Source organism: Anoplopoma fimbria, chromosome 13, assembly GCF_027596085.1.
Source record: "Anoplopoma fimbria isolate UVic2021 breed Golden Eagle Sablefish chromosome 13, Afim_UVic_2022, whole genome shotgun sequence".
NCBI classification, from domain to species: Eukaryota; Metazoa; Chordata; class Actinopteri; order Perciformes; family Anoplopomatidae; genus Anoplopoma; species Anoplopoma fimbria.
This window is the reverse complement of record NC_072461.1, coordinates 23171412-23314913: the sequence shown is the minus strand read 5'-3', so window position 1 is coordinate 23314913 and position 143502 is coordinate 23171412. Positions and strand designations below refer to the sequence as shown.

General features: G+C 38.8%; 10 protein-coding genes across 16 annotated transcripts in view; 7 read left to right on the top strand and 3 right to left on the bottom strand.

Annotated features, from left to right (window-relative positions):
* Positions 1–1256, top strand: part of lrrc74b (leucine rich repeat containing 74B) — an 11137-nt gene extending 9881 nt beyond the window's left edge. Inside the window, exons 9-10 of the mRNA XM_054611697.1 lie at positions 889–984; positions 1081–1256. Coding sequence (XP_054467672.1) covers positions 889–984; positions 1081–1197 — 213 coding nt within the window. The 3' untranslated portion in view covers positions 1198–1256. The remainder of the gene's footprint in view (positions 1–888; positions 985–1080) is intronic.
* A 2529-nt stretch (positions 1257–3785) lies between these two features.
* Positions 3786–11451, top strand: nipsnap1 (nipsnap homolog 1 (C. elegans)). The gene is made up of 10 exons (XM_054610584.1): positions 3786–3927; positions 5270–5397; positions 6089–6134; positions 6533–6627; positions 6953–7023; positions 7242–7382; positions 8725–8756; positions 8883–8977; positions 9871–9954; positions 10834–11451. The coding sequence occupies exons 1-10, from the start codon at positions 3845–3847 to the stop codon at positions 10896–10898; spliced, it is 840 nt and encodes a 279-aa protein (XP_054466559.1). The 5' UTR covers positions 3786–3844; the 3' UTR covers positions 10899–11451.
* A 1880-nt stretch (positions 11452–13331) lies between these two features.
* castor1 (cytosolic arginine sensor for mTORC1 subunit 1) lies at positions 13332–33772 on the top strand. The gene is made up of 9 exons (XM_054610999.1): positions 13332–13645; positions 20679–20749; positions 23638–23831; positions 24670–24805; positions 26681–26804; positions 27404–27520; positions 28011–28093; positions 29043–29137; positions 32718–33772. The coding sequence occupies exons 1-9, from the start codon at positions 13533–13535 to the stop codon at positions 32787–32789; spliced, it is 1005 nt and encodes a 334-aa protein (XP_054466974.1). The 5' UTR covers positions 13332–13532; the 3' UTR covers positions 32790–33772.
* Positions 33773–40912: 7140 nt separating this feature from the next.
* On the top strand, positions 40913–43415 carry LOC129101799 (uncharacterized). Its single transcript, XM_054611726.1, has 3 exons — positions 40913–40943; positions 41046–41200; positions 42878–43415. The coding sequence occupies exons 1-3, from the start codon at positions 40928–40930 to the stop codon at positions 43328–43330; spliced, it is 624 nt and encodes a 207-aa protein (XP_054467701.1). The 5' UTR covers positions 40913–40927; the 3' UTR covers positions 43331–43415.
* A 1807-nt stretch (positions 43416–45222) lies between these two features.
* spring1 (SREBF pathway regulator in golgi 1) lies at positions 45223–49550 on the bottom strand. Its single transcript, XM_054610142.1, has 6 exons — positions 49400–49550; positions 48961–49084; positions 47131–47287; positions 46864–47015; positions 46478–46591; positions 45223–45766 (listed from the first exon to the last, which is right to left on the bottom strand). The coding sequence occupies exons 2-6, from the start codon at positions 49057–49059 to the stop codon at positions 45683–45685; spliced, it is 606 nt and encodes a 201-aa protein (XP_054466117.1). The 5' UTR covers positions 49060–49084; positions 49400–49550; the 3' UTR covers positions 45223–45682.
* Positions 49551–49656: 106 nt separating this feature from the next.
* Positions 49657–62350, top strand: rnft2 (ring finger protein, transmembrane 2). Its single transcript, XM_054610141.1, has 10 exons — positions 49657–49734; positions 49833–49910; positions 50619–51136; positions 51222–51298; positions 52377–52477; positions 52833–52986; positions 57627–57776; positions 60374–60439; positions 60601–60702; positions 61201–62350. Exons 2-10 carry the CDS (start codon positions 49864–49866, stop codon positions 61333–61335), a joined length of 1350 nt encoding a protein of 449 aa, XP_054466116.1. The 5' UTR covers positions 49657–49734; positions 49833–49863; the 3' UTR covers positions 61336–62350.
* Positions 62351–64749: 2399 nt separating this feature from the next.
* On the top strand, positions 64750–87262 carry fbxw8 (F-box and WD repeat domain containing 8). Its single transcript, XM_054610139.1, is given in 12 exon segments — positions 64750–65712; positions 66098–66202; positions 67173–67266; positions 67269–67336; positions 67915–68003; positions 71459–71616; positions 72133–72329; positions 73187–73405; positions 80275–80402; positions 84825–84998; positions 85639–85755; positions 86391–87262. Coding segments are annotated over 12 exon segments (1974 nt in total). The 5' UTR covers positions 64750–65253; the 3' UTR covers positions 86557–87262.
* On the bottom strand, positions 86963–96829 carry tesca (tescalcin a). Its single transcript, XM_054610140.1, has 8 exons — positions 96725–96829; positions 95078–95147; positions 94500–94580; positions 93184–93323; positions 89961–90022; positions 88011–88118; positions 87863–87910; positions 86963–87763 (listed from the first exon to the last, which is right to left on the bottom strand). The coding sequence occupies exons 1-8, from the start codon at positions 96783–96785 to the stop codon at positions 87671–87673; spliced, it is 663 nt and encodes a 220-aa protein (XP_054466115.1). The 5' UTR covers positions 96786–96829; the 3' UTR covers positions 86963–87670.
* A 964-nt stretch (positions 96830–97793) lies between these two features.
* Positions 97794–104448, bottom strand: fbxo21 (F-box protein 21). The gene is made up of 12 exons (XM_054611251.1): positions 104220–104448; positions 103315–103450; positions 103113–103222; positions 102811–102932; positions 102432–102578; positions 102095–102231; positions 101865–102001; positions 100909–101088; positions 100626–100758; positions 100295–100485; positions 100035–100192; positions 97794–98805 (listed from the first exon to the last, which is right to left on the bottom strand). Exons 1-12 carry the CDS (start codon positions 104441–104443, stop codon positions 98564–98566), a joined length of 1917 nt encoding a protein of 638 aa, XP_054467226.1. The 5' UTR covers positions 104444–104448; the 3' UTR covers positions 97794–98563.
* A 2690-nt stretch (positions 104449–107138) lies between these two features.
* Positions 107139–136304, top strand: nf2a (NF2, moesin-ezrin-radixin like (MERLIN) tumor suppressor a). 7 transcript variants are annotated; one of them, XM_054610242.1, is made up of 16 exons: positions 107139–107252; positions 108834–108959; positions 109107–109229; positions 112445–112528; positions 120634–120702; positions 121407–121489; positions 123659–123734; positions 124303–124437; positions 124778–124852; positions 125017–125130; positions 125315–125437; positions 125813–126030; positions 128062–128167; positions 129974–130092; positions 131159–131318; positions 136091–136304. In XM_054610242.1, exons 1-16 carry the CDS (start codon positions 107139–107141, stop codon positions 136139–136141), a joined length of 1776 nt encoding a protein of 591 aa, XP_054466217.1. In that variant the 3' UTR covers positions 136142–136304. The 7 variants fall into 7 exon arrangements, with proteins under 7 accessions (XP_054466217.1, XP_054466218.1, XP_054466219.1 ...); XM_054610243.1 differs by lacking the exon at positions 108834–108959; XM_054610244.1 differs by lacking the exon at positions 109107–109229.
* The last annotated feature ends 7198 nt before the right edge of the window (positions 136305–143502 follow it).

Here is a 143502-nt window from a genome sequence, read left to right as displayed (position 1 = left end):
ATAAAATGGGATAAATAAATGGATCACTGTTCTTTGTTTTAATGTCAGAACACTAGCAGGTTTCTCAGGGGCTCATCTAAACTGCCTGAAACAAGTTACTGATAGATGAGAAGTTATGGTGAAAATGAAAACTGAAATTGAGTTACAGCTTGAGCTTTTGAAATTGATTAAATTAGCAGTTCTGAATTGAAAATAGAGTTTGGGTGTGTGGTGAAATATAAAAGTATGAAAACTCACTATGATCTGCGAAAATCTAGACAGTTCAAGATTCAAATTTGTTGGTGAAAAGTATCAAAGTTTATAAGGTAGGTTAGGCTAGCTGGTCTAACAAAGGAAAGTTTTCTTGTCCAATTTATGTATGCAATTTCATCATTAAATTCACTTCTAGACGAGAAATCACGTGTGTAGATTTTTATATTTGCAGATATGTGCCAGATTTCTTGGCTCGCATGAGTTGCCAGGCAACCAGGGAAGACACCAGGAAGTTCTTAGTCCCAGCGAAGAAATAAACTCATCATATAATCCCTCTTAAATGGTGAATTGCCTTTTTTCCCTAAATAGGGAAATGCAATTTGTTATTTTTGAGCTTAATTTGTCAGGTGGATTTCGCAACAACTGGACAAAGCCAGGTTTACAGTTTCCTTCTGTTTCCTGTCTTTATTTACATTAACTCTCTGCCAGAACACCAATTAGTGTGTTTACCCAAAATGCTGAACTATTAAATATGGCTGTCTAATAGGAGGCTTAGGGAGAGAAAGTCTATTTAAAAACACAATAATATCCCTAACAACTTATTTCATCATAATCTTAACGGCGGTAAAACCAAAGTAAAGAACCCAATCTGTGGAAATCTGGACGTACTCTTACATAATGTTTGTCTTTGACCAGATGGGGAGGAACCCCATCCAGAATGCTGGGTGCTATGGGATCCTCAAGTCTCTACAAGAAAACCCAGATTCCGCCATGGAGAAGTTAGACTTTTCGGTAACTCACATATTTCACACATATATCCATTAGACTTTCTGTGAATTATCTTCTTTTCAAACTTAATCATGCACTTTTCTGTATCACTCTCTGTAGGACATCACAGTGAACCAGGATTTTGAAGATTTGTATACGGCAGTGAAAGAAATATTCCCTGTGCTTACAGTAAATCATGGGGGCAGAATTGGCGCATTCAGAAAAGCCAAAGCTTGAAGAATTTTACTGTAATTGGTGTACTTTCATGCCAGGAAATATGGAAGGAGTCTTGTCAATGCCCTGTGGACTTTTTCATCGACAGATAAACGAAAGGATGGGTGCATGCAAGGATATCATTTTTAAAAGATGTTATTTTTAAAAAAAGTAATCAAAGCATATTCCTCTGAATAAAATGCATTTGAATCAAATAAAACTTGTTAAATACCCAATCAATTTAAAATGAAGATTATTCAGAGATATTTTGTCCGTTTTCCAAAAGAAACAGTACTGCATGTGTGAGTGCTTAAAATATAGTGTTTTAAAGTCATTGAACATCGGCATACAATACAGGTATTGAGTATGATTCTTTTTAGGTATGATATGATTTGATGTTATATAATGCAAGTGGGTAGAATGATGGAGAGCATCAGAGAGCACCGCATTGTGTATGAAAAGATGTGAAAGTGGGTTGCACAAAAAGGATTTAAGTACTGCATGACTAGTCTAATAGAGAAAACCGGCTCTGAAAGAATGATCCACTGTTAGATAAGAGACCTGTTTACTGCAGCGGGACATCTCAAACTGTGTTAGATACAGTAAGCTGTCATTTGGAGACATGTATCCCTCCCACATACACCCAAAAATGATGTGCCATGACTGAACCCAGTCATTTCATTGCATATTATCAAAGAAAAATAAAACTTGAGTAATATGAGGCTACTTATATGTCTTTCTGTATAAAATCATATGCATTGCATGGCATAGTTGGGTTTATTTGTAGTATTTGAAGTATATAAACATATATATATTTATGTCAGCACTGTTTTTAAGTGCAATGTTAAGTAACTTAATGTTACCTACTTTACTTGAGTTTTGTGCAACTACATACATGGCTTATTGAAAGGATTTTCAGAGTAAAATAATATCCTAATGAAAAAATAAGGATAGCAGCGAATGGATCAGCTGCAAAACTATTCAACAATTTAGATAATACATTCAGTTATGCAGTTTAAGTCTCTGAAAGATGTTATTTCTCATAATGTATGATTTTACTTATTATGATGTTCATTTGTACACTATACTTTACTTTTAGGGATGCAAATGACTTAAACCTTATGCTGAATGCAGATATTTTATTTATTAGTATTATTATTGCAGTTTGGACTAATAATACTTGTACAGATGCACAATATTATTAACACAGATATCCAAATCATTGAGTAGCCCATGGGTAGGCTGGTCGAATAATTACCATACAGTTAAATAAAACTTTACTTTTAGGGATGTAAATGACTTAAACCTTATGCTGAATGCAGGTATTAGAGTTATTGATCATTATTATTGCTGTTTGGGCAGATAACTTGTACAGATATACAATATTGATAACACAGTTATCTAAAGCATATAGTTGCCCGTGGGATATGTAGGCAGGTCGAATAATTACAATAAAGATAAATACAACTTTACTTTTAGGGATGTAAATGACATACACCTTATGCTGAATGCAGGTGTTTTATTTATTTGTTATTATTATTGCTGTTTGGGCTGATAATACTTAATACTTAAAGATATACAATGTTAATAACACAGATATCCAAAGCATTAAGTAGCCCGTGGGATATGTAGGCTTGTCGAATAATTACAATAAAGATATATACAACTTTACTTTTAGGGATGTAAATGAGTAAACTTTATGCAGAATGCAGGTATTAGAGTTATTGGTCATTATTATTGCTGTTTGGGCAGATAATACAATTGATATATAAAACTTTACTTTTAGGGATGTAAATGACATAAACCTTATGCTGAATGCAGGTGTTTTATTTATTTGTTATTATTATTGCTGTTTGGGCAGATAATACTTGTACAGATATACAATATTGATAACACAGTTATCTAAAGCATTACGTAGCCCGTGGGATATGTAGGCTGGTAAGAATAATTACAATAAAGATATATAAAACTTTACTTTTAGGGATGTAAATGAGTAAACTTTATGCAGAATGCAGGTATTAGAGTTATTGGTCATTATTATTGCTGTTTGGGCAGATAATACTTGTAAATGACATACACCTTATGCTGAATGCAGGTGTTTTATTTATTTGTTATTATTATTGCTGTTTGGGCAGATAATACTTAATACTTAAAGATATACAATATTAATAACACAGATATCCAAAGCATTAAGTAGCCCGTGTGAAATACTTTTAGGGATGTAAATGACATACACCTTATGATGAATGCAGGTGTTTTATTTATTAGTTTGGACTGATTATACTATTTATAATAATAATAATAATAATAATAATAATAATAATAATAATAATAAGAAGAAGAAGAAGAAGAAGAAGAAGAAGAAGAAGAAGAAGAAGAAGATATACAATATAAATAACACAGATATCCAATATTTATTATTACAATAAAGTTAAATAAAACACAGATGTCATGCAGATGTTATGTTATTTTATTTGTTAAGTTGCTCATTATTATTATCAACTAATCAGGTCTGATCGATTGAGCTTATTGGTCACTGATCACTGCGTCACACAGTCAGGCGTGTCTTTAAATCTCCTGCAGGGACTCAGCCGTCATAAACATCCCATAAACATTAACCAGCCCAGGGAGTTCAGTTTTTCTTTTGTGTGTGTGCACTTCACAGAGCAACATGGCGGCGACCAGCGTCCCCTCCGTGTGGTCTAAAGGACAGAAGCTGTTCAGGTGCTCTGTGACTCTGGACCAGGCGAGCAGGTAAAGAACTCCAATGGAACTCGACGCTCTTTTAAAGGGGGCCAGAGTGACGTTTAGTTGCTTAGTAACGGGTTGCTAAGGTTACATTTTAAACATGGATACAATTTGTATTGTCTTGATATTTTACTCTCAAACTACTACATTAAATATTAAACCAAACATTTTAATTTTAATTAATTTTAATAATAAAACAAACTTTTTTTTTTTTTTTTTTTTTTTTTTTTTTTTTTTTTTTTTTTTTTTTTTGCTGGGCCTGTGAACTTTGCCCCTTGAAGCTGACACTAAATCTACACAGCCTTATCTGGTGCCTCCACACTGTATGCATTTCCTCTGGGGCTGACACATTTCTGGCTTGAATACTAGGCCCACTTTTGTTATTTTTTTCTTTTTTAAAGGGAGCCATGGGGAAAATGCATTTCTTAATTAAAGTTCCCAATTAAAGTCATTGGCCCTTGAGGATTTTAAAAGGGAGAAATCTCGCTGACCTTGAAAGTTTGTGGATTTTAGAATAACAATTAAAGCCCTTGAAAGTGTTTGTGAATTAAAATACGGCCATGAAAGTGACACATTTAAGTAAATATATATATATACACAATGGAGCTCCCCAGCCCATAACTATTCCCTTTGGGCTGTTCTTGGTGCAACACTTCACAACCTGTGAAAAATAAACTAATTTAGATTAATGTTGACATTGAAGCAACTTCAGAAATGGTTTAAATAATGAGTTTAGAGCTTTGAAAGTCATGTAAAATATACGAATGTATTTGATGTCCAAATGAGTGTTGGAGCTATTTTTAACATTATATATAGCTCTGTTTATAATGTTTTATAAACTTATTTTAATATGGATCATATTTTTGGCATGTTTTTGTGATTATAAATAATTAATTTATACCTTAATGTGGTAGTATAACCTCTGTTTGCTTTAATACCACTATCATCTTTTCCAGCTCGCTAACTTTGGGATGGTTCCTTAAAATCTTATTTCTCTGCTCTCCGACTTTGACAGACAGTTATTAATGTTCAAATACTGATTGGAGCTTCTTAGATTATAACAATAGTACTGAAAGTAAATGATTTTCCCATTTTATTTCACTCCAGAGTGGGTTAAAATAAGTTTTATGCTGAAGACACAAGCTACGTTCAGCATTCAGCCCACTCACTCATACAATATGCATGTTTGGGGTTTTTTTATATCAAAGGATATTAGCATGACAATTTTTTTAGCCCATATGTCACGCATATCTCCATGATCATTTTTAAGTTCCTCTTATTTAACATCGACAACTTGTTAATGCTTTTTCGCCTTTGTGAAACTTTCTTTTATCTTGTTTCTGTGTAGGAGGTTTTCAGAGAATGGCGACAAAGGCTGGTTCCGTTCCCTATTTGTGCACAAAGTCGATGCCAGGAAAGATGCCCACTCCAACCTGCTGTCAAAGAAAGAGACCAGCAACCTGTACAAAATTCAATGTAGGCACAAGCTCTTTTACTTACTTTCAAGTGGCGGCTCATGTTCTATAAGCATGAGGTTGCAGGGGAGCCGAACACAAGGGAATGTGATGCAGTTACATCATAATATAATGAAATGGATTCTGTCTTACCTCTCAGCAGTCGATCATCCATTTGTCTCTGCAGACAACGGCTAAATAAATAAAGTTCCTTTAATTCAATCCGCACTGGCCTCAGTGACCTCAGAGTAAACTTAAAGCAACATGAGAAACAAGCACTGGACCTGAATGCAACAAGTTATTATCATACATGTGAAAAAAAGCAGGCAGCAACAAGTTATTCTATAACAGTGTGATGTATCCAGACTGTGAACATTTGAAGGCGACACCCCATGTTCTTTTCTGCTTTTCTTTAGACTCTTTTGTGATAACTGTGTCTGTCTCTCGCAGAGAAATCTATCATTCTTCACAGGGCTTTGATCCTTTTTGTGGCGAACATCACACCGTGTAGGGATTTCAATTTGAACACTCTATCAGCCATAGCCTATAACCTATTGAGAGCGAAACAGTTTTGTATATAGAAGTCTTTGCTGAATCGGAGTGTGAAATTACTTTGTTGAAGAATTTGATGGTTGCTTGTATTTAAAAAAAACCTAAAAAAAACACCCATTTCTGATAAGTCTGGCTTTCTTCTGGTTTTTGTTTTTTTTCAGTTCACAACGTCAAACCAGAGTGCCTGGAAGCATACAACAGTCTAGAGTGAGTGTGTTCACTGCTTTAAAACATTTCCTGCATTAACTGCACCAGCCAAGTTTTGTTTCCAATAAGTTCTGTCAATACTACATTAAAATAAACTGCATGTACTTCCATACAATCTGTAAAATTTAGTTTATTATGCTTTGAATCAAGGAGCATCTTATAAGTTTCCCACATTCAGAAAATGGACATTATTTCATAGTGTTCTTCAGTAGAGCGTAGAATTGAAGTTATGTCTTTTGGTGTAACAACAAGTTTGACAATTGTGGATTTCATGCTCTCCGAGTGCCCTCTGGTTGCTCATTGTGATGAAGTAACAGTATATTTATAGCAGATGCTGGAGCGTTTACACCATCGGGGTGTGAAGAATGTTGTGTTTTTTCTTTCATGCTGCCCCTTAGGGCTGAGGTGCAAAACAGGCTCCATCAGGACCAGGATTACCCATGTGAGGTGGTGGGAAGCTGGAATACCTGGTACGGAGAACAGGACCAAGCTGGTAAGCGGAAAACGTGATTAAAAGATCCTGTTGATCACAGCCTCTGTTATTCTGTCTCAAGGCCACGTGAACGACACCGTTTAATTCAAGTAGCTGGCTGGTATTTGTTTGCATCACAGAAAAAAAATGTACAGACACTAACAGATGAATACCCGCCAACACTTGTCCTTCTACATATGATCATTTACAGTGTATACTATACATTAACAGCATTCAGTGACAACAAGAAAGTGATCACATGGTGATGGAGGTGTCTCTGGGTTGTGTGGGCGGTATTGGTCCTTGCACAGTGCTACAGTGACATCTGCTGGTTTGTTCCTCGCAGTGCATCTATGGCGATACAGAGGAGGCTACCCAGCGTTGACTGAATGCCTGATGAAGTTGAACAACAACAAGGTTGGCTGAGCTGTTTTTTTTTAATCGTTTACTTTGTTGCACAGGAAAGGAAATTAGAGAAAAAGGTTGATATTTTAAGTGCATCTTAGACTGATTTGAGTTTTATGTCAACTTTGCAGAATTTTATTTCACACTGCAGTAAAAAAAAAAGCAGTGTATAGTATATTTTTGTATATTCTTATGAATAAAACATTTTTTTTGTTTTTCTCTCTCTTCAGGAGTATTTAGAGTTTCGTAAAGAGAGGGCGAAAATGTTGGTTTCAAGGCGAAATCAGCTCCTGCTGGAGTTCAGCTTCTGGAATGAACCTGTGCCCAGACCAGGACCGAATATCTATGAAATGCGAACCTATCACCTCAAGGTATCCACATATATAACACATATTACAATGGCATGAGATGTGGAATGTATTTTGATATTGCTCCATTGATTTTATTTGAGTTCTAAGAGACTTTACACAGCTAATCAGTCAGTTCCCTTTGTTGTGTAACATGTATTTTTACTTAAAATGTAATCCAAATTGACTGCCTCTTGAGATATTAAGACTACAAATTGATGTTATTATTCAACCCTAAGGGTTTGAACATTCAACGTTTTCTGAAGATTTAGACTTGTTATAAATCAAGGGATAATGAAAATATGTAACATAATCTTTCTGAAAGGCAGGATGTCATAATTATTAGAAGGTTTTACAGAGGGAAGTTTGTTATAGAACATTTTGTTATATATATATATATATTCTGTTTTTAGGAACAAAATGTTCTATAAATCAGGCTATAAATTAAATAAGAACACTCACTTCTGTACAAACCTTAACCAGTTGATATACTTTTTTATTTGTATTACAAGTTTTCTGAAATTGTATGTTTAAATATGCAAACTAGGCATTAACTAATCCTAACTTTTGGTGCATTTAGGCAAAATGGACAAAGTACTAAATTAAACATGTTATGGAAGCAAAATAGCCCAAAACTTCAAAATTGACCAGTGCGTTAATAAAAATGATGTTTTTGCCCTGGGGTGTCCTGCTTTAAAACAGGCTGAATTCATGAAGCCTTTTGCTGTGAAACATCCATGCCAGTTTTTATAGTACCACTGTTTCACACAGTTTTAGTTATATGGTTATTTCACATCACTCTCATTTTACTTATTCTAAAAATGTTATGTATTTGCATACTTTTGGGCTGCTTTTTATCGTGAATGAGTAATAAAATTCTTCTCTTATCTCTTTCAATCAGAGAGGCATATTTCAGCTTTTAGATCAGCTACTGACAGGATGCATTTTGACTGCAATATTTTTGATAAACAAGACTTTGCAGTGCACGTTAATGTCAAGAGGTTGGCTATTATGTCTGGGCCCAAACATACTATTTTTACATCTTGCTCATTTTAGAATCTTTCCCCTCCAAAGGCCGCCTCGGTGATTATTAACTTACTCATTCATAGTTGACTCATTATTTTGATGAGTCCTGATAAAGTGGTTGAAAACATAGCCATGATAAAAATCTGTGTACAACCAACGCTGACTTTCTGTTCTTCCTGCATGTGGGCTAATATGTCACATTGAGTTGTTTTGGCTGTTCGGTTTTGTTTGGCTGATTAAGCTGTGTGTGTTAGATTAGTGTTCTGTGTGAAGGGTGCAATTTATTTATTGTTTTGTTAATTGAAACTGTGTTAATATTTTACCTCCTCGTGTGTTTCAGCCAGGAACTATGATTGAATGGGGAAACCACTGGTGAGGCTCAACAAGCTTCATTTCCTTAAAATACAGAACCTTTTCCCACAGTAAACATCAAGTATTACAGGCGTTCAAGTGTGTTTACACTGCTGAAAAATAAATAAAAAATGTCTTTTTAAACAGGGCGAGGGCAATCAAATACAGACAGGAGAACAACGAGGCAGTGGGCGGGTTCTTCTCACAGATCGGAGACCTTTGTGTCGTTCATCATTTGTGGGGTGAGTACGTGACATTTGTTCATCGCCTCAGAGATAATGTTGTCGGGTGTTTTTGGATGTGGGCGAGATTTAATATATCTCTTAAAGGAAATGGTAGCTGTACAGGCAGACAGAGTTAACACTGGTGGAAAATCATGTCATGTGATGTTATGTTTAAAATGCATGTAAGGTTTTCGGGGTTAGAAGAAAGTCATTATCATTAGAAGAAAGTGATAATGCAGAGGTTACTGAAGTAGAAACACTGCATTGTTTTTTCTCTCTCCAGGTTCCCTTTGTATGATTTTGTCACGCTGATTGTCCAAACTGCAATTTTACTATGTTTGTCTATTCTGGTTGCATGACGTCTATTTCATGTCTGCCCTTTGTGATACAAATAAAATTCACTTGACTCACAGTTTAAAAAAACAAATGTAGAGCAACCTGAGAATATTTGCGAATAGCACAGATAAAAATATGCACACATGTCAATCATTGACCCGTATTTCAGTGATGTTGTAATCAAGCCACCACAGTACCACAGTAAGACGCCAATGTTGACTTATGCTACATGAGTGTCAGAATGTCATGCATGACAGCCTCTGACCCACAAAATAAACATATTAAATACCCCTAACTATGTGAAGCCTTACCTGGATACAGGCTGTGATAAGGGGATTTGCATAACTTTGCAACATTTGTTTGCTTATCTCATTAAACTGAAAAAGGGAAACATTCGTTTGCATGTTTCTTCGGCTCCAGCTACTGAGGTTAAACCCAGTTGAAAATGATCTGTGCGGCCAGAACAATATTTTGTCAGTTTCTTAAGAATATTAAATCATAATGTTAGATGTGAGAATGGCATGAATTCATTCACACTTAGTGTATTAATCGGTTTGGTCAATTGTGTTTTTCAGCTTATGGAAGCCTCCTGTCCAGGGAGGAGACCAGGAACGCTGCCTGGCAGAAGGAGGGATGGGATGCAAATGTGTATTATACAGGTAGGAGAGATGCAAACCAACCAAACACATAATCCCAAAATATAAATCTACCATTATCTAGCCAATATTTCTAGTGTATTAGTATCCTTTTGAGAGAAAGATTTAGATCAATCAATGACAGACAATGTGCGTTAACTTCATTTGGTGACCAAATGATAGAGACAGGAAGGCAGATAGGAGCTAATACAACATCTGAAAGTAACATGCAATAAAAATGAAACAAGATGGAAAGTATACGTCGTTGTTTACAGAATGAATGAGTCAGCGGTTCAAAAAGACAACTTGTGGGTTGAAATATAAAGTTTACTTGACTATCACAGATGAGTGTTGAGATAGAGATCAGTGCAGATATTTATCAGGGACTGTGGAGAGGAGCAGCCACAGGTGGGTGATGAGGAAGAGAAATATATTATTTTATTAATATTTTTTAAGAGCAGTCTTGTAGAAGCAGCAGGTAAGCAGAGGGTTTACTGGAAAAAAATAATGGCAGACGGCTTAATTGATAGCGCAGTTAGTTTAACAGTATTTTTATCTATACGGTGCCTCAGCTCATTAAGACTCATTTGTATAGCTAGACAGGTGATTCAGCAACATAACAGTATTATCTTTTTTTATTATATGATGACGGCATTCTAATAAACACACTTATTATTTATTTAATTCTACTTTACAGTACATGTGCTGACCTGTTACATGCTGTGTGAAATAATGTGATTCACTTTGAATCATATCATAATGGTGCAAAGTTGCAACATGAGATGTTATATACTTTTTTTTGTGTGTGAGAGTCTGTTTGAATCAGAAATGACATTTAATTCCATTTTCTTCGAGATTAAGTCAAACTCTTTAACATTTCCGTTTCTCTCCGTCTGTCCTCAGTGCCTCTGATCAGAAGCATGGAGTCTAGAATAATGATTCCCACCAAGAGTTCGCCTTTACAATAAGAACAAGACTGAAACTGAGAACATCTCTCCGACTGAAACTCAATCACCAACTGCCAGAGCAACATGTAGTTTTTTTTTTTTTTTTTTTTTTTTTTTAAATCTGCTGGATTATGTTCAAGTATGTAAACAAACCCCCTTTTTCTGATTCTATATGTGCTTATCAGCCAGCCAGCCATGAAACGTAGCGATGCAGTATGTGTGTGCATAGATTTTGCCTACATTTCCAGAAGTTTAGTTTCAATATTTGAAAAAAATGAATGACAAACTGGCACAATGAAATACCAAATTAATTGCATTGCATTTCTTGCATGTATATTACACTGTCGAGTGAGAATGTCATGATTGTGTAGAACTAGGTGCAGTATGTTTCCTGCCTTTTTGCTTTTAGCATGAATTATGGGAAAAGGCTGTGTATTTCTTTTTCCCAACAAAGGAAGAGTCTCCACCCAGCCTTTTATGATTGCATTTTTTATGACTGAATATGAATCACCCTGAGCCTCACAGCTGTGACTGTGGAACACATGTTTGATCAAATAAAACTTGTCAGACCTCATTCGTTTAAAAACAGCTGATCATTTCACTGATTCAAATTCACATAAAGTTATGTAAAGGGCTCGGCAGGAGCAAGTATGTAACTTCTGGTGTGAGGTGGTCAGTATTTATAAAATACAAGTTGACTAACACGCAGCAGTGTGGTTACTGTAATTCCTAGAACCGATATTATTAAGACAAATGATATTTGAAAAGAAAAAATGGATTCTGGGAGTATCACCGCTATAAAAGCAAAACATAAATACAAGAAAAAACCTAAACTAAATTTACTAAACTAAACTTTTTTTGATGGGTACAAATGTTTGAAGCTATATAATAATAATAATAATAATAATAATAATAATAATAATAATAACAATAATAATAATTAAGCCTTTATTAGTCCCACAATGGGGAAATTCGTTTCTCTGCATTTGACCCATCCCGGAGGAGCAGTGGGCTGCAATGAAGCGCCCGGGGAGCAATTTTGGGGTTAGGTGTCTCGCTCAAGGACGCCTCGGCATGTTGCCTGTAGAGGGGTTCGAACCACCGACCTTGTGGTTGTGGGTCAAGCGCTCTACCTCATGTGCAGCCCTGGCGGCGGCTGCGGCGTAGTGGAGAGCAAGGTAGTTCTCCAATCAGAGGGTCGGTGGTTCGATACCCGGCTTCAGCAGTCGATGTGTCCTTGGGCAAGACACTTAACCCCAAGTTGCTCCTGAAGGCTTGCCATCGGTGTGGACTGGATGTTGTATGAATGTTAGTTAGAGTCTGATGGTGGCACCTTGCATGGTAGCCTGTCATCAGTGTGTGAATGGGTGAATGATATGTAATATACTACTGATTGTAAGTCGCTTTGGATAAAAGCGCCTGCTAAATTCAATTCAATTCAGTTTATTTTGTATAGCCCAGAATCACAAATTACAAATTTGCCTCAGAGGGCTTTACAATCTGTGCACATGCGACATCCTCTGTCCTTCCCTCACATCGGCACAGGAAAAACATCTCCCAGGATGGACAGAATGCAATAGATGTCATGTGTACAGAATGAACAGCATAACAGAGATACAACACATTCAATGTATATGACATAAATGATTCATATAATAAGACTACTTATAATAACAGCAGCAATTATGACTGTAATGTAATGTAATGTAATGTGCCACAGCCGCCCCATCCTTGGAATAGTCATCAACTGACTTCAAATCAATCAATTTTATTTTATTTTTTTTGTAAAAAAGAAACAAAATTCTATATGTGCTTATCAGCCAGCCAGCCATGAAACGTAGCGATGCAGTATGTGTGTGCATAGATTTTGCCTACATTTCCAGAAGTTTAGTTTCAATATTTGAAAAAAAATGAATGACAAACTGGCACAATGAAATACCAAATGAATTGCATTGCATTTCTTGCATGTATATTACACTGTCGAGTGAGAATGTCATGATTGTGTAGAACTAGGTGCAGTATGTTTCCTGCCTTTTTGCTTTTAGCATGAATTATGGGAAAAGGCTGTGTATTTCTTAGATACAACACATTCAATGTATATGACATAAATGATTCATATAATAAGACTACTTATAATAACAGCAGCAATTATGACTGTAATGTAATGTAATGTAATGTAATGTGCCACAGCCGCCCCATCCTTGGAATAGTCATCAACTGACTTCAAATCAATCAATTATTTTGACTTCAAATGACTTCAAATCAATTTTTTTTTTGTAAAAAAAGAAACAAAAAAACAAGTTTACTGAAATCTTAAGTAAAGAGGTTTACATGTTGCACTCCCTTGTCATTTCAAGAGTTGATGACAGAAGATGTTTTTTCTGTGGCCTTGTAGCTTTAAGAGAAGGGGGCGTGGCCCTGCTGGGGCTGTCCCTTGTTTTGAATATACAGTAGTTCAGCTGGGCTGGAGTCGGATTGCGTCGGATGTTTTTCTCCCTGTGAGACGAGCTCAGCGGGAGGTGTTGCTGGTTGCATTTCGTCGGTCTTGCTCATCGCTCCGGGCCTATATTTAACATCTCAATGATCTCACACAGCCGGGAAGAAGGTGTCTGTTTTCCAATCCGTGTGCACACTTGAGGGGAGAGGACCGACGACATGGACCTGCACATACTGGACCACAGGCTCCGGGTCATCAGCATATCCAAGAACGGGCTGGTGCATTTCACACACCCCCTGATTAAACTCATATTTCTCCGGACCAGGACACGGTAAGAAAAGCTCCGTGTGTGTGTGTGTGTGTGTGTGTGTGTGTGTGTGTGTGTGTGTGTGGTGTGTGTGTGTGTGTGTGTGTTCATTCAATGGGTGGCCGGGCCATTACTGGGTTATTTGCCTGTGCATGCCCTGATCTGCCTCCACGAATGATCTACTGCAATGCATGCAGCTGTTGGTGGGGAATTGCAGAATTGCAGTATATATATATATATATATATATATAATACTTTCTAGGATTTATTCTTAAAATAGTCATATGATTGCATTCTTTTATTTTTTTTCCTTTGTTTTCCTCTGCAATATTTGCACAAAACCTACAGCAACCTGTGCACTCTCATATGTGAATGTGCATTTATTTTGTAGTCCTGTGTAAAAAAAAAAAAAAAAATTGAATAAAATAAAAATCTATGCATGAATGAATGAATGAATTGCAATGCATGCTGCTTCTGCAAAACACCCTGCATTGATTAAACATCTTACAAAGCATGCAGAGCCCCTCCAGTGTATTTTTCTTTTTTTGGGGGGGGACTGGGGGACCTTGTTTCTCAAGCACTGAAACTCGACCTTTGACCTCCTTTTCCCCCGAAGCCTCCAGCATCCAGTTTGACACAAAATGTTGGCATTTGTACCAGTTCTCTGCTAATCCCTGGATATCCTCCCTTTGTTATGTAATTGTTTATTGCTCGGGCTGCCCCACATATGGATAGCCGAGAAGAAGGGGGAAAAAGCTCAACATCTGTCTTTGAGCCGCCCCGTCCATATAGGACAGACTCAGCCCAGCCCAGCCCAGCTACTGCTCCCATGTCAAGTTGCAAATAAGTTGTGGGCAAATGTCAGGGCAGATCTACCTCCCTTTTGATTGCCTTTGTGCCCTGTGACGTCTGGAGCCTAAATAACACCCTGTCCTCGAGCATCCTATGAGTACCAGCATCACAAAGGCCCTTTTTTAATAATCTGTTTATCAGGCAACGTGACCAGCCCGTGAAAAAGAAAAAACACTTTCCATTCATACCTTGTCAACCGACAGAGGAATGAGATTTACATCACGTCCTGTCAAACAAGGCAGGACATCAGTTCACGCATAGCTGCATCCATCAGCATTCGTTTGTCTCAGAGTATTGTGTAGGTTTGGATGTGTGCGTGCTAGACTTTCACCAAACTACCATACTAAGTGAATGGAACATGGATGTACTGGGACTGAGTCAGTATTTCTGAGGTACAGGCCAGCAGGTTCCTAATGACTAATTCTAAATTATCAGGAACTGTGCTGTCAGTGTTTTTTTTTTTCTTTCATTTCCAAAGTGCAAGCCTACATTTTCCTTTGAACTGACTACTTTCAGTGACGGGGGACGGGGGGGGGGGGGGCTGGACCCAGAATGAACCAGAAAAAAAAAAAATAGCATGCAGACCGTCTTTCATTTGGATTAGCAGGCCTGTCTGTTTATTTTTTCAGTGCGTTGTTGTGCATGTTTAGGAGTTATGTCATCATACTGTGGTGTGACTGTGTTTTTGGCCGGTTTTTCCTGTTATTTTTCTATAGCAGAGTTTTGCCCCCCCACCACTCCACCCTCCTCCTCCTTTGATCAAACTATAGAAGGGGGGGGAGTGTTGAAGATTGAATTCATAGCAACTCGAAAACAATGGAGCGAAAAACAAGCCGTATTGCCTCTGTTGGTTTTAGCCATCTCCCTCTTCCAGGCCCCTGCTATTCATTAAAGAGAACTACTCCCAGAGAGTGCGCTCCAAAGTGGTTTCAAAGCGGTCCTGAGCAGAATTCTAAGAAGGCTATGGGTTATAAGAGCCAGGCTCATTCCAAATTGTAAGAATGTAGAGTTGTCTTTCTATACATCATCCAACACACCTGAGGCACACCTGTGGTTGAGAGGATGCAAGTCGTCTTTGCTTCGTCTAGAAATGAGAACCCAGGATGAAGAACAGCGTGCCCACTATCAGCTACACCCTTAATAAGTCGCTAGGTCAGCTATGTTTAGTTACTGAAAGACTACATGTCATCAGAAGGGTTGAGGTTTGAGAAAAGTGCCCTCAAAAGTGAGGACATATGATTTAGGTCAGGTCTTGGATTTTGGTTTAAGGTTCGGACTACGAATCAGGCTAAATGTGTGCTGTAGTGTGGTGGGTCATAGGGCAGGAGAATGAGTGTGGGAATTTGTGTCAATTAATGTCTGGAAGTCTGAAATTGTCCCATCATATTTTCGTTTGGAGTTTATGGGTGTGGTAATAATAAAAGCCCAGTATATTGCTCTTACTGTACTGTGGATGCAGCCCTGCAGGCTCCACAGAGTCCTCTTTTTTTTTCTAGTCTTTGGAGGTTCTGCCCGAGTTGGAACAATGCCTCTGCTGAGCCAGAAACATAGGAAGGGGGGGGTCGGTTTCCACTTGTCTGCTCCAGTGATCTGTCAAGGTTGGGGCTCTCGCTCCCCTCGTCTACACAAAGCTTCTCCCCTCTACTCTGATAACATGCAGGGATTTCAATTTTTAAAAAAAAAAACGTCCCCATTGTTCCTGGAAAAAGATGAGGCCGTGAGAACGCTTCAGATCAGTTTGTGGAAAGCTGCAAAGGTAGCAGACTGGTTGTCCTTTTGACGATGGAGGCCTCGCAACAACATCACTCCGCCACGCTCTTATCATGTTTCCGCAGCTGGAGCATCAGTTGCAGAAAAACTCCAACCGCCGACCTACCCCTCACTCCTTCAGCGCCAAAATACCGCCCCGTGGCTTTGTGCAGCCGGATCAAAGTCCGGACTTGGTTTTCATCTTCCCCACTCGGACGCTCCACTGCTACCTGTTGCTTCCTCGTCCCGTTTTGGTTATTTTTCCTTCTCCTCCTCATTGTGTTGCTTCAATAGAAGGAGCTTGTGCATTTTCTTTTTGAACTCGCTACCATCGGTGATCACACAAAAGCTATGTGTCACTGTTAGAGAGTGCTGTACAAACATGTTTGAGTACTCAATTACTCATTGATTCTTTAAAATGTCCCAACAGGCCAAATTATTTGATATAAAAACTAGAAAGGCAGCACGTTTTCATGTTAGAGAAGCTGAAACTTTAGCGATTCTAATTGAAAATTAAAATAGTTCTATTTCTTTCTTTTTTTTCAATTGACTAATTGATTGATCATGGGGATGCGAAATGGTGGTAGTCTGTATTTTTCTCAATTATTACTTGTTTTTTTGGAGGCAATGGGATTTTTTTTTTGTCAATTTATTTGTTTGTGTGTGTGTTTGTCAAAGCTGAACATGCGTCTTATTGCTTATCGGATGTTTGAATAGATTCAGAAACCCCAGCGCATGCACATATCTTCCGACATCAGAATTAGCTGTGTCTGACAATTTTGGTTTTCCGAAATCGGCAATCGGGCAATCACAGCCACCTCCCACCGCTATTGGCCAGCTCTTTGTTGGTAAGAAAAGGAGCCAGGGTTTAAAATTCTCTCGTCACCAACCAAACTATTTCTGTCACTCTTCTTGTGAACAGTGGTGTCAATGTCCTCCAAGAGAGACCTTCTGAAAAATATGCACCGCTATCACCATATTTGAAATGGTATTGCATCTCCCCCTCTCTCTATGAAAAACCTTCTTTTCACTCTGCTTTTGAGTGTAAACATATATGACATGTCCAAACTAGAAGTTTGATTTGAGCGTAACCATAATCCCTACAAACTGTGTTTCCTTTGGGCTCTTTCTGTCCTCTACTTCTCCCTGTTTTCTCTACATGTGTTGCTGTGGAGGAGAGCGTAGATGTGGGTAAGGTCAGAAAAGTTTTGTTGCCGGGAGAAATGAATGAGGTTCCCTGGAACTACGTTATGATCCTGTTCTACGAAGGCCTACTAAGTGGTACATAACAACATCTTACTTTTATTGAGCAGATTCAGATTTTTGGAAGGAAATAGAAAGGAACTTTATATATTGCATTTCTGCAACAAGAGATATCAGGTTTTATCTTCCCTTTTTAGAATGTGAGGATTGAAAAGTGATCGCAAAAACAATTAAAAAAAAATTACATTTTTCTGTGCGCTTGTCACTTTTCAGTCATGAAGATTAGATGAGGCCCCTTTTTTTTCTTTTTTTATATAAAATCTCTCTCCTATCTGTACTTCACAAACAGGAAACCAAAGCACACGGTTGCCTCACAGACGGGTTTCCCTCAGGTTGCTCGACACCACAGATAAGTCTGCTGAGGTCTGCCTGCCCGTGCAGGTGTAATGTGAGAGCCCTGGCCGTCTTCTCCAAAAGAAGCACCGCATGCGATAAAGCCCCCACGCCCGATCAGCCTCACTGGGCAGAGTAGATGATGCTTGGCACACGCTACCTGCAGGAAACTGCGAGCTGAGGAAGGTGAGGGGGGTCAACAGGAACTGAGGGTGGAGGGGGGGGAGAGGGGAGGTTGTTTTAACACAATGGGCTGGCTGAGCTCGCTAGCACAGCTGATGGTTACTGTTACAGTGTTCTCGCTCTTTGTCTCTCTGTGGGGTGATTGTCCCATCTCCTGGCAGGGATTACTTTTTGCTGAGTCAGGAGTATTGCCGTCTCTCACCCGGGCTTATACTGAAACGGCCTCAGCTGACTGATGAGCAGAGGAAGAGGAAGGGGGGGGTGTATCTCCAGTGAGAGGTTCGAGGAAAACAGGAATATGCAGCTCTTCCTTTTTTTTTTTTTTAAGGGATTTCAAAGAAAACAAAAAGGGAGGTCATCCATGTAGATATGGCTCACATCTTATCTCTACCAAAATGGAATGTATCGACCAAGGCCTTTCAAAAGGTCAAACTAAGCCTTAAAAAATTCCCCACTTCACTTTTTCATAGTTGCAAAGTTTTTTTTTTTAATGATATTCTCAGTATTACTCATTATAGAGACATACATGTCCCATGGATCATTTAATAACACTGAAGCTACTATTATGTTTCTGGAAGAAAAATGTTGTTTCACAGTATTGTGGTTGGTCTAGCTCGAAAATACTAAAGTTCCCAAAAAGAGAAAGAATCAGGTGCTCTTTGTTGTAAAGTAGTAACCTCCAGGTGAATGAAAGGTGCTCTTGAAGTCAATCTAGTCAACTATAAAAAAAATAAAAAATAAAAAAAGGAAAGCCCCTAGGTTTACATTAGTCACAGTTTCAGTGAGTCTAGGATGTAGTTAACATGCCTTTATTGGTTAGGGCATGTCACAGTTTAAAAAAGAACAACAGGAAAACACCGAGCGGTTTTGAGTTAACCTGAGTCCGTTGTCGTGACTTCTTTTATATAGAAGATTAGCGGCCAGGATGCTGAATTACGTCAGCATATCACACAATGAAGGCACCACAAATAGGCAAGGAAAATGAGTCCAGTAATGATTCTAATTTGTAATTTATAGCTCTCTTAAGTAAATAATCAAGGCGATTGCCACATCTGATAGACTGCTCCACTTTCAAAAGGCTCTTGTCATAAAGACAACTATGGAAATTGTGCGTCACATGGTAATCTACATTATATGTTTATTATGGCATATTTGTGTTCTGGCGCTTAATCTTTATAGACGGCCCTTAGTGTGTCCAATGGTAAAACATTCACACGGGCGGGTGAGGTGGTGTACAACAAATGTAGAGTAACAAATCATTATATGTTTATTTTTATGTGTCTCCCTTGGATTGAATGAGTCTGTTATTTAATGTTGTTTAATGTCCATTCTATGGAGACGCAGTTTATCAGAGGTGCAAATCGGATCCCAATTGTCGCCATAGTTACCATATTCATGTAAAGCTCACCCAGATCTAAACCCATATCTAACCTGCAAAACGTGTTCAAGACAAACACACAGCTTCGTTTTAAGCTTAAGTGATATAATATTTCTAACCAAAGTTTAGTTGACTTTTGAAGTTGAAGTTGACTTTTCTCCTTTATGTTTTTATGCATACAGGCTAGAAAAGAAACAGATATTTTCTAACGCAGTTGCTCCACTTTTTTTTCTTCTGTACTCATGATTTAACCAGGAGAACTTTCCAACTCTTGGAAGTGCTCCGGTTAGCTAACATTGTCTTTGTCAAAAATGAACAAGGTTTGTACTTCTGGGTGCCTCAAATATATCCTCCCTAACTCTATTTTATTATATATAAGGAGTTTGAGTAGTTTTGAAAGCTCTGGAAAGCACAGTGAGTATTGATCACCAGTTAGGTTTGTCAAAGTCTCTATTCATGTACAGTAATCAGTTTTTCTCTGCCAACAACTCACCTAATAATTCAATTCTATCTCCACGTTTTTGATATTACACTTACCTAAAGTATTTATTTGGGTCTATAACGGGAGGAATTCTCTCATACAGAAACTTGATTTGAAGTAAAGACGTATCACAAGCAGATGTTATCCAAGAAAATGTGTGTTTCACTGCCCAGTTCTCTCCTCAACCCGACCAAAATCCCATGAGCCTATTTACTTTGTTGTTTTTTTAACTTTTTTTTTTCACAAAGGCAACATTCAATAGAACTGAACGCTCCGTGCTCTGGCCAAGCAACAGCCTTTTGAAAGCAAATGCTTTTGGCCCCAAGCCTGATGAATACCAAACTGGAGATAGAGAAAGTATAGGACATTGTAATCTAGGAAGTTAAAGGTTCGGCCTTGTTGAGAGCAGTTCTGAGATCCTAAATGGTGATTGTACCAGCTGCTGCATATATACAGTCCTGGGAATTCTGATTGAATGCAGCCGTCTGCAGACTGAAGCAGAGTCCCTGTTCGGTGTGTTACCCACCATTTGCTGCAGACAAAAGAAGCGATGCTGGCATTATGCTGAGCTCAGCCGTGCGCTTATTGAGTGACAGGCCCGTCCTGAAACCAGGGTGAATTTCTGAGAACTCTATTTACTTTATTCCTGGTAACTGCTGTGACAATCTGAAACGTCCTTCTGTTGGTTGCAAACGACTAACCCTGTTCTTTGCACTCTCTTTCTTTCTTTTTCCTCCTTCCTCATTATCTCCTCCTTTTCATGTCTTCTCCCTAAACTGCATTCCTCTCCTCCATCTGTGCTTCCTCTCCTGTTTCAGATGTAAGTTTTTCAGTCTGACGGAGACGCCAGAGAACTACACCGTCGTCCTCGACGAGGAAGGATTCAAAGGTAAAGCACCGTTGTGAACACGTTTCTCATCAGGCAGGGGTTTGTCCTTCTACACTCTGACCGCTTTAGTCCCAGTTGTTCACCATGAAGTGATACCATAAAGTACACAGTACAGTCATATTTCTAGTGTAGACTTTGGCAGATAGAATACAAGAAATGAATGTACCTTGGCGTAACCTTGGCAATGATGAACGTCAACAAAACAACAATTTAGCTACTGCCAATCTCACATTTAGAACTTTAAGGAGAACTCCATCAATTTTACCTTTTCAAGATCAGTTTACTAGACATGGGAAGTATTCTGTGCAAACTTTTGAATCATTTACTTAGTGGCTCTGGAGAATCTTTGTCAAGTCTGCAAGTGCCCTTAGTGATGTCATCAGGGTTAGCTCGGCACCGACCTTACAAATGCAAGCGGCTAAGGGATTTATATATTTATATATATGTTCTTTGAGATAAAAAGATCAAGCTGCACTTGTGGTTAAAACCCTTATTAAATAAATTATTTGGACTTGAGAGCATTTTGACTGAAAGAGTTCAGTCAAATTGCTCATGAATATAAATTACTTGAAAACGAGCTTTGGTGGGCTATATAATATTGATTCCTGACTTTTTTTATTTATTACTAATTAGTTAAGCTTCTCAAATGTCAGCAGTTATTTCCTTTTTTTCAAATAATTTAGATTTTATTTATTTCTTGTTAAAATGGGTCGGTCAGACAATCTTTAACCTTTTAGGACATTTTCTTGGTCAATTGTGATAGACATCTGCCTTTTAATTAAAAAAATGTTTCTATAGACTGAACAATTGTTCATCCAAACAAATAGATAATAAAGATACATCAATTGTCTTTGTTAGTTAAGCCCTCTATAAAGTGTTGGGTCTCTTTTAAACTATACTAATATGAAGTGTCATGAGATAACTTATGTTATGATTTGGCGCTATAAGACAAAATATTGACCTGACGTCTTTCTGACTAAATTCTAGGGTCAAAGTCCACCGTATACTTTACTGTGTGCATGTTATGCTCCCATCCAGTCCTCTTCCAGACTTGTTTTTGTAGCTTTAAACAGATGTAGCTGTTAAAGGCATTCATCGCCTCCGGGTGCTCCGTTTCCCACCGTCTCCTTCGCTCTCCTTCTAACTGAGAGCCTATTTTAAGAGGTGAAAGCTGGTGCAGCGGAGCCACAAGGGGCCGTCTGTGACAAATTATGCCAACCAGAACAGTGGCTCTTTGAAGGAGAGTAAGGAAAAACAAAAGTACTCACTGCAGGAGGTAGACACAAATTGGAAATGTTTTTTTTATTTTTTTGTTTTTTTAGTTTAGCTCTAGGGTACCATTTATATATATATATAAAAAAAAAAGAAAGAAAAAATGTTCTGTGCTTCATCTGAAGGTTTTGGAGACTTTTTAAATGAGGACGCATCTCAAACATGCAAAGGAAGTTTTCTCTCCTACTCAACAATCTGATCTTTATTTAGTTGAGCAGTGTATGAAGAGCTATGATGCTATTTTTCCTTTTACTTGTTATTGAAGTAACACTCATTAAAGGTTAAGGTGCACATTTCCGCTAAGTCATCACCCCAATATCTGTTTCTTTCAGCTCCTTGTTCACTTCCTGAATAGAAACCTGTTTCAAAAGTAGCTTCCAACTTCTACTTGAGTCTTGTTTTGGGACGAAGAATAAAATATCTGTCTTTTACATATTGGTTCTACGGACTCGCAGCTTGTCACAGCTTCCTCTGAGCTATCACCGTGTTTGAACTTTGACCCATTCCGTACCACCTACTAGGAGCTGCAGGTCTGAGCTAATTAATGCATCGGTATAAGGTCACAACACGCATAGGTTTTACTTGTCACTGTGCGGTATAAATAGCAGGGGCGTTTTAGGTCTCCATGGTGAAGGAAGAGGCAGGAGGGGGGGGAGGAGGAGGAGGAGGAAGAGGAAGTGTATGTAGGTTTTTACTGAGCAGCAATCAAGAGGAAGTTGTGACTTAAAGCTGCCTCATAGTTTACTCCTTCACAGACCTAAAGATACATCAGTGTTAAACACTTAATTACAAGGGGGGTTTACTATAAAGGTTCCAAATCATTATTGTAATTATTTTACAAAATAGTGTTGAATGACAGTTGGATGTACATCTTTTACATACCTTGTGGTTTGTTTAAGCTTGTAACTACTCTTCCTCTTCCTCTTCCTTCTGGTGCAGTTTGGTTGTTTTTTGGGGTGTGACATGCTTTTTTTTTTCCGCCCAGGAGTTTTACCTTCGAGATTTTAGTATTATATTAGATTCTAACTTGGATAAAACTGCATTTCTGGCTTCTTTGGGGCTTTGTTTTATCTTGATTGGCTCTGAATACTTACATATATTTATTTTAGGGGAGTTTTTCCTGTTCCGATGTGACGGTTCCGGGACAGAGGATGACGCATGTGTACAGATTGTAAAGCCCTCTGAGGCAAATTTGTAATTTGTGATTTTGGGCTATACAAAATAAACTGAATTGAATTGAATTGAATATAATCTAAACCTGACACTAGCAGTGTTTGCATCTATGATTTCAAAAAATGTAAAAGTCAAAAATGGTGGAGCAAAGGGCAAAACATCCTAACTTTTTTTTAGTCTGCTATGTGTCAAGATTAAAAAAACCCATTGCATCCTACATTTCCCATGATGCAACCCAGTAGCATCGGTTGTGAGCACTGACCCTTGTGCATGTGTAAAATATGTTGTGGAGTGCCCCTTTTTAAGACAGCATCTAAATCACTATGTTTAATGAGTAGTGAGGACTTGTTGCAACATAAATGTCTTAAATATTTCTTTTTATCTTAAAAATAAATCTTTGACCTGTATCAATTTTGTTTCTCTCCTCTTGGCCCCTCCCACAGAGCTCCAGCCCTCCGAGCATCTCAAGGTAGAGAGCTCCATCTGGCTGCCGCTCAACGTGGTCTCCAACGGCAACGCCTCCAGCAGCTCGCAGGCTGTCGGCGTCACCAAGATCGCCAAGTCGGTCATCGCCCCTCTGGCCCAGCAGCACGTCTCCGTCTTCATGCTCTCCACTTATCAGACCGACTTCATCCTGGCAAGTCCCGTCTCCTTCGCTCTTTGTACTTCCTCAGCTTTTGCTCCTCTTCAGTTCATTCCGTACCCTTTTAAAGTTAACGAGGCACAGTAAGCTGTTTCACTCTTGTGTAATTTAGAGACGTCTGGAGCAACTTTTCAGAATCTCTAAATGTATAAAAACATCCGACCTCTAAACTCGCAGTGAAGCCCTTCACCTCCTGAGCTCTGTCAGATAAAAGACGCCACGGTGTCTGCATTTTGTCCACTCACCAATTTTGCTGTGCAGGAATTAATTCCTAACGGAGCTGAGGGTGCTGGAAAGTTAGTTGATGTATAACATGTGAAAGTGTTAAGTAGGCAAAAATGGATAACGCCTTGACAGACGTTTTGTGACAGTTTAACTGAGATGTGGTTTTGTCAGGGGTGCCAGCCAGGTTTCTCTCCTGGCATTTAAGATGCGTCAGTCACAGTTGCTTTTTATGTTAATAATTTTATCCTTTTCTCTTTTTATATACCAAACAACCGTCACAAAGGCTGTACATCCAGTTTATATGTACACCCCACACATTGAATGACCCAATTTTAACCGAACAAGAACACAAACACACCAGTTTGGAGAATTTCACAATGTCACTATATTTAAGGTTTACACACACAAGACAAGAACCCTCAAAAAATCCCACAGTCCCCAAAGCCCACACACAAAAAACCCAATCAAACACAAAAATAGGTGCACTCACGAAGCGTCAGCAAGTGTTCAAGTGTGTCTATAACGACATTGTGTAATCTGACCTTGTGTGTCAAATCAACTCACTGTAGACGATATGATGTTAATGTTCCTCGTCCGTGTTGTGTAGGTGAGAGAGAAGGACCTGTCGGTGGTCATCAGCACTCTGGAGGAGGAGTTCAACATCTACAAGGAGGTGGGAGGAGAGTCCGTCCCGGTGCTTTGTCAGGACGTGGCCAACGGCCTCCAGAAGAACGGCAAAGAAGGTAGATGGAGGGCGCTGCGCCGTTTAGTATGAATTCACCTTCCTCTCACTCAGGTATTGATCGAGCTCGTCTCAGAGGATGAAGTTAAGATCTTCTAGCACCACCTTCAGGTTCTTTATGCAAAGGGTAAAGCCACAGGTCAAAACTCAGACCTGAGTGAAACATGCATCATGGCTGTTTCTCCAGAATTAAAGGAGTTACAAACGTAAACGTCTAAAAAGCTGTTACCTGAGATACTCCGACAGTCTAAACATAAATATGCTTCATATCCATATTTTATATACAGTATTAAATGCACAACTGCAGCTGCCTTTTTAAAACAGCAGTGTTATAATTTTCATATTTACACTACAAAATAAAAGCTTTTTTATAAATTATAAATAAATTAAAAATTGGGACAGTTTTGTGTTTCTAAGAGGGTTTTTTTAATTGAAATCGCTCCAGGATAGAAAATGAACTAAAAGAAAAAATGTTTAATACATAAACATAATGCATTACATGCATGGGATACTAAAAAAATAGGACTTATCATTAGTTGTATCATGTTAAAAAAAACTTCACTGACTAATTCAGATTTAATACCCTGTGTGCCATTTATGAAGGGTGAAATGAAATATGCATTTATAGAGGGAGGAACTTGATGGGAACAAAACAAACAGTTCATGACATTATATAAAGAAACAATGCAAACACACAGCTTCCTCTACAGGAAGTTATTTTTACGCCACCATGAAGTACAGAACATGTTGTACGAAGAGAGTAAACATGCTGAAAAAAATATGTCGAGGCTTTCACAATATTCCATATCTTTCCATCTCTAAGATGCTGGCTTCATGACAACATCACATATGGCAGACGAGTTTGGAAACGTTTCACCCACCGGCTAGGCTGTTTTGTTTTGCAGAATGCAAACACTGACAAACTGTCGGTACAGTAGTGATTATAATGCAGCTTTAATTTCACTACTTTCTTCTGCAAAACTGAACGAGAAGATACAATGAAGTAAAAAAAAAAGGCTTATTAGAGAGGGAGACGAGTTATTGGTTTCTCACTGATAACTCCCCCGACATTATGGTTCTCATGGTAAAACACTGTCGACTGAACCTTGATTTTAGTACGAAGGAGGTTATGAAACATGGATGTCAGTTGTCAAATCCAGTGAATATACATCCATCCAATACAATAATTATTCTGTCTGTGTATATAATATTTTAGTTATTGTTTTTTTTTTTTACTTACTTATTTAATATTCTTTACTGTGTAATTACTTATTTATAATACTTTTTTGATCTTGTTTTTTTACTTATGTCTCTTGTTTGCACTATCCTCTATGCTGCTGTAATCCTGCAAATGTCCCCGCTGCGGGACTAATGAAGGATTATCTTATCTTATCTTATCTTATAAATCTGCTTAGAAACCGGAGAAAAAAACTAGCAACTTGCCTGAGAATTGTCACATTTTTCAGTTTTCTTCAGTATCAAAGTAATCCAAGTGCTAGCTTTCTGTACATCTGTGGCTACGTTGCAAACCGGAACTGTTAGAAGCTAATTCAGCATCCTTTAATTGGTGCTAATTCGCCAAAAGGTTAACAAGTATGGGGGGGGGAAGCACTCAAGTCGGACGCTGTCTCAATGTTAAGGCTAAAGCTTTTGTAAAACTAGAGATCTGTAACTGTTTAATGAGGATACCGGAAGAACTATCGATAAAAGTATAAGTTTAAGAAAGAGGGATTGTTATAGTTTATATTTATAGAAATATCTTGTATTTTTCAATTTTTAATATGCAATCTGTTATTAATGCTTTTATCTTAAAAAAAAAACCAACTAGTTCTAGTTCAGCTTTTCTTACAAACTAACACCATCTTTGCTCTGTCAGCCCTCCAGCCGACGGTCCACCCGGTGCTGATCCCTCTGAACCAGTTCTGTGTCATGTCTCTGGACCCGGACACACTGCCGTCCATCGCCACCACGCTCATCGATGTCCTCTTTTACTCCAACAGGTGAGAGACACTCACTCACTGCCTCACTCACTCAAACACAGCTGCAGTACCTCTGTGTGAACACAAGGTGGCAGCACATGATGCAAACTAGACATCAGCTCACTGGCTTTTCATATGAAACATGGCAGATAGCCACACAGGTAAATTATTTCACATCAGTTTAATCATGACATGATAAGAGAAAACTTGAATATGAGACTCACTGATCATTTGTCACACCCACATATAAGATTAATGTGCAGGCAGATTTCCATATAAGGCTTTTATTTATCTTTCTTTTATTTTGATACTTGCTTTCTTTTTCTAGTTTTAAAATCAAGTGTTTTTATTCTTATTCCAAATAGTTACATTTACAAGCCCTGTACGAGAGAAACAAAATAATACATTTATCGAGATGACCTAAATTGCAAAATTAAACAAAATTTAAAAATGTAAAATTAAATAAACTTCCTGCTCTACCCTGGACGTTTCTCTGTAACAATTTTTTTGTCTGTCTTGACAAATATACTATCGTGTGACTTATATACATCACCTTTTTTCAAACTAATGCTGGTAGGTACCTTTGCCACTCTAATGTCTTTTTTTTTTTTCCTCCGCAGTCCTAAAGAAGATGCACAGTCGTCTCCTAGCCAGGACTTGGACTGCATCAAGTTCTTCTCCTTCTCCCTCATTGATGGCTACATCTCACTGGTGATGGACACTGAGGCGCAGAGACAGTAAGGATTCTATAATACCTCACTCTAACCAACAGTGGAGCAAACAGCATCCAGCAGAGGGCTAAACCATTTTGAAATGAAATATCTAATTGGGATCATTTTGACTGATATTGCAATTGATCTGTGCTTTACAAAGATATATCTCCAGGATATCTTTCCAGCAACTCAATGTTTCATTTAAAATGGTATTTGGACAGATATTTAACAAATATTGCACCTCCTGTTATTTAAAAATCTCTATTGTAATTTCAATAGAATTTCAATCGATTGTTTAGTCCTAATCCAGCACTTTCATATGTTTAACAATTTTAATGCAGGCCTCCTTACAGCCATTTACTTCGGTTTGATGTCCTTTATTACTTTGGTATTTGCAAGCTTTTATCTGGTGATATCTGTAAGATGGTCTTCCTCTCTCCATCTCTGAAATGTTCTTGTGTATGTTTGCTCTTGGTTGCTTGGTGTAAATCAGTGCTTGATCTTTGTGCTCTAGGTTTCCTGCTGATCTTCTCTTCACCAGCTCATCCGGGGAGCTGTGGAGGATGGTTCGTATAGGGGGCCAACCGCTGGGCTTTGGTAAGGCCACTTTCCTGCAAATACCTCAAAATATATTCATTTATTTTACATACCATTCATATGGTACAGTTGTACCTGCTTCTGTATCTCCTTCCCCCTTGATTGGGAATTTTGGTGTCTGACTGGTTTCAGAAATGTTTCAGATTATACAAATTCTGAATTATGTTCCCTGCATTTTTACTCTGTGGGTTCTAGATGTCCCCAAAAAAACTGCCATCATCTACTGCTGCCACTGAGTTTACATTACCAACTTCTTTAAAGACATTGATGCAAAAAAACCAACTTATGTGTTCAGTCAATAAGATTGACATAAGCAGACAAACTGTTTGATTCACCGTTACATGTGACTGGAATGCACCCTTAGATAATATACAATTACTCATTGTGTCTGTGGCTCTGAAATAAGATTTTACATCAATGTTGATGGAAAAAAAATGTTTTGTGAACTATTTATTATTGTGTAACTGGAGGTAGAAACTATGCAGTTATTGGGTGGTTTTTGCTAAAATATGTGAATGTGACTACCAGTAGTATCCGTTATTGTATTTATTTTACTTATATTATTATTATATTCCTTTATTGATCCCCATGGGGGAAATTCGGGTGTTGCAGCAGCTCAACAGCATGTTGACAGACTGTGGTCTCCGCTGTTGTCGTACAGTCTGATGGCAGTGGGCACAAATGAGCGTCTGAAGCGCTCCGTCCTGCTCTCTGATAGGCTGAAGTTAAATTTCACACGCATGGTTTAATTCACACGCATGTTTGCTTTTAAATTAAAACAAAACAGAACAGACAAAATAACTATAGGACATCTATAAAATAATCTATGCTATCAAATGTTTTTATATCCATGCAATCTTAAATTTGGCTTGGTAACACCGTTTATGATTATGATAGTAATATCAGTGTATTTCTCCTCCACTCTCTTGCTCTCTCTCTCTATCTTTAGATGAATGTGGTATTGTTGCCCAGATATCTCAACCTTTGGCTGACAGCGACATCTCTGCCTATTACATAAGCACCTTCAGCTTCGACCATGCTCTGGTGAGTCCAACACCTTCACGTCATTCATTAGGTCACAAGTTTGAGACATTTTTGACTCTTGGCTCAGATATTTAAAGGTTTGGCTCTTGTTTCTTCATTCGGGCGATGTAGACAGATAAAGACCAAGAAAACAACACGTTTACCAGCATCCCTTTGAGGTTTAAACACGAGGAATGCTTAACGCAGCTGATTCCAAATCAGCTTGATATCAGAGCGTGTCTATAAATATCTGAGGAAAACAATTAAATGAGAAATGATTCAAATTATTCTCTAAGTCATTCATTTCTAAAAAATCCTATAATGCACATATGGATACGTTCATTAAATGTTTGATATCTGGACCTGACAAAATCAACTGAAGGAAATAAAGCACAAATTAAAAAAATGTGTCCTTGAATTCAATTTGGTGTAACACTATGATTTTGTTTAAAGATGCATTTAATTGTGGACATCATGTGCACATTATTAACTATAATTATTACTATTAACTAGTATTATTGGATTATTCCAATTTAAGTGTGGAATGTATACAGAACATTTATTGAACTATTTAGACAATATTAAAAGTTTATTAAATTCATTATTCTCTAAGATAATGTTAGGAGAAACGTTTTTAATGCAACGCTCACCACACAGTTGCTGCGTGGTTTCAGTAATGATTGTGCTTTCCTCTTTACCACACAGTTGTTTGTTATGATTTGGATCTGTGTTTCACTGCCGCATAGTCACCAAACCCTGCCACCTATATTATCTTCAATGTTACCAAGAAAAGTTTATCTGGGTTATTGGTTTTCCATTACCAGGAAAACTTTTGCAAAATGTCTGCCACAGAGTGAATCAGCAAAACCAAATGTCCTTCCCACATCCATGTGATAGACGCATTATTTCTAAGCATATTCATGCCCTCCACTTGGACTGGAGAAGGCCGCTAACATCTGGGTTATGTAGACCCTTCCGTGGTTCCTGCTGGTTTCACCTTGACCTTTTTATCATTAACACAAATTAAGTTAAAGGCCTTAATCCTCAATTTAAATTGTGGGTTAGTTTGATAGGTTTTAACCTGAGGTGAACTATAACACCCTTCTCAAGCGAGTGTTGACTGTTAATGAACTACAAATATGTGTCTCCTGTTACTGCTTAGATAGAAATCCCGTATCTCTCCGCTCTCCCTCCTCTTTGACATTTCACATTGCAAAGTATTCATACTAACTTTCAAGTCTGAGATAGTTGGGCTGTTAAATCAACCTAGTCACCAATTTTTATTGTTTTGATTTTATTTAGCTTTTATGTAACCAGGTTTGTCCCATTGAGATTAAAGGGAAGAGGATGGCCTCTCTCAAAATGTAGGACCTGAAAATTATAACCCACCATTGAAGCCCATGACCACAAATAGTCCAGCAGTTTTATTTAGAAAAATTATATTGCTGAATTTAGTTGGATCAAAGATCTCTTTAACAAGGGAGACCTGGCCAAGAATAGCTGCAACATAGAGTTTCAACAATTTACATAAAAGCACATAGATTTGAGTAACATGATAACATCAAACATTTGCACACAGACATCCTGGACTCAATAGATGTAACCCTAGTTTTTAACTCGTTCAGGGGAACTATGTTTTGAAGTTCAAAATCAGTCTGTAGATTATTCCATGCAGTAGGTGGAGAAAAAAAAGCCAAAACCATTAAAAAATTTAAAAGAGAAGATAAGAAGGGAGGAATTTTCCAAAGAATAGATGGTAGATAAAGACATTCCAGGCAGTGACTTAGACGGCAAACAACAAGAAGGAGGAATCATTCCATACAGTATACATTACATTACAGTCATTTAGCAGACGCTTTTATCCAAAGCGACTTACAGTCAGTAGTATATTACATATCATTCACCCATTCACACACTGATGACAGGCTGATGCAAGGTGCCACCATCAGACTCTAACTAACATTCATCATCCAGTCCACACCGATGGCAAGCCTTCAGGAGCAACTTGGGGTTAAGTGTCTTGCCCAAGGACACATCGACTGCCGAAGCCGGGTATCGAACCACCGACCCTCTGATTGGAGAACTACCTTACTCTCCACTACGCCACAGCCGCCCAATCATTCTTTCTACATTCCTACTTTCAGAATGTACTTACATAGCTGTATTATGCAATATAGCATGTCAATGAGCTTAACCACAAAGTGCCTTAGTCAGAGCAGGTCATTGCACTTAATCATTGTCATGGAATTCAGTTCTCACCCAAACCTTGTAAACCTCAGTGGTGTCACAGTTTACCACAGAAAGGCCCAGAAAAGAAGAACTAGGCCATAGTTGGTGATGATAATATCAGCATGTTTTGCTGCCTATTGTGGTGTTATTCTGTAGTATTTTGGTTAATCTTATTTTCATATTGCAGATCTGTGTTAGACTAGCCAGCAGATTTGAATGTTTTTTTAAAAGGTACAATGAAAACATCAAGACATTTAGAAAGCTCATTGTTCGAGTAGTTTAAATAACAAAATGGGTTGAGGACATATCCTAACATTGAACAGAGCAAAGCTACGTCCCTAGAACATGTGAGAGAACTTGTGCATATAGGTTGATGGGAGGTCACGGTCTAGGTCATATTTCAGTGAATTAGTTACGATAACAAACACCATCGTTTTATCTTCAATAGGGGCAATTCCAGTTCACGCCACTGAATTTCATGGAAACCACTGTATGTCGGAGCTATCGTTCCATCGACACTGAATGGAATCATGTTTATTTTTAATAGTGAGATTTTAGCATTTGGAAATCACTATTATAAGACCATTTTTTCTAACACTTAATCACAACAAAGTATCAGTGTTTCACAGACCAACATTAGGCAACAAAAAAATCATGTGTACTCCTATGACTAGAAAAAAAAGGAAAAATGTAAGAAACCTTTTAAAAAGATCACAAAAAGTGAACCCTCTTCTGGGGTAAGGGTTAGGGATAGAAAATAACTTGTCTGTCATCCTACTTTAATGTTGATTTGTTTATATATTCAATTGTATTTTGTTGCATTTTCCATTCGTCTCATTTTGACAAAAAATAGTTTATGGTATTTATTGTGGCATTTCAGGAGTTAAATCAACAATTTGTCATTACACATAATGAATATTCCACATAGAGTCCCTCAAGGCTCAATTCTGGGTCCATTGCTTTCTTGTGTTTTCATCGTTATGCAGACGACACCAAACTATACATTTATCCGTTGTTCCTGATCTAACCCATGCTGGGTGGTACGAACTTTCAGCTCATTCTTTTGGTTTTATGCCCCCAACTTTACTGTTCTTGTTCACTCTCACAGCTCCTATTAACTTTGTTCTGGGCTGAACATGCAGCTGTTTTCAGCAACATTCAGACAATGTTTGCAACAAAGCAATTACCTAGTGAACAGATGAAGAATCTGATATGTTGGCTATAGTTGGTAGAGAACCAAGACAGCTATCCTCATGTCTGCTGGATGTGTAAATAGGTTGTCTTTTAACACGTTCAGCATAGTAACTTTATGAAGTGATGATATGTTGTTCTTACAGTTTGTTTAGTTGAACTTTCTTTTACTATTTTCTAGGTCCCCGAGGAGGACATAGTGAGCGTGACAGAAATGCTCCAGCATCAGAGGAAAGAACCAGCAGCTAGTTGATTTCTGAAGTCCAGCCTGAGCTGGATGATCCTGGCTCAATATGCCGCCCCTCACTCCAGCTCCAGTGGCCAATGGTGGCAGGCCAGCAGGACAAGAGGCTAACCCTGTGCCTAGACTAGCACTGCATCGCCAGCAGTATTAACTACTACAAACTTGCCATGAACACCAGAAGCGCTTCTCTACGGTGTGCATATACAGTTTGTCCGTGAGGCCTCCTGTCTTACCTATCTAAGGCAGGATGCACTGAGTCCCAGGGGGCCCACAAGCTCACGCATGCACATCTAAATGCACAAACACTCCTAAACACATACACATCCAGACATGCACACTCGTTCATTCAAATTTACCCAAGCACAAAGTCAGATATATGATAGACTCTCTCTCTCAAATGCCGATCTCGTGGTCTGAAGTTGAATTGTTCATAATTTTATTTTGATGCAAACGGCAGATCACACTTGCATACATTTACACAGTGCTATAAACACACAACTTAGTCTTCCAGTAATGTTTATATCATAATGCCATGTGTCTAAACAGCCTTCTTTTTCAAATTAAAGGCCATTTTGCAGCAATTTTTCTTCTGTGAAACTGAAAACGTGAATCTTGAAATGCAAGGCAGTTGTGAGAATGTTACAATCTTACAATCATTTTCATGCAGAAGAAAACTGAGAATTTCTATTTTTTGACAACAGGGCTCACTCATTTTGGTTTAACAGGAATGTGCAGGTAGTTCTTATATATTAAAACTACTACAAATTCTGTCAAACAGGACAGTAGGCTTGGTCAGTGCTTTCTTTTTTTTTTTAAGAGGTCAGCATTTCTTAACTAGTATTACCCAAGGTCAGTAACACTATGTCTTATTTTTTTGTTATTTGCACAATACACTTTTGATTTAGCTAATATCCCTCAGATGTTTTCTTTGGTACAACTTTTGTACAATTTGAAGTATTCTTTAAACATTTGTAATTTTTGTGCTGCTTCATCCAATAAAATATTGAAAATAGGAACTTTTTGTTGTTGACAGTAAAATTATTAAGACACAACTGCATGTTCCAATAAATACTGACTACCTCATGACAGGCAAATGTCTTAGAATCTGTCAGTCATCACTCATGAGTCAACGATCATTTCTGGTTTTGTTTTCAATACGGTGCTGATTAGGATTTTCCAGGACCATCCCTGTGGTGATTGGTCTGTTTTTGCCCTAAAAGGAAGTCTTGGAGCCATCAATTCAAAGGTGTGTTGACCATTGGTTTTGGGTCAGGGGTGAGGATTACAAAAATAAAAACCATTACAAAAAAAATCTCCATCCCAGCTGAATATACAGTGGGGCTCAGATTAGTGATATTCCTCAAATGGACTTTAAGTCTTTGATGGAATTTATTTAAAAAGCAGTTCATTTTAAAAACTATCACTTTGTTCATATTCTGATTCTGTTATTTAAAAGTATAATTGAATGTCATCTGCATATAAAGAGATTTTCTTATAAACCGATGATCTGTCTAAGTGGAGGAAGGGAAGGTTACCTTTGGGGCACTCAAGAAGACCAAGCTCCAGATTTGGTAAACTACCATCAGAGAGGTAAAATAACACTTTTTGCAGGTTTGATCAACTGATTTTGATTCAAGTCTTGATAAATATGTATTAAGTGTCATTCATTAATTACTTATTTCATCAATACCTTGAGAATTCCAAACATTTTTGACTTTCTTCCAATTAAAAACATTTATTTCTACTTGTCATAGGTTTATTAGTCTGAGAAATTATTTTTTGTAGAAAAGTGTGTTAATGGTTCTTTCCCATCCTGTTGAGCATCTCATGACCCTGCTCATTTCTTTGTCTTCTTTGTTTTTATGCCTGAAAGATACAAAGTAAGAATAGTCTATCATTTCATGTGTTGATATTTGATCTTTGTAAGTCGTGTTTAATTTTTGCACTCTAAAGCAAATGATCGCTGTCTGAAATTTACATTACGTCTCATTTTTCCCCTCATTTCCACTGTATGTCACATTCCTGCTAAAACCAAAGGGCTGTTACAAGCGGCACACTCTTTCGTAACATGAGTGATGAATGAAATGGAATTTTGTCATTTCTTGGAGCAAGTGAGATTGTGTGTGTGTGTGGGTGGGATGAAGATGACCAAGTGCTTCAGATACTGTATATATAGGCCAGATTACAAGTGTAAAAGTATTTTGCAAAGTAACACCTGAGCTGCCGGACATTAAGCAAATCACTGACTACTGTCACTATGGATTGTACACTCAATGGATTTCTAAGGCACTATGGTAAATATCTTAATCATTTTAAAGCTTTACATAAAAAGAAAAAAATAACAAAGCCAATTAATTTACAAAAGTAGTACTTTGTATAATAGTGACAAATCAAATTCAAATGTTTATATGAATTATGTTACAATCTATTTTTTGTTAAGACTTTTGTGTGCCGGCGTGTACATTTATTTGTATGAGTAGTATTGTCTTGTAGGCACGTCCTGCCTACACTTTAAAAAGACGCCTTGTAGAAGGAAATACTTGCGGTGATGTTAACAGAATACAGGAGTCAAAGTAACCAGCAATATTCATCCAACACAGAGCTATTAGAGGCATTATTGAATAAATTACATTTATTGTTAAATTCTTTAAGTAATGTCTTTTTACTGTTTTACATATTGATTGACAACTTGAAAAAACAAAACAAGCAATGAGCTAACATCCTTTTGATGCTTTATGTTTTCTCAGCAGCTTGGGTTCACAACATTATTGGATTGTGACCCCTGAAAAGGAATTAATGTCTGCTTCCTTTTACCAAATATTTAGGAACATATCACTGGAAAAAGCCACCTCAAAAATAAGTTTCTTTTAGTTTTTTAGTAGTAGTACAAGATTTTGCTTGTAATTAGTAAAGAAAATGTTTAATTAGCTGGGAGAACTTATTTTGCGACCACGATATTCGAGTTCCTTATAACTCACGGAAATGTTACTTATGTGATTTTGTCTTATGTAAAAGTTTATGGAATAATTTGATTAGTAATAAGACAAATATACTTTAATTTATATATATATATACTTAAAGTATATAACATTTTGTGTCTTTGCAGTTATTTTTACCTTTTATTCTGTGTTACATTTTGAGTCACCTGTATCCACATGATCTTTTCTTAGTACTTGGCTTGATGCTCCTGGAAGTCCAGTGGAGGCCAGTGTTTCCTGCCCCAACTGTCACCAGCTTGGACTTAGACAGCATTAAGTTACTTACAAGCCTATTGATACATGAAGTTAATGAGCTACTGCATGAATATGTAAGTACCACCCAGTGATTCATGTTCATAATATCTGAGTTAATTTGCAGACAAAGGTCCTTTACAGCAACTTTTGTAAGAATTCCTCTCTAGAGTGTAAATATGTCATCAGCTTTTGCAACGCCATCGCTGATGTGTTTGTCACTGACTCAGCCCTTCCACTCACTCATAGTATTAGATAATCACAAAAATAGATGTACATATAATCCCCTGCTGAATCGCAGGAGTTTTACCGCGCATTAATGCAAAGAGTCAGTTGAAACCTGCACTAAACTTTAAAGTTCCGCTCTGATCTTGATTTATTTGGTGACACCTGATTTACCATGATAACACTAAGTGCAGTTTTCCACTTGTGCAAACACTTTTTGTGCAGCTACTTAGGCAGAAATTCAACAAAAGAGGAACTACAGTATCCGTTGACGTTGTAGACAAAAAAACCCACTTTGTTTGAATAAAAAGTTGCACTGCACAACAGCAGGGACAGAAAAGAGGTTGGTTACATTGCTTAAGAGCTGGAGGGGTGCAGCCTGTCACATGCATCTGCATTAACACCTCACTGTGGCTGCTCCTTCTTGTTCCATTAGTCGCTGTAATATTTAAAACTCATAAACTGTCAAATGTTTTATTGCTACATTTTTTTTTATCAGTGAGGACTTTGTAAGACAAGGTAGTGAAAAATTGCGTTTCCTTTAACTTCTTCACACTAAAAGACAACTAGTGTTTTGCTAATTGAAGGCAATAAATGTGATCTAGTAGCAGGATGAATTGTTTTGTATAAATGAGCAGTTATTGAATACATCTCTGATATGGTGTTAGGAGAATGAACAAAGTTTTTTTAAATGGAGTCTGGCACTCGGAAACACAAAATGAAAGTTCTAAGTAGTAACTACAACTGATATCTTTCTACCAATATTGTTGTAGTTTTTATGTAAAATATTTTGTTCTACAAATACATTATTTTTTACAAAGACTATTTCATGTGAGCTCAACTTTAATGTCGGTTTACCTTCAGTCCCTCCCAAAAGTCCTTGTGACCTGTGCAAATTTATAAAAAGAAAATCTTAATGACACAAAGTGGTTCACATACTGAAATTCTTACTATTTTCACTGTAGTTTGAATAAAAGATGTACATTTTTCACTGATCACCTTCAATACAAACTGGTGAATGGTGAATTCATTTTCATTCAAATTCTTTTGTTTACAGGAACAATTTCATGGACCCGTGGATCATTTAGTTCAAGACAATATTCCTAACTCCACAATATCTGGTATCACCGTCGTTGAGAAGCTGCAGGACATCTACGTCAAGAATTTTCTATTTCATTTGCACATTTCAAAGGTACAAGAATACCAGGAGGGTTCTTGGAGCAACAGCCAATCTGTTACGGGGCCACTGGCACGGATCAAGGGAAACCTCATCAACCATTTATATCGAATTCAGACTTTTCTCATACGCATTGTCTCTTTGCCGACAACACCAGCCCCACCACAGTTGTCCCACAGTCATGACTTTGCAAAAAAAATATACGGAGGGAGTGTCATAGTCGCACTGAAGGACTGGCTTACACAAGTGCTGCAGGTACTTGTGGAGGCAGAGAAGGGGCTTTGAAAAATAGGCAGCAGGGATTGAATGCTTTTAAAGGGGCACTACAGAGAATACGGAGAAAATGACCCTGATGATGTCACCTGGTATCATAGTCTTCTCTGGTATATTTTGCCATGCTTCATTTTTCTTAGCAAAGACCCAGATCAGAGAAGTTCATAACTGGTAATTTAGAGATGCAGAAGATGTACTTATTTGTTCTTCATGTCTAAACTGTCAGCACCACAACACCTGTCTCTGGTCAATGCCGGAATCACTTACAGAGGCTAAGTCCCGCCCCCTCCAGTGGACCACCATGGGACCATTTTTAGGAAAAAAGGTAGTCAATGGCAAGAAACAAATTCGCAACAGGATGCTACTACATCAACAACTCTTTCTTTCATTTCCCGTCTGAGAAAAAGAGACGCTGGATAAAACACATTTGCGCATTGGAACATAGCTAAGTTAGCTAGCTATGTTGGTGATGTGCATCATGCGAGACGACAGACGTGGCTCACTTATCGGTTTCAAACAAAACTAAATGTTTCAAGAACTAATCCATAACAAGCTGCAACTTTCTTAACTTGCAAAACTATTTTTTAAATGGACAAACACGATCAAATATGTGATTCATGGAACAATTCAAACTGGATCAAAAAAAAATTGTATTTCACCATTGACAACTGTCAATATATTTTCCAATATAAGGTCCCATGGGGGACACAGGAAGGGGCGTGACTTCAGCTCTCTCATGGATATGTGTTGTGAACAACGTATTTGGGGTCAAACTTCAATTTAGTTGATCTTTGGTTGATTATCGGTGTAGTGTGCACCATTATAGCTGAACAAGCTGCCTTTAAAGGTACAGCAATGCTTCCCATTGGAAATAATGGCCTTGCTTTGCACAATGTTTATTTTGTTATTGTTATCTATGGATATTTATTTGTTGCTGTATCTTAAATTTTGATTATTAATGTATTCACATCATTATACACATCATGTTGATGAGCACTTTTGCACTTCCGGTTTCCTTTTCCAAAGTCACTGGGTTTTTTGAATGTGTTTTTAATAAATGCCTAAAATAAAGTCTGTGGTTAACACACGCTTAAGAGAGTTTAAAGTTTTGTTCTATTACATAAAATATGTCAGGAAATACACATCTATTAATTAACGAAGCTTTTAGGTGTCTTAAAACAGGTTGTTTCCAACAAGTTTGTTTTAAGTTTTAAGTTTTTAGTGTGTAGCTTTTAATGCTGATTTTAAATGTCTGTAAAGCGTCTTTGAGTACTCTGAAAAGCGCTCTATAAATAAAATGTATTACTATTATTATTATTATTAAGTGAGACTACAAAATATCATCACTAGAACTCTGGTCAGCCTTTAACTAAGTGGTGGTGGCATGAACTCATTGTTCATTGCCTAATGTTAGCCTTTTACTTCTGGCAACTGTATTGTTCTATACAATTGGATTTTCATTGCTTAATGATATTGCCACAAAGCTAATCTTCTGCTATAATCCCCTACTGCAGCCTATTGGTATTATTATTATTACTTTATGACACTTTATTTATACAATGTAACATTATCTAAAAGTAGGCTAAAATATGTGAAGCGGGTATACTGCTTCTTTGTGTGCGTTATATAATTTATTGTAGTCCAATGTTTGAGTTCATCTGTTATTTATTCATTAGTTATTTATTAGCATGGTACCATAACACATGTGTAAGTTGTGTAGTTTTATTTTTGTTTATTTTGTTTTATTTTTTCCCGGTGACATTTTGTTAAAGATGGTGTACTCATTGGTTTGCATGTATGCCTATAGGTCAGTTTTGAGGTCAGGAGAAACTAAGAAATCTTAAATCAATGCTTTGTTTCTTATTTTGTATGGTTTGATGCCTTGTTTCTATTTAGCTTGTACCTGAGCAGGTGGTATTTCAGTTCGGTGAGGCAGATTTAAAGGTAAAAGGCCTTTCACAGACAGTATTTGTATTGTTGAAAACTGCATTTGTTCTTTTTCATTGACATTTAAACTACATTTTGTCTTGTCATTGATATTTTTGTAAGTAAACGCAACTTTCTTTTGCGCCGACTCCTGCCTGGCTATTTGCCCAGACATCTCCTTTAAAGTTTTTAAATTCCACCCAACATATGTTGCTCTTTATGTGGGGTGGCAACACGACAAAACATTTCAGATTTACATGAATTAACAAGAAGGTAAAGACATGTAAAAAGTATATATATATATATATATAGACTGTATTTTACTAATTTACTAATTCATGGACTAAACCTAATACAGCAATTCAGATTCAGATTATTATGCATCGGTTTCTTTTTGTTTCTTAAAAGAAAAAAAAACATAAAAAGTAAAAAGAGAAACAAATCTCTCTCTATGATTATATATATATAAATATATATAAACCCCATGTAATATCAAGCAAACCAGTTATGTAGAGTCTGTAACATAGTTGTTAAACAGGACTGAACCGCGTTGACATAAATGGATATTGTTGAGTGTGGTTAGCAGCACATCTGCACACAGGAAGTGGTACGTCAGGGGATCAGAGAAAGCATAACTTAAATATGTCATCACAAACATATGTGATACTCAGATGACGTGTGTTAAAGTGTGAGATTTCTGTTGAACCTGACATGATGAAAAGGTGACGTTGTTTAGGGTGAAAATGTATTCCATAAACAAAATACAAATTCCCTGTTGTGTGACGAGAGTGCAAGGTGAATAAAAGCCAGTGATAACATGACTTATGTCTGATCAATAAACTAACAAAAAACATTTTCTAAACCAAAGCTCTGTAGGGCATTACATTTGAATTCAAAAATATTTTTCTCTTTCAGTTATTTGCAGAATACTTTGCTTTGCCTGTCAAAGCAGTTTGTTTAAAGGTGCTACATAAATAAAGTTATTATCATTATTATAGGAATGTTTAGGAACGTTTTCATGAGTAAACCTTTGTGACAGTTAAATGTAAATCATCTCCATCAGTGAATTTTCAGTATTTCCTTAAGTGGAAGTGGAAAGCCCTGCGCTAGGTGTTGGTTGACCTGTCAAGTCTTGGGTTTTGCTGATTTACCTTTTTTTTTTTCATCAAAGGATATGGCTTAGATTGAGATAGAGGCAGTTTATCTTCAGAACTGTTTTCACACGCCTCCTTTGAGAGACTTGCAAGTATAAAATAAATGATCATCACTATAGGAATCAGTCCTTGTCACATTTAGAAAACTTGAGCGGAGACAGAATGAAATACAGAGCAGGTACAGTATGCGTTGTAACAAATTTTCTTCATTCATTAATAAATGTGTGTCTTTCAGAATCATGGGGTGGGATTTTAAAATGTTGTGCACTTGCATTTGCAGGGTTTCTGACAGTGGTGTGCGCCTGGATGGTGATTCTGATTCAAAGATTGGATGCAGGACATGCACCAAAGAAACACGCCGCTGGTGTTTCATGCAGACTGAAGGAGCTGACGGAGCTCACCAGAAGTCTGGTTATAGAAAGCTTGACAGGTTTTGTAAGTAACATAATACCTTACATACTATTTCTGAACATGATGAGTGTATGTCACAGTCTTCATCACATTGGAAATTTTTGCTTAAAGTTTGGATAGTGTCAGTTTTACTAGCAGAATAATGAGCTTTCAAACACTGTGGAAAAGTTCATACCTGGATATTTAAGTAAACGATCAGTATCATCACAGTTCGATTATTGGTCTGCGATTTGGTGCCAGACATCAGAAAATAATTTGAACGGAACAAATCATCTTGCATTTCGGTTGACTTCTTTATTGAAACTATTATCGTAACTAAATCTCAGAAAAGCTTCATAGTGTATATTTTTTTTATACATAAATACATTATCATAATTATTCTCAGTCAACAGAGGGTTGTTTTTTGTTGCCTCTGTGTAGAACTAGTTCAATAAGGAGAACAGGTTATTATTTAGCAATGGTGGCATGGAAATAGTATTTCAATTTAAGAAAATAACTCGTTTTAACAAAAAGTTAAATTGTATTTGTTTACACAAGGAACAGTGTAGAATAGTATGACTTTTATCTCTGTTCTCGAAATGTGATACAGATATAGAGAGCTATCCATCACACTTCATCTCCGACTTGGTTGATGAGTTGTTCATTGATTCATTTCCGCAATTATTTAAGAGATAGAAATGATTATTATTATATAGAGCTATTGTATGTATTAGACAGGCTTTGAGTTGGTGGTTGTGTTATGTAATATTAAGTCATATTTTCAGTATGAATGTTACACATGTGTACAAATGTATTTTTTCTGTTATTGAAGTATTGTTAAAAATATGAATGGGGACCCCAGAAAGAGTAGCTACTGTTGCAAGACAGTAGCTACATGTCGGTAGTATTAAAGGAGTATTTAGAGCTTTTGATGAATCAAAAGTAGCAATATCACAATGTATAAAAATAAAAAGTACTGTAGAAGTACATCAATATTATTGTTAAATAAGTATCAAAAGTACAATATATTCAAAATAATTAAAATTGCCCATTTCAGAGTGAAAACAGCATATTATTGAAATACTTTAACTGATGCAGTACAATGTAAGCAGCATTTAAATGTTGTAGTTGGTGGGGGTGTAGTAAATTGTTCTATGTTACTTTAGATGTTAAAGAGATGCATATCTTTAGTATCTATAACACTGTGGTGCTACGAAGATTTACATCTGAAAAGTACCTAAAAACTATAGCTGTGAAGATAAATGTAAGTTAATATGGTGGAGTACGGTACAAATATTAAAACATTTTATTTCATACAGTACTTGAGTACTTATACTGAGTCACTTTCTATATTATAAGAATATTAATTTGACATGTGCTCTTCATTTCAGCGTGTGGGATGCGTCTCTTTATGTCTTGAGTCATCACTCTTCCCTGTGTAAAAAATATGATCTCGAGCATTAGTCTTTTGTTAATGACATTGCTACACCAACATGCACCAATAGGGATTAATGCTGTCTATTGAAACCATACCTTTTATTAAATATACAGACACATTTCTTGAGAGGGTGTGGTGTAAATCCATGTGGAGACATCTTGTTTGACAGATAGTTTAAGAGTTTGGTGGAATATTTGCGAAAAAGTGAGATTGCAGCCTTCATAATTCATGTGATGAGCAACATAAATCTTCCCAATAAATGAACTGTTGGTCTTCTCTTCCAGGACGAAGCCAATGGGGATCACCTGGGTGCTTGGCCCCCTGGCTTCCCTGAGCTCCAGGTCCAAGCGAACTCAACTCTCAATGGGTCAAAAGTTCAGTGCAGCTTCCTCTTCATGGCTCAAGGCCTGAAGGAAGTCCTGGACGACCAGAAGAACAACCTCAATCCCAAAGATGTTTCACTTCACGATAAGCTCACCCGCACCATCTCCAAGGTCAACTCGCTCACAGCGTGTGCGAAGAATATTCTCGGAGGGGAATGCTCCCCGAAGCCACCCCCAGCCAAAATGCCCACGCATGCTTTTGATAGGAAGCAGTGGAGTCACACTCTGTTGAAGACAGCCAGCGGCTATCTAGACTGGTTTGGGGTCCAAATTTCCAAGGTCAAGAAAACGATAAAACGTAAAACTGAAGGAAACCTTCAGAAGTACTTAGAGGGGAGTGGATATCTCTTGTAACCAGTTTATGAGGCAAGGTTCCAGTTAAAGGCAGCTTTTTTGTTTTTTAATGGTGAAAGATTTGTTGATGCTTATTTGTAATGCATTTGGGCCATTTGAAAACGAATGTCTGTTTCACGTTTCATACTCTTTTTGAATAAATGGATGAATATAATGCAGTTTATATGGTGGCATTCTTTTTTTGTTACAAACGGCCTTAAAAAAAGGAACATTGTGTGGCGTTAACGGGGACCCCTTGGCATAAATTGAATGTAATCATTTTAAGTATGTTGTCTTTTGAGTATAATCACCTGAAAATAAGAATCAGTGTGTTTTTGTTACCTTAGAATGGGTCGTCTTTAATGGAGCAGGTCCTCTTTGTGGGGCCGGCGGCCATGTTTCTACAGTAGCCCAGAAGGGACAATCTAAAAACTGGCTCTAGAAAAAGGTAGTTCCGCTGTAGTTCTCCAAGTTTCCGTTGGTTGCAATCTGCAACCTCACAGCTAGATGACACAAAATCCTAAACAATGCTCCTTTAAATAGATAAAATAAATGATTAAATCACAATTTTTGGCAATTTTCAATTGCTTATTGAAGACATTTTGGAAAGTTGGCATATTTGTTGGATGAGAAGATCAGAGAAGGGCGCTATCAATGTTAGCATCAAAATCTTAGCAAGGTCACAACCTTTTAGTGTTTCCCCAAAATGTCAAACTACTCCTTTTAAAAGCTGTATAAGAAATGTCTTTGTTCAAATAAACTGAGCAACTGACATCGTTCCCATGTGACCGTAATTAATCAACTTGCCAAAGAGGCAAATTAAAAGGGGCTCTAATACGTTTCCTAATTACGACAGTTTGTTTTCTCGGCCTTCACGATGATTAATTGTTATGCTCTGGCCATCTATCCCTTGTGAGCGCGGGCCACGTTGCCTGAGGTAGAAAGAGAAGCTGATAAGAATCACCTACAGAGAGCCGACCGGTTTGGACTCCAATCACTGTATTGAAATTTGTGGACAGATGGACCAGTGCAGGGTAAGGCAGATAAGTCTGTCAAACTCCCATCAAAAGCAATGCAAGAGGACAAAAACACTGTAACAAAGATTAATGTGGGCCCCGTCCTCCTCAAATGAAGTGATCAATTAATATTCAATTAGAAGTCCCAATGATTCGTGGTTCTGAATTAAGCCTCAATTGAGTCTACAGGATGTTGAAAATCAGCAAAGTTCCGAATATTTTACAGAATTGTGAGAAGATTAATAATTGTACATTCTTTCTACCAATGTCGTGGAGTCAAATTCTGGGGGTTTTTTCAACCAAAAAAAGCTTTGACTGAACCTTTTATTTGTTCCATTAATGTAATGCAAATTTTTGCCTAATAAAATTAAATGACTGCTTTATCATACAGTCCTATTTCCTTTTCTCAAGCACAGTAAAAGAACAAAACCCAGGTTCTCACCATTAAAGGGACTTATAATTTACTGTGGGCAAAACCACTGATGATGGAGAATAACTGAAACATGTTTGGGTTTTGCCCACAAGAAATATGACTAAGATTATCTGAGTGCTGCTCTGGTGGGTGTTGTTTCTGTGGTCCTTGCAACTGTCATGCACCGAGTGCACTTTTCAAGATTTGGAGCTGCGCATGCTGCTACTTTCTGTTGTATCTTGCACATGAAACTCATACGTTTTTTTTCAACAAATTTGAATTTTTTCCGGGCCTTTGGTTGCTTTAAATGTTTAGCCTGCTTATATCACCCTTATTTTGGATAAACTACACACATAATCCAGTGTTGAACTACTCAATAAAATATAAAAATAATAAAAAAAAACAGTTTTTAAAAAGGTATGTTCAAAGAAATTCTCACTGTCACCATTAATAAAATAGCAGAAACCCATTTTAATTTCACAGTCACTTTTATTAAATAGTTTCATATGCATGCACTACACACAGAAGTAATGACACATTCTTTGCTGTATTTAGGATTAAAACAAAAACATGAAACGGCTGTTACCTTTTTTTTTCTTTTTTAAATGGAGCCTGCATTATGACATTAACCGGTTTGAGGCGAATCCTGATGGATGAGCTGCCTGCTACGTAGACCTGATGATCATCACGGATGAATGTATGGAGCCTTCGATGCACTTATGAAGTGTAAATAATCAAATCACATATAGCTTTTGTCCATTATGAGGTTGGTCTTGGATGTCTCCATCTCTTTGCCACTATAAAAGGCAAAATTGTCCCAAGACAGCAGTTCATTTGCAGAGAGTCTCGTCTCCAAGCACCTTTAGGTGTCCGAGAACAGGGGGCGCGTTTATTGACCCGCTGCCGTTAGAGCACTTCTTGAAGCCGAGAAGAAAAGTCAAATGCTCACACAGGAAGGAGCTCTGGAGGACTCTCTCCGTAGCAGTACTTTGCTTGAGGGTTTCGGTAGGTGTTCTCATGTTGAACACTCTGCATAAGAAGGAAAAAGAATAAACATGTTAATACATTTAAGTTTTTTTTGTAATAACGCAATTGTAATTTTTGCTGCTGAATGAACCAATTCAGGACATTTACAAAGAAATTGAGTGTTAAGCTTTTGACACCTAAACCAACATTCATTCAGCTCAAGAAAACATAAAACGCTGTTTTTAGGAGTTTGTCTGATGCTCTTATTAATAGTAACTAACAATAAAAAAAAAAGCTTCATCCTGAAATTTGTAAACATATAATATTGGGGAGAGCAAAGATCAACGCAAGGGCAGAATGAATGTGAACGCAGACTCTTTTGTCTTAACTCTAGAGAATCTATGTATGATATAAAACAAAACAGTATTATTCATAAAGAGAACCGCCAAAATTTGTTGCTGCCAGGTTTTTGACGTTCAGGAAATTAAGGAGACAGTAGCATTTAAGTCATAGTGAAAGATTCATTAAAGTGCATATCTTCTATCAAACTTTGACTTCACAAAAAAGTACCCAGATGAATATTAGATGAGTGAAATATTGATTCTAATTGTCAGGCCATAGGTGTTGATGCGTAATTTTTTACTAATACCGCTTAGTTTCAAAATGACTACAAAAAAGGGAAGTAAGTGTTTCAGAATGATTCTGTATTAAGGAAGATAGGATTGTGTTCTGTCAGAACTGAACATTCATTTTTTTTGTTTTTGTTTATCTCACTTGTGAAGAGGTCCTACACTTGGCCAGGCACAGCTCAAAATGATCCTCCACAGCGGTGAAGAGGTTCTGGAAGCCTTCCGCTGCACGATTCAGGAAGCGCTCAAGGAGAGGTTGCTGAGGACGAGGACACAGATAAGAGAGTGAGCATGTGTAAAACACACAAGTACATATTTGAATCTGTTCAACCTGTTCTCACTGCAATGTTTAAAATGCAAACTTAATATTCAATTTGAAAACATATAGTATCTGAATTCTTGCATTTCAGGATCATCCATTCTTTTTAAATATATGCATGCAGCAGTCTCGCAATACGCAGCATGTCTACATTACTTTCTAGATGACGGAAACACCCCACAACCCTGAACATCCTTGATGTGACAGATTACCTTATCAGGCTGGAGACAACAAGACACGCAATACTCATAGATGCTGCAGCAGCCGTTTGCCAGGCAGCTTTTACAAATGTACTGTCTGGAGCTGGGAGCGTTGATGTTACAGCAGCCGTTAACCAGCAAGTCATTTCTCTCACAGACATAACCTGTAAGACATCAACACAGAGAAGAATGTACATTGATTAGAGGCAACAAAACAGTCTTACTGTGCTGCTGTGTTATCATCACTGTATGGTGGTGAGTAATGGCTGCATTACTCACCAAGTTCGTCTGTGAGCAGCGCCTTGCCCTGGATGGAGTTTCTGCACTGAGTGATCTGTCGGCTGCTGTTGCCCAGGTTGAACCGGACTTTCCAGGGGATGCGGTGGTCTGAATCTCTAACCTCTAACAGCGTGCGGTCCCGTATGGTCCGCTCCTCCTGCAAAATTCACACAGGAGAAGGTCATGAGATGTGGTCAGAGAAAAAGTTTACAAAAGCTCAGAATAGGGTCAGACAATATGAGGCAATACTTGGTGAGACAATGCAGTATGGCTGGGGATTTTCAGATCTTTATCCCCATGGCAGACGGTTTGAAAAAAAAAGTTCTTTAACCCTTTTTACTTTGAACAATAGAAGGGACAGTTCTCAAATGGTAAACACTTTCATCACAAAACGGCTAAATAACTTTAGAATAAATCCCAAACCTAAACAGGTGGAAAATTTCAGAATTGAATCATATATAGCTGAGCCGGTATGGATGATATGTCCATGGAGATAAAAAAAAAATGCATCAGCAATATAATTTATTAATCTTAGAAGTAATCTTTTAAGCAAATATGCAGAAATTTCCAGAGGCAGAGTTCCACCTTCCTGCTGTAATAGGAAACTAAATATATTTTGTTTTTAGATTATTGATTGGACAAATCAAGTTACTTAAATATGTTAGTTAGGGCTGCAAGATATTGTGACGGCACTGGTTCAGTAGATTGACCGTCCACATGTTGAATTGTCCTTGTGTCCTCAAGACACTGGACCCCAAATTGGTTGATTTTTCAGTACCTTATATTTGAAGGTACAGTACCAGTCAAAAGTTTGGACACACCTTCTCATTCAATGGTTTTTCCTTTCTTTCTTTTTTTTCTACATTGTAGATTAATATTGAAGACATCCAAACTATGAAGGAACACATATGGAATTATGTGGTAAACAAACAAAAGCTCAACAAACCAGAATATATTCTATATTTTAGATTCTCTACTCAAAGTAGTTGAATGAGAAGTACTACCCTGAGCCTTCCGCTTAGCACTTATTGTATTCGTATTAGTTTGTTGCACTTATTGTATTCGTATTAGTTTGTTGCACTTATTGTTTCGCTATTAGTTTGTTGCACTTATTGTATTGTATTAGTTTGTTGCACTTATGTATTCTGGTACTAGTTGTTGCACTTATTGTAGTCGTATTAGTTTGTTGCACTTATTGTATTCGTATTAGTTTGTTGCACTTATTGTATTGATTAGTTTGTTGCACTTATTGTATTCGTATTAGTTTGTTTCTGTACTTTTGCTCTGGTTTATGCTCTTAGATGCTTGTTTAAGAAAGGAGGTGCACTTATGACTTCTGGTGACTAGTAGTTCTCTTGAATACCTATGTTGAATACACTTCCTGTAAGTCGCATTTGGATAAAAGCGTCTGCTAAATGACTGTAATGTAATGTAAGGTGTTTTTTTTCATTGCTCATTTGCTTATTTATAATACTTATTTTGATCTTGTTCTTTTGCACTATCCTCTCTGCTGCTGTAATACTGTAAATTTCCCCGCTGCGGGACTAATAAAGGATTATTTTATCTTATCTTAAATTCTGAAATTTTCCACCTTTTTAGGTTTTCGGATATTACACCGTTAAGGAAAACATTGCAAGTTAATAAGCAGGATTTGCATCAATGTGCAGGAGCAGCTTGATCTGTCAGGTGATTTCCTCTAGGGACCAAAATGAGACAATATAATTTAGTAAAAATGTTGTTTTTTTGTCATTAAAAAAAAAAATATATATAATATATAATATAATATAATAAAAACATATTTCCCCAGAGGACACCTGTGAGTTCCTGTACCTGTTTGAGAGTGCTGGTGAGAAAGTATATGAGTGACAGTCCAAAGACCACGCCCAGAACCCAGCGCCTTCTCAGCAGTCTCCGCAGCACCATCATCATAGCATGGCTTTGTTGAGTGACGTATCTGTGCGTAACGACGTAAGAATGCGTGATGACGTCACGTAAAAAAAAGAAAAATATATAAAAAACGGCGTTTGTGTTATTTTATTTTTTTTCTCAGAGGCAAAACAATAGCTAACCCATGTTGGCTGACAATTACACTTAACAGACAGTGAATGTAAATATTAATTATGCTTCAAAACATTATTTATTTTTCATCATAGAAGCCCGCTAGCTTTGGCTAGCCGACGTTAGCATTAGCGCGCTCTGCTTTTTTTTGTTTTTTTTGGATAGATAAGCTAGTCACTGATGACGGGAGGAAACAATAAAATTATACTACTATGACGCAGTCTCCTTGGGTGGTAAACTCCGACATTACGTCTAAACAAAGGCGGCAACTGTGATGTTTATCCAGCGAATTCTGACATCCAAACCATCTGCAGAAACAAATTTCCAACCCGGATGTGGTGTGGAGCGAAGCAGCGCGCTGATTGGTGGATGGGCCGCCTCGATGACGTCATACCGGAAGTATTTTCTTTTTTTTTCTCAATGTGGACCATAGGAGTGTTTTTTTTTTTTTTTTTTTTTTCTCCTAGCAGCAGCATCAACATCCTAGCTAACCCTGACACCAAAAATATGCCAAGAATTGCGGGGAAATTCAGTCAACAAATTCAGGTAAAGTTGAAAAAATAAATAATCACACACACACACGCACACACAATAGCAGGAGAAACAAGCTGTCAGTCCAGACACTGTTGATTTGCATTTTGCAGGGCTGGACCATGTGGTGATGAGCGGTATGCCATGCAGAGGAGACACAGCAGCAACACGGATGGCATGCCCTCTGAAAGGTGAGAAGAAGAAGCTGAGAAGAAGAAGCACAAGCCTATGCATTGTGTATTATCCTCACATTCTATATATCCCCTGTCAGCATGCATACATGTCTACCATCTACCTGCAGTAATAGGGCTTGGGCAATGTTACATTACATTACAGTCATTTAGCAGACGCTTTTATCCAAAGCGACTTACAATCAGTAGCTCAAAGCTTATATATATTACATATCATTACATATCATTCACCCATTCACACACTGATGACAGGCTACCATGCAAGGTGCCACCATCAGACTCTAACTAACATTCATTCATCATCCAGTCCACACCGATGGCAAGCCTTCGGGAGCAACTTGGGGTTAAGTGTCTTGCCCAAGGACACATCGACTATCGAACCACCGACCCTCTTACATTACATTACATTACAGTCATTTAGTCATTTAGCAGACGCTTTTATCCAAAGCGACTTACAATAGGTGAATGGAGAACGACCCTGCTCTCCACTGCGCCACAGCCGCCCCGTTAAATTGCAATATTTCAAAGCCAGATCCATAAAGAAATTGACTTCCCAGTTTGATGTGGAAGAACTTGACTGTTCTGCACACACAGCCCTGACCTCAGAGAGGAGTTTTACTATATATAGGATGTGTAAAATAAAGCATAATAATAAATAAAAAATATAGCCATTGTCAAGACTAAAGATCATTTTTGTTTCCCACTCAGGAGTCGAAGCCAAACTCTGGGATCAGAGAGCAGCCTGGACGAGGGTGGCGTGTTTGACTGCCTGAAGCCCGACTCACCCGCCTCACCCCAGCAGATTTTCTCCGGCCTGGTCGGCGTCCCCTCCGGCTCTGTCTCCTCTGCCCAGTTCCAGGCGGCCGGCTTAGTCCTGGGCTCTCCCCCTGAAGTCTTTATCCAGATGACGGCATCGTCCAGAGAGGAAGGAGGCCCCCACCGTACGGAGGGCGGACCTTTTCTCCCTCGGCCGCCCCCGCACCACCATCACCTACACCACCACCACTTCCACCACCAGCCCCTGCAGCACAGGACCTCCTCTCTGCTCCAGCAGGCCACTTCGGGTGCCGGCTCAGAGAGGCACAGCTCCAGGGAGGAGGCCCAGGAAGACCCATCCACTCCGGCCCCAGCCCTGTCTGAGCTGAAGGCAGTGGTCACTTGGCTGCAGAGAGGCTTCCCCTTCATCCTCATTCTGCTGGCTAAAGTCTGCTTCCAGCATAAGCTAGGTAGTACTGCTAACATAGTACATCACTTCCATCAAAGAGACCTAAAGTTGTGGTTTAGTGATGACGTTGCCCCTCTCTCCTGCAGGTATTGCTGTGTGTGTGGGCATGGCCAGCACATTCACCTATGCCAATTCCACGTTTAGGCACCAAGTGGCATTACGGGTAAAAAAACAATTTAAACAGTACTTTAACTGCTACACTGACACAGGTTTTAAAAACAGTGACTACATCTCATACATTCAAATATAAGCATAAATACTGATACTGATAATCACATAGTTTTAGACATGCCTATATTAAAGGATAATGCTGGTGTTATTTCATATTTCTATGCCACTGCGCCGGCGACAGTGTTTTCGGGTTGTTTGTTCGTCCATCTGCCCGTCCATTCTCGTGATATCTTAGGAACGCCGACAGGGAATTGCTTCAAAAATCAAATTGGACTAAAGGGTGAACTAATTAGAATTTCGTGGTCAAAGGTAAAGTACAGAGTGACCTTAAGTCCGTCCCTTTTCTCGTGAACACCTTGAGGATACATTTTTGACTTAACTTCTTTAAATGTACATTTTTTTTAAAGGGCTCATAGGTGTAGTTTCCGTTTTAGTAAAGGCAGAGTATCATCCTAAAACAGGACACTTTGTTTTTTATCAAACATTACTCAAACAGGAATTCTGGATATTTTCAGCCATTGATAAAATCACATTTTGTTCACTAGTGTGTATTTACAGCAGCAGAACCGTGTATGTAGGAACTCAAAATACACTACAGTGCCTATGTTCATGGGACTGAATGACAATAATAACCAGTACAACTATATGGCTCATCAATGTGTTTTTAACAATGGAGCTCTATGTCACAGGAGAATAAGATGTATCAGGCTTTAGATACACAAACAATATGTATGAGTCGGATGAATTCGTCATTGGTTTTGGTCTTTTCATGAAATTTGTTGACTAGAAAGAAAAATATACAAAAACAGTGTCACCAGCCTTAACCTTTAATGTTATTTAAACGGTTGAAATTACTAAAATGAAACGAAAAACTGATGCCCCAGAGCGTCTCCAGCAGAGAAATGAGAGCATACACAAGCTCACTGTTAGACAGACTAACAATGCACCACAATTTTGTAGAAATTTGTGACATTTTTCCAAAAAACGGTGTTGAATTACAATTTTAGATATAAAGAAGAATATTGTGATCTTGCTGAAATAGCTCTTGTGTTTCTCCTTTATGCTACCAGGCGGAACGTTCTGTATTTGTTGCTCTGTGGATCGTCCTGTTCCTTGCAGGGAACATAGTGTATATCTACTACACATTTAGTCATGAGGAGCTGCACAACAGGTAGTGTACCCACAGGTATTTTAACAGCAGCTGTGTGTTTTTTTTTCTTTTCGCCTGCCATCCTTATGTTTTCGATTTCCTTTTATACAGTTTTTTTGTTATTTTTCCATTCTTTTTGTGTTGTGTAAGCCGTTTTTATTTTGACTTCCATTTCCTGTAGGGAGCGTTCCTGTTCTTGTCTGGTCTTGTCCTGTGAGTATTTAGTGTTTATTTCAGTTTTCAGTTTCAAGAACATTTCTTGAATTATGTTAAACATTTGCCTTTTTTCTGTTGCTTGTCATTCTTCCATCCTGTGTGAAACCACCAAACCTCCCTATAATTACTCATCTACACGTTGTTTTTCTTTTTCTTCTAGCCTCATATTCGCCAAGCCCAACCTCAACAGCTTTGACTTCTTTGATCTGATCTGGGCCGTGGGCATCACCGACTTTGTCCTTAAGTACTTCACCATCGGCCTGAAATGCTTAGTCCTCTTTTTGCCCAAGATTCTCCTGGCCTTCAAATCCAGGGTAAGAAATCCACATTCATTCCTCTGACCTTTAGTACATCTACAGAAAATGTAACTTTTACTAATTGTTCTTGACATCTTCTTCATGGGACACAGTTAACATTATATCCATAAATATCTACTAGAAACTTTAACTGTACATTTAAGGATCTCAACATGCAGTTATGGTGGCATTATTGATCAATCTTTCAGTCTTTTTATTATTGGTTAATCATTTTAAACCATCAAGCAAAACTGCAAAACAAATTAGCTGGTTCCAGCCCCTATAATGTGAGGACATCACCTTGTGCTCTGTTGAAATATTAAGTTAATATTTTCTGCCATTTTATAGTCATTTAAATAATATAAATTAAACAATTTAAATAATAAAAAAATAAGTAATTGTTAATTGCAGCCCTAATTATGTGCATTTGCAATTCCATTAAATGCAATAAATGCTTGCAGCTCTTTGCCCCAACCAGTTTATAGTAAACCTTTTGGTACATTCCATCAGCTGACAGCAAAAAAAAAAAAGACCCAAATGGAGATTTAGACCAACTTTTAACCTTAAGGTGTAACTTTAATTTGTAACCTTACTAAGCTAAATTTGGTTATTTCCTATTATTGTAACTCTTCGGCTTCTTGCGGTTGCTTCACAGCAAAATCCGTAACACTATTAGAGCGTGCAGGGCTGTATTTGTCTGAGACACATTACTGAGCATATAGAGCTAATCTTGTAAGAAACACTTAAAAGGCATCAAATCTGAGTTTTAATTTATGTACTGCTATATTTATGCTTTTAGCTTATCCATACCACGGTACAAACAATGATTGAGTTCGTCAGTAGACAACCTATAAAACATTTTTATTTTTTTTATTTTTTTTTATTTTTTTATCTGCTCAACTATGATGAAATATTCCGCTGAGTGATAAAAGTGCTAAAGGGTCACAGTGTGAAACTGTTCTGTATTCATAAGGTTCTAAATGGTACTCCTTAGGTGAGCCTGTGCAACCTGGGTGTGTTTATCTGTGTGTGTGTGTGTGTGCAGTCATAGTCTGGCCTGTGTGTGCATCATAGTCTGACTGCACATCATACACACACACACACACACACACACACACACACACACACACACACACACACACACACACACACACACACACACACACACACACACACCCATAGATAGACTTTGATTTCCATACAGGTGCAGCTCATATTCTTGGTATGTGTTTGTCTTTTGGAGGGGGAGGAGGATGAGGAGGAGGAGGGAGGAGGAGGATGGGGTGGGGGGGGGGGGGGTGGTTTACAAAGTATTAGGATTACATTTTCCACTGATAAACAGACCTACAGGCCTATCAGAACCACGGCAGCCAGCAACTGAGCTCATTAGCCCTCGAGGGGATTGCAGGGGTGAGGTCATCCCTCCCTGGAGCTGGACCATTACCTGTACCCTACACATGCACAAACACACATGCACAAACACACACACACACACACACATACATACGCAAACACACAGATATATACTTCACACACAGGCACATCATTTGACAGCTTTGAGGGACACATGTTGAGGATTTTAGGGAATCCCAGATTGTTTCATCACTGTCCCCTACTGTATCGGCCAAACAGTCATATTTATTCTGAACTCGATGAAGTCACATAATCCGCTCGTCTTCTTCATTACTGCATCCAACCGAGAACGCTCTAATGATCCTACATAGTCACCACCGTCAGCGCAAGTGATGGCAGGCACGCTATACAGAAGTTCCATGACGAGGAAGGGCTCATATCTCGCTGAGTGTTTTCATTGTTGTGCAAGAGGCGTCTATGAGTCTTCTGGTACATATAGTGGTTCCTATATTTTGTGGTTCGATCTGTGGTTTATTTTTTGCTCTGTTGGTCTGGCTCTACTCCTGCAGATGTTCAACAGGAGCATGAATCACAGTTAAGTAGGGCTAGGAACTATTATTTTTAAAACGGATTAATTATGTTAATTATATTAATTGTTTATACAATATCTCAAAGAGTAAAAATGACAAATGACCATCACAATCCCAAATATATATATTCTTTAAAACAATGCGAGAATGTGAACATAGACCCACTCAATGTGTGGTATGTTTGCTTGATAATCTACAAAATTGATTATTTGTATTTATTTACTTAATTAACTAACATACTTAATTGACATATCTAAATTTGAATGGTTTGTTTGGAATAAATAGAGGAGGAACTTTGTGAACGGTTGATAAAGGACAAAGACATAATGAGCTCCAACTGAAACCCAAACTTTAATGTAACCTGTGGAGTTTTTGAAACCTAGCAGGGAAATGTTGCAAAGCTTTTACGAGTGTGACCCCACCAACAACCTGCTGCAGGTTGGTTGTCCTACTGATCGTTATCTGGTGGCTATAAAGAAGCAACAAACGTAGCAGCGTGTTAACAAAGACAGCGAAGAAGAAGACTGCTAACAAGGAAACATGGATGTAGGGCTGAGCGATGTGGCCAAAAGTTTGTTTCATATCTCGATAACGATATGTCACAATGTAGCATGTTTGATAAATAAATAGTTTTATGAAATAACCAAATGGTTTTGTATACTCCTGGGTGAATAAAATACTTGGCAAATGAAAAATACTGAGTATTTTCTAATTTAATTAAGAATTTTAGTCCAATTTTTTTCTGAGATATTTGAGCTTGTATGTGCTCGTTATCAATTAAAACAATGTAATTCATCATGTAGCATGATATCTCCATATATGATGATCACATTGTGATTCCATTGAAAGAAAACAAATTATTATTTAATTCATAAATTAACATTGAATTATTGCCCAGCCCTTGGATGTGCACATTTTAGCGATTTAAAAAAAAAAAAATGGGCATTAATAATGTTTTATGATGAAAGAAATGCTCTCAGCCGATTATTAGACTCCAAGGACAGTCATAACATTCATAATTTATTGGTAATGCAGCAAACCAAATTTTAAACCCTAACCACTTGCGTGTGAAGTTAATAGATAACAGTGTAACAATAACAGTCTTGTAGAGCAGACTGTAAAGTTATATGTCTGTTTCAGTGTGTAGTTTCGGAGCGGATAAAGAGATCAGACAATGTAATAAAACCAGATAAGGAGGAAACTACTCAAACAAGGCCTGCAGTGGAGCTTACTCAGACTCCTTGGCTTCTGTCCAAACTTAAGATTTGACAGTTTTCTGCGTGGGCGTGATGGGCACTGTGGGATACGAGGCTGAGGGGACAATAAGGAAGATGAATTAGCCACAAGCGGAGGCCTTCCTCCCCAACCAACCTGGCTGCTTGTGGCTCTTTACCCACAGTCATCAATCTTTGTCAGCGAACATCCAGGAAGTCATTATGCAAGCTGGGATGCCACAGGGGCCATCAGGGAATCAAGTTTGCTTTCATTTTGGTCGCCTCTGGTTTTAACCGTCCCCAATTCACTTAGTAGCAGTCAGAAGTTCATTTTTTTTTTTCCCGTGATTATTTGTGGGAAGGGGTCCTTTTTTTTTTTTTTTTCTTCTTTTTTTTTTTAAAGGCAGCTAGCAAAAGCCCCCGTAGGGCTGGGTTTAATGTGGGCACTGGGTAGCAGGTGGAAAGAGCCGCTGCCAGTTTCCCTTGCAGTGTGTGGAAATTGCCTGTACTGCTGTGAAACTGCGGAGCTCTGGACGGCAGCCATATTTGGGCTGGAGGCATGCTGTTTTAAGCTTTTAATACCGCACTGCTCTTGACTAGATAGAAGAGTGCCTCGAAGCTGTTCAGCTCTTTTTTTTACGCTTTTTTGGAAAGTAAAAAAAAAAAGTGGATCAAAGGAATAATACGAATTGTCTCAATACACTATTTTTTCATTAAGTCAAACTTTGGTTGAGCCTTAAAAAAGGTCGTCTTTGTTTTGATGTTTTGTCTTCGAAAGCACTGCCTGTTTAAAAAGAAGAAATATTAAGTGGGCACATTCCCAGCCACTGCCATCTACTGGACCATAGTCTGTATATAAGAAGTGGACCTCATCACCGTGATGTCACCCATTGGTTCGTGGACTACGGTTTTGAAGCCTCGACTTGGGCATTTAGGCGGTCGCTCGTCTTGGTTTTTGTCCGTCGCTACTTTGTTGTTTTGCAACCAGAGGTGACATGAGAGGTTAGAGCTACAATCAAACGCTGAATTAGACATTTTTAGGGGACCAAAACTTTAACAATTTACTTTTTATGAACTCAAAACACATTGTTAAAAGGTTAAAGTTCCAAGAAGAAAATACGAACAACACGGAGACCGAACAACGCCATGATAACGACCTGTCAATCACAAGGAAGCCCTACCCTAAAGCATACCCTGCTGTATTGTCAACTTTACTCTAAATGGGACCATCATTTACTAAATGAACATCATGCTGTATTGAAGAAGACTTGAAACTAACGATTGAGACCATAAACTCATGTTTACAATGTTTACTGAGGGAATAAATCAAGTGAGAAGTAGAGTCATTTTCTCTTAGACTTCTATACGATCTTTAGCAACCAGAGGTGTCAACCCCCTCCAATGCAATTTTAATGCACTTCCACATTGGCTTCACTTTTCAGACACGAAAGTTGATGCCTCATATGGACACAAACCATCTAACTCTGTGTGTTTTGTCCAGGGTAAGTTCTACCTGCTGATCGAGGAGCTGAGCCAGCTGTTTCGGGCCCTGGTGCCCATCCAGCTGTGGTACAAGTACATCATGGGAGAAGACCCGTCCAGCAGTTACTTCCTGGGAGCCACACTCATCATCATCTACAGCCTCTGCAAGGTAATCGCTGCCCAGTAGCAAAGTATGTTGGATCAATATTGTTTTCCAACTTCATTTTTGGATTTTGTATGGCATTATTTCATAAAATAAATGACTATAAGTGAAAATATAGATTACACAAAATTCAATTCCTGCATCAGAATGTATTAATAAGACGTTCAAGGGCCGACAACAGATGGAGGACATACTCCTGTGAAGAAAATTTTGAAGCAAGTGAAGGAACCTAAATATGAATATTGCTACTTAAATTCTAAAACCCCTTTAGCGCTTTTTTTTTACAACTTATATTGTTTTTTACACCCCACAATAGGAAAGTATTATGTTATTATTATTATTATTATTATTATAGAATAACCAAAATCATCATGATAATATTGTTACTCTTGGAGACTAACTGGAGACTGCTCAGGTTTTTGTGATGGTGGTGGAAGACAAGAGGTCATAAAAGCTGCAACAAACAATTGTTTTCATTATTGATTAATGAGGCTGATTATTTTCTAGATAATGTAGATTATTTTATTTGTCGTTACAAAGTTACCAGTTTCTAAAGTCTAAGGTGATGTCTTTAAAATGCCTTCTTTATTTAATCAATTGAAAATGATTAAATAATTTGATAGCCTGAAAACAGCATTTTTGATAAAAAAAATAGTTGCTGATGAATTGAAAGTTGCATGTCTAGAGGTCATGGGCTAAGTCAGGTTAAAGTCTTTGGGGAGTATGAGTAATTTCAGCAAGTCTCATAGCAATACTATTTATGATAGATCTATGATTCATACAATATGATTGATGTGATATGTTGTGTGCGCAGTAACATCTGGCTCCTGGGTGATGCTAGAGTAAAATCTAAAAAGGGTTCCTCCTTAAATTTAGTCAGGCAGTTGGTCCACCGCTCCGGTCCAGACTGCGTACACGTAAAACAAAGGTTACAGTGATGTTGTACAACTAAAGGGAGTCATCAGGAACAGTTTGATTCATCTGTTGGAGACCCACCGAGTTAATGGGAATCCAGCCGTTTGTTTCCCAGGCAATTATTGGTCAGAGGGGAATTATGACATTTGGTCACCAAATTTATAAGAAACCATCCTCATTGTTATTATTTCAAATAAATGTGGGCATGGATTTTTAAACTAACGTAGGCACCAAAAAGGGAGGCCGTGATAGAAATGAGAAATGAGAAATTAGAAATTAGAAATTAGAAATTAGAAATTAGAAATGAGAAATGAGAAATTAGAAATTAGAAATGAGAAATTAGAAATTAGAAATCAACTCTGCTGTTGGACCCGTGAAAGGAGAAGGTAACAGGAATCCAACAGGGAACTTAAAAAGGGAACGTAAAAAGTCTTATGGAGAAAAAAAAACGTTTAATTCCATTGCGTCAGTTTCAAGTTAGTCACGACATCGCATGGTGAAGCTGAAATAGTGAAACTTGTTACGCTAAATGATGCAATGGTGAATTTACTGTAGGTCGTCACCGTCATGTGTTCTGTAGAGAGTGTTGACAATTATAGTCAAGACTTCTTTTAATACACCAGTGATTCAGCGGACGTAGCTGGATTGATGATGGGTTTTGTTCATCTGAACTGGGTGGACAGTTTCCTGGGTGTGTGTGTGTATGTGTGTGCGTGCGCTGAGGTGAAGCACTCCGGTGTTTTCCCAGATAAGGCCACATTAGCAGTGTGTCAATATTAGAGAATGCTGTTGTGCATGATGTGCATCAGTGGTTGATTCACCGCTGTCATGCTGTTTGTGTCACACGGGATAACAGTAAGATAAAGTACTGAGAAAAACTTAAAATAAGTAACCAGTCAAAGCTGCACGGAGTGTTGCTTAATTTTGAATAAAACCTTCAGAGATTAGAGGTGTGACTTTGCTGACTTGTTTCCGAGGAAGTGCTAACTTGTTGCTGTTAATCAATCGATCAAACATAGGTCGTACAGCAGCTGTTGACCCTGAGACAACAGAAAAGACAAAAGCAATTCAGCAATCAAACAATTTGATACCAATAAAATGATAAAAAATGTAAAAAAAAAAAATAGAATTAAAAGCTATAATAACAGTAATAGTAGTAAAACGGCGTGAAATAAAAAGTACATTAATAAAACAAACAAAAAATATTTAACTTAAATACAATGTAATAAGTGAATAATATGCTTAAACTGTACCGTCCCAAACACATTAATAAGCACATTAGACATAGGAGCTAACATAAACATTTACATTAGCAATACTAGTAGACATCCATTGTATACAGACATTCATGGTCCCCAGAGGTTGAATCCACACTGACTTTTTGATCCCCTGACTTTTTACCCTGACCACCACCATGTGGGTCTGGGTAAAATGTCTGAACAACCATTGGAAGGATTTGGTGACTTCATGTTTCAGTATTATTATTATTATTATTATTATTATTATTATTATTATTATTATTATTATGATCACGTTTCATTCAGCCCCATCGTCAGGTCTACCTGCAAATATTTAGGAAAAAACAGAAAGACAGTCAGAATAGCTAAAACAAGAATTCTTCTGGGCACCTGCAGTTTTTGTTTTCATAAAAAAAAATCTGATTGTGCTTTGTCTTTATTGTTTTGCAGTCCTTCGACATCTGCGGACGAGTGTCTGCCATCCGCAAGGCCTTGGTCATGCTCTGCAGCTCCCAGGTCAGATTCAAACAATTTTTTTACTCTTTTCACATAACAGTAAGCACACAGAGATATGCTCAACTTTACACTTTTGCATTGAGATTGAAATAAATCTAGGACCGTAGAGTTTATTCCTTTTTTTAAATTTCACTCTTTTTTTTTTTTGTGTTCTCATCCAGAGTTACGGAGTGAGGGCGGGCAATCAGCAGTGCAGCGAGGTGGGCGACGTCTGTGCCATCTGTCAGGCTGATTTCAGAGACCCCATCGCCCTTCTCTGTCAGGTAAGCACTCCGTAAAGTAGTCAGAGACTGCTGAACATCTGACCACAGCATGCATCACCCATGGGTGTGGCTGGGCGTGGACAGAAGTGTGCTGTGTTGCAGTTCGAACCATTCAGTGTCAATGGAGAAAGGTCAGAACTTAACTCATAAAAACAAATACTTTCAGCTGGTTTTAAGTTTATCTTTTAGCATTAATTGGAAAGAAAACAACCATTTTTACGGCATTTCCCTTCGTATACTACTACTGTTATCATTTGATATGTCAGTAGTCCTTGAGGGGAGGTCAAAGGTCAGTATTAGTGCTCCATAGACACGAGACAATCCCTCACGGTTGATCCTTAATTTCCTGTGACATTCATGTTCAGTAGTAATCTGTAAATTACAACGTTCAAGGCTGTAATGAGATTTAAAGACATATATTTATTAAGAATAAATGTTCCTCGTCTCTGTCGCGTAAATGAGAAACGTGCGCTTGCATTCTGTTCCCCCCCCTTGCAGCACGTGTTCTGCGAGGAGTGCCTGTGTTTGTGGTTCGACCGGGAGAGAACGTGCCCGCTGTGTCGCTCCACCGTCATCGAGACCCTGCGATGCTGGAAGGACGGCACCACCTCGGCTCACTTCCAGATCTACTGAGCATCGCGCGCACCGCCGGGAGAAGATGTGGTTGTGCTGTGTTGCGGGTTAGACAACGGTGTGTCATCTTTTGCTGTTCATCTTAGTGCGGTAACTCTTTAAATCAGGGTAAGAATAGTAACATACAATATGTTGGTCACATTAATTTTCAGTGTGGACAAGTTGATCACATTGGTGGTAGATGCACAAACCAAATGATCAACGCGGTATCACTTAAAATAAACACATAAATCTTGGACTATTGTCAGTTTTACAATTGTGCCATTCTCATATTTTTATGGCATCAATATTTTTTTGTGTACATGTACACTAAGCCAATGTTGTTGAATGAACATTTATTTTACACTAAACACACGATAAAAGAATGTTCCTATGATTTAGTGTGGTGATAATGTAAATAGTCACACTTTCACTCTCTATTTGTGATAAATTGGCAACTTGTTTTTGTATATTTTATCATTTCGTCATATCTGTCTACTGTCTACTGTCTGTATTACATTTTTTTATTTGATGATTAATTACATTTTCCTTTGGTTTTTAGTTTCAAGTTTTGCGATATTCATTTTGAAACACCCTTTGAACACAACCAAATGTCGCAGAACGACCGTAAGAAAAAAAAAAAAAAAAAAAAATCAGTCTGTAGCTAAAAAAAAGTTATTAGTCAGCAACAATAAGGTTAATTAGATACTGAGTAATGAACGTCTATTTCTTGTGTGTCAGCAAGGCACCGAAATCACAGCATTTTATCGAATCTTATCAAGCGTGGTGCTGACGTTGAAGTCTGAAGGACTTTCTTTTGCATACGTTGCTCATTTTCCTTTTTATTGAGTGGGAGATCAAGTCTGATAAGATTCCATGTTACAATTGTCATTTCATTGTTATTCAAAATGAATATTGTCAATATGAATCATTTCCTTTTAGAATAGTCATTATTGGTTTGCATTAAAAAAACAAAAACACTATGACTTACATGCAGAAGGCATAGCAGTGTGGATGTTTTCAGTTTTCAATTAAAACACTTTGAGCTCATTTTGTCAATCGTATTATTTTGTCTAATTGCAATGACACCTGCAGAGGATTTATTTCAGAAAGATTTTTTTATTACTTTACCTGCTAAAAATCCATATGAAATATCGAATAAGTATAAATAGCACACGCACTTTTATAAAAGACAAGTTTCAGGAATTCTGCTCACATTACACTTGATACATCAGAGAAAAAGCTTATTTCCAGAAATCACAGACAGCATAACTTCCGATGCGCAGGTCCTGTATCTGACCAAAAAGCCACTTAACACTGCCCCCCCCCCCCAAAAAACAGATAATGCTAAAGCACAGGAGAATGTGTAAACATCATCTAAACACTGTAGAAAACATCTATAAAAACATTCATCCTCTCAGTATTCACATCTTTACACTTACAGTATAGCTTATGTAAAAAAAAAAAGGTACAGTGCATTATGAAGCTCACAAGCTGGTCTATTTCAGTGCATTGTTTTTTTCTTGTTTTTTTTCAGCATTGCTGCACTAATTGTAGCCTTACATACATTTAAAAAAAAAAGGTCTAATCAGGCCTGCTGTTGATGCACTCACATGGTGGGAGGTGGTGGAAAATCAAAGGAGTCCTATTCGTAAGCTTTTCCCCTCCACTCTATCAGGGGAGGATTACATCACCGTTTTTGTAACTGGGGATGAGAGGGGGAGGGGGTGGGGGACGTGCAGCCGGCTGACGGCATGGCTGCTGGGGTTCAGTGTGTCAGCTCCTTATGAAACTCTCGGCTCATGGGGAAGCCTTCATGACATGGAAAGTTTAGTCACAAACCCTGAAACGCTCATTTAAATCCGCTTCATCCTCCTCATCCTCTTCTTCCTCCTCTTTCGGTCTTTGAGTCGCTGCACAGCTTCCATCCTGGACCGCATCCTCCGACTCTCCTGCATCCCTCGGTTTTTAGTGCAAATGATGTGAGCCCTTTCCTCGTGAATGGTCCTAAAGGCACCATCTATAGAAGATATCATATGTTTACTTAATTGGCATAAGAAAAATTAATACAGTCGTACCTAACTCATTTTAAATTGTTTTTTTTTTTTTCTTCTTATCTTTACAATCAGGAAGTTGCACTACCTTTTCACAATAACAACCTGGGAAACTTGTCAAAAGTAGATACACATTTAGGATACTTTAAGGTAAACAGCATTCTAAAGACAAAATAAAACACTTGCAAATTTAAAACATTTACTATTCCTCCTGAAACATTCTTTAAATGCTAATTAAAAGCCATTTATAACTTAGTTTGCCTGCGCTTTGTGTGCATAATTAACTTTTTCTTTTTTTTTCTGTGGCGTTACATTTAACGTAAAATGAAATAACCGTATGCCTGATAATTGTAAAATTAAATGAAACTATTAAAAGCAACCTATTTTGTATGTCAAAACATATTTGAATAACTAATTGTTGTGGAAGTTGTGTTTCACGTTATGTTAGATTGAGTCTCATAACGTTTGCCTCCCCCCTGATAACTATAAAGTTTACCATTTAAACATTTGAAAAATAAAAAAAATACATTTTAGGCTACACTTTATTTTTTTTTTTTTTTATTGTATCAAATAATCTGAAATACAAACATACTTAAAGAAGTAGAAGTTTCCCAACCTGCAGACAAAGAGGAAACTTCTGTCTAAAGCTGAAGTAGCACACCTGCAGCCTGCAATTAACTTAGAGCAGACAGGTGTTGCATTTCTTCTTTTTGCGTTTATATTTCGACATATTTTCACTTTTTAACAGAAAATATAATATATATATATAAATAATCATACCTAAGCTGTTTTTGCATGAGGTCATCGTTACATTTGTATTTTTATTTATTTATTTATTTTTATTTACACAATGGATCTAACACCAGTAACACCAGTAACAATGTAATCAAACTCTGTTTACTCACCTGTTGCTGGTGTTGCAGCCTCGCGCCCTACAGGTGTCTCCTCGCGACGACCAGCACGAGCACGGTCAAGCTTATTGCAGTGCACAGGAAGCTCTTCAGGTGTCCTCTCCCGGCCACCTCCACCTCCACCTTCACCGCCACCTCCACCTCCACCTTCCCTCCGCAGCCGCTCTCCGTCTCCGTCTCCCCGGCCGTCCAGCTTTTCTCCAGCCGGTCCCCGATCCTCCGCAGGCGCGACGCGAGCAGCTGAGCCACCGAGCAGGGAGAGGGTCTGCGGGCACTGCAGGTGGAGTCACCGGGCAGGAGCAGCGGATGGTCGATGGGTAGCCAGCACATGTTTTCTCTGAGAGTACAACCAGTCTCTTTAAGTCTGGAGGATATATGACACCGCTTCTCTTCTCTCATCAAACCTGGACTGTGTTTGCGTCCCCCCTTTCTATCCCTCTTTCCCTCTCTCCCTCCCTCTCTCTCTCTACTGTATTATTCATTACAGTGTCACATGGTTTGGGGGTTTACATCATCTTTTCCCAAAAGAGAGATGCAATGGTTAACTGTTGAATCTACCCTGTGTGGTTTTGTTGTAGGGTGTTCTGGGACATTGTGTTCCCTATTGTTATCTTTTTTTAAACTGTAAAAGATGCAGTTTGCATTATTTTTTCAATTTATGATTATCCCACTAGCATTGGATATGAAACACATGCATTCATATTCAGAACAATAGCCAGCTGTGGCCACAAAACATATATCATAGAAGGAGAATTTGCAGCCTTTATAATAAAACTGCGGAATTAAAAAACAAGCGGAACTAATGTTCAGCAGCGTTGTTCCTCGTCGGACGGTTAATAGTGCAGGACACGTGCTTGTTTATGCTTATGTACCGAGTTAGCCTTCTCTTTCGTGGTCTGTATAGCGACCAAAAAAACTACAACAACGCTTCATAACATTTTAAAGTTATATTTTGTCAAGAATGATTGAGAAATATGGCCGAGGACGAGCTTGCTGCGTTCAGGGAGCGTTGGAAAGAAGAGTTTACGAGCAATAAAGAGGAGCAGCGACTTGTTTGTGCTCCTTCTTTGGAGGTTCCTGGTCAATCAGGCCAGAGAGACTTGAAAAAGAAGTATTTTGAAAACTTGAAACATCTCAACGAGGCCTGCAGTCCTTCAAAACAAGAAGAGGGAGGCTGCAGAGAGGATGAAGCATGTGCAGAAGGTGGAGCAGAACCAGAGGACCAGCCTGAGTATGTGTCCATTGCACGTAGTTTGCTGGATGGGAGGACCAGTCCCCTGCTGGACAGGATCCAGGAGGAGAGAACCAGGAGGAAGAGGCTGTATCAAAACATGACCAGTGTGTGCAGCACATCCCTGCAGCAGCAGCAGCAGCAGCCTAAGAGAAAAGTGAAGAAAGACAAGGAGCTGCTGGATCAACTCATCCAAGACCTGGTATGAGGAGGAGGAGGATGATGATGATGATGATGATGATATTAATGAAAATGATGATGATGATGTGGATGGTGGTTGAACAGATACAGTACCAGTCAAAAGTTTGGACACAACTTCTCATTCAATGGCTTTTCTTTATTTTTTTTTATTTTCTTTCTCTATAAATATTAATTTTTAATTTTTAAATATTATTAATATTGAAGACATCCAAACTATGAAGGAACACATATGGAATTATGTGGTAAACAAACAAATGCTCAACAAACCAGAATATGTTTTATATTTTAGATTCTTCAAAGTAGTTGAATGAGAAGGTGTGTCCAAACTTTTGACTGGTACTGTAAATACAGACAAATAATGTATGTTTTAATTCTGTGTTTTGCAGAATGAAGTCAATGACATTCCCTTCTTTGACATTGAGTTGCCGTACGAGTTAGCCCTGAAGATCTTCCAGTACCTGGACTGTACTGGGCTGGGCCGATGTGCACAGGTAAGCCGCTGTGGTGAAACTGTTGGCAAGACCTCGGCATTATAGACAAAAGAAAATAACGGGCTTTATGGTTTGGATGGACCATTTTTTTCTTTTTTAGGGTTAGAGATGCATGATAGCATTGCAGCAATGGTAGCTTTCTATGTGCTATCACTCATTATTCATCCCTCTATCATTACAAGATTTCAATATTATTTTTGTTGCGATTTTACACATAGAGCCTGTATAAAAGAGGGTAACCTATACAGAACATCATGAGGTCCTATGTCATAAAGCGTTGCCTATAACCTATCTACCAGTCACATTTTCATGACCCTGAGGACAACTGAATTTGACCTTTGACCTTTAACACTGCAAATGGAGCAGATTCTGAACGCCCATGCAAATGCCCTTACAATGCACTTCATATTGATCTGATATGCCTATGGTTAGTTTCACCACAAAGAGCACGAAAAGGGCTTTAAAATGATATATTACATGAATAAAAACATTACTTATCAAAATAAACTCCTTTTACTCTGAGGGGGTCACAAACCAAAAGGGTAAGAGACTTTTCAGTTAAATTGTCTTCGGCTGGTGACGTGTCATATTAACTTCCTAAAAAGCAACAGACTTCCGTTCTTACTGAATTTCTTTTCTCCTGTCTCTTTGGCATCCTGTCCTGTAAAGTGATCACACACTGCAGCTCACTGATCTCAGGTCGTAGAGTTCTTATTTGCGCCATCCTTAAATCACAGTTGCACTTACCCTTCACCCAAAATGAAGAATCACTGCGGGCAGCCTTAATGTTATGTGCCTATAATTGGTATGGATTAATAAATGACACTTTGTGTGGCTGACCTGCAGCGCGTGGCGCACTGAGTCCACTTGGCAGTCAGCCCGGCTCGTTGAAGCAGAAATAAATAAAGTGATGCAAGCTCGTAATGTATGCTGACTCAATCCACGGTTTCACTGTCCAATCTCCTCCCAGGTGAGCAGGGCATGGAGAGTCCTTGCGGAGGACGGCGTTCTGTGGTTCAGGATGTGCACGGCGGAGGGTTACCACCACGATGCCAGCGTGTCTGACTCCCCTGCTGGAAGAGCACGCTGCGAGACTGCAGGAACTCGGCCAAAACCGTGCGCTCCAACTGGAAGGTGGGCTCGGGTTGTTCACGCTGTGGTGAATCAGAATCAACCAAAAACACAACACCTGCACTGGAGTTTGTCTGGTGAAATTGGTGCACAATTTATCGTACATCACCAGTAGACCACGGACTATATGTCTTCAAATATAATACAATGCAATAAAAAAACATTTAAAATTGGATTGTAACATAATGGCAAAGATCTCTTCAGAAATCGGAATAAAATAAAATAACAAAGACTTTGGTTTTGAATGCCAAGCTCTTCTTCTCTATAGTTTAATTAAACAGGGTTCTTCATGCATAACACTGTCTCCTACAAAATTACATTACCATACAACTAAACTATCATCACAATTATGTCTCACTGTAAATGTTTTTCTTCCCCGATTACAGTCACAGTTTCAAAATACTTGATTAGGTTTAGTAAAAAAACACCCTTGTGATTTGGCTTAAAAATGACTCCAAAATTAAAACAAAACAAAAATGTAACAAAAGTACCTGGTAAGGTTTAGGCAACAGGAGTACTTTTAGGAGACAATAATAATATTTCTGTTATCCATGTAACAGTGAGTTCTATTTTCTGTCCAGAATCGAGTGGGATCCATCAGCCAGCTGCAGTTCGAGCTGGGGAAAGTGCTGTGTGACGTCAGCTGCTGTGACAACTTTGTCTTGGCTGGGTGAGTTTCAAGGACATCTGATACGCACTAACATTTCGAAAGATCATATTTCCTGAATTAATCTGCAATGATTTCTCTGTCACTCTTTATCTTCTGATATAATTGTCAGTAAGTAATCTTGGCTATAACTCTTCTGATTTATGACTGGGTGTTTGATTAGGAATATGTCACATTTAGACATGAGGCGTTGATTGAATGATGACCAAACTTTTACATCAGGTAAGTCGTTCTTGGGAATGATGCATTTTAAGTTTCTGGCAGGTGTAAAAGTGATATTGGTGTAATTTTAAAAGGAAGAAGTTGGTAGTTCATTTGAGCAGCAATAGCAATATTACAACACATGGCATTACCCAATGAAATCCAGACCATATTACCAAGAAATCAAGTGGAAAAAGGTCAGAATATTGGGCACACAGGATGATTGATCGCAATTTGGTTTACCTCTGGAAACATGCATGTTCCTTTTCAAAAATCACCGTAACCAGCCTTCTGTTGTCGGCTGCAAAGCAGTGAGGAGTTTAGAGCGGCCCCTGTTGGATAGAGGTGTAATGATACAGTGAGATCATGGCTTTTCATGATGCATTACAGCATTCAATGTTAGATAACCTCACAATATTTTGAACTAAATTGAAAAAAACAAGCTGACTGTACAAAACTCTTCTTGCATTCATTCCTCCTGGGCAGAAAAATATGCAAAACTCTGGTTGCAAGTTTCAACGTTCCTCCTTTTTAAACTGACTTTTTGATATATGTTTTTTTGCAAAAATGCAAATATTCTCAATAATGTGTTGTATGAAAAAAAAAAAGAATGCATGTTTTTACAAGCAGATCTTTATTCACACAGAGTAAGAAGAAGAAGAATAAAGAATGTCGGATAAGGAATAAACTGATCTAATAACAGTTTTTAAGGCTATAAGCAAGTCAGCCTTTTAAATCCAAAGAAGCCTGGCAGCAGTTGAGATGTGACGGTTCACAGTGTAAATAAATGATAGAGTTAGGATTCAGTTGATATTGCGATCCAGTTTTCAGATCATTGATGCATGTTGTCACATATTTCTTTTACGCTCTTTACTACTGACTCTACTAATGGCAGTAGTGTGTTAGTGTAAACCAAACCTGCCCTGAAACAACTGGTGCTGAGACAGTGATAGATTGTGCACGTCCACAGGAGCGTGACAGACTGCCTGCCCAGAGATGAGCAGCGTCTCCAAGGACTGGAGTGATTAGATTCCCCTCAGTCCTGCTGTGTCTCTCCGGACAAGACCTTCTCGTTTGCATCTCTGCGGGTTAACAGATGTAGGACACGCCGTACCAAAACAGTCACATGAAGTAAAACCCTTAAGCCCCTTTTTTTTTTTTTTTTTTTGTCTTCCACGGCTATTAACAAATTCACAACATCAATACTTTTCCCATTATTGGTACCTAAAGGTTCATTTATCAAAGTGTTTAGCTAGAAACAAATCAATAGCAGTTAAGAGTAATCGAGAGCGATTCAATTGCATCCCCCCAAAGATCTTATTAGGAAAACTGGTGGAATGAGATTTGGCACTTGAAAGGCAATATGTCTCATTAACCCAGTAACTCTGGGAGTCACACAACACAGCGACACAAAGGCCAAACCCGGTGAGGGCCCGCATGAAGACCGCAGCGATCATTCTGTGCACAAAGTCTCGGGCGCATGAAAAGTTTTGACGAAGTGCTTGGACCAGATTCAGCATCATCATCCTGTTGGTAGTCGGCGTTAAGGTGATGCACCAATTAAGTCAAAGTGTGTATTCCCATTGTTTGCTTCCTGCCAAACCATGCAATGCCAGGCGCACACACACACACACACACACACACACACACACACACACACACACACACACACACACACACACGCACACACGCACACACACACGTACACCCTCTGCCACACTTGCTGTCTCTGTGTCACACACTCTGGCTGCGAGGCGGATACTTGCTCAGACATGATGGTATCTGTGGAGGTGGTAATGCTGGCAGTTTGTCGTCTCCCACAGTGAGAACTCATGGGGGGGGGGGGGGGTTTGTGCATGAATTGACTTTACTTTTGCTACTTGTAGTATTCTACATTTATAATTTATTATCACAAGTTATGAGTTACATTTGTATAATCGATGCAAACTTAACAAACGCTGAGAAGATTGGCGACCCCTGTTGACCTCCACACTGCATACTTTGAGCCAATGGTTGGACGGACAAGAAGTCTGTTGGTTTACCTTCAAGTACACAACAGGCCTTCTCTGTACACAGTACTGCTTGTACAAATATAAAAAGAGCAAGGGCTTTTTTTTTTTTTTTTTTTTTTTTTTTTATTTTTATAAATGTATCTTTATTTTAAAGAAAGAGAGAAAAACATTTATTTTTGAAATATAGTTCTGCTACTAAACGTTATTTTCATCATCAATTTTTCTGCTGATTATTATTAAATTCATAAAATGTCATTAGATAGCAAAAAAATGACTTCCTCAAATGTTTTTTTTTGCCCAACCAGCAGTGCACAACAGAGGAAAAAAACCAAATCTATTCACAGTGATGTCTAACAGAGAAAAGCAACAAATCCCCCACACTGGAGAAACTGAACAAAAACATTTAGTTTTTTTTTTACTTTACTTGAAATATGAATCAAACAATCAAGTATCATTTTCATCAATCAACTCCTTAGATAATTAATAGTTTCAGCTCTAAAGCAACAGCCAGATTATTTTGAGCCATCGCTGAAACAATTGGTTAATTAATCAGTTTATGGATTGACAGAAAATGATTTGAAAACTGTTGACAATCAATTAGTTGTTGTAAAAGAAAATCACTTGCTGGTGCATGACAGTCAACCAAAAAAAATAAATCAACATTTGCACGGTGCTAGCTACGTCTTTATCGACAATGTTTTAGGATATTATGAAAGGCTTTTTCAAATTCTTCAAACAGCAAGCTATTAAACAATCCAACAATTAAGCAGCACTAATATAAAAAGCAGCACTCATTAATATAAATATATATATATCTAAATCTTTGCTTAAAATCAAGTTTTATAACTGCACACAAAAACCTCCAGACTTGATTCCAGTGAATGCACCGCTTCACTTCATGCTGCGGAGCATCCCCATAAGCGACCAGTAATAAGGGTTGAAATGTTCTGCCTTGTTCCGCCCAAACAACACCCATGTAATCCTGGAAAGATCATGTCACAAAGAATTTTAGAAAAACTAACTAACAACAAGTCAGAGTGAGTAAAGGAGGAAGGCGTGAGAGGGGAAATGATTCAGTGGTGAGAGGGTGACGTCAGGTATTCTCACAGAGACAAACTCCGAAGCCTGTGGTGGAAAAATGGGCAATTATTCTGCCCTTCTATTCGTCACCCTTTTTTGTCCAGAGCTAAATATTTGAATAATGTATGTTCATCGTGACTTGATGTTCTTGTTTTGTGTCTTCAGGTACACGTCTGGTGATGTGAGGCTGTGGGATACGCTGCACTGGGACTCCACAGCCTCCTACCTGAAGATCAACAGCCTGTCGTCTAACTCCAACCCCAGGCCTTATGTCAGTCACGTCCAGGTCAACGGCTCAGTGGCTGCTGCTGCGTATGAAGATGGTGAGTGTGAGTGTGTGTGTGAGTGTGTGTGTGTGTGTGTGTGAGTGTGTGTGTGTGAGTGTGTGTGTGTGTTAGAAACTTCCCATATTTATTCAAGCAGCTTGCACTCTGCATCATTGCATCTAAATTCCATTGTTGTTGTTTTTTTGTGTTTTTGTGTTCTTACATTTCATGTTGTACATACTAGTTGAATGTTTATCCTTTGTTCTTCTTGGATCTCCTTTTTTTTTTTTTTTTAATTATTTTTTGTTTATTTGTCTATTTGTTTGTGTTAGTGAGCGGAAGAAACCGGAGTCAAATTCCTTGTATGCTTATGCATACATGGCCAATAAAGCTGATTCTGATTCTGTTTATGCAGTGTTATCATGTTGGTGATAATAAGACATCACAACAGAAATACATTTATTGTAACTTGAGAATTTCTTAAGATTTTAAATGATCAAACTGAAAAAAATGTGTAGTCTCAGTGCTGATATTAAGGTACTTAGCGACTGCGTTTCACTGTCTTGGGTTTAGGCTGTGTGGACCTGTGGAGCACAGAGACGGGTGGAGAGCCCATCCACCACTACCAGAGCCCCGGGGGGATCCAGGTCCTGGCCCTGAGCCCCGACAGTCCCGTCCTGGGCTCCGCCGCTGGGCCTGACGTCCGGCTGGTCGGTGCCGATGATCGCGGCTACTGGAGAACACTCTGCCAGGCTCAGCTACCCAAGACTGTAAGACCGGGAGTTTGATTCCTCATATGTATGAAAGGCTCCATGTGTTAATGTGTTAATTAACAGGCTGTGCCTCACACGTTTCCCCCTTGTTTCCTCATTTATCATGTGAAATAATCACGGAAGCATTAGTGTGATTTTCGATGTTTTTCAACCTTTTCAACCCTCTATTTTCCCATGTTTTTGTTTCTAAGTGACTAACTGGGATAATTTCTTTTTAAATTGGTCCAGTATTGAAGGAGATCGCTGCAAAACATGGGAAAATAAGGTCAAGGTTGAAAATGTTACCCAAAGTCCCCCTTAAACCCTCGACTTATGAATATGTCCAAGTGTTGTAATGATGAGTCAATCAATCAGTTGATTGGTTTTTATGGCTGTTTAGTTGATCAGTTGTTTATCAAGCAAAATGCAGAACATTTCGTGTGTTCCAGCTTCTCAAATATGAGGACTTTCTGCTTTTCTCAGATATGATAGTAAATTGAATGTCTTTGGCTTTTGAACTGATGTTTGCACAGAACATTTAATACAATTTTCTTTTAAAGATATCACCTTGGTATCTGGAGAATTAAGGTGTTTTTTGTTAAATAAATAAATAAAAAATAAATAAACCTTTAAAATCCATCTTCAGTTGCAAATTGTTGTGTATTTGGTACAATATTTGGCTTCATGAGAAACTGAAAACATGTTTATAGAAATTCATGGAGGAAGAAAAATTAAAAAAAGGAAAAAAGAAAATCCTTCTCAACTTATTTTGGACGTAATTCATTTGGCCATCAGGCAAAACCACAAAAGCGTAAAAGAGTGTACTTGTGTCTGCTGTATGAGTAAAGTGTGCCTCCATCTTGTCTGCATGGCAGGTAGACAGCCTGGTTCTGGTGCCAGGCAGAGGGCAGCAGTGCCCGCTGGCCGCTCTGACAGCTGGAGAGGCCGTGCACCTGTTGGACCCCCGGGAGGCGGAGCCACAGACGCTCCACTCGGTCTACGATCATCCCGTCACCTGTCTGGATGCCTCTGACTCGCATGTTGCTTTTGGAGTGAAGCGCACGGGCTGGGCCATGCACGACGGAGGAAACAAGGTGGGTTCAGGGACGATTTCTGTTAACTATAGAGAGTTTTTAAATAGGCAGTGAGTATCTCATTGGTCACAGTCAGAGTTAAAAATATATTGCAATGACATTAATAGATGGTGGTTCAACATTTTAACTGGAAAGATGTGTTTCATACTCGCATAAAAGAAGGGTCCAAATTGATTGTGTCGAAATTTAGAAGTGTTTCACATCTCAGCATTTGCAAATTAACATTTAACCATTAGTCCTAAAAATAGTACCCCTACTAATACATTTGATTTGAGGCCCCTTTCATTTAAACCAGAGAAAAAAATCAATATAGAAAACAAGTAAATACCAGTCATGAGTCATCGGCTTCCCATGTTGCTTCTTTTGCACCTTTAAGGTTCATAAACACTGACTTCAACCTTTTGCAAATCCTGTATTGCAGATTGTACCGCTGCGGGACTAATAAAGGATTATCTTATCTTATCTTATCTTATATCTGCATCCACCACCTTGCTAGAAGCAAGGAGAGCTTGCAAATAGACATTTTGAACTCTCATTGTGTTTTGCTTGGAGCGTGGCAGCCATGGTAGAAATCTGGCTTCACAAAATTCACCAACATGTGAAGTGAAGCAGTGTCCAGATCCTAGATCCCCCCCAAATGAATGCCTTGGAAGGCAGGACTAGTTCAGGTGACTAGTTCAAACCAAAGTGAGCTATTTCACATTGTACTGATTATCTAGTCCATTGTGAACAGCACTCTGGTGTTTGTATGTTAATGGAATTGATGGAACTGTATCAAGGCCTCTTTTATGCTTCCTGGAATTGAAAAGTCCCGGGAAGACAAATAAACCCAACCTTGAATGTTTACAAAGTAGATGGCAGAGCCGCCGAACTGTGCAGCTGGATTTTTAGATGTATTGTATTAAAAAAAAGAAAGAAAATAATAATAAAAAAAAATGCTACCCAGACCTTACTAATTGGCATGAAGGGTTTCCAAAAGAGTTAACAAGGTCACATGTGCTCCTAACAGGTGCCTAATGAAAAAATGGAAAATTGTAGAAGGTAAATAGTTTGGTTTGCTCAAATGGAATGATGCTTGTTTTCTTTTAGGAATCCAATTCTTGGAGAGCATGATGAATCACTGACTTATAGCTACATATTTTCTTCTCTCATGAGTTAAACTCTCTTGGAGAAAATATTCCTCCTGCCTTTTGAATTTGGAGCACACTTTTTTTTTTTAGCTACATTAAGTCTGGTCAAACAAATATTGTTCTCTTTGTGTAAATGTAAACTGTGTCTCTTGACAGCGGGACCCCTGTTGGTCTCTGTCCCCTTGGACATGAATGCCAGGTACCTGTGGGGGATTTGGTTCATAGTAGTGAATAGCTAGCGTAAATAGCGACGTTCCCTCATTGGGCCCTGCTCCTAATTACTACAGCCTTTAAGGGTACTTCGATAAACTTTTGTTCCCCAAGCTGCCTCTGTTTGCTTCTAATAATACTGGGTTACTAAGTACCCCGCACTCCTAATTGACTCTTAAGCCTTTACATAGAAAGAGCCATGAGACAAATGATTCTGCTGGGATCAGGAGGCAGCTATGCAGGAGTCGTAATGCTTTAAAGCTCACTTCATCAAGATATTTGTTGTCATAATGGATCAAACAAAGGATAAATAAAGCTGCTGCATCCAAAGATGTATTTCTTTCATTAAAAGAAAGCAGATGTTAGTTGCCGTAGCGACAGGCCAAATGGAAGCTTTAAAACAGCAAGTACCACCCGAGCAGACTGTGCGTGTGCGTGTGCGTGTGTGTGTGTGCGTGTGCGTGTGCGTGTGCGTGTGCGTGTGCGTGTGTGTGTGCAGCAATCTGTTTGTTTATAGACAGGTTTTTGGCAAAGCTTCTCCACTGACATCACCCCTATTAGACAATGATACACTGGTAGGCAGAACCGAAGCACCACATAGTGGACCAAGCAGAGAGTAGCAGTGAGGGAGACGTCAGCCTCATCTTATCATGAAAAAAGACGTGTTTGGTGTTTCAGAGGCAGAAATCTATCTACTAATTATTTAGTTTTTATTAATTTAATGTAACTAGAAAAGACACTTGTAGTCGAGATGGTTTTGAGTTTCAGGTACAAAGTGAGAATAGAAAAATACATTTCTCATTAAAAGAAAAATACATTTCTCATTAAAAGTTAGAAGTATCGGGTTTGTGAAGTTTTCACTGATGGGCCTTTATTAAATCCACAGTATTTCCTGAAACAAATTTACTGTGCCACTTATATTGGATGCGCTAGATTTAATTTAGAGCTGAAATGATAAGTGGATTATTATATTACAATTGCAAAAGACAGAAACTGGCAACTATTTTGATTAATTAGAGTAGAAATTCAAAACATCCTCTAAGGAGTGGCTTTTGTTCTTTCATATCATTTTAAACAGAATACCCTTGGGTTTTGGGTCAATGGTTGAACTCTTCACTAATATTTTATAGACAATATACCTAATTAATTATTGTAAAAAAAATAATAGTAGATGGATCAATCATGAAAATACTCATTACACTAATTATTAATACTGTTTAATCATAGTTAAAATAATAATTGTTGTTGTTTTGTTTCTTTTGAAACTTTCTATAAAAAAAGAAATGTTTGTATTTTCTTCCCTACGCTTGCTGTTTAACACCCAGCCGTCAGAGGATGGGTGATCCATGAATCTGAATTCACAATTTCACACTTTGCTACTTTTTCCTCTTCTATGTGTTAAGAATTTTTTGGCAGTGTTTATTCATCTTGAACCCTCATTTTTAATTGTTGTTAATAGAGCCCCCAAAACCCAACATTGTAGGTTCATTTTCATATGCAAATATATTTGCCAATCTCAGACTCCCATCAAGCTGAAATCACAACTTTTATCTTCAGCTTTAAAAATGTCCAAAATTATCGAAACAAATTAGCAGTTCCGATCCTTGTCCACTTTGCATTTTAGATTTGATTCAATTAATTTGCAGTACAGAAGCACAGAAACTAAGTCTTTCAAACTTTACTGTTTCCATGGTGATCTTAGCCCAAACTCCCGTCTAATTTATGCCAATTCATGATTTGCATACTTCTCTTACTAATTAAAATATATCACAAATGTAATTAACCTGTTTGTCACTCTCCTCACGCTTCTAACAGCAATTTCATTCTGTGAAGAAGACAAAGCATGAGTTGGCTTCTCCCGTTAGTGATGTGGCCTTTAGTAAGAGAACATATGCTTCATTAAAATCTGTCAATATGACATCCAAGAAAGTCATCTCACACCTTTTTGTCTCACAGAGGAGTGAAACATTTTCATTTACAGCATTGTGACTTACATGAACTCTACCACATTGACATGTTTTTGTCTACTTGGTTCAGGCTCAGCGGTGAGTTTGTTGCATTCTTTGTTTTTGTCAAACTTTGTGTCGATGATATAGAAGAATCTTTATCATATTTTGGCTTGCGTCATAGTTTTTGTCTTCTAGCCCTCCCCATCTTTGGTTGGCGTTTGTTAGAAGGTGTGTATATATGTGTGTGTGTGTGTGTGTGTGTGTGTGTGTGTGTGTGGTCGGAGCCAGTCTCCAGATCCTCATTACTACTCGCCACCTTCTTGCCAGTGGACCGGGGGGCACCCAGGCATCCACCCAGCTCGTGGCTGGGCTGTCAACTCAAGCTGGCATCTCCACTGGCAAACTATCCATCCACTGCTGTGAATTTCTAGTGCCGTCAAAAAACCTGTCATCCTCTCATTGCCTCAAAGTTCAGAGGGCTGATTGGATGCATGGAAGGCCGAATTAATGGTTCGAGGTAGATGAGGCTTATAGATGTATGGATAGAGATACGAAGGATGGATGGACGTATTGTCACCAATCAGGATCAAGACCTCAAACAGCTTGCTTCCAAGAAAAAGCACAGCAGAGGTGATGATGGTAATATGGAGATGAGGTGTAGGAGTTTGAGGAGAACAATGAAAAAGCAGCATATCCACTGCAAAGGGTTAGCTGAGTTTACTGTGTGAATGGATGGACACGCATGATGGGTGGAGATATTGTCAGGGATTAAACCATTATTCCACGGGGGGGTCATGGACTGATGGGTTTCACTCAAACATGTTATCCAGATACTTAGTAAAACCTCTGTTATGACTGTTGCAGTGAGCAGAGGTTTGGTTGGTCGTCTGTTGAACTGCGATCTCCCCCCTAAAGATCCCCTGTCTCCCCCCTCAATAATACGAAGTGGGTCGATATGGCTCTCTGTCACATGGATGGTGATGATTCAAGATGTTAAAACTCCATTATGGGCTTTCAGAACAGTTATCTTGTGGATGACACTAGGGTGTCTACTTTCTTTATTTATCTATTTTGCTTTTGGTTAATTAGTTTGGGCATGATCCAACAGCTTTATGACCACACACCACTAATGAGACAAGCAGCACAACATAACTACTTAGTGGTTTGGTTTCTAGTTTTCTTGCTTCTTTCCCTCTAGCTCTTTGTTTGTCCGGGGAGGAATCAAATATAGCTGTACGCAGACTTCTCCACAACTTTGGAAATACATAAAAACAGTTCCAACTGTAGTGTACTTTTGAGATGCTGCACTCCCAAATGACCTACCAAACCACAAACCTGCCATCATCACGCATCTGGTCCAATGTGCTAATCTCTTGTTTGTCCACATGGTGTCTAAACCAAATGTAGCTCTGAATCTATATTTGTTTGAGATGTGGGTGTTTGTGTGTGCGACAGGGATGGGGAGTCATGGGCCACGGAAAAAGCCAACAGTCTGCGTATTTCAATCCAACCTTTCACCTCAGCTGGGGATTTTCACTTGTTAGTTTCTATCTCTGCTTGCTGGAGGAGCATTTGTGAAAAATCAGCCGGTGGTGAGTCTTCGGTTGGCGCGAAAAAACTTCTGACACTTGGCCCTCCATGGCTTTTTCTATTCCTGGTGTTTGATATTCCACTAAAGATTAAATCCAAAACTAACCAAATTCTGCGCATTCGGAAAAAATGTGTTCAACAATACAGGCGACGGCTACATAAAAAGGTTTTCTCAAAAGAAGCAATAATTGCCAAATGCTTCGTCTTTGTTGAAAGCAAAGAGAGTAATTACATTAACCTCCAGTTACAAGCCGCCATTAGAGTTTCCTTTGTCTGCAAGCCTCACTGGTGCTCCAGCAAGTGCATTAACATAACAACTCCTCCATAGTCCTGTTCATGATTATTAGTCCTCGAAGCATTCTGCTGCAGGTCTCTAAACGGACCCCCCCCACCTTTTATATTCACAAAGCGGCTCCTTTTGAATCCCTCTGTGACATTTCTTCATTTTAGTGAGGGAGATGGACATTTAATAAAAGCTATCTTCCATAAACTGTAGAGATTCATCGAGAACAGCAGTCGTCGTCCCCCCACCACCACCACCTCCCCACCCTCTTCCTCCGCTGTCCAAATCCTATCAAGCTGTCATTTCAAAGTCCGGTGTGATTTGGGTTTTTGCCCCGGGGTTGTGCACAATTAAAGCTCTGCTTGGCCCAAATAATGGACACACAAAAACTGCTGGCATCTCCCCAAAGGCTTACATCATGTCTGCTTTTTTTTTTTTAACTTCAGTCAAACTTCTTTATCGCCGCCGATGTCTCTCCATCTCGCTCTCTTCCCGTCTACCTTCTGGCTCTCTCTCTCTCTCTCTCTCTCTCTCCGTCCCTCCCTCCTCGGTTTTAATTTCTTAATCGTTTTAATTATTCAAAGATGATTTTGCCTGGCGGTTATCCTGTTTGTTCTGTCTCATTTGGATGAGAAAACACCAGCCGCTAATTGACCAATTAGGCCAGCTCCAGATGACATCATTGTAGTTTGGTTGAAGAAAGTTTGTTGCAGCCATTAAGCCCGAGGCATCCTAGTGCATCTCTGTCCGTAATTGAAGAATGCCCAAAGGTTGATTTAATTTAGATTTTTCCCCAGATTTACAACTTATGTGCTGCTTTGCTTTTAATTAACTGTATATATTAATTAACTATGATATACAATATCCAATATTTTCATTTATATTTCAGCCTGTAGTTTTTAATTTGTGCATTTGCAAAGAATTAGGCAGGAAAGGAAACGAGAATCAGAGCAAATATGAGTTCACCAACAGTGAATTTAATGAAAGGTAAAAACTATTACTTTAGTGAGTTAAAGAAGAACATATTTTTTATTGAATCTAATAAACACAAACCTCTGTACTTAGAAGATCTCAGATCCTGACTCAAGTCAAAATATTTGTACAATTTTCAATTTTTTGTTGCATTATCTCAGTACATGAAATTGGATTGTATTGAAACGGTAACTTTAAGGTAAAAGAGCAGACTTTTAGATTAAATGTCAGAGTGTTTACGTTCAAGTCCAATAAGCGGTGTAAAAAATTGGAGCAATTTTTCACACAATTTTCGGGGCAAAATTGATAAAAATCAAAGGTCATTTTAAATTGTAATATTTCGTTGAGCAAATCCTTTTCTAGTCTTCGGCCCATAGACATCTACACTATATTCCATGTTTATGAAGATGTCATGCAACTACTTCAGCCATGTTTAGATCTTTGTTCAACTTAAGTTTCGGGCTTTTTGTCTTCGGTCTGGTCAAAATCTTCTTGGTGGCTTTGGCTGTATGTTTAAGATGATGGTCTGTAAGTGGAAACTATGTATAATAAGGGCCCATAAAGTTCTACATGGTTCACCAAATATTGATTTAAACACCCTTAAAATCTTTGTATCAACTCTCTAAACTCATACTCGGTATGTTTTACTCGCTTATACATTTGGTGGTTGGAGGTTGCCTGAATTTCAAAATGAAAAAGGTTGACGTTTATGTGTGTTCTTGCGTTTTTTTTCAGATCCACGTCTACAGCCTAGAGACGTGCAAACCTGTGGCTTGTGTCGGCGACTCGCTGGGAGATTTCACTTGCATCAACCTGAGAGACAGCCCGCCTCACCTGCTGGTGTGCGGAAACAAAGACAGGAGGTAGGACACCGAGACAAAAACACACATTGTCAGACGGATCGAGGATTCTCTCAACGCTGACACTCTGAGATGTATTCACAAACATCACAAATGGTTGAAACTGAGCCAAGGACTTAAGCTGAATTGACTGTTGTCTGTTCAATAGTTTTCCCACAGTGGCACCTGATGATGGTCTAGCAGTGGAGAACAGGTGTTAAGCAAGTGTGTGAGAAGACAAGGCTCTTTTCAATATATATGCATTAGTCACACCTCTCGGTCTCGCTGTTGCCTTGAAAAACAAAAGGGTAGTAAAAAATAAATAAATAAAAAGAATACGGAGGCTTTGACAAACGTAGATGTGTGACGTTTTTGTTCTTTGTGTTGAATAGAGATGTCTGTCCGTCTCCTCCATTACCTGGGATACTATACAAAAAAAAAGAATCTGGCCGTCTTCATCCCATCCAGCAACAAACACACACCCATGCACGTAGACACCCTCGCCTCACCGCTAACCTGGCTCTCCAGATGAGGAAAAAGACACATAAAAGAGCCATTCATCTATTCTGCACTTGTTAGCGGGTGCTGCGGTGCATGAGCTGGCAGGAAAAGAAAAAATCCCTGGCGCGTCTTCATCCAAAGCTGCCCCTGCTGTTTCTATTCAGAACCAAATCCATCTGGCTGCAAAGTAGTTGGCTTAAAGCGAAAGACAGACCACATCATATTGTTTAAGATCTGTTTTTTTTTTTTTTTCTTCTTCTTCCCTCTTCTTACTAGTTATGACTCCTAGCAACTGTACAGAAAACATGCTCCGTTAAAGATGTTTTGTCAAGTGCCAAAAGGAAATGCTCAGCAATGTTTTGATTGTGGAGTCGAAATGGTCGTTTTTCTCGCCAGAGCGTTGTTCGAGTCATTATCCAGTTCCTTTCTGCTTCACTTTTGGTCTTTGCTTTCTGATCGATGTGTAGTTTTGTTCAGAGAGATTCACACACACACACACACACACACACACACACACACACACACACACACACACACACACACACACACACACACACACACACACACACACACACCAGCTTGGCTCTTCCACTTTGGCCCCAGCTGATGCAGCGCTCAGTCGAAGACAAATGGGGGAGACAGTGGGCGATCTTGGCCCTCTGACAGCGTGGCTTAAGGCCAAAGCCTAATGCATCCCTTCTTTTTGTCCAAATGAGTTTTGTCCCTCTGTTTTTTTGGGGTTTTTTTGTTGTGAGATCCAGGAAGCAAATGAGGGGTCTTGATAAGGGCCGTTTGGAAGAAGGCCACATCTGTGCAAACGGGGAAGATGTGGGGCTGAGAGCAAAATTGGATACAGTTAGAGGAAGGGAAGAAGTAGTGAGTGTCCTACCTGTGGCTATTGGTCACTTATCACCATGCAGGACTGAACGTCTTGAGTCCAGCCTCGAGAACACTTGAGGTCTGGGATTTGACTCGACTTTTCCTGCCAGTTTTCAAACTTGAAATGTACCGAAACTGATGGCAGAGTCCACCAATACGGATTGTGAATTCAGTCATTTGAAGCAATTTGATTTATAGGCTGATATATTTCAAAATGTATTTATATATTATAACAATGTCACCATCATTTTTAATTGGCTATTTTTTATAACATTACAATGTCAATCTTCAACTTTTTTTGACATTGTTTGACCCCCCCCTCCCGTTGCAGTCATTGATGGCTTCGCTGTGGTGAGACGCTTTTCTTATTGAAACATCTCTTTTTTTATTTTTACGTGACCCTCCGGTGTCACGGCTTTAACAGCACTCGTTATTTTCCCGCAAAATTCTTGCCTTTAGCAGGTTCCTTAATTCTGAAGCTGTTAAATGATAGACTTTCCTTTACGGATCTCTGAAGGCAGGACATCAATATAGGACATATGGGGCAGTACCAGTTGCCTTATATTGTATTATCGGGGGCATTAATCACGCTAATTTACAATTCTCATGAATCATTACCACAGTTATCTGAAGTTAAAAAAAGTTTGCTAAATCTGATGTAGTACACTCAGACATGCCCACCGTTTAAAAAAAAAAAGTAATAGAAATGTAAGATTATAATACAAAAATGTTGTATGAGGTCCATTCTCACCACAACTATGGGATGGATCCCCATGAAATATTGTACTAACTTAAAAAAAACTCTTCATATTTGATCAATATGTTGGTTTATGACCAAATCCCTAAAAAAACTGATGACTTTCCCACCATCCTCAGCTTTTGTTTATGATAATTAGCAAAAATTAGCATGCTAACACGCTACACTAACAGGGTGAGCATGGTAAACATGATGCCTGCTTAACCTCAACACGTAAACATGTTAGCATGCCGATGTTAGCCTTTAGCTCAAAGTACCACTGTGCCTAAGTACATGCTAACAAGCTGCTTATATGAATATGAAATAGAATGTATGAGAATAACTTCTGTCTAGCAATTTATTTGGTCCCTTTAGTGGGACCGTGACAAATTTCTGAAGAACAAATTGTGAAAAATTCATTTAATTTTTTTAACCTTTTTGATGTACAACTTTTTTCACGTGTTGGGGAATTTGGTTTGTTCTAGCCTCATTCTTGACAGGATATTTTCCTTATCTGGGAATAGATCAAATATACAGATGGTCTTAACCCACAGGTTGTAAACGCAAAGTCTGCAGATCAGAGAGCCTTTAAGAAACAAACTCGGTATGTTTCAAATCTTGAAGGTATCGCAGGTTTGCGTCAAACATAATCCTCAGTGTATAATGAGTAATGATTAATGTCTCGTCCAGCTGCAGGAAACTAACCAGACTTATCCAAACCTTTCCAAACAGTGAGCTCCTCCTGATTAATGGAGAGGAGTCTGGCCACTGACGGCTCACTGAAGACAGAGCTCTCCTCCAACATTAGATTTATGGTTCCCTGCGGCCTGCCAGTACCGCTCAGTCCTCATTGTTTAAGCGTGTGCCTCCATCACGTAATGCCACTGAACGGGGGAAAAAACCAACTGCAGGCAACAACAAAAAAACGCCCAATGCCCATTTAGCCATTTAACTCTTGATTCTTGGAAAAAAAAAATTGTGGAAGCAGAAATGTAATCTGTTTGAGTCCCTTAAGTGAATTTCATTATGGTAATGAAGTCTTGGAAGAAGGTTGGGCCTGGATGGAGTCATGTCCTGGATGCTTTCAGCTGCAATAAAGCCACAATGACAACAGATGGAGCTGGAGGTCCCCTGGGCTTCTGCTGCTCATGAAACCCAGACAGCAAAAAAATCCCTGCTGTTATGGCCTTATTTATATAATAAACACCAATACTAAGACTTTCATAATAATAATAATAATTCTAACAATAATAATCATCATCATCATAATAATCTTAATATCATAAAGGCCACATACAACTATTCTGAAAGCAGAATTTATGAAGTGCTTTGTAGAAAAGACTGAAATGCAATTATCTAAATCAGTATGTTTATTAAAATAAGTACATGGGTAAACTTATTAAATAAAAAATAAAAGATCAAGACAAAATTACATTTAATAGAGAATAATTCAATTGTTTGAACAAATGAATAAAACAAAGCTAAACATAAAAAGTCTACAAAACTGCTTTTAAGAGGAAAATTATTAGTTATAATTTATTTGTGTTTACTTTGTGGAGGGATGTGACACTTTTTCACCACACTGCATAAATTCTTTCCTGGTGCACACAAAGATAGGGGGTGTAAAATAACAGCTGTTTTTTTCTACCAGCTGTTATTTTACACCCCCCTCTTTCTTTTTGTTTTGTTTATTCATTTTTCGTCTACTATTCACTCGTGTTTAGATGTTCTACTGCTTTGCGTTTAACACCCTCTACTTGAAACCTTGCAATGCTACATTTGTACCATAATAATTATTTAAGCCTAAGGTTGGTTTCAGTTCATGCTTACTTCATAGCTTCTCTATATTATACCAAGTTTATTGCTTTTACTTGCCCCCATATCCAGTGAAAGGGATACATATATCTCAGTGACGGATAACAATTACATATTTGGGTTAATATCAGGATAAATGAGGCTGCAACCAAAAGCTTGCATTGGCAGCTTGTATTTAGCTTTGGTCTCTTGACTGGATTTTGAAAAAGTTCCTTCAAAGTGAGAATAGTGTCCTTTTGTCTGTAAATGAATGCACTCTTTGACAAACTGTGCTCTCTCTCTCTCTCTCTTGTGCAGTCTTGGAGTCCTACGCCTCTGTTAGCAGGGAGTGAAATCCCATATTACAAGGCTTCACTGTTAGTGACTGATGCTATTGTGCTCACTTCACTCATATTAAATCACTTACAGCGTTAGAGAAATTCCTACGTGGTGTAAAATATTGGCCTATTAACAAATAATGTGTCATGTTTCCCAATAAATAAATAACCATTTTGTTCGTCTCCGCTGTGATTCAGGGTGAGGGTGTTCGACCTACGAGCCGGCTCCTCCGTGGCGTCCCTGTACGCCCACCACCTGGGTGTCACCTCGGTGCAGGCGGACGACTGGAAGGTGGTGAGCGGCGGAGGCGAAGGATTGGTGTGCGTGTGGGAGATGAGGATGGGAGCGAAGCTGTGGGAGATGCACAACAGGTGGGGGTCGTCTTTCTCCAGAGACACAGAGAGGAGATCATCCAAACTCTCAGCTACACTGATTTAAATGAACGTCGTAGTTAAACAGGCTTCAAAGACGTCACATTTGTTCATGTTACTGAGTTTCTCTGTTTGTTTCTAACGCATCACAGTGTGTGATGGTGTGTGCCTTTGAGATTAGAGTTAATTAAGGCATTTACAAAACCCTTTAAGCCAGTGATTGTACATATTTTGTTTCTTCTCATTTATGTTATTTGTTGTTCTACAAATGAATGCGAGTGCCAAAAGATAAGATATTTGTTCCAGCAAAATGATATGTTGTTTATTTCATTGCTGGCACTGACAAATTCTTAATAGCTCGTATTAACAAATGTAAGTAACATTCTTTTATTTTGAAACTGATTTTGTACCACATCAACATAGTCCAAGTTAAGAGAAAATGTCAATACATGCAGCTGTTTGCTGTTCACTGATTAGGATACTTAAATTTTGTGTCAAATCTGAGGATTAAAATCAGAATTTAGACATTTTTACATTCTTTACATTCAAAAACCATTGGTAGAAAAAGACAAACATGTACAAGTGAAAAAACAACTTTTATTTTTTGTACTGAAGGTGTTGTTTTCTGTCTCGGCTGCAGGCATCCTGTACGGCTCGTACGCTTCAACACCAGCACCCTGGTAACGGCCAACATCCCCGATGACAAGTCGCCAAGGGGGGCCTGCATCACAGACGATGACCTCACAGCTCACCGCAGGTCACTGACTTCCCTCCCACACTCTTCCTCTTCTTCTTCTTCTTTTTAAAAAAAAAATCCTGGCTCTCTTCTCGACATCCACCTCCCATTCTCCACAAGCTTACAGAGTCAGAACAAATACTGCTTCTCCTCTGTACCTTTAGCTGTTTTGTAGAAGCAAATTCAACCTGGTAACATTCTTACAAGGAACAGTTTGGTGGAATGACTTCACTCTTGGCAACATAACGAATAAGTTTATCTCCCAAAATGTCAAACCATTTCTTTAAATGGCAATATAATGCCGTTGTGAAAGTAATTGCAGTACCTTGTTATTACAAACGGGAATGAGGAAGCTTTTTTCATGCTAGTTGTGTCATTAATTTTACGCTTTCTCAAAATTAAATTAGGACTACATCTCCCAGACAACCTGCTGCTCCTCTCAGTTTGAGTTTATATTTAAGCCTACAAAGCAGCATGCAACAAACTGATTCAACTAATTCCAACCCGTATGATAAAGCTTAATTTTGCTCTTCAACAGATATGTCAGTGGTTTGAACTAGTATGATCAATCTCTGCTTAATAATTGAATAATTTTCAGAAAAGTGAAATAAGTAATATCTGTTATTGTTACTCATATAAATGTGTTTGTCCTTCAGACACAGGGGAGTCATCTGCCATTACGACTTCTCTGAGGATGCGTTGTCTCAGGATCACATCCTGCCCATCTGCAGGTCCGACTACATCGAGTCCTCCGGCTACAACTACAACATCGGCCTGGCGGTTCCTTACGACAGGCTGCCCGGCTCCCATCCATCCATCTGACACGCAGGTTTCTAAACTGCACCTGGGCTCAGTGAGTGACTGAACGGACAATAGAAACTTTTACCCCCTGATCAGTTTGATTCTCCAAACGGTATCCTTTTATTTAAATACTTTCCTTTCATCATGCTAGTCAAATCAAGCTTCTTAGGAATTTATTTTTCCCAATGTAAACGATCTGTAACTTTTGTATTTGTAATTTACAATGTGGAAGATGTTACACAGGATCACAGTCCTGTAAACCATTACTGTATAATTAATGCATTTGTATATGATAGCTGTCTGGATTTGATTCAGTGCTGCTGTGAAACATTACAGCAATAAAAAAAAAAAAAGGCATATTTTTTACCTAAATAAGATTCTTCTTGGTACATTTGTTATTGGTGTCCTTAAAAACAAAATTGTACACTTTTATCATAATTTATAAATTTATTTTGTTCATTAATACAATTCAGTACAAATTCTGTAATAATTCATCTCATAGAAAGTGTTAGATTTACTCAGTAGTGATCAAAAAAAGGTGGATTTTCACAGCAGTTGGTTGGTTACATATCATCTCAGCAGAATAGAGTAAATTGAACCTGTAACCATTCTGGAGCTTCATAGGACTGGTATGTGCATGCAGTCTCACTCTTTGGACATGAGCCAGAACAGATGACCCCATGAATGCCAGAACAGCCACTGATCATGACCGACTTCATCTAACAAGTTTTTTTACTGACGTACAAAGAATTATTCACAATGCATGCTGGTTACATAAAGATTAGTGGAATAGCAGGAGAATGCATAGAGGTAGTGTTAGCTTGAAACCTGATAGGAATGTAGTAAAAGATGGGAAACAAATCTATGTGTGACACTTGTAGGATCACTATGATTAAAAAAAAGTGAATTATTCAGGTTTAAACCTTTCACACCCAAATACTTCCACCATCTTCAGTCTTTTATTAATTCGTATAAAAATGTGCTTATACTACGGTACTAGGTCTATAATTATTTCCCCCTCAATCCAAAAATGTATTAGTGCATTTCAAGTGTTTGGCTTCATCCCATTTAAGGACTGTAGAGGCTCTGCTAAAAACAGAAGCAACATAAACAATTCTGAACAAGAACAACAGTTTCAAGAGGTTGTTTTCCCACAAGCCATTGTCGCGGTGTTTACATCTAAAAAGCGAATGTGCATCCGAGTCTCCATCTCAAGTCCTTTTAAAATCTGTGGGCAGATAACAAAACGCTGTCATAAGTAAGAGACTTAAAACCAGATCAGATAAAAAAAATTTGATGACAAAAAAAAAATTGTTAAAGTGCAAACCTCTTCAAAATGCTCAAACGTAATTCCTTCATAGAAATCATCTGGGCCCTGAAATGATGAACAGAAAAACAAACAAATGTGTAACTTGCTGCAGATATGCGTCTGTGAGAAGTTATTGTAACAGTTTGGTTCTGGAGAGTTCCGTTACCATGTGGGGCACATTTGTGCTTGCCACTTCCAACATGGCAGCATCTGCTATCGCCCTGGCAGCCTCCAGCCCGATGTCTCCACTTTTTGACAGGAGCTCCTCTACTACCTTGGATTAGAAGAACGTTGTTAGTCTTTAAAACCTTATGAGGAAACCGCCGAGGTTGACACTTTTAAATAACAGTAAGAGCTGTTCGATGACATGTTTGTGTCATACTATACTATGACCGTATTATGATAAACATTTTTTATGATATTCTTTCCTCGTGACATAGATTCTAATGACTTTTTTAAGACATAAGATTTTCTATGACTTTTTCGACATAATATACTATAACCTTTTGGAAATACTATAGTATGACTTTTTTATGATTTTTTATTTTACATGCTATACTCTGACTTTTGTGGACAAACTGTACTTTGACTTTTCTATTATTTTTTTGACAAGCTATACTGACTTTTTTCGACACACTATACTATGACTTTTTATTACTTATTTTGACTTTTTTTTTTTAAACACTATACTATGATTTTTGACATATTCCTTTTACTAGCCCACTTCTGACTAATGTCCAATTGCAGGAAAATAAGTCGGATGGATAAACCAGCAACGGGACGTCGCAGACTGCTGTGCCCACAATGATTTGGCTCCAATACGTCATCCTGAATCAAGCTGCACTTGACGGGTGCAACGCAGCACTCCGGTGGTACAAGAGGAGGCGGACTCTGTACTCGTATCAATGGTGCTTGGTGCTCAAACAGTAGTAAATAGTAATAAATAGTCATTTGAAGGACAATCTTTCATTGACGTCAAAGTTTAAATGTTAAGATGCCTTTACTATTATCTGCCAAGAGAATTGGTTTTGTTGCTATTCTTTACATTCCTCCTGGGAAAATTCAAAAACTGCTCAACAGGAAAGCAGAGCTGTTTTTCTTTTGTTTTGTCATTTGTTTCATGTATAGTGTGTGGGATACAACAACGTTCTGTTTTGCAACTAGGTGTTTAATAATGACATTAAATTATCATTAAAACATGAGCCCTTCAATCCTTTAGTACGTTTTTTCCGAAGGTTTTCAAGGGACTGTACCATGACTCTTAATTTTTTTTTGACACACTGTACTATGAGCTTTTTCAACATACTATAATATGACTCTTTTGATTTTTTTATTACACACTGAACTATGACTTTTCCAAGACTATTTTTGACATGTTATGCTATGACTTTTTGGAAAAAATATACTATGCCTTTTTTCGACATATGACTTTTTATCTATTACTCTACTATTCCAGAATAGCTGCACCATACTTCAACATCAGAAATAAATCAGTCAGAAACTGTAAATTCATGGGTGTACACATCCTTTAAAAACAAATTGCTTCAAGTACATACAGAACATGTGCACTCAATGTTTTTTTTTCTAAATCATTCTCTCTTGATCATAACGAGCTCCAGTTTAGTTGAGTAGGAATAATGGTCAGGTCTGTCTGTTTGAGGCTTAAAAAAATGCATCAAACAGACAGACCTGACCATCATTCCTAATTCAACAAAACAATAACAATATATACTTTTTAAAGGCAAAAATGAACTTCCAGACACATTCGCTTTCATTTGGTTTCATTTCAAATATCCCTACATTTAGAGTGGTGATTGTCTGTGTCTCACAGAACTGCACCAGACAGCAGGGGTTTATTTGAGCGAAAAAAGCTTTATATATGGCCTCTAAAGAGAAGGGACACTCTTCTCTCTACTGCAACTCTGTAATCCAGACTAATACATAATGTACAGCTGTATGACCAGTTTTGAATGGTTAATTTAATGTATGTCCCATACTCCGTTACAAAAATAATATAATTCTGTATCACTTCTTTTCAGAGACAACATTATGTTAAAGGTATAAAGCCATTCCAGCCTTTGATTGAGATATACTGTACGTGATTAAGTTATCTTACCTTCCTGTACTCCACCAGAGTGATGGTGCCATCATTGTCTGTGTCATGCATGTTGAAAAGGACTGGGATGGAACAGAACAATTTAGAGGTTAGTCCGATTTCTAAGGAACTTTCTGTCATCAAATCTAAGAGGAGAGGATCTTACTAATATATCTGAGGAAGTTGTGATTAGGGGAATGTTGCAGATGTAGAGATAAGGCGCAGAATAACAAATAAAGTTATCTTCAGGCCACATCAGAATCACAAATGAATGTAAAAAATCCCCCTGAGGCAAAAAAAATGCCATTACTTTCATTAACAGTGACATTTACAAAAGTCAGCCCCATGACAACACTTCATGTTTAACACTCTTGACGCACTGACAATAAAAAAAAAAACATAAATGTACTTCCTTCAGCAATGCCCAATGACATTTGGACAGCTCTGCTGATGTTATTTCTGAACAGTAGATAGATGTCAAATTGGCTCATCTCATAAAGTTCCTGAGGGAGACATTGGTTGTGACAGCAAGGCGAGCTGTGTGGATTTATAGTCACCCGATATAAATAAATAAAAAATCAAATCAAATCAAATCAACCCTTCTGCATTGAGGTTTTGTACAACAATGTTTGTAGTTTTTTTAACCAGAAAAAAAGTCTCTGTACTGGCAGTGACACCAGCTTGCTGCTAACCAGGAGAAATCATTTTAAGTTTTATGAAATGTTTTCTTTAAAAATCACAAATAAAATAATGAAAGTAAGCCAACTCATTGTCTCATATCCTGGAGAGCACACTGCTTTAATATTCTTATCCTCTCTAATCACAACATTTATTCTACAAGGAAGTTGTAAGAGTACAGCCCCAAACATACTATATTTTTTCCCTTTTTTTCTTCAGCAGTGCAAAACAAAACAGACTGATTAGCAAACAAGGAAATACCAGAGTTAACATATTTTTGGCAGTGGAAGTGGAGGAAGTCTTTGGATCTTTTTTTAAGTAAAAGTATCAATACAACAAAGTAAACATAATCCACTGCAAGCAAAAGCCCTGCATTCAAGTTTTTACTCAAGTCATTTTACTCTTTTCGCCTAAAACTGTTTTTGCTGAAAACTCGTAAGCTGAAATGTAACAAAACGATACTAAATTGCACTTATGTACAGTACTTGAGTAAATGTACTGAGCCATTTTACATAACTGTTTTATAGATACTTCAAATGTATTTACAACAAATAAGCCTTCAGTCAAATGGTAACAGAATTAATTAAACAAGCATGCATTTGCAGTAGCTGCTACCACGTACTCATGAACGCATTCACACAGACACACACACAATCTCTCTAACACTTGACCTCAATTGCGAATGAGTTTTGAAGGGGCGGGGTTTAAGTATAGGGGGCGGGTCAAGCCGTCACTTATGAAAAAGGTACTCTGAGTGCAAAGATGCCTCCCACAGAAGTCTACAACAAATGGTTTATCAGTTTGGCCATGCAACGCAAATATGTTTATCAGTAATGTGTCTAACTGTTATTAGCCACTCTCTTTGCCACACCCCTTTTAAGCCAATTGGCATAAACACAAACACCCACACACTTGCCAAACTTCAGCCTCATAGAGCAAAAACTGTGGCTGCCAAGGAGTGTTTGTGGAGATACCAACAGACACACCGACAACATGAGCTTCAACTGACTGACCAACGGACAAAATGAACTAAAATACGCCCAAGAAGTTTGAATTTCTTGGTTGAAGTTCTTTTGTATGTCGTAGTCTCATGCATTACTGGCCAAACAAAGACAGCTACCACACAGTACAACAAATGATTTCAGTATTCTTGAACATTGACAGTAAATATGAGCTTTTGGTGACAGACAGGAAATGCTTCTTTTAAACTCAAAAAGCATGATGTTATTTTTGATATTTAGGAACAAAAAATAAAAAGAGAATTTGAGCAGAATTCCTCCCTCAGAAGACTACATTTCAATGCTGTTACAGATATTTTGCACTGTGAGAAAGGGCCGTGGCTGCTATTAGTCGACTAAGTAGCTATTATTCATTGCAAAGTTTACCTACTTGGACAACCCAGGGCAAAAATTGGCACTAATTCCCCTAATCTAGCACTCCTGCAACCTGCACTTAGCACTGTCCACTCTGCACATTTTACATGAATCTTTTGTCCTTAATGTACCCATCAAGTACAGCACAACACTCTATCATACGGGTGAGGTCAGGTAGTCCCGGCTGCATGAATGACGAACAACTTGAAACAAAGTGGTTCTAACTTGTTTGAATAGCATCTAGAGCGTTTAATAGGGCAAGAGTCATCTGAGGACGTACCCAAATGATATCCTACCTGTAACACCTGAGACAATGACCTCATTCTGTGTCAGTACATTTGTCTTAATATAAGTAAACAAGTTTGTTCAGGAATGTGTACAATACCAGTTAAGCATCTATACCAAAATTAGCCTAAAGGGTCACTTAGGCTAATTTCTACACAAATCCTTCTACACAACAAGGCCTCTTGATGAGAAAATATTGTAATAATTCCAATAATTGATCAATCTACGATAATATTGTTACTAAATCATCAAATTTTGTTTACTTGCCACTTACCAACAGGGGAAAAAATATACCTTGTTGTACCAGGTACCAGGCCCTGGCACTATTGCTAATTTGCCCAGTTGTTATTCTAGCCAACAACTAAGTAACAGGTGATTCCCATCTTCCGAATTTCTAACACTCTTTTCTAGAGTTTGTTAAAGTAATTCTGAGAAATGTAGGAAACACCAAACTCTACAAGATACTGTAGGTTGAGGGGAAGAAGACAAACCTAAATTGCAAACAAACTAAGTATAATATAATGGTATTATGATATCAGAGGCTAATTTTGGGTCCTGACTTAGTGGCTACAAATGATCCCATTCTACTTGGGATTGTGAAGCTGCTGTTCTGGTCCTGTTCCCAACCGAGCCGTGAATACCTACAAGTCTTTCCAATGTGGTATCCGTCATGCAGTGAGGGATCCTGCCACACTCTTCAAAGCATGTCGCTGGTGATTGAAATAAGATACTCACAACACGAGTTGTTATCTACACTGGTTGGGGCCTTTTTTCCTGGTGTTTTGTAATTGAGGCAAAAAGGAAAACACGGGAGGCTACAGCTGTCGCCTTAGACTAATAGTTGAGAATCTTACCCAACAGGTATATCTGGTTGTATCTAATACTGTTATTAAAGGGAAGTGTCTTACAGCGAAGCTTCTCTTTCCTCATAGCTTCCTTCTCCTCCACCGTCGTCTTCAAGGTTGGAGGGCGAAAGTGGGACATGACCATGAGGAACTGCTCGAAGCCAATCTCATCGCAGGAGCCCACCTCATCCTGATGCTGGTTTCTGGATGACAGATAGAAGAGATCAGAAGTTCAGGCATTATGAATAAAAAATGTAAGCAACGCAGCCGTTTAAAAGTCTACACCAACACAAGTATTTTCTCAAATTGTAAATGGATCATACGCAGATGGCAAATAATCTGTTTTTGCAAGATTTTTTGTCTTGACATTTAACCTGAAAAGACGACATTTTCATCATCGGATTCTATGGAGTCAATGAAAGAATCTAATTTTCTAAAATCATTTAAAGATTATTATTTTTGCATTTGGTTCCTTAAGGTTCCCATTGTGCACATGCCTTGTGTAAACAAAAATCATATGGACTCACTGCTTGTTTATTGGACAGTTTATCCTGTTAGGCAAGAGGTGCTTTTTTTTTTTTTTTTTTTTACAATGTCAACAAATGCCTCTTTGCAACCATAAAACCCCCAGTTAGATGTTGTGTCCTTCAGGTAATGGATGGATTACACATGTTGTCTCCTACAATTTCTTATTGAAGGAGACTGAAAATGTCATTGTTGTTTGAATGTCATTGTTTTCATTTGACACAACAAACAGATGAAAGCACTAAACTCTCAAGAGTTTGACTAAACCAGGTTAAACATTCCTGGTGTTAATGCACCTTAAAACTCAAAATGTACAGCTATCCATCCATCAGTTAGCTCGCCAACTAGCCTGTAGCTCCTATGCTATACTTTAAACTAATGCTACTCAAATCCTTTCACAGTAAGAGTGATCCACTACACTAAATACATGACAGAGATACAGATACCTTAGGCCTTTAAATGAATATAACCACTTGTGTCTGTAAGGTCAATTTTAAGCTAACATAAAAAACAAAACCAGAAAGGTAATGAGCATATTTTCCAAAATGTGAAACTATTCCCCTTAAATTAGTATTTAATTTAGAAACGTAATTAATTATTATTCAACACATAAAAACACAGCTTTTACATATCATATTTAATATTAACCATATAAGTTGGTTGTGATATGTTATCTTTTACAGGCCTTTGATGATAATGAAGACTGTTAGAACTACTTTTCACAGATCATATAAGAGGGGTTTTGTTTTGAAAGTTTGTTTGATTATATTCCAAATAGATCATGATAGTGCTAATATAACTTTATTGGCCATCGGGTGGTCAGACAGAGTGTGTTGTAATACGACGGCACTTACCTTTTATCAAAGAACGCTTCAATAATTTGCTTTCTGATTGGGTTGTTGGCGAGGGCTGGTATGCTGTCCAAGTTATCTCTACTGCAGTGTGACAAGACGAAGTCCATCATCATAAAACAGATACTACAGTACCAGAATACTGTAATAACAATAGATGGTATTTATGGGAAGTAACATGAACAGTAACTCTCTCTGAAGCTAAACAGTAAATAAATACCTGATATGTAAAACACTGGTTCCCTGTTTCCTTTTAAAGAGCAGGAACTTGTGATCCAGCACTACCAGCATGCCACTTTGGCAGTTGTATGTGTGTGTGTTGGTTCATGAATGAGTGTGTGTGAACAGTATGTGTCAGCTGTGTGCTTTATGCATCGACATATTGCATTTACATAATGTGTCTGTGTTTGTATTGGTTCAGCCATCATCTGTCTGCATATGTTTCTTGATGCCAGAAATGCCCACAATTCATAAGTCCAGACACCATGCAGGTACTATTTCCTCTTTAGTGATTAAAACCACATGCAGCTTACTAGCAGAGCTTGACCACTTCTTTTTTTTTTTTTTTTTAAACAAACTACCTTATTGTCTCTTCATTGTCACTCAGCTGCTGGAATCTTTTGTGTAGGTTATTGATCTGCTCCAGTGAAACTGAAAAGAAGCAAAACACAAACATCATGGAAGTATGTCAACGATACACCCATAATTACTCCACACCCATCAGCAGACCTCATGAATTCCATAAACTGTTACGGGCGACGTCCAACATGATCATTAACAGAAGATTATTGTTATTGAAAATGTAAAGTCACTCATTTTCTTGATTTTAATTGAATTGTAACATACTGGATTATGATTAAACAGTGAGATTTCTCTCCAAGACTCTCTCTGCTACAGTTTAATGGAAAAGCAAACACCTGTAGTACTGGGATTGTCTTTTTACTCCATTTCAAAGTGTTCCTTGAATCATTAACTCACTGTGTGGACTAATGACCACACACCGAAAGGTTTACACATCATAATCCGGCTCCTCCTGCAGACGGGTTTGGCATTTTCAATTGTTTCGGTAAACACTTAATGTTTATTTTGACCTTTTTTTTCTTTGCCCTTATCCCAGAGGCTGCTAAGTGGGTGTTTTCAGTAGCGACTGTAGCTGCAGAGCGTTGGGTGAAGAATATGCAGAGACAAACAACAGCCTCATGCAGAAACAAGTTTGTTGGCCGATGTGGGCGGTGTCCCTGTTACATGTGTAGGATCAACAGAGGTAACACACAATTAACTACAACAACACGGAGCAATTAGCAAAGTATAAAATAAAACAACAACAGAATATTTGGTGTGTGCTTTACCACCAGGACTTGGGCGTGCAATTAAACATTTCAACAGTGTCAAGAACATACAAGTCCATAAAAAAAACAACCCACTGAGTCCAGAGAGAAATGGGGTCCAAGCCCCACCTCGAGGAAACGAAGACAATACAATAGTTCAAAGTCTCACCCACGCACTATCAATAAAGTTTGCCTCAATCTGGGAAGAAAACTTTATCGCTGCTTCTCAAACTCTGCATGCCACTGCATGCAAAAAGATTTCACATCAGAATCCTGACATTTCTAAAAATAGATCCACACATTTCTGCTGTTTCTGTCTGCTTTTTGTTTCATATCTTGAATTAACTTTCCCCCCCCACACACACACACACATGGGAGGAAGAGAGAGGGTGTTTATGACATGAAATTATGTTCATAGCAGTTGGACCAACTCATAGCACCAAATGAATTATTTCAATGTTTACTGCAGGCAAAGGTAAGAAGTGACAACACAAATGAATGCAGATTCAAAAAATAGTAATCTCACAGGATGGATCTAGTATGTAGTTTTTTTTTCAAATACATGAGATTATTCTTATTAATACTAAACTACTGGTGTCACCAGTCACAAATGGGTAAATTGGAGCTAAACATCTGCATCTATTTCTTCACATACATAATATATAATATGGTTTTACTACGTTTACTGATCCAAGCAGCATTTGACTTTGGAGATATGTTTGGCACAGTGACCAGGTCTCCATTAGTCCTGTCATCGTTCATTTCCTTGACGATCCAAGCGTGCCAAATGTCACCAGACTTCTACACCTCGACACTGAACGACTTAACACTGAATCAGCACTTCTAAATAGTTCTAATAAAGAACTTTTCTAATGGGTTATTTTTTTTTTTACTACTTACATCCTGTTTTATCTGCCAGGTCCTGGTACTTGTGCTCGACGCGCGTCTGTGAAGCTCCCATCTCTGCTGATCCACAGTCAGTGCGTCGGTGCGCAAAATCTGGTTGGACTGGCTGAACTGTTGTGTAGTGCCGCTGTTTTATTGAGCTGGAGGCTGCTGCTGCGTCCGGGAAACATCTGGGTCCTAACTCCATGCAGCCATTGCATAAAGCAGTGGTTCTCAACCTGTTTTCACTGATGTACCCCCAAACCAGCGCAAAGAATCTTTGGTTGAAATAAAGATGTAACACACAGCACTGTGCCATCAGTGTCTGATTATTAAACTGTCAACACTGAAGATTGCATTGTTGCATTGAATTCAGTTCATGAACTTACACTTATATTTTATTGAATATTTATCAAATAACTATTTTGAAAGGATTTTTTTTTGAATGGATGCTAATTTTAATTAAATATATTCTTTAAAAATCTCAAGTACCCACTGGAGTGCCTTCACGTACCCCCATTTGAGAACCACTGGGGGAAAAAAAGAAGTACCAGTACCCCTCTTATTCACATGTTCTGAATTTCTACAGTGAATTAAAGCTACTAGGAGGTAAAAATAAGTTTGCAGGTCTTCCTCCAATAAATTTAGAGTTTTTGGACTTAATTCTAAGCAATTTCACATTATTTTTGACCATTATTATTATTATTATTATTATTATTATAATGGCTAATGCCCAAAAAGCCTAACTGAAATAGCTTTAGTTACACAATTATTTTTAAATTATTCTGGAAATATGTACTGTAAAATCATACTTTGTACATCAAAAGAGCAGATTTAGAAAACTTTCAAACAATGTTTCTTTTCCTTTGTTCCCTCCTGTTAAAAACCAGCCTACTTTGAGTTGTGGTTGTCAGTTTTCTTTTCCAGTTTTCTGCAGTAAATCACAACTAGTATTGTGCATTACACAATACTAGTTGTGATTTACTTTACATATTCTTATGAAAAGAATATGTTCATTTAGCTCAGTGAAATAAGTCAAAGAGAAGCTAGATAAAAACTTGAAACTCTTTATTCTTTTCGTAGGTTCCTCATAGCTGAGACTCACATATGTTTCAAGTCAATTGTGACGTTATTGGTTCTTCTTTAGTTTCTCCATTAACAGCTCAACAACACTAGTGAGCCATGACATCCTACATGTTTCACTTGTAAATGTACAGGAAAAAACCCAAAACAAGATATCTACAAATGTGAAAGTTAAACTTTCGTTAGTGCATGAAAAGTGATTAAAAGATGGGGAAGTTAATTTACAAAGTATTTTCTGTAAAGTCTTTTGTGTGGCACTGTAACTGGGAGGGGGGGGACTATATGCTGGGGGCTTATTGGACTGGTGCTGGATGCAGGAGGGAGTTGTAGTTGGGGAGCTCTGGGTAAAGGAGCATTCCTTGGTTTTAGGTAAAGGAAGATTTACAATTCCTGGATACCCATCCTGAATTTACTCGTCCACTTAACTGTGTACGTCAAGTCTATGAACATCCTCCACTCTATAGCTCCATATTTGTTTTCACAACAAATACACTGTGGTATAAGACGTGTTTCCAGAGTTTTGGGGCTTTTTCCAACACTTTTCAGATATTTATTTCCTGATCTGCACAGTAGCCTGACTGTGGTACAAAATCATATTAGTGAATAATTTACATCCATTCATCCGTTTTGTGTTTTTTTTTTTACAAAATAAAAGCTCCGTTACACACATTCTGGTCTAGAGTATGTGTACCAAACCACCAGCTAAGTGGACTGTGAATTGAGAATGGGTGACCAGCGATCGGTTAGCCCGGGTTTGACACAGCTACTCTGCTACATGGGCGTGGCTCGGTGGTTGTTTTGGTCCGTGGCTGAAGCCTGGTCCTGGTTCCCAAGGCCAGGTGACAGTCTGTGGTAAAGCTCCTGCACCGTGCCCAAAGTTTCCACCATGTCCTCCGGGTATCGCGTCTGCAGTTCTTCGTTGGCAAAATAGTGTGTGTTGGCAAACTCAGAGAAGTAACGTCCCACCTCAGGGTGGCCGATCTCCAGGGGCGCCGAGTGGGGCTCCAGGTTCTCTGAGGAACAACAATGAAAATTCTGACTTAAGACAATGTACATAAAAGGTATCCTAAATGAAAGAGGAAATTCATACAAAACAGTCCCATCCATTATTAACATGCATACAAAACCAGGGAGAACAGACAACTAAAATATCAAAATATTTTAGTTTATTTAGAAATCCTCCAAAGTAATGTATTTTGGCATCACATCTTCACGCTAAGCAGACTGAGCAGCACATGAGAGCACAGTGGACTGATCGATACAAATTCCCTTCAGGGTTCCTAGAGAACAGAGTCTGCAGGTGAATGTTGGGGGTGGTGGAGAGGGCCAAGATAACACGAACAAACAGTGAAAGCTGTGTCGCAGCAGCATCAGCAGACTGAGCAGCAGAGTGAGCAAGTAAGGACAAGGGATTATACCAGTCAGCCTGTGGGGGGGGGGGGGGGGGCTTTCTTAGGTGGGCAAAGTGTAGAAAAAGTCATCATGCGGCATCACTGAATTGATCGCCTTGAACCAGCCTTGAAAGCTTTGTTTTATTCATTTTCACTAACTTACTTATCACGTTTTATGTAGTAAGTTAGTTTGAAGAGCAACATGCAGCAAATACTAATAAAGATTCATCTCTTAAGGGGGAACCATTACGTTGAGCGTAGAGATTCTGACATGGACATGGATATTTGTTTTGCAGTAAGAATAGATTTGCCTAGTTTTCCCATGCAGCAGCTTGTCTGAGAACTTGGAAGTTTCACATTGTTTGCGCTGCTGACTTCCTCTCATCTTATCAACTGGCTGTTTCCTTTTTATGTGTTTTTAGTCGATAACATATCAGTTTGTTATACATGATTTTGCGTTATTTCAGCAATTTTGTCCCCAAATAACCAGCAAAACTATACACACAAAGTAGGCTTGCCTTATTGGAGTGGTACTATTTTTTTTTTCCCCTTTCATTTTTGGCCTCATTTATGCATTCTTGCCATGCCCTGTTGAGAGCATAAATAGACGTCATTTGGAACTTTGGCAAATCATGATTTATCTTTCTGCGTCTGGACATTTCACTATGATTTATTAGCAGTTAGTCCCCGATGGATGCAGTGATACATTCCTTCCCAAGAGCATTTATCAAACAAATATATATTAATGATTTGTTTTTTTTTTCCATTTCATAAATCATCACATAACCGGCATAACATTTTGTCACCATAAGAACGTTTTCCGTCACCACGCTCGGGAACACGATCCGTACCTTGTGCTGCGTAGCGACATGTTCCGTCCTGTACGAGGACGTTGTAGAACGGCTGGTTGGCCCCGTTGGACAGCTGGTGGACCCTCATGGTGGTGATCCACTCCTGGCTCATGGTGCACTTTGGGTCCCAGCCGTAGACCACACAGTTATATCCTGACCTGGCGGATGGAACGAGACAAACACACTGTGAGGAGATTGCAAAGAGGTGCGTTGAACGGAGGTGAGAGGGTGGCTGTTCGACATGTTCCTGTGCGACCCACCTCTTGTGTTTCATGATGAGGCCGACTGAATACTGGACCTCCAGGTGATCTGGAGCGCTGCGCTTCTTCACCTCGGGTGTAACGGGATGTTTCTTGTGCTGGATGTGCTCCAGCGTGTGCTGCACCAGGTAACCCACCGCCCCGTGCTGGGACGGGTCCAACGCCTGGATGTGCTGCAGGATGTCTAGCACCTGGAAGTGAGGACGGCGCGGTTAGGTGAAGTGGTAAATGGGCTGAATAGCAAGTGCTTTGTATCGAAAGAGAGTTAATATTTCATTGCATCGAATCCTATTAGTGCATTAGAGAAAAGCATCAGGTTGTGTGTTCTGACCTTTTCTGGCCAGATGCCCAGATGGAAGTAGAGGCGCGCCTGAAGCAGCAGGTACTGCACGTTATCTGGGTTTATAGTGAGGTAGAGGTCCAGAGAGTCTCTCAGCAGCTGGTAGGATTTCTCGTTGCCCTCCCTGAAAGAAACCACACAGTGCAAGTAAAGCAATTTGTTCCTTTGATCCTAGAAACCATTTAAAACGCATTACAATCCTCATCTATCCTCCACCAAACCCATCCCTGGCAGATGAGAGTCAGCAGTGACAGTCAGGTGTTCAGTTTCTTACCCTCTTTTGCCGATGTTGAGCAGGTTTCCCACCATCCTGAGCAGCACCTCGGTGGTGCTGATGGCGCTGTAGTAATCTGCCGTCACCTGGTGGCCAATGAGGTACTCACACTCCTTGGCCGTCAGCTGTTTGCCTTTACCAAAGGCGTCAATGTAGACAAAGTCATAGATGTCCTCACTCCTGCAGGGACAAAGATGATTAAATCAAATGTGTGAATATATTTAACAGGAATCTGTCACAAATTGTGTCTCAGAGGTTCAGTGTGTAGGATTTGGCGACATCTAGTGTGAGGTTGCAATCTGCAAAAGTTGCTTAGCAACTGAAAGTTCCCCCACTTGCTAAGCATGTAGGAGAACTAGCGTAGCTTTATTTATTTATTTATTTATTCTACGGTCATTATAAACCAATAATTTGTATATTCAGGTGATTATACTCTGAAGAAAACATACTTAATAACACGGATGCACCAATACGACTTTTTCAGTCCCGATACAGGCTTTGGGTATCATCCGATACCTAGTGCTGATCAGATAGCAGTGTTAGATTTAATACACACATACAAATGATGACAAGGATGGGAACCAGGATTTGATACGGATGGATGTTGACAAGCAGAATTAGATTTAATAAAACCTAAACAGATCACAATTCCTTTGAGGGAAGAGCAAAGATATCAATGCGGCTGCATATCCTACAGAAGCTAATAAGCCACAATGTAATGTGTAATGACTGATGACAGCACTGAGTTATACCTACAGCTGTGTGGGAGGCTAGTTCTGTGCATAGTACCATCTCATAGAAGCCTTTTAAAGTGCATCAAATGGAGGTGATTGAAGTAACATGAGTTTACTAATCATCCATGCTCTGCTCTCCCCCTGAAATCATGAACTATAGGAGTGACAGCTCTATTCAACATTTAGAGGAACTTGGGAACTAATCATTTCAAAAAAGCGTACCCTCTTGGTTTTTGGCACCAACGCAGCAGGAAGTGATTGGGAAAGTTGACCGGTTCCACCTGAACCCCCAGCTTCCGGGCTAACGTCATGTAGAGGACAGAGAGGCTTATGGGAATGCCTGTACGGCGTAGTAGCACCTAAATCCAAAAGGGGTTAGTTAAATGAGAATTATTGAGCAATCATTGAAAAGCTTGTGACTCGATATGCTCGTTATTTCACAGGAGATCTACCTGGTGGATGTAAGAGTTGAGAGGGTTGTAGTAGTCAAACTCGTTGCCTTTGTATTGAAGCTGCTCGTACAAGACAGAGTTCAGGGCGGTCACCACCTGCCGCTGGAGCTCAAAGTCCTCTACGACAAAACAGTCGCCTACATCACACGGGAAGAGAAACTTTATAAGAACTTTGTCTGAAAGGGAGAATATGGATCATGTGCAGATAACCAGTTTGTATTTTTCAGGAATGTACTTTAAAAAGAGGTCCATGCCTCTGGGGTTTAATTGTGTAGATGTATTAAAAATTTTAATTTTTTTTTTTTTGGTTTCAGTTTAGCTAGTATTGAAAGCCCACCTTGAGCGACACGCAGGCTGGGGTGAGAGGGGTTCTTGATTCTCAGCATCTTCTTCACTTTTTCTGCGATCTCATCCAGCTGGGCCGATGTGCTGTTCAGTGTTACTTCAGCCAGCGGGTTACAGTACTGATCCACCAGAACAGCACCTAGAGAGGCAGACAGGACCAAGAGAGGGAATGCATACTGTAATGCTGCTCTTTGCAATTATGTTACAAATAAAAGACACACAAATGAAACGGCAGAATGCGCAATATCTGAAGCAGTTATATATCGAAACACTAAGTAGCGAAACATACATACTGTCTTGTATGTAGACATCCAAGCTAAACAGAGCAGAGTGAGCTACTTGAGCTGTTCCGACACGTATTCATGCCTCACCCTCTAGAGATGACTGCTGCTCTGCAGGTTGCTCCAGGAAAGTCTTCAAGCTCCTCAGGATGTTCTGTTGTCTCAGGAAGTAAAGGATTTTCTTTGCATAGTACTTCAAGGTCAAGCTTTTCCTAACGATGGGCGCAAAAAACAGAAGAGACACACATAAATGGTCAAAGTGAGCGGGCGTGTGAGGAGTTTTTAATAATCAGGATCAACAAGATCCAACACCCAAACCCATTAATGATTGCAAAATGCAGTGTGTGGCAAGTGTTGAGGTTTCATTTTTTTTTTTTTTTTTTTGATCTCACCTCGTGTCAGAGTTGAGGATGAAGAGGAGCTCGTCTTCGCAGAAGTGCTCTGGCATCCCCAGTGACTCGATCTCCGCAAAGCTGTCTCCCAGCACCTGGCCTACGCAAGGCTGCGTTACAGATCTCTGGGTTAGTGTGGAAACGTAAAAAAAAACAACTCACATTATCTTTGCACAAACATGATAACAAATTCATTACTTACGACTTCTGTGAAGAACCTCTTTGAGATTGACTCCACGGTCCTTCTTATCTGTATACCAACTCTATGGCGCGTTTTGTATTCTCTGAGCCAGTCACAGCACTCATTCTGACGGTAAAACATCTGCAGTCTTGGCCATCTGTTGATGAAAAAAACAATTGAATTTCAGTGATACTTTTTGGGCCATGCACAGAATCAGTGAAGCAGCATATGACATGACTGTGACAAATCATGCATCATGCTGCTGCAGACGTGGTTTTTTTCTGATTGCACTAAAAGAAGGAATCAGTGGAGTAACAGCCAAATACGTCCATGAGGAGGGGCTGCACTCTCCTGCAGTACACAGGTCTACAGGCTGTGGCACATGAGGTAGAGCGCTTGTCCCGTAACCACAAGGTTGGTGGTTCAAACCCCTCTACCGGCAACATGCCGAGGTCTCCTTGAGCAAGACACCTAACCCCAAGTTGCTCCCCGGGCACTTCATTGCAGCCCACTGCTCCTCCGGGATGGGTTAAATGCAGAGAAATAATTTCCCCATTGTGGGACTAATAAAGGATTGATTATTATTATTATTATGTAACATTCAAGGTCACACAAATTCATTTTTTGGGTGCAGAATAAATTGATGCTGAGGTTTTCCACAGTTGTCTGCAGAGTAGATGCATGCACTGGCCTGGCCTCCTGATGATGATGAAGATGATGATGATGCATTTGGTGCATCAGCAGATTGTCATCATCTGACAGCTGAATGTAAGTTCGCAGTGCAGGAAACCATCTTTAAATAGAGAGATTTATGGCTCCAAACAGGATGCATAAGACAGGACATGCAGATATGCTTTGGTGAATAATGCTGCAAAGCCACCAATGCCAAAACTCCAGAGGAAACACAACATATGAGATCATAGCACCTTAGTTTATACTGGTGTCCCCAGACCTTCCCCCTTGCATGGCAGACGTCGTGCAGCCTTTTGCAGCAGCAGGACACGTTGCAAATGTCGACATGTTTGAGGGCAGGAAAGCACAGGATGTGTTCGAGCAACTCTGTCGGCAGGTCGGTGAGTTTTTTTGCTTGTGCATCAGAAATAATCCCATTTAGACCCTGCTGCCCCTCTCCAGCTACAGGAGTCGCCATCTTTACTGTTTACCACGATTACCTCATTGCTCAGGCGCCGCCCACTTATGGCGCAGGGGGCATGGCTGGGGGCGGGGCTAAGGAGAGGGGGTAGTGCAGCGTGATTGGTTGGTTCGGTCGAGAGAGGATTCTATGCTACGTTCACGCTCCCTCGGATATTAATGTACATGCTACAGAATATGAATCTCAACTCAAGCAAATGCAGAAATAAAAGCATTGAAACACAGAAATAAGTGGATTTACAAAGCGGTGTTACAGAAAATGATGCACAACCAACTCTGCTCCCAGCAGACCACATGACAACAATAACATGACAATAAAAACCTGTGCAATATTATTATTATATTCCTTTATTGATCCCCATGGGGGAAATTCAAGTGTTGCAGCAGCTCAACTACACAGACACAGACAATAAATACACATACTATACAACTACACAACAACACATACTATACAACTACAGACAATAAATACAACTATACAACTACACAGACAATAAATACACATACTATACAACTACACAGACAATAAATACACATACTATACAACTACACAGACAATAAATACACATACTATACAACTACACAGACAATAAATACACATACTATACAACTACACAGACAATAAATACACATACTATACAACTACACAGACAATAAATACACATACTATACAACTACACAGACAATAAATACACATACTATACAACTACACAGACAATAAATACACATACTATACAACTACACAGACAATAAATACACATACTATACAACTACACAGACAATAAATACACATACTATACAACAAAATAAAGATAGAACAGGAATAAAAATGTACAATATATCCACATGGGGGTCAGCATGTATATTACACATTACACTGTGCAATAATAGTTAAAAAAGTTAAAATAGTTAAAATAGTTTTTTTTTCTGTCTGTAAATACTATATTTCAGTTATTGTTGTTTTTCTACTGTTTTTTGTTTTTATTGCTTATTTATAATACTTGTTTTTTTTTTATTTTCGTTTTTTATTTTTTATCTTGTCTTCTTCTACTATGTCTCTTGTGTGCACTTTACTCTATGCTGCTCTAAGCCTGCAAATTTCCCCACTGCGGGACTAATAAAGGATTATCTTATCTTATCTTATCTTATGATTCAGCCATTAAAAGAAACTATGAATTTAATAATAATAATAATGGATTTTATTTATATAGCACACTATAAAATACAATGAAATCTCAAGGTGCTGCAATTTAAGATACTTGACTCACCTCACAGGATGTCCTCTGTCTGTGGCAATTAGATATGTCTTCTACAGAAAAGACTAATGCATTTGGGGTTTCAAAAGAAAATATAACTTGCAACAAATAGGGTTGACAATTTACTATTATTTTTTTATCAAATAATCTGTCAATAAAATCTTCATTAAACTATTTGGCCTCTAAGATGTCAGAAAATGTAAAAAATATGGCCATCACAATTTCCTAAAGGCCAAAGGTGACATCATCAATTTGCTTGTTTTGTCCTAACAACACTAGAAAACAGAAGGATATTCAGATTGACAAAGAAAAGCAGCAAATTCTCCTAAATTCTCACTCTTCCCTAAAACTGGGGAATGTTTGTTTCTTGAAAAAAAAAAAGATTCTGAAAATAGCTGCAGTTTCTTTCAGGTAACTATTGATCGATTAATCGACAAATTGCCTATTAAGTTTCTGGCGTTTAACAATTGATCAATAAACCTACCAATCCTTTCAGCGTTAAGATAATATCCCAAATATAACTTGATTTATTCTGACTTAAATTTGTGTATTTGTTTACATTCACAAAACCTGGACAATTTGGGCTGTGATTGGAATCAAAAAGAGTAAATATGTAATTAATTTGTTATTAATAGTCGAATAGTATATATAATATATCACTTTTTTTATATTCTTAACTGTTTTTTACTGTTTTTTTATTGCTCATTTGCTTATTTATAATACTTATTTTTGATCTTGTTTTTTTTAAACTATTTTTTAACTATGTCTCTTGTTCGACTTACTGATTGTAAGTCGCTTTGGATAAAAGCATCTGCTAAATGACTGTAATGTAATGTTTGCACTTATCTTATCTTATCTCTTATCTTATTAGGGCTTCACATATTTTACATCATAATACACAATAATATGATAATGTTTTTAACATCTTTTTTTTTTTAACCAGGATATACTATTATAATCTCAGACAAAAATGCCATTCTCTCTGATTTTAAACCCCCCAAAAGAAAGCTCCTCTCCTTTGTAAGTCGTCTATGTGCGCTACAGTGTTATTACAACATTCTGGACGGTCCCTGAATGCAGCATAGATGTTTTGGATGAGATGGTAAGCAGCAGGTAGCCAGAGCTTCATTCCCAGCATAGTTCATATGCAGCAACACAAGGGTTTTGAACCACCCAGAGGGGATATTTTTGGATGCATAATTCCACAGAAGCGATGATTGAAACCATTAACAGATTTCACGGCATAGAATTGCATAATTTTAGTGCATTATAGGAGTAGTTTCTCTACAAGTTTCGATTTAACCCAGCTGCCGTAAAGCTGGACGGCTCATCTGCTGTTTTACGACATTAGAGTTTTCATCTTCACCATGCCTTGAAAGTTTGTAGGAATTAAACTACTTTGCATATGTGAATAGTTAGTTTATTAATCTATTCATCATGGCAAGTGCCTTTGCAGCTAAAATGGGATTTAACTCATTGATGAAAAAACAAGCCAAGAACTTCAACATCAGGATTTGCACAGTGGAGTCAGACATGGAGTTCAGCTGTGAGGTGAGTATGTGTGTGTGTGTGTGTGTGTGTGTGTGTGTGTGTGTGTGTGTGTGTGTGTGTGTGTGTGTGTTCAGAAACTGAGCATCATTTCATTCAACTTTTACCAACAGGTTTGCCTGACCACAACACAAAAAAAGCTTCTAATTTCTACTACTGACTGTATTACAAATTTGCATGCATTGTAATGCAGCTACAACCATTTTCTATGCTTAACTTTCATATGTAATGTTATACAGTACCAGTCAAAAGTTTGGACACACCTTCTCATTCAACTACTTTGAAGAATCTAAAATATAAAACATATTCTGGTTTGTTGAGCATTTTGTTTGTTTACCACATAATTCCATATGTGTTCCTTCATAGTTTGGATGTCTTAAAAAATAAAAATAAAAACAGAAATAAAGAAAAACCATTGAATGAGAAGGTGTGTCCAAACTTTTGACTGGTACTGTATGTAATTACATAGTTTATCTCCAGTGATAGTCTCTCATTAGATGATTATAACAGTGTTCCTTTTCGACACTAGATGGCAGCAACCAACTAAACAAACCCAAATGCCACAGTGGATCTATTCTACAAAACACCACATCTGTTATAATTTATCTCTGTCTTATGCAGCTATGGATTCATGAACAGTTTAGTCAATGGTGAAGAAGCTCAATGCAGTACAAGACTTGCTGCAATACTGCTGAATCACCCTGTGGAGTAAAAAAAGACACACTGATTTATGAGGGTTTCAGTCCATGTATACAATCTACGGTTTCAGTATGTATTTTTGGGCCTTCTTCTTGCAGTGTGCTTTTGGTTCAGCATATGATTTGGTTGATGATATACCAGAAAACCAAAAAAAGGCATTAAAAATGACTCGTAGGCACCACCTCTGTATTTAAAGGGGAGGAACACCACCAAAGTTTTGCAGATGGTAATTACACAGAGCAGCGTAATGTTAGTTGCAGGGTTCTATTTTCTGTGCCGATGATGATAATTGCATCACTTGTGGGTTTTGTAAATAGCATTTAACGAGTGTTGGTCATAAAGATAAAATGTTTATTCTGCCATGGGAGTCTTTTTGATTTGAACCTGGTGGAGCTGATTTCCCTAATTTCTATTGTCATGCTAACCTTGAATGTACTTGACAGAGGCTTCCATCCAGGGTTAGCTCAGAGGCTTGAGATGAAAGCTATCTAAATTGGATATGTGTGGCTGATGTGGCTGCCTCACACCTCTTAATAAGCAGAACATGTAGAGCTCACGGCTTTGAACCAGAGACTGAGGTCATGATGGAAATGCTAGTATTTGTGCATCTATAGACGCAGCATCGTATGAATAGCTGTCAGTATATAACCTTAGAATAAATTAAGTGCTTCTGTTGTATTGCTCATTCATATACATTGGGGACAGAAAGCAAAGGATGTGAATATTTAGCTCTAACAGTCAACATTTTGTCTGAATTTTCAGTGTGGGTTATTTTTAAGCATGTTTCAGGATAAACCAGTTGAACAAAAATTCTGGTGATTCATAACTTTTTTTGTTTTTCTCTACTGAGAAAATCGTGTAAGTCCAAATCATGTCATGTTTCAGGTCAAGTGGAAAGGAAAAGACCTTTTTGACTTGGTGTGCCGGACTCTGGGGCTGAGGGAGACATGGTATTTTGGGCTCCGGTACAACATCAAGGACACAGTTGCTTGGCTGAAAATGGATCGGAAGGTGAGTAATTATCCTTAAACTGTTCTTTACCAGCCATGAGGCGTGAAAACATTTTTAGATAAAGACGTAGCGAGCATGGAAAAGAGAATGCATCGCCCCATCGTGTGCAAATGTTGATTTTTTTTTTCTTTTGGTTCACTGTCGTAGGTTCTGGATCAGGAGGTACCGAAGGAGGAACCAATCACCCTTCACTTCCTGGCCAAGTTTTACCCTGAAAATGCTGAGGAGGAGCTGGTGCAAGATATCACACAGCATCTCTTCTTCCTGCAGGTGACTATACATAAACGCAAACCTGCTGTTTAAAATTGGTCTTATATAGAGTTTTGTTTTCTATATTTCAAGGTAAATCAGATTGAAAATGATTCAGTGTTTAAGCATTGTTTTTTTAAAAAGCACAGGGTTCTTTTAGCTCAGGATATACTGTTTACTTCTTACAATGCTATGGTTCTATTTGTTTTCATTTGTGCCTGTCATGCTATAAAGGCTTTCTGAGAAGGTTTTGACTGACACATTCTAAACTCTCTAAAGTTGAAAATGCTGCAGGCTTACAGCTCAACCTGAAATCCAACATGCCTCCAAGAAGAAGCTGCGGATTCCTGCCTTGTGGCTACCTAGTGGCCAGACACTTCTTTTTCCAAAGCCTCTCTCTCTTTAATCGTAATCAAAAGTGTACATGACTTAAAAGAGAAGAAAACAAAAATCTTATAAGTGGGGTGTCATCTTTCTGAGGAACAAGATGAGCTGAAATTAATGCTTTAAAAATAAATAAATAGATGTGTTATATCTTTAACACTTGAAAGCTTCCAATTAAAGCTTTGTTAACTAAGGATTATCCATTTCACCATTCCACACCAGGCATTTGGAGGATGCTCTGTATCTGCGTCTTCCTCCCTCTTCTGATCCGGTGCCAACAGGGGGCACGCGTCCACAGAGTTTCTGACAAGTCGTTGAGCAGATCACCTCTGTAATACACTTTTTTTTCTCTTTCATTGTCCGATTGTGTGCAGCCATGTGGAATCACTGCACAACATATTACCGCAATCCCCTTTTCTCTCCTCTACTACTCTCTGGGGGAATTCCTGTGGAGCCTGCCACACCAATCCCCAATCATCCCCCCCTGTGCTCCTCTCGTCCAACGCTTCCAGCCACATTTATCAATTACCAATTAGCCTTTAAGGGGCTCAGTTATTGGCCCAGTTAATGACATATTCTCCATGGGATGCTCATCCCCTCCATAGCATTCATAGCCCATTGTGCTGGTTTAGTTGTATGGCCTGAGACAGCAGCATGCTTGTGTATCAACATTTGGATTTAGAGGCACTTATCTACTTAAGGCATATAAACAAAAGTCTCTCTGTGTCCTTAATCCGTTTACAGATAGTTGAAGCAATTTATTTATTTCCGAGGAAAACCTTGCAGAAGAAAAACACACAAAGGCTACAGCCGACAAATTACTCAACAGTTAAAGCCGTACCTACAGCTACAAACCCAGCTACACGGCGAGAAGAATACAAATGGGTTGTGCCGTGCATCCTCTGTCACCTTATTACTTTGCTCTCATTAATTCCCATAATGTCGGGAGCAGGCCTGTGTTCAGATAGTGTCACAGGCATGACAGCTGGATTAGTGCTTATCAGAAATGATCACCGACCCGGATACAGAACACACGCACACACACACATACACACACACACACACACACACACACACACACACACACACACACACACACACACACACACACACACACACACACCGCTCGCTCATCAGACAGACACATGCACGTCTTCGTCAACTCGGCCCGCAATCTCTGCAACAACATGGTCTCATTTATAAACCAGATCCTCTTATGATAAGAGACCGTCGCCTCTGGCTCCACGCCTTTGTTAGTTCAAAACATGAGTAGACAGCATGACTGGCTTTGCAAATGATGAAGGTTTTAAAGCACTAAATTGCCCACTATTGCTGAAGCATGTTTGCACCGTCTAACCTTTAAAATCCGGCTTTGTGCCCTCTATGTAGTTTTGAAAGTTCGTGATTCAATTAGCTTGACAGGTGACGGAGCTTGGGAAGTGACACCTGGCGAGACGTAGCACTTTAATCCGGAGGAAGCTTGTTAAAGGGGATAGCGAGCTATTTTAAAGTGGCCCTATTATGCCTTTCCATTTTTTCCCCCTTCTTTAGTGTGTTATATATATTTTTGTACATGTAAAAGGTCCGTAGAGTGTAAAACCTAAAGTCCGCTCCTAAAAGGAGTTACCCTCCCCCTCAGAAGCTCCTGAGCTCCTGAAACGGCTCCATTGAATTCTCTCCTTCACTTCTGTAACTTTATGAGGTCACAATGTTACGGATGTAACGTAAAACTCCTTCTGGCTAGTTCGGCCCTCAAACAACAAAAGAGAGAGACGAGGTGCTGCAGGACAGCCAGGATGAGAAACACAAGGAGGATTATGAGTATTAACGCATGTAAACATGTTGTAACTGCAACTTGAGATAAAAAATATGCACCCGAAAAATAGCATAATAGGTCCTGTTTAAGAATTCATGTTATTACTGGGATCCATGACAGTTAAGTCGACACTTGTAAACACAAAACACTCTTTCTATAAGCTATAAAATGGAGAGCAAAACATTGAATTCTCCACTCTTACTGCTTTGGGGTGTATTCACACAGAGAATCAGCTATGTATCCGGAGGCACATAAAAATAAAACATGAATTATAAAAATGGGTGGCGCTCTCTAATTATGATTTAGAGGACTTGTGCATTTCTGCCATGTCATTATACCCTGCTGACTAGCAAGCATATATTCTTGGGGCAGCTTAATGATCACATGAAATAATGTTGGCTTAGGTGCATAGTTGCTGCTTCGGTGTCTAATAGGTTCCCATGTGGCTATGATACTTAACTGTTGCAATATTTATTTCATACAGTTTGTACTGTTTCCAGACTTCTGCAAGTACCAGACTACTGTAGCAGCTCTGGACATTTATTTGCAGCATATAATAACTTGACCACAGTGTTCCTGAACACTGTTTAAGCTGGATATGGTTTCATATATTTGTTAAAGTAAAATTAGGGGAATGAAGTTCTGGCAGTTCAAAGCACAGTTGTCAGAAAGTCTTTTTTCATTGTGTTTGATTCAAGTGCTATCACCTGTCAATCCGATTCAGGTCCCTCATCTCACAAGAATCATTTTTCTACCTCTCTTGGAAATCAATGTAAAAGCAAAATACTCAAACTGAAGACACATTTCCAGATGTCCTGATTTAAATGATACTTTTTCTCTCAAAAGCCAGCCTTACTGAATATGTCCTCAATGATGTTCTTCCATTTAACAGTGAAAAGCTTCTCCTCTGATTTAACCAACAACTAAATGGCACATTCAGAATTCTATATATATATTTGGTTCTGGGTGGAATGAAAGGGAGCTGTGTTGTTAAAGTGGATACATGCGGAGCTGATTATATTTTGTACCTGCTCAGGTGAAGAAGAAGATCCTCCAGGAGGATATTCACTGTCCACCTGAGGCGTCTGTGCTGCTAGCCTCCTACGCCGTCCACGCCAAGGTAAGGGCTCTTTTTGGAAAAGCAAGAGAATTCACTACCCATTCATCCATCCTTTACTTAAAAATCCTTTACTTAAAAATCTGCACGATAACTTCTTCTCTTCTCTTCTTTGAATAATTTACTACAGCACTTTGCTTCTTTATTTTTAAAGATAAGCAGTGCAGACCCACCAATTTGCTTCCCAAGAATTATTTTCGTGGACAATCCTTCCATTTGTTTGTTCTTCTAAAAGAATAGTATATAACCATAGGGCAGCTCTTTCCCTCTTAGAACAGTGCCGACTGACTGCATGTTTTATCACCAGCGGGCTTTGACTATTGAAATCTTCTCGTATCTGGTTTCCCAAAAAGAGAGACATAAATCACCCACGATTGATCCAGAACTCTGCTGTCTGAGTCCTGACAAGGACCAGAGTAGTACACGTTACACGAAAAATCATTCACTGGCTGGTTTAGTATTGATTATTTTACATTCTTGGAGTGCTACAGGGCCTTAAATGAAATGCCTTAAAAGTAAAAACCAGAAGTCTAGGTGCTCTTAAAGTAGCCTATAAAGTTACTGTACTAAAATGTAGATAAAAATCTCTGCTACAGCAGCACCTACTTGTTGGAGCAGCCACACAGCAGATCTGCAGTTAGTAGAACATCACAACACATCTTTAATAAAAAACATCCCATTTAATTAAAGTGAGAATCGACGTTGGTGACCTAAGGATTACGTCTACATTACCAAGTCAGGGGACTTGGTAATCTGCTGGAAAATTGCAAATGGCTGCCCCATAGGAGTACTTTCAAAAGATGTAAGATATAACAATAAGAAGAAACACACCCCAAATGTAGCTGAGTTGGAGCAAATGAACAGTTTTGAGTTCCTGGGAATCGGCATCACAAACAACCTTACACGGTCATCACGCATCTCCTTCCTGGTGGGAAAAGCCCCCAAATGTAGAAGGGTAAAATTTAAGTTTTATAGAGGAGCAGTAGAAAGCATCCTGACTGGCTACATTACAAAATGGAATTCGACGTGCATAGACAAAGACAGGCTACGTCGGATGATTAAAACCGCCCGGAACATTATTTGTATCCATCTACCGAGTATCAGTTGTATTGGTGACAAGAGGTGCCTGCGAAGAGCCCAAAGGTTATTAAAAGACAAAATCCATCCCAGCCAGAGCCTGTTCAATCTGCTGCCGCCTGACAAGAGATACAGACGTATTCGCGTACATACCACCAGACTACAGAGCAGCTTTTTTTACCTCAAGCAGATGTTGCAACATCTGTAGTTGTGCGTGTATTGTACCAAACTGTTTAGGTCAATTTATCAGTCAATTTACACTACGTTCCTCTCCTCACTGGAGCTCTGGGTAGTGAGTGAATTATCCAAATATGCAGATAGACGTAGCTGAAAGTAGCTCCCCTTGTAAGGTGGGTGGGTGTATACAGGGTGAGAATTGAGACACCTATGAAATATATCATTGAGGTTGAAATGATTTCAAGCGTCTGATCACAATGAACCCCCGGATGAATTCTCAGACAAATGATTAAGATTTGCAGTTTGTCCTGGAAGACATAAGTGTTTAGAATTGTTATTTGACCTCTAATAGTAATGTAAAATATTTGCATTTCTGTGCTGGTATCTTTTAGTTTCTGTGTTTACATTGTGTCACTGTTTGTTTTCATTATTAAGCATTGCATTAAGCATACTTTATGAGTACTAGAAACTGCATTATTCTGTATGAAAGCATGCTGTATAAATACCTTTACTGATTTATTGGTTGAGGTTCAAACCACAAGTTATCTGAAGTCTATGGAATTCACTCCACAGGAAGGAGCTCCCTTAATAAACCTCTAGCGATCCCAGCCGTTTTGGTTGAAGGATCCCATCTCTCTGAAATCCCAGAGAAAAAAAAAAGATAAGGAGAGTGAGGTGCAGCTTTCTGACAGGCGGACAGGGTCGAGTGAAACCGGAGCTCTACCTCAAAGGTTTGGCCGAGAGCCCTAATACACTTGCCTTACCCATGCCAATTTAACAAACCTAGGTTAAAAGAGACTCTGTGAATGAAGAAAAAAAAAAAAAATCAGCAAATGAGTTTAAGCTTTGTGCCCTCTGCTGTCAGCGCCCTGGACCTGGACAGGTACTTGTTAAGCAAGTGCAGCTGCCGAAAGGTTTTTGTCAGGCTTTACCCGTTCTCTTCCTCTCGTCATGAGTTGTTTTTTTGTACAGCAGCACTGTGCAGCCCGTGAAGTTGAGTATATCACACAGTGGGAATCGACTTTGTTACCTCTGCTCATCTTTAATCATGATTATGCCAGCCCCAAGACGGCAATAACGAGAGAGTTAAGGCGTATTCCAAGACAGCATTAATATTCAAAATAAGATTTTTTTTAAATAATGTGAATCATAACCCTGTTCAGGCACGCACAGTCCTACGCAGAATCCGTGTGTAATCAGTTTCCAATCGGGGTAAAAAATGGTGATAATTCATAACAAATGCACTAGGAAGTCATAAAAGCCGACTACCGTTACCTTACAGAGAGTGCATGAATAGAGGAGAAGATATATGTTAGGAGTAGTGCTGCAGGAATATGCATGTGCACAAATGCTCTAACTGACGTTCTTACAATTATTTCACCTTGAACACAGATGCATGCGACAAAAGTGGGATCTCAAGATCTCAGACCACCAGATAAGTCATATTGTTTCATCACTCATTCAAAAAAAGATATAGTAATTATGTACAGTGTTAAGTCTGCAATTTATAATAATAATAATACATTTTATTTATAGAGCGCTTTTCAAAGTTCTCAAAGACGCTTTACAGACATTTAAAATCATCATTAAAAGCTACACACTAAACACCTTGTGTATGACATGATTATGGACACCTTTACATATAGTGTATGCAACATTATACAATATTATAATATTATGTACATTAATTGCCCCCTAAATGAAACATTCAACATGCATCTACAGTTAATTACAATCCATCATAATTATTGTTTTCCTACTATATCAAACAGTAAAAATGTTTTGCCACATCATATTTCTGAAATGCTTTAATATGTTTTTTTGGGGCAACTAACAATTATTTTCATTGATTCATCTGCCATTACTTTTAATGATTCATTTATAAAAAAAAAAATAGGCTACAAAATGTCTGAAAAGGAAAACAAAAAATTCAGTTTCGTAAATGCCAAGACAACATTAAGGATTTTCAAAAAATTTTTCAAAGTAGTGCTTGATCAATGCAACTTTTTAAATGTCAAACAGATTTTCAATACATCCTTTCTAAGACAGCAAATAAACAACATTACCAACAGGAGAGAGAAACCTTTTCATAATGTATAAAATGTTCAAAGTCATCAGATTCAACTTTTCAGTGGGTAATTGTGTGTGTTCGCTCTGTGAGCCAGCAGTTCAGCACAGATTTCAGTGCTGCCTGCTCTGTATTCAGAGTGGGTGCAGTGCTTCAAGGAGGTGTTGACAGGGAATTTCAAGAAACAGCTTCTCTGGAAATAAATGCAGAGAGAGTCACTCTGGCATGGAGGATGATTAGGGAGAGAGGTCGGATTCCTCGGCCACAAAACGCAGAGATGCGTGTCCAGCCGAGAGTGGAGGGACATGACAAGCTAATAGAAATGTTTGACACTGGTGGGAATCACTGCGATTTAAAGGAGGCTTCAGCAAGAGTTATTCCTAAAGTAAAACATTTAAAGTGGCCCTATTATGCTTTCCACTTTTTCCCTCTCCTTTAGTGTGTTATATATATTTTTGTACATGTAAAAGGTCTGTAGAGTGTAAAACCTGAAGTCCACGCCTAAAAGGAGTTACCCTCCCCCTCAGAAGCTCCTGAGTTCCTGAAACGGCTCCATTGAATTCTCTCCTTCACTTCTGTAACTTTATGAGGTCACAATGTTACGGAAGTGACGTAAAACTCCTTCCAGCTAGTTTAGCCCTCAAACAACAAAAGAGAGAGACACGGAGCTGGAGATCCGGAGGAAGAGTTTTTTGAAATGTGAAACGTTGACCAATCACAACAGAGCGGGCTAGCTGACCAATCAGAGCAGACTTTGCTTTCTGGAGGGAGGAGCAAGCGCTACAACGGAGCGTTTCAGAGAGAGGGTGAGAAGAGGTGCTGCAGGACAGCCAGGATGAGAAAAACAAGGAGGATTATGAGCATTAACGCATGTAAACATGTTGTAACTGTAACTTGAGATAAAAATATGCACCCGGAAAATAGCATAATAGGGCCTGTTTAAAATTGAATGAGGCAGCGTCTAGGCTGCAGCATGTTTACTTTGTAGCTGTGTCACAATCTGTTTTTTCTCTTTGTCACCTCACAGCATGTGTCATAGATATAATATAATTGAGATATATTTCCAATCTGTGTAAACAGCAAAGAGCTTGCACTTTTTAGTTTCAGTCTGGCACACACAATATGTTATTTAATACTCGTAGAATTTGGCAGCTTTGCCTTGATATTATGTAAATCCTTCATCACTCATCTGACTAAACTGACATACTATTGAGGCCCACCACAGCTTGGGTGAGCCAGCATTACAATGAAGGAGAAGAAGACACGAAGATAGAAATAAAATGATACAGGCAATGTTTTCTGCTCGCTGGAGAGGCTGTCACAGTTTTTAGGCATGAAGTGTAACCGAGAAGGGAAATCATTTTTGAAAAGTGTATATACACAGTATAGGCTACACTTTGAAGTGAATACAAACAGAAATATGTATATATTATATATATACACATATATATATATATATACATACAATATATAATGCTTTGAGCTTGATACTAACGTCACCATGCTCACTATAACAATGCCAACATGCTAAATTTAAGCAGGTTTAATATTTACCATTTTCACCATCCATTTGCTAATAAGCATTAAACAAAAGTCAGCCATTAGTTTTGCTAATCAATGACACTGACTGCCATTAGTTTTGCAGTTTTTCAGGCAGAAACCGACATTTTTGGACAACTGGAATGATTGACTTGATGATGGCACTAGATGAAAATTGAAAAAGGACCACCTAAAATGATTACAATTCATTCTGAGGGGGGCGTGAATATGTGGACAAAATTACATGACAATCTCTGCAATATTTTTCGAGTCATTTCCCTCCAAAACCATCCCGGTGCTAGAAGAAAAGTAACAGTGATGCCGCTAATGTGGCTAAAAACATCAGATATACAGTATATAGCATCTCTAAACTGACCAGGAGACCTTTGCATAGCTTGCATAGCTTTAGAGTGTATTCATGGCTAGATATGAGAAACCTGTATTCCTCACGTTAAGACTGTAAATGGATTTTCTTCCAAGTGAAGTGAGAAATACATTTCCTAAATTTAGATCGGGGCTCTATTGAACAGATTATACCCATTAGTCGATGGTCACATTTGTGTTGCCACATAGTTGTCCTTTGAGAATCGTTTGCTGCTGTTAGTTTGGGGTTATTTGAAATAATTGGAAGAAAGATGTGTAATCAGAAAGCATCTGAGAGCAACTGTCACTGTCAAGATGCCTGAGACGAAGCCCATGACGCCTCTATAAGTCTATATATCATCAATTATGTAACAGTTACAAACAAACAGGTGAAGAACTGAGGGAGTAGAAGCTGCCAGATGGGAAACTTAAGGGAAAAGGATCTAATTAAATGGCCCTCGGCTTCTCCACTCTGTTGGCACTGCTCTGCTGTTCCAGGATTTTCCAGTCTCTGTGTTGAGCTTATTAAATTCAGGTCTGTAAAGTACAGTTTTTCAGACTGACGTGCAGAAAAATAAAATCCAATTACACCTCATAATAGAACTATAGCGCTATAAACAAAACAACATAGAGTGAGTTAGTTGATTAGAGCAACACAAGTGGTCAAACGGTTCATATTTACTCTGTGCAAATTAGCAAAAGCCCACCATTAACAAATACAATCAATGTGCTCTAAATTGCATTTGTAATCTCTTTTCATTGTTTGAGGAGTTAATTGTGTTGTTTTTTCTTCTTCCAAACACAATGTCATGTAACATACATAAGTGGTTAAGGTTTCAGTCTCTTCCTGGTTTTTTTAGACTATTTCTTTGTTGTGTATTTTTTTCTTCTTGCCAACTGAAGGTGACACAGCGATGGCATTTCGAGCGCAATTACAACGGCATTTTGAGCAGCGGCAGAAGTTATTTGTATTTTTCTCTATCTGAAGCCTTTTTCTTTTGGTGTCGGGCTCAGAATGATATAGGGATGAGTCCTTCTAGACTTCCTATTTTCCACCAAGGTACAAACCAAAAGAGCAAAAGTTATAGAGGCAGAAATTCTTTAGAAGGATGAACCACTGTTTTGTTGTCAGCCCCTCAAAGTCAAACACAAAGGCTTCTCCTAAACCCATTTTTTTTTTTTTTACTTTGGTGCTTTCACTCTTGAGTTTAAGGAGAGAAGCTACGGGTGAATACAGTAAAATAATTACCAGTAGATGGCATCATAAAAACTTCCCCAATTGATTGCTTAAATTAAGACAATCATTTTTTGTCTTACAAGTTTTCTGATATCGTATGATTGAATTGGCAAATTATGCATAATCTTAAAATATATATATGCTACCTGCATACATTTCCTGAGCCGAAATCTGGATAAAGCGAGGTTTGACATTATTGTTTCATTTTGTTAACATATTAGGGTCAATGGTTTCTACAGATGGGAATTTAAGATGTTTTATCACTCCATAAATCAGCAAATATGACAGCCATAAAAAAACAATTTTCGCCATGTTTTTGGGAATAACATGTTGTATAAATCAGGCTATGAATCATATATATACAAACCCCTCTGTAAAAACCTTCGGAATATAGAGAGGAATGAAACTGGAAAGTTTGTTGAATGTAAGTGCTACTGAAGTGGAGATTTCAGGCACAGAGTATGAGGAAAAACTCATTTTGCGAAAACAGCTTCATATATTGTAAAATTCCATAATTTTTGCTAGACACTACAAGTGAATAGAAAGTATTTTAAAATAATAAACATCACCATGAAACGTCCCCAGTTGTTTACTTACATAACGACAATGCTTTTTTTGTATTAAGTTTTCTGAAACGTTATGTTTAAAAATGCAAAATAATGAGGCATTATCTAATACTAGCCTTTGGTGAATGGAGGAGAAATTCACAGACACAAATAGACAAACTATAGTATGATAAACACATTCATGTGTATTTTGAATGTTTTCTTTCCATTAGTCTGAAAGAAGACATATCACGGAAGTATAATATCCCAAAATCTCAAAATTGACAAGTGCATGAAAAACATGTAGTGTCTCACCTTAAGCACCTAAAACTATTTCCCCAAAAACTGTTTTCCAAACTTAGAAATGTTTTGCAAAAAGATTTTCCCAAAAAATATAAATTTCCTTACTAAGGTTGTCATGCAAATCTCATACATACATCATGAGTCAATTGAGTCAATCAAATTAGATTTTCACTGTAATAATCGCAACATTTTTCAGTCTGATTTTGACATGAATGTGTCTCTTTAATACCTTGGTGCTCTAACAGTGCTGAGAAAAAATAGCATTTTGCTTTGACAAAGATGGCGTACTTATAACAATACACAAATATCAATACACATTCAGGTTAACCTGCTTTCATAAATCTACAGCCATAGCCCCACTTTTTAAACGGCAGCTACATGTATTATTCATATCCTTCCACCAGTTTAACAGTAGCCCAAAGGAAATCCCCCAACTGCCACTCAGTCATGCCTAATCCATCCATATCTCTCCTCAAACATGCATGATATGACTTGTATCCCGGCTCCGTGATGATAAGTGATCAGTCTCAGTTCTCTCGGAGTTATCTCTTACAGCATAATTTACACCGTCTACCAACAACTGGGCCACTGTGTGTGTGGTGCACATTAATGACCTGATGGCAGACCAGCCTCCATTCATTCTCCAAGAGACCCTTTTCTTACAGGCACTGGAGTTTCATCTTTTGAACAGCTCCCAGGAGAGACATAGTCTGGCCTGTTATTGGAGGGAAGCGGGATGGCGGCCATTAGTTTGGAGTGGTTCTAATCCTTTCAGCCCCTTTTTGCTCTATTTTTGCAGTACGGAGACTACGACCCCAATGTTCACAAACCTGGTTTCTTGGCTGAAGAGGACCTGCTTCCAAAGAGGGTGAGCAAAATCTGGGTTTTACCTATTTTCATTGACGAGTGAAGATGTTTACATATTTGTCTTAAAGTGGCCCTGTTATGCTTTTCCACTTTTTCCCTCTTCTTTAGTGTGTTATATATATTTTTGTACATGTAAAAGGTCTGTAGAGTGTAAAACCTGAAGTCCACGCCTAAAAGGAGTTACCCTCCCCCTCAGAAGCTCCTGAGCTCCTGAAACGGCTCCATTGAATTCTCTCCTTCACTTCTGTAACTTTATGAGGTCACAATGTTACAGAAGTGACGTAAAACTCCTTCCAGCTAGTTTGGCCCTCAAACAACAAAAGAGAGAGACACGGAGGTGGAGCTCCGGAGGAAGAGTTTTTTGAAATGTGAAACGTTGACCAATCACAACAGAGCGAACTAGCTGACCAATCAGAGCAGACTTTACTTTCTGGAGGGAGGAGCAAGCGCTACAACGGAGCGTTTCAGAGAGAGGGTGAGAAGAGGTGCTGCAGGACAGCCAGGATGAGAAAAACAAGGAGGATTATGAGCATTAACGCATGTAAACATGTTGTAACTGTAACTTGAGATAAAATCATGCACCCGGAAAATAGCATAATAGGGCCTGTTTCATGTCTAAATTTTTACCTGCATTATGATCCTGTAATCACTGTATTTTCTGCATGCGTTCATGAATATTGATGTTTGTCTCTCTCCCCATTGCAGGTGATTAACTTGTACCAGATGACTGCAGAAATGTGGGAGGAGAGGATCACAGCGTGTTATGCAGAGCACAGGGGAAGGACTAGGTAAAAAATAAAATGCTGCACTGAACTGCACCACTGTGAGGTTTAACAGTCATCAGCAACTTTCAAGTTCCCATAGAGTGAGCTTAAAACTTGGTTCCACATGAAATCTTTAATTAAAGTGGTTTCTGTGGGGAATCTTTTCAAGGGAGCATTTATGAATCCACAGTATGAACTTTTTTAACGTATATTTTTGACCAAGAACATACACTTACATCAAACGAAACAGAGTACCACAGCCTATAACTCACCAGTAAAGTGTAAATACATGTATGTTCACAAGAGAAACACAATTCATGCAATTTAAAAAAATCATTCAGTGAGAGGATTCTAAAATTGTATTACTGTAATTGCTTTCATAAATCTAAAATGACACAAGAATGAAATCTTCTAGTTTTTGCACTTTGCTCCACCACTAAGCTGAACTTAGTTGAAAATTGACAGGGAGTAAGAAGTGTGAGGGTTTCTTAAATCTCCCATGGGATGGGGGAGACGTTTTGGGCTGGAGAGTCAGTTCTAAAGGGAAAGTGAACTGCAGCACTTGGAAAGTGATAATTGACTCACTGGTGCTGATCGATAACCCTTTCAACCCCAGCAGAGAGAGGGGAGTTGTTGATCCTCAAAACTTTGGATTACAAGATATATATAATACAGTACCTGAGTTATGTATCAATTCCAACAATATGTTTTCGTCTTCTTGAGATACTTTTCTTTGAGGAAAGCAACTATATCATTTTTCTATTGTCGTTCAATCCAACTTTTTGATGGCTTGTCATGACATTTGGTGCATACATTCATGGTTCCCAGAAGATACATCCTAGAGACCTCATAACTTTTCCTTCCACATTTGCGATTTAGAGTGAAATGTTTTAACGACTATTGGATGAATTTTCATGAAATTTTGTACACACATTCATGTCCCACCTAAGATGAAGTGCAATCATTTTTGGTGATCCCTTAACTCGTGTCTGTGCCGTCATTGGGTCAAATTTGTTATTTGCCAGTACTTTGATTTATGACCAAACACCTGCAAAACTAATGACCTTCCCGTCAGCCTCAGCTGTTAAATGTTAAAGAGCAAATGTTAGCATGATAAAGACTGTGATAAACCTAAGACCTTGGTAATATCAGCATGTTAGCATAGCATTAAGCTCAAGCTACAGCCTTAGAGAGCTGCTAGTGTGAAACCTAACCACAAAACCTCTTTTTTCTTTGAACTAAATAGGTTATTTTAGCTCAGTTAAGCTCATTAAGTTCTTATTTAAAAAGTAACGGCCCTATAAGAGCAAAGATAAATGAGCAAAATGATTTCAGATTAGGAACTATTCCATCAAAGAAAAACAATATAAGAAATCTGAGGTTTTGGTAAGTGACAATTCTTGATACTATAAAAATAAATATTTATTAAAACATCAAAGTAACCGACTTACTTTCTATGTGCATCTGTATATTATTTCTCATGGCGCACAACTCTAATGCCTCACACTTCCACAGCATTAATCAAGCATGGCCATTAAAATTTCCTCTGGTCCCACTCCAACGTCAGAATGTACTCCAACCTAGTTAAGATTTGTTTACTTGGCATAATGCTATCTCGCCTGTTTAAACTTTGATGAGGCTTAAATCAGCAATTTCCCACCACCCATATCAGACAGCAAGTTATTAAAAGTTTAGTTACAAGCATGCCCTGATTTTCCTCCACCGTCAAAGTATGCTAATGCTCTTTTCTTTTTTTTTTTGTTGCTGAGTTGACTCTGAAATCACAACTGATCTGCCAACAAGGCAGCAGAAAGAGGGAAAAAGAAAATACTTTGATGCATTAGATTTCTCTCTCACAGTATTTAGAACCTTGGAGGCATCCAAATAAGTCTTCTCTTCAAATCGAGCATGACCTCTAAAGCCTGTTAGTGAATTATAGTTGTGTTTTGTGTCAGTGCTGTGCTTATGTTTTCACCCTCGCAAGAGCTCCGTGGCGGAGTTTTTATAGATCAGACAACGTGACAGATGCTACACACAAAAAGCAGAGGAAACAAGGTCTGATCTCCTTTTATTTTCCTTTCCACTTCTGCACCTCCTCTCCTCTCCTCCCACCCTTCCCTCCCTCTCCTCTCCTCTCCCTTCCCTTGGATCCCTCTCAATCTCTTTCTCTCTCTCCGTCTGTCTTTGAATCAGGGATGAAGCCGAGATGGAGTATTTAAAAATAGCTCAGGACCTGGACATGTATGGCGTCAATTACTTTTTAATCAGGGTGAGCCAATGCTGCTTTGCTATATCTTTACAATGTAAGCCAATATGGGAGATTAGCTGGAAAGTCAATTTCACTGTGGTGTAATGAAATGAAGTGTGGGGGGGGGGGCTCGACTCTGCTGTACTAAATTGTCCCTTAGTTGAAGATATCATTTAAATCTTCAAATGTTTTTTGGGGTAAGTTACCAACTGCTATTCGGCTCTGGATCTTTTTTTCCCGTGTGAGTCATAACGGGGGAAACAAACCTGTCACCACTCTTAACAAACAGGAGTTCACTTTGGTGGCTCCTTCTTTGATCAGTGCATTCTGTGAAAGGCCAAGACATTTTAAAATACCACCAACAAGTCAACCGAAAGCTGAAGTAATTCGCTGTAGCATTTTATTTTTTTTTTCCCAGGTAAACAAGTCCAGACATTGTTCAGCTCAACCCCTAACAAAAATTGTTTTGGCGAGCAGAGCCACCGTAATGTCACATCAGTTTAAACACAAGCACAAATAAATGTTGGCTGGAAGGATGGTCCCAAAACTGCTATAAGATCTGTTGTTTACTCTGCTGCGTTTGGTTTAGAACAAAAAGGGAACAGATCTCCTCCTGGGAGTGGACGCCCTGGGTCTTCACATCTACGAGCCGGACAACAGGCTGACCCCAAAGTGCTCCTTCCCTTGGAATGAGATCCGCAACATCTCCTACAGCGACAAGGAGGTGGGAGGATCTGCTGTTGTTCTTCATGATGAAGATTAGCGGGACAATGCAGCACTTGCATTGTAACAAAGACGGTTGAAACTTGAATATAGAGCTATATTTATATGGGAAACTTTAGTATTATAGATTTTGGATGGAAAAACTAACAAAACTAGTTAACATACTTTTTGTTTTGACATATAAAGAGGTTTTATTTCATGTTAGTTGCTTTGAACATACGTTAATATATATGAATATTCTGATATTGATGTCAAATACGTATATTGCTCAATCTTAACCGACAGATTTTTCTTTTGTGGTTTGATCAAAAATATATTGTTCTTGTCTCCTCAATGTTTAGTTTACCATCAAACCTCTGGACAAGAAAACCAATGTTTTCAAGTTCAACTCTTCACGGCTAAGAGTCAACAAGTTGGTGAGTTCAGCTTAGATGATTGACGTTTATGATTTTTTTCATAGTGAAGGTGATGAAAAGTAACAGAAGTAGCTGGTGAATTTGAGTTTTTGGGATGTACCAAACATTTTTTACATGTTGTAGATACAGTAGTGCCTATTTTATGCTTTGTTTCTCCTGTGAAGATCCTCCAGTTGTGTATTGGGAACCATGACCTGTTTATACGCCGCCGGAGGGTAGACTCGCTTGAAGTACAGCAGATGAAGTCTCAGGCCAGAGAGGAGAGGGCCAGAAAACAGGTACGTTCATAACGCCGGGACAAAGGGGATGAGATGGGCTTGAACTTTTATAGCTAGGTTTCTATCCAGTGTATTTTCAGCCATATTCCACCTTTTTATTGTTCAGTTCTTTTTTCCATATTTACACTCATTTTTCCCACCATCTGCTCTCTTGGTCGTCCACGCTCCACCTGTCTGCGTTCAGGTAGAGAGGCAGCGTCTGCAAAGGGAGAAGCAGATGCGGGAGGAGGCCGAGAGAGCCAGGGACGAGCTGAAGAGGAGGTTGATTCAGCTGCAGGACGAGGCTCGCATGGCCAACGAAGCACTGGTGAGATGCTGCTGGTCAATCTTAATCCCAAATCCACCATGTTGTTGCCTGTGTCACATTTACTCCTAAATTGCAAAACAGCATATCTTTTTTAATTTCGCTCCCCTCCCACCATCCTCACTTCACTTCCTCCCTGTGTTTCCTGTTTTGAATGTCATTTGCTCATTCTCTCCCTCATTGCCTCTCATTATTTCCTTGTCACCTCCATCAATCTCCTTCGCTCCTTCTTTACTCACGCACATCCCTCCCTCTACACCCCTCTTTCCTCTTTTTCTGTACAAATGTTTGTCTCTTGCTCCATTTCCCATTATAACTTTTGTTTTCCCCTCTTTCCCCCTTCTTGTGTTTGACCTTCCTCTTCCCTCTCCTCTCCAGCTGCGTTCGGAGCAGACGGCGAATCTGCTGGCTGAGAAGGCCAAGATCGCGGAGGAGGAGGCTGAGCTGCTGGCCCAGAAAGCTGACGAGGCCGAGACAGAGATGCAGCGCATCAAAGTCACCGCCATCCGTGGCCAGGAGGAGCGGCGGCTCATGGAGCAGAAGATGCTGGAGGCAGAGATGCTGGCCCTCAAGATGGCCGAAGAGTCGGAAAGGAGGTGGGGAGAGGAGGAAGAAGTGGATGAATTGTAGAGTGCACTGCCGTCCATGCTGCAGTGAATGGGATTCTGATCCAGATTTGGCAACTATGTGGCTTTGTCTCTCATACACAAATTCTCTTTGTATCCATTCCAAACACACGCACACATGCAAGACATGCATAGTTTTTTTAAACCCTTAATGTGGCCCTATTATGCTTTTCCACTTTTCCCTCTCCTTTAGTGTTGTATATATTTTTGTACATGTAAAAGGTCTGTAGAGTGTAAAACCTAAAGTCCACGCCTAAAAGGAGTTACCCTCCCCCTCAGAAGCTCCTGAGCTCCTGAAACGGCTCCATTGAATTCTCTCCTTCATTTCTGTAACTTTATGAGGTCACAATGTGACTTTATGAGGTCATAATGTTACAGAAGTGACGTAAAACTCCTTCCGGCTAGTTTGGCCCTCAAACAACAAAAGAGAAAGACGGAGCTGAAGCTCTGGAGGAAGAGTTTTTTTGAAATGTGAAACGTTGACCAATCACAACAGAGCGGGCTAGCTGACCAATCAGAGCATACTTTGCTTTCTGGAGGGAGGAGCAAGCGCTATAACGGAGCGTTTCAGAGAGAGGGTGAGAAGAGGTGCTGCAGGACAGCCAGGATGAGAAAGACAAGGAGGATTATGAGCATTAACGCATGTAAACATGTTGTAACTGTAACCTGAGATAAAAATATGCACCCGGAAAATAGCATAATAGGGCCTGTTTAAATAACTTATCGACACATCTTACATTCGGATGTGAATAACTCAAACTAAGGAAGCTTTCTTTAGATGAGCATGAAACACAGTTCCGAAATGACCTCCTCGACTCATAAGCCTCCCCAAATGTTTTTTTGAGTTACGAGTGCCGTTTAATGTCAAGGTGCTCTGACACGCCGCTGCATTTGAGTTTGCTCAGCGGAGCAGAACTCAGTCGACATGCTTGCGGGCATAGAGCTCGGTAACACAGCTGCATTTTAATAGCTCGATCAAAGAACTTCTAACTTGTTTTAAAATCATTTAATTTTAAAGGCTTTGTTCCTCGCACTGCAGCAGGTAATCATGCGGTTACAGCCACACCACTGCACTCGGGAGGAAGAGGGAGAAAGGCTTGTATTCAGTGGCTCTCCTCCTCTGAGGTGCACCAGTTAATTTGTGCTAGTTAATTGTAGCGATTGCTGGTGGGAGTCCCTTTTACTACACATTGAAGCTTCACAGTGCTGAAATTGACTTTTTGATCTGTGTTGGGGTTTTTTTTTGACTTGAAAGGCAATTTTGACATTTTGTGTTATTCGGTTCAAATCGAGTACCTATCATATTTACTGTTGATATTTTTTTATATTTCTTTTATAGAATGATTCTATATCTCTTTATAGGTCAGATGGATAAGAAAATGAAGTAATGAGTGATTCTGATCAGCAGTCTGTAAACCCTGATAGATACCGATACATCGTAGCAGAAGAACTTGAGTCTTTTCCAGAATAACACAGTATACACACATACTAAGAATATCACTTCGCAGCCTCTACTCCACTATTATTATTAGGCAATCATTTCAAATGGGTACCATTAACCACTTTGCCGGCAACTGCAATTTCTGGATGAGCACTTTCTGAACCGGAGAAATTTAAACCTGTGGCACTCAACATGTAAATGACTATGTCCACTCAAACCCTCGAGGCACATCGCTCCCCCACATCAACGAGGAACTGCTGAGTGTTCAGGAACACAATCAAAAGAAATGTAATCACCTGCGTATAACATCCTAACATCTCCGTGTGCCACCTCGATTTTAGATGTAATAATGGAGTCAGAAATGATTGTCTTCTCGGGCGGCACATTGATCACCTGGGTAATAACAAAGTGACATTCCCGGCTCGTCGAGTACAGACGTAGCGATTATGTAAGATAATTTTGGATTCAATTTAGATTATTCGGGAAGTCCTTTGAAGGATCGGGAGGTGAATTAAAGTATTAACTGTATATGTCTGTCTGTCTGTCTGTTTGTCCCTCAGGGCCAAGGAGGCGGAGCAGCTGAGACAGGACCTGCAGGATGCCAAGGAGTCGGAGCGCAGGGCGAAGCACAAGCTGCTGGAGATTACCAGCAGGACCGTCTATACGGTAACGGACCTAAAACATACACACATACTTTACAACACACAGTTTGATTTATTAGTGACAGTACATATCAATAGGGCTGTGACTAACAATTCTTTGCATCATCAATTAATCATTTAATCTACAAAATATTAGAAGAAAAAAAATTCCCCAGGACAAAATGTTGTCTTCAAATGGTTTGTCTTCTCCAACCAACATCCCAAAATACTAAATTCCCTAATATGTAAGACCAACAACAGCCACAAATTGTCACCCTGGAACCATTAAATGTTTGGCATTTTTGCTTGAAGAAATATCAGCCAATTCATTTTCTTTCGATCAACAAACAGTTGCAGCTCTACACTTAAATTAACATTAGTGAAAATGTTATATCATTTACATGACTGAAAATATTATCCACACTTTCTGGATACATGTTTTAACATCTCCATAACAATCTTAATAAAAAAAATGACACATTGCACTGGTCAGACAAAGTGTGACGATTTCAAGACGTCTTTCACGTGCACTGTTGTAAATTATGATGGACATTTTTTACTTCTTTTACACTTAAAGATAATGATCAACTATGTAAACAGTTGAAATGAACAGCCTTGCATAAAACAGACCAGTCATAATACAAATATACATGCAGTAGCACCCCACAGGAGTATCAGATGCAAACTGCTACTGGTAGGGAAATGGTGGTATAGATTTAGCTTGACTGCTAATAGCACACACACACACACACACACACGCACACACACACACACACACACACACACACACACACACACACACACACACACACACACACACACAGCTGTAGATAGACCCCCAAAGCCACACTGAACAGGAGTCACTTGCGTAAGAACAGGCAGCCTACGCAAGAGCTTCCAACATGCTAAAAACCCACACACTGCACATTCAGCTGCTTACACATATGTACACACACACACACACACACACACACACACACACACACACACACACACACACACACACACACACACACACACACACACACACACACACTCTAGATACATATTTATAGCTGGCCATCGATAGAGAAATACTAGCTCGTAAGCTTATGAATGAAGAGCTTTTACATATAAACACACACACACACACACACAATGCACATACAGACAAAAGACATGCAGCCACTGGAAGTTTGTTATACAGTTCATCTGCTCATGCAAGAAAACGCATCTACACAAACACACACACACATACATTTGCATACACGTACACACTACCTTCCGTCCCTATTTCCTCCGGACATGGTCAAATTGCCTTCCCCTGCTCGTCCGGACCGTATTTAGGTCAAACATATCCGCACTGTAGCTTGGATTCACATTTACATTTATATTGTGCATTAGGGTTCACTTCCTATCCAACTGACTCCTGAGGTGACATGTGGCCAATGCATTTTCTGACATTTGGTCAGGATCTAAAAGCATATATATTTGTGTGTTCATGACCATCAAATAGCCATCTATTTATTATATTATATCTCCTTTTTAAATGCTCTCTCTATCTATATTGTACCGTATATGTCTTTCCAATGTATTCCTTGTGTGTGTGTGTAACGTACTTGGCTATTAAACATTTTTGATTCTGATTCTATTCTCCCCCTATTTATACCATCTCATCCTTCGTGTATTTATTTTAACCCTCCCGTCTTTTCCTCTCTCCTTTTCTTTCTCCATCCCTCCCACCTCCTCCTTATTCTGACACATTTTCAATTTTTTTCGTTCTTTTTTTCCTGTCAATTCGTCTACATCGCCTCCTTTCCCTCTAATCTCTTTTCTCCATCTCCCCTCCCAGGCCCCTGGACTGCAATCTGACAGCATGCCTCCCGACCTGAGCTTCAGCAGGGAGAACCTCAGCTTTGACTTTAAAGATACCGACATGAAACGCCTCTCCATGGAGATCGAGAAGGAGAAGTGAGTGGCCGGCCTCACTGCTGCCGATGCTGCCTGATATTTTAAGCCTCAGCGAAAATAATTTTGATTTGTTATTCAGCCGACGGGATTGGATCTCTAATGAATATCTATTTTAGAGTAATTTTAAAATGCACTAAAAAAAAGATCTCAGTTAATTCAGGAATGTACTTGGAGGAGCACGATCACTTTTTAAAATGCACGTTTTGATTGAGGAGTTCAGGCAGTTGACCCTCAGCATTAGCTGTCACTGATGTCACTGCCAGCGTTTTTTATTTTGTCTCTAGCTCTTGGTATCAGTGATTGCAGACAGGGGAATAAAAAAGGAACTTAGACTCAGAAGTATGACCCTGGCTATGAAGTTGAATAAATTATCTGGGTCTTTGTTGTCATGTACTGTAATTAGAAATAGCGAGCAGAGTGATTGCAGCTCCTGGATTGGTGGGTAACTGTTAATTAGAGGAAGAAAGACTGCGATGGAAAATAGAGAAACAGAATTAAATACATTTACGAAAATATTGACCAGTGGGATTTTTCCGAAAAGTGCCACTATTTTTCCCCTTCCATAATTATTTAAGACCTTATCTCTTTTTTTTTTGCCATCTGCTATAATAGTTGATTTTACACAGTTCTTTTAAATTCTCTGGTATTACATTTGCATTTTATAATTCGCTCATATTAAAACACTGATTCTAAAAGTCATACATTTCTCACAATTTGGTTTCTGACATTTATCGTGATTTCTTTCTTTGTCCTTTTTTTATTAATTTTCTTTTGAAAAAGCGCGTTTCTTTTTCGACTATCTCGGAGAAGGCCTTTGAATAAGTTAATTTAGACATAATCTTTCCAATTCTTTGTACCTTTTTTTATATAACAGTATGAGTTTAAGGATTACCAATAATGGTTATAGCTCTATGTTTTTGCCTCTATTAAGAGGAGTTAAACAAGGATGCCGATTCTTGCCATGTAAATGCTATGAAAATGCCAACTAACAAAGTCAAATCTAACAGGACATAGAATCATAGAATCTAATAAACTGTCTCTCAACCTGCAATGTGATCATGTTCAGGGTCGAGTACATGGAGAAGAGCAAGCACCTGCAGGAGCAGCTGAATGAGCTGAAGACGGAGATTGAAAGTCTGAAGATGAAAGAGAGGGAGACTCCTCTGGACATCATTCACAACCAGAACACCGAGCAGGGGACCAGCAAGCACAGCAACTTTAAAAAGGTAGCTATCAGCTCGGCGGCTCACATTCTGGACACGTAACACAAATTGTTTACACAAATACTGCGCGTAGGTTCCTTCAAAATACACTGTGCATGTTTAATAATCCCCACTCATATCTCATCTATTCATGCTTGTGTACACAGAGTCAATGTATTTGTAGTTATTGTAGCACTTTGCACACATGCACAAAATACATGAATAGGTAGCAGAATGGAAATATAATAACATCTTCCCCTTAAAGAGTCTATTTACAGGATTCAGAGCATTATTATTGCAGCAGAAACCTATTTGTAATGTAAAGATATAGTGGAGTAATGGCGTCCTGTCCAGAGAATGAAGTCACTCTTCCTCTCTGTGTGTTATAATATTAGAGCAAAAGATTGAGCCTTAAAAGTGATTTTGACAAATTCTGGTTTAAAGAAGAACCTATTCGACTACATCATTACTCAACCATAGATCTGATATAAATTCTGATGGAATTTTTGGTGGAAAAAATTGATGCAGCTGTCAAAAAAGATCTTTACAAGTAACACTCTGCACTGTGAAAACAAACAAACGTTGTGTTTATGTTCATCTTGACTCACCAAAGCACCGTGTGTTTATACTTGAGCTCTAACAAATGTGTCGAATGCATTTCTTTCCTACTTATACACTTGGCATTTGCAAAGCCGAGTGTATAAGTACTTTAAATCCAGCATAGGTCGCATCAATGTTTACTTGCTATCAGTGTTGTTCCTCCTTGTTTTTGCTGCCCAGCATGTCTTGGCATTTCTGATTCAGTGTTTGAGCTAAAAGTTGAGAAAGTAAATAATCTATTTCAGTCACACTTTTACGTTTTTAAAGTAAATATATAAATTCCTACTTGTGACTGAATTGTATTAAATCCACTTTGAATTGCAGTGTATCGTATCTTTGCAAATGAATGTTTTTTTTCTCAGATGGTGGCCTGTGTATGTAAATAGGTATTGAATCATCTGAGAGAATAGAAATGAAAATAATAGAATATATCTTGAATGTCAACAAAGGTACAACAACAACATAAAAAGCAATTAGACAGACAGCAATTAGTAAAACACAAATATCACACATTAAAACAGTTCATGTCAATGTCTATGGCTTAAATCTTCTCTGTCACTTTGTTGAGATAAGAATATTGATGGCATTTGGGATGAAAGACTTCTTAAATAAGGGCTTTTGGGGTTTGCCAACTATTCTTCTTGCCATTGACACAATCCTAGATGATGTAGATGTACAATATAGGTGACCAGACCGTTTAAACACTCTCAACAATAGCTTTGTACGCTAGTTCTCAAATCAGCATGGACACTTCCTAAGAAGATAAAGGGGCTGTGAGCATGTCTTGAAAATGAAGTCTCTATTTTCAGAGTAGCTCATCTGCTAGCCGCAGTGACAACATGTTGGCCATTAAGTCAAATTGGCTCTGTTTCAGATCTTGTTTGGTGTTGATAATTAGTCCTTTGGTCTTTGCCACATTGATTCCTAGCTGACTAATGTGACACCATGTTTAAAGGGATAAATACACACCACAGTCTATCCCTAACGCAACTTAGTTCCATTTACAAGTTGCTTTTTAGATACTCAACTTCTGTCTGATCAGATAGGCACATGACGTTTGAATGTGGCCTTAATACTGATCTTACATAATCCTCCAGTGATAAGTATCTATCAAAAACACCCACGCCTAACAATCATTTCATTTTAAGGCGTGGTATTGATTCTCAGAGCATCTCTTTAAAGCGACGGTCTTCACTTGGGTTCATTTTTCATCCTCAAGCTTCTCCTTTGATGGAGGCTGCTGGAGGGGGAGAGGGAGCAGTCATTCTACTTGTACTATGACCTCTAAAAATGCACTGTGATTACGGCGCTTAAGTACATATTTAAAAAACATCTCACAGATCAGCAGAGAGGAAAATCTGCGCACTTCATGTCGACTACCATCGGTAGGAACAGCTGCAGTATTTCATCACTGCAAGTGCCTTGATTGGCATTATGAACTAGCACAAAGAAGTGACGGTCTCCTTCAGCTTGAGGGGTATTCCTAAATCAATTGGTCAGAGGCAATGGAATCGCTATAAAAAGTAGATTATATTTCCACTGTCCTCTGATGAACCGCCAGATTAGACTCATTCTCCTTTATCTCCCCACTCTCAGTATCTCTGTAAATTTAATAAAAGTATGAAATGAAAATTTGAGCTATGCCCTCAGCACATTGTATGACGAAAAAAAGAAAAAAACGTCCCACCCCTCCTCCCTTCTTGTCTCCCACTGTATAATACACTTGTTAAGTGAGCACTAATTGATTTTTGCATGGCGATTAGTCATCTGGATGGATGGGGGCACTTTTGGCAAGCAGGGGGGAGACGGAGCTAAGTTAAAAGTGTTGGTTTAATTGAACCAGAGGCGGGCGGCATTCATCTTGCTTGTGAGGGATAAAGGGGGGGGGGGGCACGTGGGCATTGCAGGGAGAAGTGAAGAGGGTAGCGAGAGTCCGCTTTGCCAAAAAGAGGCGGGAAGTTTAGGGGAGGCTGAGGTTGACCAAAATTGTTCAAAGGATGAGGAGTTTGAGTCACGAAGAAGAGCTTAGAATGTGGCATGAAGTCGAAAAAACCAGAGAGGGAACATGAAGCAAAGCACAGATCTCTGAGCCAGAAGCATCAGGAGAGGTTGTCCCCCCTTTGGGCAAAGTTTTCTCCATCCAGACCCCCCCCTCACCCTCTCTGGATGATTAATGAACGTCCCCTTAACATGGATCAGCGCCTCTGCACTCTTACCAGGCCACAGGTTCTGCTCTGTTAGCACCGGGGCCTGCCAGGAGAGCTCATTCTCAACACCTGAATCACGAGAGCTGCAGTGATTCTGTGTAAAGTTTACCGGAGAGGAAATGCGTTTTATTTTTTAAAACAGGCCCTATTATGTTTTTTTCCGGGTGCATATTTTTTATCTCAAGTTACAGTTACAACATGTTTACATGCCTTAATGCTCATAATCCTCCTTGTTTTTCTCATCCTGGCTGTCCTGCAGCACCTCTTCTCACCCTCTCTCTGAAACGCTCCGTTGTAGCGCTTGCTCCTCCCTCCAGAAAGCAAAGTCTGCTCTGATTGGTCAGCTAGCCCGCTCTGTTGTGATTGGTCAACGTTTCACATTGCAAAAAACTCTTCCTCCAGAGCTCCACCTCCGTGTCTCTCTCTTTTGTTGTTTGAGGGCCAAACTAGCAGGAAGGAGTTTTACGTCACTTCCGTAACATTATGACCTCATAAAGTAACAGAAGTGAAGGAGAGAATTCAATGGAGCCGTTTCAGGAGCTCAGGAGCTTCCGAGGGGAGGGTAACTCCTTTTAGGCGTGGACTTCAGGTTTTACACTCTACGGACCTTTTACATGTACAAACATATATATAACACACTAAAGAAGAGGGAAAAAGTCCAGACTGTGCGAAGTTGCACATAAAGGGGGTCAACCACATAGGTGGATTTCTCCTCTGGAAATATCTCGCTGTTCAATGTTCATTCAGAATATTGACACTGGAGTTGTTGCTCTTTGCAGCATGGAGACTGTGGGCAGTGTGGAGGAGAATGCACACACTCACAAGTATAGTTGAGGCTGCCTGTCAGCAGGGACAATAGAAGGTGATCTGTAAACATAAATCTGCAAATCCATCACCAGACATTATCTGTTTGCATTTACTTAAATCCCTCCATCTACAAATTCCCTTGAAAAAAATCTGGATTTCCCAAACTGTCCTCCGTCACCCCCGGTCTAATATTTACTTTGGCAGCCAGCTTAATTCTCTTTGCCCTACAGATGTTGGACAAGGGGAAAAAGTTTGTCCGGTCAATTTGAAGTAGTGCTCACCTCTGCTGTATTAGACGAGCTAATGCTTAGCTGTGCTGAAGGAGTTTAAAAACGCAGTCAGTGGCTTGAATTAATCCATCACCTGCTCATTTGTACTTTTTCCGTCTGTTTGATTGTCTCTGCAGTAGTAGAGGGTTCGAAAAACCTACAAAGATGTATTTTTGTTGTTAAATCTGATCGAGCCTTTTGTTTCTTTCAGGGTAAATTGTATCAATAAAGCTTCATATTTTTACATACCATCGGTATTCACTAAAAACAGAATAACCTTGGGCATACTCTCATGGGAAACAAGTCAAATGACAAGTCAGAGCTTTTTTTAAAATTACTCTGGTGTTCATTAGAGGTATGACTGAGTTAAACATGCATGTGCTTATTTCTTCATTAGATATGCCCCACAACTAATGTTATTTTGTTTGGTCCATCATTTTTCACAATGTTCTAGCATATGGAATTCACAAAACAAATTAAACAAAACAGATTAATATTTGCACAAGAACAGACTCTCATAAAAGAGCCCACGATTTAAGGAAAAACAGATTTTTTTTTTTTTGTAGTGCATCCAGCTCCCCAGAGCTTCAGAGATCCCTCTAGGGTGCTGGCGATTTCATACTTGTGCACCCAAACTGAATAATAAACATTGGCTAATCTGCTTTCACCCTGCAAGCTTGTTGACCAGCCACACCGTTTTCAGCCTCAGTCACAAATGTTGGGTCTTGTTCACACTTGTTGGCCACGGTGCTTGCATTGGAAAACGCATAGCAGGAGTGGATCTGGCAGTCTTGTGTGAGGATTGCCCTTTGGTCACTTATGTTTGCTTGCTCGCTGTACTGCAGTATATTCTGTACTTGTTTACTTCAGATATAAATCCTTGTGTGGTCTCTCTTTCTTGTCTCCTCCACAGCTAACACTACAAAGCACCAAGTCCAGGGTGGCCTTCTTTGAGGAACTTTAAACTACATTCCTGTGAAAGGTCGGGATGGATGCAAAACTGCTGAGAGCCTCACGAGTCTACATTCCTGGTCAGATTAAATGATTGGCCACACTACAAGACCGTATGCTCCACTTCCTGGGAAACCACTATGAAACTGAAGAAAAAGACCACTGCCTTGATCTGCACCAACTCCAGAGACCTCATGTGTGCGCACTAAGAAGGATGCATTCATAATGCTCGTGCACTAAATCTGGGAATTCATTAAAAACTAAAGTGAGTGTGTTTACGGTTAGAGTGTGTAAAATACAGCACATTCTCTGTGAATATTTCGAAAGTGAACTGAAAAAGTGTTTTATGTCCAAGAACAAAGATAGAGAACTTTAAAGAAATTGAAAATGGTCTCTGACTGCTCCAGTTCCACTGTTGCTCTAATGAGACAGTATTTGTGGAGTTTAGAATAGTAATAATATATCATGTCCAAATGGGGCGACCTACATTTATTTGACTGCCTAACTGTTATGAAATTCCAATGGAAATAAACCACTAAGGGATGAAGTTGAACAAGGGAATTCATTGATTATATGGCTGAAATGTTGCTCTTACTCTGACTCACATATTTTATATTTAGTCGCTATTGGCAGCCTATACTGCCCAATTGATTCATAATGCCGATGCCTCAATATATAATCTGTCTTTACTAAACAACTCAATGATTCCTTCGCTTTCTTGTTTCAATGTAATGTTAAAATACAGTTGATGGGCTGTGGTGGACGACAATGATGCTCTCAACACAAAAATCCACTTATAACAATTGATTTGTAATACGAGCAGTGTTTTTTTTTCATCTCAGGATGTGCGTCCATTTGTGCCCTTTATGCAACTTTTTATGGTGTATGTAGACAAAATGTTACACATGAAACCTTAGGACCTGCGTTTACATCTTGTATACACAGAGACGTCGTGTTTCATATCTCTGACTGCCTCAAGCCGTTGAACACTTTTTGATTAGCATGCCCTTACACTACGCAGCGAGTGCACTATGCTCTGCTCTCGGATGTGAAGAGACGATCATTTTAATAGGTTGTTCTGAGAGACCAAAGTAGATGAAGGAACTGTGATTCTTAGATGAGAGCTTGTGTCACATCCATCATCCATCTCAGTTATTTTTTTTTTCTTTCTTTCTTTCTTTCTTTCTTTCGTGCAGACAACCACTTTCTCCGAAACATGAATTTGCATCTGTTTTGAATTAATGTGTCTTCTTGAATTAATGTGCTCTTTCCCTCTGAAAGCAATTTATTTTTTAGGAATCATAATGTGAAGAAAAATACACATATTTCTTCTTTTTTCTTTATGACTGCATTTAACAAGGAAAGTAAACAGTATTTTAAATTAAACTTTGGGTGAAGTTACAGCACCCTTTTATTACTATGTATACATTTTCACAGAAACATTGTACCAGATATGTATCTTTTGCATGTAAAATAAATGAATATCAGGTCTGATTTTTTTTTTCCTTTTTGTATGTTTGAGTTTTTTTCCAACCAGAAATAACTGTGTCAGTTATTTTGGCAGACTTTGATAAATGTCAGCTTTGATATTGCCAGTACTAAGAGCCTCATCCACCCGACCCAAACAGACATCCAATTACACCTTTGAAATGATTCAAGTGTTACATAAGCACCCTCCACCTTGTGTCAGATCACACACCTTGAGTTTGCTTGAGTGACATGATCTTTGTGTGTGTGTTCTTACGGATGCGTGGGCGAGTGGTGTGTGTTAACCCTTTAATGTGAGTCCCTTCCCGTGGTGTTGCTTCCCTGAGACTGACAGCTCTCTGACAGAGTGACTGGCGCTGAGGTCGGGGGGCTTCTCCACAGCTCCATCACCTCTGGGCAGTCGGGGAATAGCCACCCTTGGCTTGTCAGTGTTGTGACAAAAAGAAGCGTCTTCAACTCTCCCATGGGGCCCCGGGGCTCAGACTAGGTCGTCGGGTCTGTTGGGGTCGTCAAACAAACCAACAGATGCACAGATTCTCAGTCATTGCTGCCTCTGCCTCCACAGCGTCTTCTGAAACCGCAGAGGATGTGATGGGAGAGAATCACATCTTTTTTTTTTATCATTTATCCATTCTCAAGGGATCACAGTTGACGTCACACCTGCACTCACACACACACACCAGTGTACACACAAACACACTCAGCATGCAGCAGATCGGAAAAGGTTCTCGGTTTGCTGCGGGGTGATGGGAGTTTACAGGAATCGCACAGCACCTGCTAGGGGCTTGAATATAGAACATGCACACACAATAGGAAGCAAAAAACCCTAGTGTCATAATCCGGGGTGAGTCTCAATTCAGTGCCAATTCAGGCATCATAAGAATGATGCAGTAGCAGGTTTATTGGCTTATTACAATAGCTAGTAAATCTCCTTATTAGCTTTACATGTTTGACTACGCAGATGTAAGAAGGTGGTACCTTTAAACCCCAATGGCTTGCAAGTGAATGTGAACTGTCAATCTTTCTTTCAATTATGACTTGAATAAGAGACATTTCATTCTTTTTTCTGCATTTTACCCACCCAACAACTTTTCTTAGCTGAGCTCATATGCTTAGCTCGGCAACCAACTGGACTGCCAATGTCGGCTACATGGGATAGCATAACAGCACATGGATAACATTAGCTTTTGCGGCGATTGACCTCTTGTCTTAAGCCAAAGCCATGCTTACTATACTTTTTTTGTATTACCATGGTTACCAAAGTTGATCCATACTGATAAGATGTCTACTACCCTGACAATTAGGTTTAGAATTATGTCATCAATGAGGTATGCTAGTTCAGAGCATCCCCTCTGTGAATTAGCTTGCTAGCTAACTGGATCACAACCAATTCTTCTCTTTGTTCCATAACTGTGAGGTCATGATAACCTCTGATTATGATTGACAGAAAGAGTTATGAAGTTTCAGTCACATGCAACCATTTTTCCTCAAGTTACTCTACTTGCAATCATGTCTGAAAGTATTTAAATCCTCCAAAGCAATTGTGCGGCTAATCAACAAAGATGGTTGTCACAGCCAGTGCTTTAAACATCTGACTTTATTGTTGAAAGATGGAATTGTCGTGAATGTTTAAGAGCTGAGAAAAGTGTATGTAATGCAACTCTAATTTGAAATTTTCATTTTGGATTCAGGTTTTGGCCTGAGCAAAACCTTCTACTTAAGACGAGCAACGATGAGGCCTAGACTTGATTTGACAATCATCACCTACAATTATTGTCCATACAAATGTTAACTCCACCCACAAATGACCCATCTACGACTACGTCCAGGTCAACTTTCCCACAAACTCTTAGCAACCAACTTTCTGATAACGCCCCAACTTTCCAACCTCAGCCCTCCATCTCAGACACCACCTTGCGTTTCCTTTCACATGACTCATCTGCGGTGTCTTCCAATGGCAGTGTGAGCTCCACGGATTTAACCACCTATTGTGTGTTTTATCTGCTCTGGCTCTGGTGGAGCTTGCTATTTCCTGTGGGTTTATCAACTGCTTCCTCAAATCTACTCCCATGTGCTAATCTCTTCTCATCCATACCTGCCCTAAAATATACCAGCTCAGAAGTCCTTTTCTTTTTAAACACTGGAGAAATGCAATAATATATTCAAATGATTATCTAACCATTTGCTCTCAATTTCTGCTGGTAGATTATTTATGTAACCTGGTTTATCGTACTTGGACAAGCTATAGAACTGAACATAAAGGACAGGAAGAGATTTCATCTGTCTGACTGATATTTTATTGGGGGGGGATTTGAATAGGAGCTTTAAATGGTCATATCCTAATATGAGCTAATATCACATCACACCACGAATTTAATCCAGCTTGCTCCTTATCGCAAATTTCCCTAGACGTTTCTTTCTGGCTTCACATTTACAATTCTTCAACTGACTGTTTTGCCGGAGGAACAACCCACCTTTGTGCTCCGTCCTGTATTTCGTCCACGACCAGACTGGTTTTCTCTGAGGGAGTTTGCTTCACAAAGGTTGCCCTTTCTGTGACACTGTTCTCTCCCTGAGTGCCAACTTTACCTCTTGAACTACTTTGATGTGGATAAAGAAGGCCGTGCCCTTCTGCTACGTCTTTAGATACTTTAATCCATACAGGTGAGGTTACAGATACAGCTCAAAGAAACCTTTAATCCATACAGGTGGATATAAATGAAGATAGTTCCCAGACTCCTCTGTATCTTCCTTTTCATGTTCAATCTTTGAACTGTGTCAAGAGCCACATATGCTAGTTATAAATAGGGTGAAATTCCCAAACTAGGACCCTTAAGTTTACCACACATTCATGCATGCACACATGTATTCGCTTATGCACGCACCGTAGGCGTGCTAATGTATATTGTTATCTGGCCATCTTAATATGATCTTTTGTATTGGGATTTCGACCCAAAATGTGCTCTTGCAGTGTGTGCACAACGCAGCATTTTCATTATTGGGTGCTTTACGAAGGAAGGAGTGAGCTTCCTAGAGCTGTTTAGAAAAGAACGACTTTCTCTTAAGAAAGAGCTGCAAGCGTCGTAGCAACAGCCTTGACAACAACAGATTGATTGACAAACATACAGACAAATCAGTTTTATATTCAGACTCCTGGTGCAATGTTTGTGTTTTCATATTGGGTTAGGGAAAATGAGTGGGATAGAGCATGATAAAGGCAAGAACTGACAACAAATTTAATATTATTATTTTAATGGTGGCGAAAATCGGAACTCTGGCTTGACACTGTGCCATTCCAAGACAAACCGAGATGTCATGGTCACCGTACTTATAAATCTAAGTGACGTTAAAGTAGCATTCATTCCGATATCACTGTGAAGGCTGAGGTCACACTGTAGTTACATCGGACTCGTATCTGATTTACGACTACATAAGAAAGTGGCCCAAATCAGAATTGAAAAGATGAGATTGCATTTGATTTGTGCTGTTCACACTGTTACTGTCACATATACACAGTAAAAGAAACGCCTTCTGTCTGAACATAGCCTATATGTATTTCTGTAGGCATCTAAGTCAAAACCAGGCTATATTAAAATAAAAATATCATCCAGGTATGTACAGCATAATCAATCAAGACTATTTCAATGTGAAGCAGCTCTTAACAAAACATTAAAATAAAGTCACTGAAAGGCTGATAAAACAATGAATATATGAAACCAAGACAAATGAAAAACATGAATCTGTTTAAACCCTGACCACTTCCACCCTACCATTCACCAAAATACACATACTGTTCAAAAATGCACTAATGGATAAGAAGTGCATGCCCTTCTGTTGCTTTGATCCTCCTAGCACTCACCTTGATGTATTGGATGTATTGTATGGATACTTTCAATGTCATTATAAAATGTAGAAGTAAAATTGTGATCTGCTCCCATAACCATCTCAACATGCTCCCGAAGTCTGCTTTTGTGAGTCATCTCTGAGTATTTAGAAACTGCTAAATGCCAGAATTCTCTGATCAAAACCCTTCAACGATAGTTGATGTGGTGAACAGCCAACGGAATTTGTAATGTCTATAAATACCATATGGAGATCTCAGTTCTCCAGCTTTGCTGGCTGAATTTGGTGCCAAGTCATGTCTGTGTGCTCCAAGCGTCTGAAAAAGTCTGATATTCTGGGTTTATGCTCTGGTGTGTCAATTAACTCACGCAAAGTAACTGGATTATCTCCACTGCAGTAAAAAAAAATCCTTGATTATACAAGAAACAAATTATATAATTTGACCAGCAAGTACGATTTCTACATTTTCATTCATGGAATACTCTGCCCTGATGTGGGAGGAACTTTTTTTTTCAGGATGAGTCTTTTTTTAGGTCGGTTTTAGAAGTCATGTAAGCACATTAGAGTTTTGGCTCATGAACAGAAAGACATCTATATATACACAACTGTTCACTACACATGCATGCTCTGTGAGCAGTAAGCACATTTATCAGCATGCTCTTCAGAACCATCCTGCCAGGAGGATCCATTGTCTCTTTCATTATGAAACACTTCCTCAAAGTGGTGAAATCCCCCACTTGCCTCTCGCCGTGTGGGGGTGAGCTGCAGCCGCCGTGCACGCTCCTGTGGTCGTGTTCTATTCACTAGATATTCAATGTGAATCCTCATGACATTACTCCTTTCTGCTCCTTTTTCATGCCGGTATTTATTTGATGCATTGATACACATGTGTTGAGTGTGATTACATTTTTCCAGCCCCCGAGGGACTCAGTGTGGCGGTGGGGGGTGTATAGGATCTGAAAACTTGGAAGCATCAGGTTTCTGGTGTTTGTGTGTTTCGCGATAGATTCACGCACCCACACTCTGACAGACACACACACACACACAGCCAAATTAGTATCTTCTTTCATTCCAGGATGCGGATGTCTCTGAGCGAAATACCTGTGGAAAATCGCCATGATTGGGTTCATTATGTCTCCCGCAGTTAACAAGGATGGAAATGAGTTTGGTATTCTAGGCTAAAAAAAAAAAAAAAAAAAAAAAAAAAAAAAAAAAAGTCTTCCCTTTTCAAAATATCAGCTTGTTAAACTCAAGGAAGTGCTGCTGCCTGCCAGTTTTGCAGGGCTTGATGAGGGACTATGAATATATTTCATCATGAGATAACAATGAGCTCTGTTTTAATTGTCACAGTCCATTATAAATTACAATATGAACATCTACGTGTTTCGCTCATCATGAAATGGATCAATCTGCAGTACTATCCGTTCTTTCTTTGCTCACCAGCACAACTTATTTCCTCTTTTATCTGCTGTTATTTCTGCTCTCTCTGTCCATCTCCAGGAGCATTGCTGCTATGGAAGTCAAAGGTCATCATGATCATCCCTTCCACACATTTACTCTGCACTAGAGGATTCATAGGACAAGCATGTCTGCCAGAGAGCATCGTATGGACCGTCAATACAGCCTGACTATTAATGAGACTTTGACATTGGCCGCCATGACGAGAAGTCAGGCGTGAAATATTAATTAACGGAACACAATTTGCAAATATTTAAGACTGGTGAGACCATGAATGAAACCGGGTCATTTTTTCTCTCCTCGATTGCAAAATCTCATTATGGATCCACATACCCTGAGGGGCATTTCTACCTTGCAATTTCTCACTTCTTGCTTCCAAATTAGTATCCCATTACGTATCCTCCATTCTAATCTTGTATATCAAGTTATTGCATGAACTTATTATTGTATATTACTGTGTTGTTAAAGTAAATTATCTGTTCATACATAGCTGCTTGTTTTTAACTGTGGCTGTAAAATTGTAAAAATTATTGATAATATTATTATTAAAACTCGGTTCATCTGCTTTTCTCCATCGATCAGACT

Excerpts from the sequence above, each read along its gene's own strand:
- nipsnap1 (XM_054610584.1), top strand. The coding sequence starts at position 3,845 with ATGGCGGCGACCAGCGTCCCCTCCGTGTGGTCTAAAGGACAGAAGCTG. Across the intron at positions 3,928-5,269 it reads ACTCTGGACCAGGCGAGCAG|GAGGTTTTCAGAGAATGGCG; the intron begins GTAAAGAACTCC and ends GTTTCTGTGTAG. Across the intron at positions 9,955-10,833 it reads TGCAAATGTGTATTATACAG|TGCCTCTGATCAGAAGCATG; the intron begins GTAGGAGAGATG and ends GTCTGTCCTCAG.
- castor1 (XM_054610999.1), top strand. The coding sequence starts at position 13,533 with ATGGACCTGCACATACTGGACCACAGGCTCCGGGTCATCAGCATATCC. Across the intron at positions 20,750-23,637 it reads CGACGAGGAAGGATTCAAAG|AGCTCCAGCCCTCCGAGCAT; the intron begins GTAAAGCACCGT and ends CCCCTCCCACAG. Across the intron at positions 29,138-32,717 it reads TCAGCTTCGACCATGCTCTG|GTCCCCGAGGAGGACATAGT; the intron begins GTGAGTCCAACA and ends ACTATTTTCTAG.
- LOC129101799 (XM_054611726.1), top strand. Across the intron at positions 41,201-42,877 it reads TAGAAAGCTTGACAGGTTTT|GACGAAGCCAATGGGGATCA; the intron begins GTAAGTAACATA and ends CTTCTCTTCCAG.
- spring1 (XM_054610142.1), bottom strand. The coding sequence starts at position 49,059 with ATGATGATGGTGCTGCGGAGACTGCTGAGAAGGCGCTGGGTTCTGGGC. Across the intron at positions 46,592-46,863 it reads GTTGTCTCCAGCCTGATAAG|CAACCTCTCCTTGAGCGCTT; the intron begins GTAATCTGTCAC and ends CCTCGTCCTCAG. Across the intron at positions 45,767-46,477 it reads AGTGTAGGACCTCTTCACAA|AGTGTTCAACATGAGAACAC; the intron begins GTGAGATAAACA and ends CTTCTTATGCAG.
- rnft2 (XM_054610141.1), top strand. The coding sequence starts at position 49,864 with ATGCAGAGGAGACACAGCAGCAACACGGATGGCATGCCCTCTGAAAG. Across the intron at positions 60,440-60,600 it reads TCATGCTCTGCAGCTCCCAG|AGTTACGGAGTGAGGGCGGG; the intron begins GTCAGATTCAAA and ends GTTCTCATCCAG. Across the intron at positions 60,703-61,200 it reads CCATCGCCCTTCTCTGTCAG|CACGTGTTCTGCGAGGAGTG; the intron begins GTAAGCACTCCG and ends CCCCCCTTGCAG.
- tesca (XM_054610140.1), bottom strand. The coding sequence starts at position 96,785 with ATGGGAGCTTCACAGACGCGCGTCGAGCACAAGTACCAGGACCTGGCA. Across the intron at positions 87,911-88,010 it reads GCACAAATGTGCCCCACATG|GGCCCAGATGATTTCTATGA; the intron begins GTAACGGAACTC and ends TCATCATTTCAG. Across the intron at positions 87,764-87,862 it reads CGTTTGAGCATTTTGAAGAG|ATTTTAAAAGGACTTGAGAT; the intron begins GTTTGCACTTTA and ends ATCTGCCCACAG.
- fbxo21 (XM_054611251.1), bottom strand. The coding sequence starts at position 104,443 with ATGGCGACTCCTGTAGCTGGAGAGGGGCAGCAGGGTCTAAATGGGATT. Across the intron at positions 102,933-103,112 it reads ATCCTCAACTCTGACACGAG|GAAAAGCTTGACCTTGAAGT; the intron begins GTGAGATCAAAA and ends GCCCATCGTTAG. Across the intron at positions 100,193-100,294 it reads CTCATCATGAAACACAAGAG|GTCAGGATATAACTGTGTGG; the intron begins GTGGGTCGCACA and ends TCCATCCGCCAG.
- nf2a (XM_054610242.1), top strand. The coding sequence starts at position 107,139 with ATGGCAAGTGCCTTTGCAGCTAAAATGGGATTTAACTCATTGATGAAA. Across the intron at positions 121,490-123,658 it reads GAGCACAGGGGAAGGACTAG|GGATGAAGCCGAGATGGAGT; the intron begins GTAAAAAATAAA and ends TCTTTGAATCAG. Across the intron at positions 124,853-125,016 it reads GGCTAAGAGTCAACAAGTTG|ATCCTCCAGTTGTGTATTGG; the intron begins GTGAGTTCAGCT and ends TCTCCTGTGAAG.